The 144,179-nt window shown below is 45.0% G+C and overlaps 2 protein-coding genes across 2 annotated transcripts; one reads left to right on the plus strand and one right to left on the minus strand.

The window, feature by feature from the left end:
- Positions 1-8,159: 8,159 nt before the first annotated feature.
- Positions 8,160-24,796, minus strand: NKAP (NFKB activating protein). The gene is given in 11 exon segments (XM_082264551.1): positions 8,160-8,498; positions 12,979-13,128; positions 16,782-16,860; positions 18,876-18,985; positions 20,985-21,033; positions 22,085-22,169; positions 22,172-22,178; positions 22,180-22,192; positions 22,295-22,368; positions 22,475-22,555; positions 24,479-24,796. Coding segments are annotated over 11 exon segments (1,077 nt in total). The 5' UTR covers positions 24,733-24,796; the 3' UTR covers positions 8,160-8,323.
- Positions 24,797-65,750: 40,954 nt separating this feature from the next.
- On the plus strand, positions 65,751-105,006 carry LOC309559391 (phosphoglycerate kinase 1). Its single transcript, XM_082262651.1, has 11 exons — positions 65,751-65,894; positions 79,332-79,382; positions 81,421-81,576; positions 82,369-82,513; positions 86,972-87,075; positions 88,469-88,588; positions 92,117-92,231; positions 92,648-92,827; positions 97,547-97,724; positions 102,912-103,010; positions 104,561-105,006. The coding sequence occupies exons 1-11, from the start codon at positions 65,830-65,832 to the stop codon at positions 104,599-104,601; spliced, it is 1,254 nt and encodes a 417-aa protein (XP_082118777.1). The 5' UTR covers positions 65,751-65,829; the 3' UTR covers positions 104,602-105,006.
- Positions 105,007-144,179: the final 39,173 nt, after the last annotated feature.

Genomic DNA, 144,179 nt, shown 5'->3' on the forward strand with positions numbered 1-144,179 from the left:
ATAGGTGCAGGAACTCAACCACGTCCCCCTTGCCAACTGCAGTTGTGGCCAAATTGCACAGTGGGAAGATCTTAAAGGGGCAATAAATACCAGGAGTGCATTATGTGCGGAGTTCAGGTATGTGCTATGTACAGAGTGCAGAGTTCAGGCGTGTACTGTGTACAGAGTGCAAGGTTGAGGAGTGCGCCACATACAGTGCGCAGGGTTCAGGTTTCTTTCTCTGCACATATTTCCCTCCACAGCTCTCCCCCTAAAATCTTCCTCGTATCTCACCTACCTGGTCAAGCTTTAGTACCTCCCAGGAGTGTACAGTAAGTGGCTCCGCATCTCTCTCTCACTTGCAGGGAGATCATTGGTTGACATCTGTGCATCTGGGCACAGATGGGGATCATAGTTCCGCCTAACCACGTAATGCTCCATCCCACACTTCACCTGCATCTCTCTTGTCCCAGATGAGAGTGCAGGGCAGGCATTGACACATCTGTGAGAGCGGCCGAGAGAAAAGCTGTTCAGGTAAACACAGAAGGCTTCTGTGTTCACGAGTGACAGTGGTATGCGGAGGTCGAGAGCCAAAGTTGGCAGAACCCCCACGTTCCGTGCTAGAGCCACATGAAATGGCCTGGCAAGCCAGATTTGGGTTGTGGGCATTGTGTTTGACACAAGTAGTCTAAAAGAACTGCTGGTATTGCTGAAAATATCTAAAATGTTTGCTTCATCATCATCCTACACTAAAAAAAATGGCAAGGCTGGATTGCCTATGTATGATCTTACATTAGAGCGGAGTTCCACCCAAAAGTGGAACCTCCGCTTTTCTGATTCCCCCCCTCCGGTGCCGAATTTGGCACTTTTTGGGGGGAGCGGGTACCTGTTTTTGACAGGTACCCTGTCCCCACTTCCATCGGACCTCACCGCGGTGAAGTACTTCACCAGTTTGGCCCCCCTCCTCCTTCACCTGCTGCCGGGCCAGTAAGAGAGCGCAGTAGGGAACTGGCTGTGAAGCCGCAAGGCTTCAATGCCGGGTTATCTTACCGGCAATGATATCCTAATATTACCCACTTGCCGACTGGGCCATAGCTGAATGACGGCCACAGCGTGGTTGGCTTATTCTGGGAGGGCGTACAATAATTTCCTCCCAGAATCGCGCTTCCCACGCACCCCCTGAGGCATCATGGGTCGGCGCATCACAGATTGTGGTAAAGGGCCAATGACAGTGGCCCTTTACCACGTGATTGCTCTGTCAAATAACAGAGCGATCAGTTGTCAAAAAAACGGTGCATGTCAGGTTCAGTTCTCTGCTCGCACGCTGTACACAGCGATCGGTATAGCGTGAGAGGAGATGAGGCAGACAGCAGCCCTGCTCACCCCCACCAGATGTGTGCCTCAATCATGCCCATCTGTGCCTCATCTGTGTCTCAATCATGCTAATCTGTGCCTCATCCATGCCTCAATCATGCTAATCTGTGCCTCATCCATGCCTCAATCATGCCTATCCGTTCTTCATTCATGCCTCAATCATGACAATCTGTGTCTCATCCGTGCCTCGATCATACCCATCTGTGCCTCATTTATACCAATCTATTCTCATCCATGCCACATCAGTGTTCATCCGTGCTACATCAGTGCTCATCTGTCCCTCATTCATGCCACATCCGTGCCACGTCAGTGCTCATCCGTGCCACATCCATGCCACATCAGTGCTCATCCATGCCACATCCATGCCACATCATTGCTCATCTGTGCCACATCAGTGCTCATCCGTGTCACATCAGTGCTCATCCGTGCCACATCTATGCCGCATCAGTGCTCATTCGTGCCACATCCATGCCACATTAGTGCTCATTTGTGCCTCATCCATGCCACATCAGTGCTTATCAGTACCTTACAGTGGCTCACAAAAGTGTAATGGGTAGTCAGGAAATTAGATGTGTAATTTTATGTCCTTAGACCACCTGTTGGTGCTTCCTGAATGTTGGGCCTCTGTATGTAGCTAGGCTGTGTAAAAGTCTCACACATAGTATCGCCATACTCAGGAGGAGTAGCAGAATGTATTTTGGGGTGTCATTTTTGCTATGTACATGCTATGCATTAGAAATATCTTATAAATGGACAACATTTTCCAAAAACCTGTGGAAAAAAATGACATGTTCAAAAGACTCATAATTCATCCTGTTGGGGTGTTTGCTTTCCAAAATGGGGACATTTTGTGAGCATTTCCATTGTCCTGGAGCTCCAGGGCATTCAAAAGTGTGATAGGTTGTCAGGAAATTACAGTATATGTGTAATTTATGGCCCTAGAACGCCTGGAGGTGCTACTGATGTGGCCAGGCTGTGAAAAAGTCTTACACATGTGGTATCGCCATACTCAGGAGAAGTAGCAGAATGTATTATGGGGTGTAGCTGCAAGTATGCCAATAAAGTGTGTGAGAAATAACATGGAAATATGACAATTTTGTGAAAGAATAAATAAAAAATCTTGATTTTGCAAAGAATTGTGGGAAAAAATGACAACCTCAAAAAACTCACCATGCTTCTTACTAAATACCTTGGATTATCTACTTTCCAAAAAAAAAAGGGTCATTTGGGGGGGGGGGGGCACTTGAACTTTCCTGGCTTGTTAGTGTCTCAAGAATTGAGATTGGCCTTCAGTACATCAGGCGTGATCAGGCGTGATCAATTTTCTATGATTAGCACCATAGCTTGTAGACTATATAGCCTTCACAAAGACCAAATAATATATACTTATTTGGGTTTTCCTGACACAAGCATGACAGCATACACGTATGGGTATAGGCTTCGCCCCTTGCTCAATCAGGACTGGGTATACTATGTAAATGACTCGCCTCCCCTAAGGCACATTCTCTTTTTGTTCTTTAACATGTTCAACTGGTCATAACTATGGAAAGAAGATTTTTATTTTTACCATCACCTTGCCGGATTCATCTGGCCAGCCACACAGGTTCAGCCTCTCTTCTGTGATGATTCGGGTGTAAGCTGCCTATATGAGGGAGGCCTCCCCCAGGTCCAGGTACCGGGGTGCAGGATACTGGTCTCTGGATTCAGGTAAAACAGTTCTGCCTTGTTGTTTGTTGGGACTGATCCAGTCTCTCCTCCCTGGTGAGTTGTGGCCCCACACACTATTTTGTTAGTCTGGTGCTCTGTGTATGTTTTGTTTCCCTTGCAAAAGCTGACATTGTTGTTAGGGCGGCTGCCCCCTTCCAAGATGGCTCCTTGTCTGCTTCCTGTGGCTGTACTGCGGGCTGCTCTTTCCAGATGGATGTGTGGATGAGGATGGCACCCAGCAGACTTGCGGTTGACAGGGAGCAGCAAAGTGGCGCTGGGATAACTTCTGGTAGTCGCGGTAGTAAGGACCAGGAACCCCAGGCGGCTGCCTGGGGGTGTATTGGTGGCCATCTCTTCAGGAATCAAGCCTTTTCCATCACCTTAGAGCCAGTCAGGGATGTGTGCTGCACAGGTAGGTAAGCTAAACCATAGACTGTCATGGTTTATCATAATTATTATGTGGTTAATATGTCAGGCTGCCAAAGTAGGTTAATTTGATGTTTATAGTTCTGTTAGTTTCATTAATGTCTCATAGGTTTTGTTTTGTCTGCAGTACTGCTAACGCATTGCTTGATATACAGGTGTTGCTGTGCAAAGTTGAGTCTTTCCTATTAACTCAGTAATGCCTGGCTCTGCAGGTTTGGATTACTGTTTAATGCTCAAATGCCTGGGTTTGCTGTTTTTAGCCTTTGCAGGCCAGTGGCCTATAGTAGGTTATCCTGCCAGGGCTATTGGTCTGAGGTATATTAACCCTTCCTTGTGCTGCTTATAGGGCCAGACTGGGAATAAAAACCTGCCCTGGAAATAATTTCATACCAGCCCCATAGCATTATTATACCAGCCCAACAGCATAACGTCATTATTTTCTTGTTCATAAAAGGGAAAACAATGCATTGTAAAGCACATTTGAAGAGTGTATTATTCATAGATAAGACAGATATGAAAGCATATAGGGCTTAATAAGAGCAAATGCTGGGTAAAAGTGGTAAAAGTGGTAAAAGTGTGGACTTGGTACAGGAGGTGGTCAGAGGCTGTGCGGACATGGTACAAGAGGACGTGTCAGAGGCTGCGGACATGGTACAGGAGGAGATGGTCAGAGGCAGCAGACACAGTACAGGAGGAGATGGTCAGAGGCAGCAGACACAGTACAGGAGGAGATGGTCAGAGGCTGCAGACACAGTACAGGAGGAGATGGTAAAAGGCTTTGGACATGGTACAGGAGGAGATGGTGAGAGGCTGCAGACACGGTACAGGAGGAGATGGTGAGAGGCTGCAGACACGGTACAGGAGAAGATGGTTAGAGGCTGCAGATATGGTATAGGAGATGTCAGAGGCAGCACACACGGTACAGGAGGAGATGGTCAGAGGCTGCGGACATGGTACAAGAGGAGATGGTAAAAGGCTTTGGACACGGTACAGTAGGAGATGGTCAGAGGCTGCGGACATGGTACAGGAGGAGATGGTCAGAGGCTGCGGACACGGTACAGGAGGAGATGGTGAGAGGCTGCAGACACGGTACAGGAGAAGATGGTTAGAGGCTGCAGATATGGTATAGGAGATGTCAGAGGCAGCACACACGGTACAGGAGGAGATGGTACAGAAGCACATGTCAGAGACTGTGGACATGGTGCAGGAGGAGATGTCAGATGCTATGGACATGGTACAAGAGATGCAGAGGCTGCGGACATGGTACAGGAGATGTCAGATGCTGCGGACATGGTACAGGAGGACAAGTCAGATGCTGCAGGCATGGTACAGGAGAAGCAGGGGCTGCGGGCATGGTACAGGAGACGCAGGGGCTGCGGGCATGGTACAGGAGATGCAGGGGCTGCGGGCATGGTACACGAGAGTCAGAGGGTGCAGGTATGTTACAGGAGATGCAGGGGCTGCAGGCATGGTACTGGAGGAGGCAGCGGGCATAGTACAGGAGATGCAGGGGCTGCGGGCATGGTACAGGAGATGCAGGGGCTGTGGGCATGGTACAAGAGATGCGGGGGCTGTGGGCATGGTACAAGGAGATCCAGAGGCTGCAGGCATGTTACAGGAGGAGGCAGCAGGGCATGGTACAGGAGATGTCAGAGGCTGCAGAGGGGTCTTACTGGACTGTGATGAGGCACGCACCACCACCGGACGAAACACCACTGCTGCCTTACATTTAAAAATGGTGCCACCCAGCGCCATTATGTCACTGCGCATGCACCCGTAATATAAACAGATTGTGGACAGGTTTTTACAAAGTCATTGCTTCCTGTAATTTGCCCAATGCCTCCCCCAGAGGTCTACAGAAGCAATCAACTGGTTACATAGAACACAACATTTCTAGCAATGTCTCCTTAGCTTTATTGCATGGGGGGGTATTTTTGGTAAGGGACTTGCCCATACAAAGGAATGTCTGTCTAAGGACAATCAAGTGATCACGACAAAAGGAATCTCTGCTAAGGCAATCACTGTGTAAGATTTCATTAAACAAACCTGTCATCAGGAGACTGACATGTGTCATCCATCTTACAACTGCAACCAACAGCTGTACAAGAAATGTGCAACACTGCATATACCAAATACTTTGCCAACCGTCTAACAAACAGTATTACAAAGAATAAACATCCAACCTATAAAAAGTAGCAGAATTTTATTTACAAAAAAAGTTATTCTTTCACACAATCTTTTTGCAGTGTATAAAAAAAAAAAGAATTTCCATTACACATTGATACAATATATATACACAGCACAGTTGCATGGTACTGTACACCAGGGTCAGTCCACCTAAAATATATATTGCAGTTTTTGTCCGATACAAAAAAAATTAAAACACCTAACAATTTCTTATGTATCTTGGTGATTCTTCTGAAAAGATCGCGGTGCTTGAGTTCCTGTGTTCAGTCTGCCTACTAGATTTTTTTTTTTTTTTTAGGTTATGGAGAATGCAACACTGGAAACAATGTTGAAACACCCAAAACTCATTGTAGAAGCGATTTCACTGTTGAAGTATCCAAGACATCGAACTAGCCAAGTGCTGACTAATGCTGGCCTTACACCTGTAGAATTTTGTTTGAACGCGAATACAAGAACGTAAAAATATCACTCCAACCATTTGACGGAGGCTTTTTGGCCCCAACTAATTTTGAACTACTTTGTTTGAATACCAGGGCAATGGCTCAAATATACAGGAATGAATGAACTTTCTTGCTAAATAATGTGCCACTTCTAGAATAACTTTGACACGTGAATGCGCTCGTCGTTACAATTTTTCTCGGCCAGGAGCCAACTCAACGTATTAGAAGTTTGTTCCTATTTGATTCAACAAAATTACTCCATCTTTGTCCTTCGATTTTTTTTTTGCTCAGCAAGGGCAAAACAGATTGTGGAATCATCCCCTTTAATTTTTAAATAAGCTAACAAACGTTCTGAGAATGACAATTTTAAAACTAAATGCTACAGGTTAAAGTCCAGCTTTAGACACAACAAAGAAAGGTCGCCACCCAGTGAAATTAGGAATGCAGCCTATTCCAAGCCCCAGCTACTTCTATTAAAAACTTCTAGGATGGAGAGTGGAAACAGTGAGTCAGCAGAGAGGAAGGGGAGTGCTTAGAGTTAAGGCCATTAAGTGATAAACACATTGGGCTAAAGCTATTCAGCCATGAACATCGTATAGGACGCTCCACATCAAGGTAGTGAGGAATATCCGTACTTAATTCAAACTTGAAGCAATCAGGCAAGGGTTGAAAAACCAGCATTCAACCAAAGGACAGAGTGGATATCAAGCTAAGCCTGTATACTTGCTGTTAAATCCTGCAGCAGCCAGATCACAGGGAGGTGAAGGATGGTAAAGCCTCCTGAGCCACGCTTGATGAACAGCCAGGCAGTATAGCTGTTTGTCTGGTGGAGAAGACAGTGGCGCAAACCAGTGGGGAAACTCAGTGTGCAGGGAGGGGGGGGGGGGGGGCACCGGTGATGACGTCAGTCACCTGTCCCCGGAAGCCAGCCAAATGCAAGCCAGAAAGAGAAAGGCCCCACCACCATGACATGTTTTAGCGCCATGTTAAAGTCAGGTCCTAACTTTGACAAGACGCGAAAGCATGAAACATGTCGTCATGGGGACGAGACCTCTCTCTTTCCGGCTTGCATTCCACTGACAAGCGGATCTTCGGGCTGGCTTCCGGGCACAGGTGATTGACATCATCCCTGGTGTCTCCACCTGCACACTGCATTCCCCACTGGTTCGGGGCCACAGTCTCGTCCACCAGACAAACAGCTATACTGCTTGGCTATCTATTGGCTGTTCATCAAGTGTGGCTCAGGAGGCTTTACCATCCTTAACCTCCCTGTGATCTGGCTGCTGCAGGATGTAACAGCAAGTATACAGGCTCAGCTTGATATCCGCTCTGTCCTTTGGTTGAATGCCGTTTTTTTAACCCTTTCCTGCTTCAAGTTTGAATAAAGTACGGTTATTCCTCACTACCTTGATGTGGAGTGTCATATACGATGTTCATGGCTGAATAACTTTAATCCAACGTGTTTATCACTGGATAGCCTTAATCCTAAGCGCTCCCCTTCCTCTCTGCGGACTCACTAAAGTCCACCTTTAGTCCATCCGGGGCAAACATTTTCACATTACAACAAAAGTATTATGTGGTGCTTTACATTTGTAGATTTAATGTACTCTGTACAACAAAAAATAAAATAATGAATAGAGAGCATATTTATACCCAGCCTATATTCTGAGCGGTTAGCTTATAAAATAATTTAAAATGGCTTCAATTGCCATCACTAACAATGGATTCCTTTCTCTTTATTAAAGTATATTTACAACTTCAAAGTTCTTTGCAAATTTTTTCCAATTTTAGGAATTCCTTACATTATATCTGAACATAAAAGCTAAAAACACAAACTTAAACAATAGACCTGTAAGACAGACTGTTGCTAGGTATAGAACACTGAGATTTGAGAACACAGCATCAATACAATAGAGAAAAGAAATCTAATTTAAAAACTTAACATTTAAAAGAAGAAGTTTAAAAATTTTAGTTTATGCTTATGCAAGCATACATATCATTTTAAGCATTTTCCATTAAAAGTGAAGTTTTAAGTAAGATTTTATTTCTTTATTGCATGAATGGGGTGTCCCCAAATCTTTTTTTGGAGAGTTGGTAATTAGTGAGACTGTCTTGTGAGATGAAGACAGCAGAATACCAGCTGATTACATCAATCGGATGACCCTGAACAACCTGTAGTACTGGAACAGTTCTGTAAATGTAAAAGGGTCTCATTTGTCCTCTTTCACTTTGGTCTTTCTGTACACCATCTCTCTGAAGCTGGACAGGATTTTGTTTTCCCTCTTCCGCCTCTCTTCTTGGTTAAATGAAGCCAGCGCCCTCTTTTCATCTGCACTGTAAATCTGGTTCTCCTTACGCAGACGGACAGCTTCCATACGGCGATGTCTGAACAAACACAACATTATGTTAGCATATATATGACACAAAATTATTTCCACAATCTCACCTGATAATACTGAGGCACCACAACAGAAACTGTCAATCCAGTGTTAAAGTGGTTCTAAAGGCTTAAGGTTTTTTTTTTTACCTTATTACATTCTAAGCATTAGGATCTTAGGATGCCCCCAGCCTCCCCCCTTTATACTTACCTCAACCCAATCTTAATGCAGCGCTGTGCCCGAGAGTAGCAGCTCTCTTCCTCCTGCTGCTGTCAATTAAATCCTGTGATGAGTGAGCAGGGTAAAGTCGTGCTGTCTGTGACTACGGACACAGGCAGCGTGGCTCTGTTTTGAGCCCGCATCAGTGCCCCCCCTATATGAAGCGCCTTATTATGTAGACTCTTGCTGAAGAAGCCAAAAGCACTGGTGGGGTACCCCAAAAGAGGAGGTTTGAGCAACTCTGTGAAAAACCATTGCACAGAGTAGGTAAGTATGACGTGTTTTTCCGAGAATGTGATGAAAAGCAGCAAAAGATGCTTGTAAAATAATCTGCACTAAGTATGGGAATACTGGTTTCTGTGTATACAGCAAGGTGTATTTAAAGGAGTACAGCCAAAGCTCATTTGGCTGTACTCCTGTAGATCACAGTATGTTCAAACCGGCGGGGGGACCAATGCTGCATCCACCTAGGCAAGTATAAATGTGCAAAAAATTTCTATACTTCTTTTAACCAGTCACTGACCACCCGCTGCAGTTTCACTGCAGCAAGGTGGCTCTGCTGTGCGCACCGACGTAACTGCGCGTGCGCCCCCTAACCCTGCGATGTGCTGATTTTGTTCATCTTCTGACCAATTGCAGAGCAACCTGTGCCTGTGTAATGTAAACACAGGCACAGGAAGATGCAATCTTCTCTCCTGGAGCCCTTTTCGGTCCCAGCGTGAGAAGAGAGCATCAACTGTGATTACACAAGCACTACACTGACACCAGTACACACAGGCACATATTTAACCCCCTGATCACCCACCAGTTAACTCTTTTACTCCCTGTCACAGTGTCACTATATACAGCATACAGATAATTTACTGATCACTAGATTAGTGTCACTTGTGACACTAATGTTAGTGTGAGAGGCAGTCTTAGATAGGTTTAGAGCCCCTGCCATAAATCCCCTAATAAAGATTTAACCCCCTGATCACCCCTAGTTAAACCCTTCATTGCCCTGTCACTATTATAATGTACAGATCTTTTTTCTGATCACATTATTAGTGTCACGGGTGACATCAGTTAACGTTGGTTAGCATCAATCCAGGACAGCGTCCCCAAAACGCTAGCGTTAGCAGGATCAGCCCCGACATTTGCCCGCACCTGGATTTAGCCCCTCCAAGTGCAGTATCAACAGATTACTGTCACTTCGAATACACAGCACACTAAACCGCAGCGTTAGAGTCAGGCCTGATTTCTGCTAGCACTAGCAGTTCGATTTTTTGGTAGCGGTTCAAACAGTCCTTGACAACCAGGTGCTTTTTTACCTGGGAGTCACACTAGGCACCTATAAATGTATTGGCCAAAATGTCCAACCAGAGGTACACTAGTGAAGAAGCCTACAAGGTGCGGAGCATAACAGATGACAGCGATGGGGAAGCCTCGCTGTCAAAATCAGGCTCAGTATTGGAACCTGTAGAGAGCAGCGGCACCCTGACAGATAGCTCTGATGACGAAGTAGTGGTCCCTGCTAAGGTCAGGCGTACCCGACCCTGTTCTTCTGTTGCTGAGGTGCAACAATCGCAGGGTTCTCGTATGCAGCAGAGTGTCGTACTAGTGCCGCTCAACCTTCTGGTAAACTGGCAAGCACCAGCAGCCTAGTACACCCTGGTCGTAGCCAAACCCGGACTGCAGTAACACTTGGTGATGTAGCGAGTCCCATAAGTGCAGTTCAAGCTGGAGCGCTGACTCTCACAAGTAGTGTCCCACAGCCACCAATAATTCAAAGACAGGCCGCTAGAGCCCATAGTGTCCTTCCTGATGCGCTTGCAAATCCTTATTGGGAGCCCACCACTTCTGCAGCACCCCTACTCCCCCCCCCCTTGGGGTCAACATGTATAAGCTCTGTGAAAGGGCAACAGGCTATATATAGTTTCCGGATTTATGAGGGAAAAGATAGCAATGTGGAGCCCCCAACTGCCCAGACTACATGGGGAGCAGCGGCAAGATTGTTTGGGACTTCGTGTCACCCTTATTCGGAAAGGGGTACCATTTATACGTGGACAATTGTTACACAAGCGTACCACTTTTTAGTTGCCTTTTTGATTCTTGAATTGGCGCATGTGGCACCGTGCGACCTAATTGGACTTCAACGACCAGATGATAGTGTTGTACTTATTTGCCTGTAAGGCCAGACACTGTTACAAAAAAAGTGTCTGTATACTTATTCCAATTGGCTCTGCTGAACGCTTATGTACTGTACAAAGCGTCAGGAAGAAGGGGATCCTTCCAAAAATTCCAGGAAGAGATCATCACAGCCCTTCTGTATTCAGAAGGTGCTGTGGCCCAAATTCACTATCCAGATGCAGTGAGCCGGCTGCATGAGAGGCATTTTCCGGATGTCCTCCCTGGTACCCCCTACCCAAAGAGCACCCCATAGAAGATGTGTCTGTAGAAAACGCGGATATAGGCACGACAACTGCATTTTTTTATCCCTCCTGTCCTGACCAACCTGGTCTCTGCATCGAGGACCGTTTCTTTCGCTACTACACACTTGTAGAGTATTAGTATAGGGTACAGTAGGGCACACTCTCACACAGGGTCTCGAAAGACTGCTATCGCATTTTGACAGACCCTAGCCTGGAACGTTTAAAGTTTTTTTATAGTTCCAAAAAAAAAAAAAAAAAAAAAAAAAAAAACAAACACCCCTAAAAAAAAAAAAAAAGGAGTTCTCTTTTGAGTTAATTTTCTGTTCTTACTCTTACTGTACTTTTTAATATACTGCTATACTGTAATGTTTTGTTACTGTTTTTCATTGTTAACCATAGTTTGCTTAGCAGATACCACCGTTCTACTGTACTTTATGCTATTATGTAATGTTTTATTGTTGCTGTGTTTTTCATTGTTACATATAGTTTTCTTTGCAGATACCACCATTCTATTGTTTTACTGCACTGTATACTATTCTATTATATTGTAGTGTTTTATTGTTACAGTTAAAGAAAAAAGAACAAATATGGCAAAGCATAGGAGATGGGGTGGACACAGAGAGTGGATCTCCCCTATGCTTCGCCATATATTTTTTTAACACTTTTCTTGGCAGAAATTTCTTCATCCGAATCTATCGATATGAGCGAAGGAATCGGTTAGGTTCTTTTTTTATTTCGTTCAGCCCACAGGCTGCATAAAAAAAAAAAAAAAAAAAAAAATATCGCCATGAAAAGCCAGTTTAATATGGGATCAGTGTCCCTTATTTTCTCTCTGTACTGATCGGTCCCTGAGCCACCAGTCTTGTAACATCCCCGCAGTAGATCAGTTTGACCAGAGGGGGTATACATATGTCACCACAGGCTTTAGTGGGAAGCCCAAGGCGACTCCGACTCCCAGCTTGTCTCGCCCACTAAGCTGTGGCCGCCTGAGCACTGAACATACCCACCCGCACTCAATTCCTATTGAGGGCTACAATTATGATCTGTCCCGGCCACTAAGCTGTGGCCGACTAAGCAGTGTTAAAACCAGCCACAGTCCCATCCACCTTCATTCCCATTGTGTTATGAAAATTGTGGGTTTTTGAATTAGACCTTTACAGTGACAGGAAGTGATGTGGGGATTCTCTAATACCTCCTCCTTTAGCCTGGGAATAGATATGGCGTCCAGTACAAAGTGATGGGTCATCGACTTTTACGAAAAACGTGGGCGTATGGAAAAAATAAAATATTCACGTTTGCAGTGTGTTTATGGACAGAAAGTAAAGATTAGCAACCTGCCTGAAGTTCAGCTTTTTGCAGCAATATCTCCGGAGACTGTGGTCCATATAGCACAAAGTATAGACAATTTACAGGAGCAGTTGCTGTATAGGTCAGTAGGTTATGTATGACCATTTAGCTTTGTTTTTCACCCAATATTATACTGCTACATGTATGCAGATGTAAAGAGATAACAGACATGATGGCACAATAGCAAAATGTTACATAGTATGAACTACAGGCTTTATGCAACACTAATGTTTTGCTCACACAGAGTAGTACAATAAAAGTAATCTCCCTTTAATGAATATATTCTAAAATGTTAAGGTCATTGAAGTGGTTCAAAAGCCTAAAAATATTTTCCTTTTATGTATTCCTTGCATGAAGGTAAAAAAAAATGTTTAGGCATCAGTGTCTACCCTTTTTTTAAAATGGGCATTTACAATTTATTTCAGTTTAGAAACAAATTCCACCACCTTAATTCTAAAGAGCCCTAAAAACAAATTGCTGTTGTCTGTAGTCTGATCAACAGACACTCACCTGCTTCCACTCATTACATAGCCAGACTTCTCAAAAGAGGCAATTTCATCACTTGTAAGGCCAATTTCACCTCTCCTTGGGATACGCTTTCCAGCTTTAACATATTCCGCCATCGCAGCACCCTCACCAGGTAGCAAAGCATGGCCATAGCTGTACAGATAAATATGCATTAAATATAACAAAAAGTAGTTCACATGTACAAACATAACACACAAATATAGGCCATTTTCTTTCTTTGGATGTATATCTATTATTCGCATATATGCGCAAGATCAAGTAAATCTAGTTTGCAGTAAAGCTGAACTTCACAATATTTGTAGCTGCTGATTTTTAATCCCCCCCCCCCCCCCTCAGAGTGAAGTTTCTCTTGAAGGATAGGACTTGCATACACTTACATTCTTACAAATAAAAGAAAAACCACTTTGGCAAATGTTGCTCGCATTTCAATCAATCTCCAAAATTATATGAACATGATACATTTCCATGTTCATTACTAGGTTATATTTTTTAACCATTTTACTTTATAGAATAGGTCTATGCATCGACCCCTGAAGAGTGAGACTGAACTCACGAAACGCATCAGGTCACCATAGATGCTATGTCACATTTACCATGGACTATTTGATTACTGTATATAACCATGTAATGGATTTGTATACTTGGGCCAACTGTTTGGCATTATGACACTTTTTCCCAGTTCTACTGCTGGCATATACTTCATAAACGTGCACTATGTTTTTATCACTGGTTGTGTGGTGCTTCATCTAAAGTCCCAACAGGCAAAAATGTGCAATTGTACGTACAATAGGGATAGAGGCGCCTCGCAGGGTACTGCCAACCATATTTTGTTTCTTAGTTATTTTGAACACTGGTGCCAAATGCTGCAGTTTAGGTGTACTAAAAAGGTTTAATCATGGTTTACAAAATGCTGCAAGTGAAAGGATAAGGTGTCCCTTCAGGTCTCTAGATTAAACTAGATCATGATTCATAGATGCGCATATATAACCCAAGCAATAGACCATTGTATTACAAATAATTCATTGATGAATTACAATATACTATAGTTGCTTTATTAGCGATGTATAGGATTGCTCTATGGTGTAGGGGTGCTCTATGGTGTATTTAACCTACATTTAATGAATAGGAATGATAATGATGTATAAAGTTTTTTTTACATGAATCTTGTAATGAGAGGCATATATTTAAAATGCTAATTTGACTAATTTTAATCCTAATTTTATGCATATCATTTATTTATTTACATTGTGTGAGAGAAGCTGGATATTAAATTAGTTGCTTCAGGATGGGATAAGTGGTACACGGTTAGGCAGCTATTGGGGTTAGGGGATTAAGTATTCGAGGTTGGGGCTGATCACCAAGTATTACTTTATTAAAATGACTTTTTAGTTTTATTCTAGTTTTGGATTTTGAATGAATGCCTTGCATATTTCTAATAAAATGTGTCCAATGTTAAGCTTTGAGGGTATAAGATTGGAGTTTGGAACTATTAGATTAGGCAAATCTGGGGTTAGCCTTAAACTGGTGAGTATAGGTGTGCGATATGGCCCTATGAGGAAGTCTGCACGTACGAAACACGTCAAATAGTGCTGAGCTCTGTCCTGTCAGCAGGGATGTGCTGGATTTTGTCTCCTTATAAAGCAGAGAATAAAATTCAGCACATCCGTTCGTAAAACCAGCACACTGTATGCACAAAAACACTGGTTAGGCACACATTTAACCCTTTGATCGCCCTAGATGTTTAACCCCCTTCCCGGCCAGTGACTGTGCATATTTTAGCACTGATCACTGTATTAGTGTCACTGGTTCCCACAAAGTGTCAAATTGTCCGCCGCGTAATTGCAGTCCCGCTGTAAGTTGCTAATCATCGCCATTACTAGTAAAAGGTAAATAAATAAAAACTCCAGTATATATACACACACACACACACACACACACCATAGTTTGTAGATGCTATAACTATTGCGCAAACCAATATACGCTTACTGGGATTTTTTTTACTAAACATATGTCATAGAATACATATTGGCTTAAATTTATGAAGAAATTAGATCTCAAAATTTTTAATGCAGTACCGTATAATAAAAAATGGCCTGGTCTTGAAGGGGGGTAAATCTTCCTGAGGGTCAATTGGTTATGAAGAATACGATGATGTATAGCGCCACCTTATGTCTGTATATTTTTTTTTTTTTTTTTCCCCCCCAACACAATTTTAATTTTTGGTGGTTCTTAACCATTTTAAGACCGGGCCTATTTTTGACACTTGGTGTTTACAAGCTAAAATAATTTTTTTTGTCTAGAAAACTACTTCGAATCCCCCAAACCATTATATATTTTTTAGCAGAAACCTTAGAGAATAAAATGGAGATAGTTGCAATATATTTTTTATCACACCGTATTTGTGCAGCGGTCTTCCAAACGCAATTTTTTGGGGAAAAGTTCACTTTTTTTTAATTAAAAAATGAGAAAACAGTAAAGTTAGCCCAATTTTTTTCCATAATGTGAAAGATAATGTTACGCCGAGTAAATAAATACCCAACATGTCATGCTTCAAAAATTGTGCACGCTTGCGGAATGGCGACAAACTTTGGTACTTAAAAATCCCCATAGGCGACACTTTAAAAATTTCTACAGGTTACCAGCTTAGAGTTACAGAGGAGGTCTAGGGCTCAAATTATTCCTCTCACTCCAAAGATCGCGACGATATCTCTCATGTGTGGTTTGAACACTGTTTATATATGTGGGCGGGACTTCAGTATGCGTTCGCTAACGGGGACAGGCACTTTAATTTTTTTTTTCCTATTTATTTTATTTATTATTTTTTATTGTTACATAGTTAAAAAAAAAAAAAAAAAAAAAAAAAACACAATTTGATAATTTTTATTCCTATTACAAGGAATGTAAACATCCCTTGTAATAGAAGTAGGCATGACAGATGCTCTTTATTGGGAGATCTGGGGTCAAAAAGACCTAAGGCCTCACAACTAAACTAAAAAAAATAGTAAAAAAAAAAGTAAAAAAAAAAAAAAAAAAAAAAACGGCCCTTTAAACCGGTTGCTAGGCAACGAAGTTTGACGTCACTATGGTCCGACCATAGGGTCGAGTGAGGGCCATCTTGCCCTCACTCGAGTTCCTGTCTCTGAAGAACCGGGAGTGGATCGTTTTCCCCGCTGCGGTTGGGTCCAGTAAGCAGGGAAAAAAGCCGGGACGCAGCAGGAGGGGGCACCTATTCCGCCGCACCTTATGGGTGATCCCACGGCGAATCCACTGCTGGGACCCCACTTATCTGAAAGCCGATCGCCCACCCTTTTCAAAAATACCGGGGTTATGGTAGCCATCTGCTGCCATAACCCCCGGTATTTAGCGTCATAGGACGGACGTAAAACTGCAGTGGGTGATCAGGAAGTGGTTAAAGGGGCAGCAACACTTTTTAATTTATATGTTCATTATTTTGCAAATTATTTTTATTTTTATACTTTTCCAGCACTGAGTTTAAAAATGTTGTTGTAATTGTAAGTAGTAATAATTTACACATTTACACGAGACAAAAGCAAATAACCAAGAATTATTAACCCTCAGCAACCATCTTTATGGTTCTGATATCTCAAACCTACTAAGTGATGAAATTCGGGTTGTTTGTCCATTATATAACATTGCTCTCTGCGCTGTTCATGAAATAACCCCACGTGTCGTGTAACTATTTACATGCGTTCCTTACATAATCAACAGTTTTAGTTGAAGGGCAAGCCGTAGAAAAAAAAAATAATAATAAATCAGCTGCTTACTTTAAAGGCTTGTCGTCTTGTGACAGATGTGATATTGGAGCTTCAGGTCCTACTAATTCAGCATCATCCAGGATAGCTTCTGATGACAAAGTCACACAAAAAGATTGTAAACAGAAATTCTAAAAAATATCATTTATATGTTAATTTTGCTGCCTTTGTTTAACCATGTACAAAGACCTGAGTACATATGCCTGGATGTGATTTATGGTTTTAAAATGTATTAAAGTTATGAATTATAGTTATTGTCAGTGTATTATTCTCAATATTGTGGGAAGATCATAAGCACTTTCATACAAGAGTGCTTTTTATACCAGCAAGAAAACAGATCAAGCTGGGCTCCAGCCAGATCCTATAGACTGACCGTTTTACGGCGCTTTCACACTGATGCGGTTTTCCCACAGTGTACCCATGGTTTTTGAGCAAGTTACCTGCGCTTTGCTATAGACTTCTATTACATTGGGCCGTTTTGCTGCGTTTTTCTGAAAGTGCACCAAAAGTCCTGCGCTACGGAAAACTGCAGTCACAGAAGTATGGTCAGCAGTGTCAGTTTATAGTACTGTGCTATAATCTCAGTCTGAAGGTTTGAGTACATGGACATCTGACCCGCAAGTCAAATCCGAAATGCTCCAATGTTTTTCAGATGCGTGTTTTTGCATTACTATTCACTTACACGGTGAATAAAGTCAGCCTAAATTCAGCAGAAGAAAAACCTATGAGGGTTATTTACTAAAAATGTCACAATCTGTTGCAACTCTGCATAGAAACCAATCATTCAGTTTCCAGGTTTTATTGCAAGAGCCTAATTGAACAAGCTGAAGTCCACCAGATTATGAGTGCAACAGTTTTAGTAAATCTACTACATTGTATTCACAAAATGTAACAAAAGAAAAAAAACAAAAAAAAAAAACAACACCTAACATACAACATGCCATGCCATGCCAGTGATCCAGGGTGGCGGCATCCAAGGCCACCCCAGCATTTAGAAAAGGACCTGTTCCATCTCCGGCCCCCCCATCCAGGCATGCTCTGCCTCCCACCTTGTGACATGCTTTCGCTGTAGTGAAGACTGTGGTAGAAGAGGTGGATTGAGGACTCATACATGTTCAATAATTTAAATTTTATTTATATACCTTTAGGTTTTTGGCCCGCAAATATTTGTAAAATATATGAGGTGACCCTCATACTAAAAAGTTTGGAAACCCCTGCTCAACGTTCTGAGCAAGGTCCCAAAGAAAAATGTCTTTTATAGGACAGGAAGGACATAAAAAAAGGGCCCAAAAAGGCTACCTAGAACTTCAATACTTTACCAAAAGCACTAAACCTGTGGCACTGGGGACCCAATAACTCACCTTTTTACAGATTTAAATAGCCTAAAATTGAATCTGTTCAAATGGGCTGATTAAAGAAACTCCGGCCAAAGCTTTTTTTTTTTTTTTTAAGATCTACATTCTGGATAGTGTGTGAAAAGCTTACAACATTTGAGCTTTTCAAAGCGGTCTTAAATTTCCTTTGGGATAATTTTACTTCAACGATATTTGGTTGGAGTTCAATTTTAAACAAAAATAAGTCATGTTCAAGCCAAAAAGACATCCTGATCTGGGGCATGCTTAAGTTGCAACCTGAACCTGAATGGGCATCTGAAGTGAAACAAACATACTAGGGGAAATTGTTCCAGTAATCAGTCCCAAAGTGTTAGGTCCCTTTCACACGGGGCAGAATCCGTCCAAGCGGATCTGCTTGTATAGCGGGGCATCTCTCCGCTGATCCCTGCTGAGCAGGACACTATGCAGAGCGGACACGGACACAGCCCGCTGTTCTCTATGAGACGGTCAGATGGAAATGGACTGCATGTCTGTTTCCACCTTACTGTCATCTGATTAGGAATGGCAAGCAAACGTATTGCCATACATCTGTTTTAAGCAAACTGAGTTGGATGCCGGGCAAGTGACAGCACCACCCAATAGATAACAATGGATAGTCTGATCCAGCCTGCCTGGAAAAAAAAAAAAAGACAGGCGGACCCGATCGCTCTGCTGGGGTGAAAAAAAACAAAACAAAAAACACACACACACACACACACACACACACACTTACTTCGCTCTACCCAGCTATCTTCCTGCATTGTTTCATCATCAGAGTCTTCACTGCTGGAGTCACTAGATTCTTTCCTATTTTTCTTGCTTTTCTTTCCCTTTGATTTCTTCCTGTAGGGAACATTGGGAAAAAAAAAAAAAAAAAATTATATATACACACATATATAATATATTATATATATATATATATATATATATATATATATATATATATATATATATATATATATATATATATATATATATATACACACACCAGGAGACCCAGGCAACCAGCCTGCACGGCCGTCGAAGACCCGATCAAAGCCGCATTCGGCTCTGATCGGGTCTCCATGCAAAAACCCGGACGTGATGTCATGACATCACTTTCGGGTACTGGCGCCAGATTAAAAAAATAATGACAGCATTCAAAACAGCCAAACTTTAAGTGCAGAGGAGGGGTTTGGGGTCTTTTAGACCCATAGATCCCTCCACAAGAGTACCTGTCAAGGGAAAAAAAAAAATAATTTTTAAATGTACGAAAATACCGGCCGATACAGTAAGTAAATGAATCTCACAGACCCCAAGTAATGGTGATGACTACCAGCTGCTTGTTTAAAGTGAAAGCCAATATCCGCATTAGGATCTGTGTTTGACATCCATAAACTGGAGGTGTAGGCTGCTTTAGCGATTTCCAGAATGCTGCCTGAAGATGGCTGAAGCATTAAAAAGGTGTAGGAAAAGTCTGCTGCAGTCAATGCTCTTCACACTAATGTTTATATGCTCTTCTCTGGTTACCATGCTGTTCCTTGATCTTCAATACATGTTGAGTTACTGACTCACTTATTCTATTAGCGAGTACTGAAGAAATATATCTAGCATTTCCAGGGATTCAATGGACTTTCTACAAGCTTCCCTCATGCCAGCCTTCTTGAAGCCACAGATCAAGTTGTTACGTGGCAATTACCAAGCAGAGGTCAACTTGTAGTGAAGTCCATGAATAAGTGGAATTAGCTGGAATCCCTAGATCATACACTATGTACAGGTGGGCTTTGAACGTACGCTCCTTACTATCCAAGCATTCTTACCAATGTCCTTGTGTGGAAATGTATTTGTTGAATAATGGTAACCCCCCCCCCCCCTTTTTTTCTTCTCTTTTCCTCCTTCATTCTTTGCTTTCCTATTTCCTTCCCTCCACTGTGCACTTTATATTGCCCTCTCCTTACCATTTCTGGTGAATTTGCATGGTTTTCTGCCACGGAGGTTGTTCCATTTCTTTAAAAGCATTTACCCCTACTCCTGATATCAGGATGGAATATCTCTGGGACTACTGTTTCTAGTGCACACTTTCTCTTGAGGATATTATGGGTTTAAAACCTAGCCTGTTGTGCTAAAAAATAACTATGAGGTTTTTTTTTTTCTCTCTTTTTTTAACAATATGGCAATTTGCAATGCAACATAATGTCTAGGTCTAGGGTCTGTTTCACTGTTTTTACAGTTTACAAGCAGAACGAAGTAAAATAAACCAAATAAGTAAAATTGGCACACAGTCACCGATTCTTAGAAATAACTTTGTTATGACTGGATTTTAGCTGGTCCCGCAGCTATAAAAGCTTCAGAACACAGTCACCGGTGTGGGAATGCCTAAATGCCATTCTGATAAAGACCATGAGACCCAGTGGTGCAGCTATTCCTTAATGATAGCATCCAAAGATGCCCAGAAAAAGTTATAGGGGAGAATAGACTACAATATATTATCATTTTGCATAATTTTAGGTTATATACAGGTATTGGCTTAACTGCCATGGTACTATAGACTAAGCCTGGGCAAAGAATGTGTTTTAGATTGCTGAGCTTTCTCAAGAACCATTTGAGAAACATTTCAAAAGTAAATTCTATCTTGATTTCCCCTGACTTGGTGGTTAATCTCCAACAACTGCTACCCATGTCCACTGAGTGTGTTCTTCATAGTCAGATGGGCAATCTCGCTAGACAACAGAATGGTGGGCCACAGGGTGTAGCCTTCAAGTAAAACCCTCAAAACAAAGGAAATAAATCAGAGAGCAGCACAGAAAAGGAAACTTAAGGTGTTTATTTCTAGGCAGGACTTTGAAAAAGAAAAAACACTTACTTTCGATGTTTTTTCTTCTTTTTCTTGGATTTCTCTCTTTTCCTCTGATCTGCGCAAAAAAAAAAAAGTGTCTAATTTTAAAACAAAAGAAATCTTGGATATAATAAATTGCTTGAAATAATGCTAAGAGTCCAGTTTTGTTTGCAGCTTCTTATTCAAGTACCAACATTATGTTAAATAAAAACATTGCATCAGCCATTTGAAGCAGTTACAAGTAACGGGGACTAATGGGAAGGCAGGGAGAAAGAGGGTGGGAGAGAAAAAGTGAAGTAGAGAAAGGATAGGAGTTCAAAGATGGCAAGGGTAGTATTGTAGTCTCTCATTCCCGTTCCACAATAAGGGAAGAGAGGCTAAGGGGGGAGCTCCTCAAGGGTATGGTAAAAGTGTTTTTACTAAGAACTGAGAAGGGAGGTAAAAAGATGCATTTGGATGAGGATTTGTCTCAAAGGAGACTTCTAGCATATGTCAGTATAAACTTCGGTTGTTTCAGAATACTGCCAATACCAAGTCTTAGTAAATTTAGAGAGTCTTTCCTGAGAGATGCTAACAAGTTCCTCTATTTCTTCTATTTTGTTTAGTCTGAAAAGCCACTCCTTAATCATCTGAACTTTCTCCTGTTTGTTTTTGACTACGCTAAGCAAAGAAGCATATCTGTACCAGCATGGTCAATTTGACGGCACGCTTCATTCTAGGCAACTATAGGACACTGTGCTAATGCTTGGCATGGCTACAGCCCCTTAATCAGAATGCTGCCACCTAGCCTAACCCATAATTATTATTATTATTCAGGATTTATATAGCACCAACAGTTTGCGCAGCGCTTTACAATATGAGGGAAGACAATACAGTTATAATACAATTCAATACAGGAGGAATTGGACGGCCCTGCTCGTTAGAGCTTACAATCTAGAATGGAGGGTCAAGTGAAACAAAATCTAACACACTCATAAATGCTAGCTTTTGGGTGTAGATGCTGGGGGCTGAGGTGTGTGCAGAAGTAGAGATTTCACTGGTGGCATGGATACTAGGACTTGATGTGTGTGTAATTGTGAAAAAAAAATTTCTTGAAATTTACATGCTATGGATAGATTAATAATTACCGCTGCTTTCCGACTCAGAGTCACTCTCACTTTCATCAGAGTGCTTTTTACTTTTCTTTTTTGCTGACTTTTTCTTTTTTTTCTTTTTCTTTTTTTTCTTCTTTTCTTCTACAAAGACATATTTAAAAGGAAAAAGTAACCAAAACAGATAAACAGGACAATTTTACATGTGCAATAATAGGGCACAACAAAACGTGTTTATGTATCTACCTTCTGAAGAAGAGTTCGAGCTACTGGATTTTTTTGATTTTTCTTCGTCTTCTACAGGTGTGTGTTCGTCTGAGCTAAACAAAAAAAAAAAGGATATATAGAACACCACATAAGGCTGTAATGATTTTCACGATCATTTTTAGCAACTTAACAAGAAAGCAGATTCAGATATAAACTTACTCAGGTTCTGGAACTTTGGGTGAAATGCCCCAAACTTCTGGAGCTCCCAACTCCCCAATCCTTTCCCTTTCATTTAAACGCCTAAGGGTTTAAACAAAAAATGAAATACAAATTTAGAAAGAATAATGCATGTTTTAAAATGTTTTAAACACTGCTACATATAAACATTTTTACAGAGGATTCTAAATTAAAGTGTATGTAAACTCCAACAATGAACTTTCTTTAATGTGATAATATTTGATCTGTTAATAACATCACTGAAAGTGTTTTGTTATATCTGTTTAATAAGTGCAAAAAATATGTTGATCTTGCCAGAAATATTTTCTTCTCTCTGGAGACTAAAGAACCACTCTCCCTATGATATGGAAATGGAGAGGCTCTGCAGTCCAGTCCTAGGGTGACAACAGTGCAATGACAAAGAAGGGAAATTATCCCATCCGAGGACACCAACACAGCAACTTTTTTTCTTTACAGTTAGTAAAGTGTGCACAGACAACTAGGTTGTCGCTTCGCAGACTTGAGAAACTTAATAAACAGGGAAGGGAGGCTCCCGCTCCTTGATGGCATATGCCTACACAATCGGCTGCCAAATCAAACAGCAAATGCCAAGCCTCTCATTGAACCATTCATGAGCACAGAGAGAAATGGACCTCTGAAAAGCAGCCATCAAGTAAAAGGTACACACAAATCGAGCAACCCACCTCCAGGGAGTGCAAGACCACTTCCCTAGGATGTGACGGCTGAGGACAAAGAAGAAAAAACAATGTCCTCCTTCAAGTAAAAATCCGACGCCCCTTTGGCAACATGAAATCATCTCTGCTCCTACCCCTGTCACTTCCCTGATCTCGGCTACTAAATGTAAAAGCGGCGGCGGGTCTATGAAAATATAAATCATGGAGATCTCGGCTCCGTGATTTATATTTTCATAGACCCGCCACCGCTTTCAAATTTAGTAGCCGAGATCAGGGAAGTGACAGGGGTAGGAGCAGCCGAGATGTTTTAATGTTACCACGGCAACAGCTGATGCGGTGTAACGTTACAACACACTACCCCGTGAAAATTCCCTACCCTCCGGACCTCTGAGCATGCGCAATGGTAACCTGCTCAGCTGTTCCATGACGTATGTGCACCGGAAGTGACGAGGTATGGAATTTTCACGAGGTAGGGTTTTTTAACGTTACACCGGCCATTCACAAAGTCCAGAGCTCTTTGCGCATGTGCAGCAGGGAACAAGCTGTGAAGCTGCAAGGCTTCACTGCCAGTTTTCCTTACATGGAATGGCGACGGCAGCACCCGGGAGCCAATTGAAAAATCAGCTTGGGATGCCGACATCGCAAGATCCCTGGACAGGCAAGCGTCCTAATATTAAAAGTCAGTAGCTGCTGACTTTAATTTTTGGGTGGGGGAGCTGGAGCTCCTCTTTAACATATCTGCATGTCTTTGGAGTGTGGGAGGAAACCAGAGTACCGGATGAAACCCACACAGGCCATGGGAGAACATGAAAACAGACAGGCAGTGTCACGGTTGGGATTCGAACCAAATGCTAATGCTACAAGGCAGAATTACTAACCACTCACACACCGGGTGGCATTCGAGCTCAGCCGCTGTGCTACCCCAAAGGTGGCATTCAAGCTCAGCCGCTGTGCTGTCCTATATCTGTGTACGCCCGGCATTAATCATACATACCAGTGTTCTTTTCTACACTCTTCCCATTTGCAGTGGGTGTACTAGCCATGTACAGTGTACACTACACTCCAGGCATGTCCCTGGTGAGAAGAGATGTCCGCTCTCCACTGAACTTACTGATCCCCAGTCTGGGCAACTGCAGATCTAAGGAGCACCACACACAAGACAATCTGATTGTACAATCTACTAACTAGTGCGCAGTGCAAGGGCCTGTCTGACTGGATAGTTTAGGTAACCTTATATCACCTAGTTTTAGAAGATCTAAGGTTGATGGAATGGTCAGATTGTCACATGTATGGTGAATAGGGGGTCACTCACCTGGCGATGAAGGCCTCCTGCCTCTGTCGGAGGATCTCCTCCTTCCCCTTGTCATAGTAATCCCCCCATTGTTTACTACTATGCGGCCTGCTGAACACAGCTCTGTCTCTGGAGTGGCTCCGCCGGTGCCCATTGCTGACTCCTCGGTCTCTGGACCGGGACCTCCCCGTCCTCCTGCCCGGAGAGCCGCTGTCATGCCGTTTTCTCCGGGGAGAGCCCGGACTTCGGCTCCGAGAGCGGTGTATAGGAGCCATTCCTGACCCCCGACATCTACTGTACACGGAACCGGAAACCGACCGACCGGATATGTGTGTCCGCCTGTGATACCCATCCGTGTGATGGGGGCGTGGCTGTGCACTGGTGCTGCGGGTCCCCCGAGTAACAATAACTGTGTACACACAGGCTCGGATTAGATTTCAGTCTTCTATCTACAGCAGTGAGAGAATGTAGAAGAGAATTGAATGTGTTTCTGATGAATGTATACTTCAGTCACATTCATGTATATGTGCTTTATATATTGCTGTTTTCTGGTACAGATCTGATGAGACAGGCTGCATTCACACTTGTACCACTCCAAAGTTGCACCGACTTTTGAGTGCAACTTTTGTGCAACTTTGGATGGGTGCAACTTGAATATTGCTTCTAAAGCCTCGTACACACGCAACAAATGTTGGCCGTGAATTTTCGGCCAACGTCAGATCGGCCGATTGTCGGCTTGTTAGTATAATGCTTCCGACAACCAACTGCGACTTTTCGGCCGAACAAAATATGGTGTGCAGGCTTATAAAATTTTTTTTGGCCGTCAACAGAACGGCCAATTGTTCTTCAGTCAGTACAGATTTCGGCAGACAAAAATGTGATGAGCAAGACTGGGCATGCTCAGAGAAGAAAAAACACACGAAAAGTCAACCAGCACATGACATCACTTCTGAAGTTGGTTTTTTTGGCCGATAAAATTCGTGTGCAGTCTAGAGCACATTTCAACCAACACAACAACACTGGACAAAAGACGGCCGATCGGTCGGCCAACAATCGTTGCGTGTGTACGAGGCTTTACACACGATCGGATTATCGAACGATCTGTCGGCCGTTTTATGTTGCATGCTAGTCTGATGTGGAAAGTGAAGAGGTTATTTTCATACGAATTTTCCCGTACGACAGAATTCTACTTCAGAAGTGATGTCATGTGTTGGATTGTTTTCTATGTGTTCTTTCTTCTCTGAGCATGCCTAGTCTTGCTCTTAAGATTTTTTTCAGACGAAAACTGTACTAATTAAGCAAAAATCGGACGTTGTTTTGACATACGATAAAAATTTTATAGCCTGCACATCCAGTTTTGTCATCTGAAAATCCGTAATCGGCTGTCGAAAGCACTATACTAACGATCCGAAAATCGGCAGATCGTTCGTCGGGCGAAATTTCCCTTCCGATTTTCTTATCGTGTGTACGGGCCTTAAGACTTTGACCAGTGATAACGGATGGCTGTTGCATTGTATAACATTCAGGTATAACTTTCATGCAACTTTTGAGGGTTAACATTGAAGTCTATGTCCCTCAAGTTGCATGAAAGTCACACCAAAGTAGTGCATGATCTACTTTGAAGTTGATGCAACTTTAAGTCACGCATATATGAATGGTTATCATTGGAAAACATGAGGAACGATTTGTCATGCAACTCTGATTTCCAAAGTTGCAGAAGTGTTAAGGAAGCCTAAAGGGCCATACACACTATAAGATTTTCTGAAGACTTTTTCCTTCAGATTTACCTTTTCTATGTAGTGCAAGGTCCTGCCAGATTGCATACAAATTGAAAGTGTTTAGGTCTGACCTCATATTATCTGGTTTTGGTAAATCTAAAGGAAAAAGTCTTCAGAAAATCTTATAGTGTGTATGGCCCATTAGCCTCATTCACATGGCTGATTATTTCCCTGAACTGTGCAGGGCTATTTTCTGCCATCACAGGTATTGCATGCATCCCCATTCCAGCAGTCCCATTGATGTTTATTGGAACACTGTGTAGAAACAGCCGATGTCCCAATGTGACATCCGTGTGTTGTATTAGTGATTGACCGATATCGGTTTTTCGTTGCTGATACCGATATTTTGGCCAATGTATATCGGTATCGGCCTATATGTGCCGATATTTTTGTACATTTAAAAAAATGTTTTTTTTTTTAATTTTTTTTTTTTATTTTTGGCAGATACTCTTGTGCAGGGATCTGGGGGTCTAAAAGACCCCAAACCCCCTCCTCTACACTTAAAAGCATTTAAAACGCCAAGTTTGGCTGTTTTGAATGTTGTCATTTTTTAAAATCTGACAGTAAATACAAAAATGACATGATACAAAGCTGTGATCCTAACGGATTACACTGTATCATGCCATTTCAGCACAGGATTGCACCTGGTGACTTTGCCAGTGCCCTGCCTGTGCTTTGTGCCTGGAAAATTTTGAATGACTGTGGCGTCCAAATGCGCTTTTAGACGAACTGGAAAACAGCGACAGCGAAATGGAGTTACTTGAACTGAGCAATAGCGAATTCGTGGGAAAATTCGTCATCAGGAACGGAAAGTGACCACAGTGACGATTCTGATGTCTCTCTCTGGCACTTAGCTCCATTGGAAATTCTGTAGAATCATTTGATTTACTTCCCAAATTCCACAAGCTATGTGCCAGAATTGTCGCTGTCATCACTTTCCGTACCTGATGATGAATTTTCCCATGAATCGCTATCGCTCAGTTCTTCAAGTAACTCCGTTTTGCTGTTGCTGTATTCCAGTTCGTCTAAAAGCGCTTTTGCGCAAAAAGAACACTTTTTGGACGCCATGGTTGTTCTCAATTTTCCAGGAACAAAGAACTGGCAAACTCACCAGGTGAAATCCTGTGGTGAAATGGCATAATACAGTGTAATCCGTTAGGATCACAGCTTTGTATCATGTCATTTAGTGTTTTTAAAATTTTTAAATTGCCGCCGGTTCCACCCCCTGTGTCGCAACGCTCGCAGGAAAGGGAACCGGAAGACAGGTGTCTGCATCGGCCTAGCACAAAGTGGGAGGAGGGTGCTGAATCACAGGGGAAGGGGAGTTTTAAAATGTAAAACAACAGATTTCCATGCAAAAGAATGTACCGCTTTTAGCACAGAAATCCTGACACAATCAGACCACCAGAGAGGTTAATAAAGTGTATGTTACCCCAACATTTTATATTCCTTAAATGTGTCTATGTTACCATGTACTTGTGTTAGGAAAGGCGCATTCCTGTACACAGAAGATTGGGTCGCAGTCCTCAGGGTCGCCCCACCAAGGGAGAAACCAGTCAAGATCCGAAGGCAGATAAGCATACAAGGGAGATCCGAGAGAATGGTCAAACAAGCCGGGGGTCAGGACGGGCAGCAGGTCAACAAGGTCAGGAACAAGCCAAAGGGCAAAACGGGTATCAAACAGGTAACAGGACGCAGGCTTCAGGAACACAGGAGGAGCTGCAGACAAGACAGCAAAGACACAGTGCTGCTGAGCTGTTTAAATAAGGCAGCCTGTTTGCCAATTACTGCAATTAATCTGCTCTAAGTTAACCCTTTAGATTGCAAAATCATGACAGCACATCAGTGTGCTCAGGAAGCGTTCCTAACAGGCGTGGACATTTTCTTCTGGTTCCCAGGAGTTATCCTCGGGAGGGTAGCCCTCCCACCCAATTAGGTATTGTATTTTTCCCCGGTGGATCCTGGAGTCGAGGATCTTTGCGACAGCGTATTCTTCTTCACCCTGTACCCTCCAGGGTGGTGGAGGGGGTGAGTGGCGGCCTGTGAAGGTGTTCTCCATGTATGGCTTGAGGAGGGAGCAATGGAAGACAGGGTGCACCTTAATGGAGTCCGGAAGATCGAGCTGGAACGTGACCTCTTTAATTTGAGCGGAGATCCGGAACGGACCCATGTATTTTTGGGCCAACTTTTTGGAGGGGACCTTCAATCTGAGGTTCCTGGTGGACAGCCACACCTTGTCTCCCACATGGAAGCCCAGGGTGGGTTTGCGGCGTCTGTCTGCTCCCTGTTTAAAGCACCTCTGGGCGAGCTGGAGGTTGTTTATAATATTCTTTTGTGCCTCCTGTAGGGTTGTTAGGCGTTTGGCCACTGCTGGGAGGGTGGAGGCGACGGGTAGGTGGGGAAAGAACACCGGGTGCAAGCTTGTGTTAGCAAAGAAGGGGCTGTGCTTGGTTGAGCTGTGCTCAGCATTGTTGTAGGCGAACTCGGCCGTGGGGAGATGGTCAAGCCAGTCATCCTGCAGGTGGGAGCTGAAACAGTGTAGGTACTGCTCTAGGGTCTGATTAGTTCTCTCCGTCTCCCGTTTGACTGAGGGTGGAATGCTGAGGACAGATTCACTTTAACCCCGAGCGCCAGGCAGAAGTTCTTCCAGAACTTAGAGGCAAATTGTACACCTCGGCCGGAGACCACGTCGTCCGGCATCCCATGCAGCCTGAAGACCTCTCTGATAATAAGATCGGCCATCTATTTGGCGGTGGGTAGGCCTTTGTAGGGGATGAAATGGGCCATCTTGGTTAGGCGGTCGATTACGACCAGGATGGTGTTCATCCCTTTTGAAGGAGGAAGGTCTACCACAAAGTCCATGGAGATCGAGCCCCAGGGGCGGGAGGGAATCGGGAGAGGTTGTAACAGACCCACGGGAGAGGAACGAGGAGTCTTATTGCGGGCACAGACCGTGCAGGAGGAGATGTACCTCTTGATGTCCTCCTTGTATGTTGGCCATCAGAAGAAGCGGGAGAGAAGCTCCTGGGTCTTTCTTGTGCCTAGATGGCCGGCCAGCTTGGAGTCATGGTGAGTTTGAGTACTTTGAGCCGTGTGATTTCTGGTACATATAACTGTAGGTCCTGATGAAACCAATAAAAATGGGTGAAAACTGGCGCACAACAGGGGAAGGGGTGTCCAAAACTTCACAAACTCCACTAGTGGACACAGAAACATGCGCTAATACAATAAAATCAGCAACACAATGGTGGCTATATTAAAAGTCCATAATAAAGTCCATATAAGTAAAATCTCAAACCACCACACTCCGTAGGCTGCTCTGATGGCAAGTAGAAGGGGCTTGTGGCGAGCTGAAAGGAAAACACAGGCGCCACACTAAGTGCAGTATATTGAGACTTATTAGGGGTTAACCAATGAAAAGGTACTCACAAGAATGTATGTAAAAACAGCATGACAGACATCATAATACAGGCAGTGGTTCCCGGTGTCCTGATTCAGGATGGCTCGAACGGTCTCAGGGGCGTTGGGTTGTAACCGATGGACGAACGGTACTTCCCGATTGCGGGGACACAAGTCCTGACGTCACTTCCGGGATACGTAATGGCGCCGGTGACGCGTTGTCCGAGCATGCGCTCCTTCTTCAGGCCGATAGTGCGCCATTTTGGATAAGGGCTTAAATAGGCAGAGGGGCAGGACCAACCAGGTCCTAAAGTTCACCATTTCTGCCCACTCGGCAAAACGGCTGCAACAAGCTGATAAAATACAAATCACTTACAATGAGCATTGTGCAAATAATTCAAGCGGTGGTTAAAAAATTAATATAAATGTAAATAATGAACATGAATCTAATAGAAATTAATAAGTACAAATAAATAAACATACAAAAAATAAAATAATAATTATAAAAAAAATAAAAAATATATAGGAAAATAAAAACAAAAACAAAAAAAATGAAAATAAAAATTAAAATTAAAATAATAAATATAATAATAAAAATAAAGATAAATATATATAAAGTAAAAATAAAAATAGTAATAATGAATAATGATAATACATTATATAGTAAAATCACGGAAAGTTTAAAAATATATATTTTTTTACTTTCCGCTATGAAACAGATCTAATAAAAAGAAGGAAAAACTCTAATTTCTACATACATTTTGGCCAAAATGTATTCTGCTACATGTTTTTGATTTTAAAAATCCCAAAAATTGTATATTGATTAGTTTGTGTGAAAGTTATAGCGCCTACAAACTATGGTATATATACTGGATTTTTTTTTTATACTACTTGTGACGGGAGTCACTTTGGTTGGGGGGCCTGTGGAACCCAGCTTACCTTAGAGAGGCTGGGAAATCCCTGTCTTAGCTCCCCAGGTCCCTATTATGTGTAAGTCACCCTATGTCTATGAGGGGCACAGGGTGACCGAGAAAATGATGGACAACTTCTTAATGGACACTGTGAATATGGTTTGAATGACTTTAAATAGGTGTCACGGAACCATGAACCAGACGTACAACAACAGATAAGTGAAAATAAGAAGGTTTTATTGAAAATCAAGCTGTAAAGCAGAAGTCCAAACGGATGGCGAAACCGAGACAGAGTCCTTGCGAAGCCAGAGGTCAGGAACCAGGAGGGTAGTCAGACGAAGCCGGGATCAGGAACCAGCAGGGTAGTCAGACGAAGCCAGGATCAGGAACCAGCAGGGTAGTCAGACGAAGCCAGGATCAGGAACCAGCAGGGTAGTCAGACGAAGCCAGGATCAGGAACCAGCAGGGTAGTCAGACGAAGCCAGGATCAGGCACCAGAAGCAGCAGCAGTCTTAGAAGCATGTGAACACTGGAGGACCAAGCAAGGAACTGAAGCCACAGACCTCCTATATATATGAGCTAGGCATCCAGCTCCTCCCAGTGGGAAGGAGGAGCCGCAGGGTGGGAGGCTACAAGAAACCCAGAAACCAAGATGGCCGCCAGCACATGTCAAACGAAGGAGAACAGCAAGAAGGTAAGACCATGACAGTACCTCCCCCTCAAGGGCCCCTCCTCCGCGGAGTAAAGAACGGTTTCTGAGGGAAGCGTGCGTGGAAGGCTCGGAGCAAGGCAGGAGCATGGACATCTGCGGAGGGAACCCAGGAACGCTCCTCTGGACCATAACCACGCCAATGAACCAAAAACTGCACCCGACCGCGGACCAGGCGTGAGTCCAGGATATTGCTCACCTCATACTCCTCACGATTGCCCACTTGGACCGGACGGGGCAGAGGAACCGAGGAAGTGAAACGATTACACACCAGTGGCTTCAACAGGGAGACATGAAACACGTTGGAGATCCGCATGCCAGGGGGAAGCGCAAGGGCATAGGCTACCGGGTTTACCCTGCGAAGCACTCGGAAGGGACCAACAAAGCGAGGTGCCAGCTTGGGAGTGGGCACTCGAAGGTTGAGGTTGCGGGTGGACAACCATACACGGTCTCCGGCCTGGTAGGAAGGAGCAGGCGCTCGTCTGCGATCAGCCTGGAGTCTCTGGCGCTGCGCAGAGACCTCAAGGGACTTCTGGATCTGTACCCAAGAAGCACGTAGGACGGAAAGGTGATCCTCCACAGCCGGAATATCCTGGGGAGAGAATACCTCCGGTAACACGGCAGGTTGGAACCCATAATTGGCCATGAAGGGAGACGTCCCAGAGGAAGAGTTCACCGCCGTGTTCCTGGCAAACTCAGCCCAAGGCAGGAGGTCAACCCAATTGTCTTGGTGATCGGAGACATAGCAACGAAGGAATTGCTCCAAGGCCTGATTGGATCGTTCTGCGGCCCCATTGGACTGAGGGTGGTAGGCCGAGGAGAAGGAGAGATGAATCCCCAACTGGGAGCAAAAGGCGCGCCAGAACCTGGACACAAACTGACTCCCCCGATCCGACACAATCTCCTTGGGCAGACCGTGCAACCGGAAGACCTCCCTGGCAAAAATCGTGGCCAACTCCTGTGCAGAGGGTAACTTCTTGAGAGGAACACAGTGGCACATTTTGGAAAATCGATCCACAATCATGAGAATGACCGTATGGCCTCGGGATGCAGGGAGGTCCACAATGAAATCCATCCCCAGGTGTGACCATGGGCGCTCCCCGGTGGCTATGGGTTGCAGAAGGCCCAACGGAAGGTGCCGAGGGGACTTACTCTGGGCACAAACGGAGCATGCCGCTACATATGCGGCGATGTCGGAACGTAGGGAAGGCCACCAGAACAGACGTGAAACAGCCCAGGACAGCTGATTCTTTCCAGGATGCCCCACGGTCTTGGAGTTATGGTAGGTTCGCAACAACCGAGTGCGCAACTCCTCAGGCACAAAACATCTGCCGTTGGGTCTCCCAGAGGGAGCACCAGATTGAGCCGCCAAAATCTGCTCACCCAGGGGAGAGGTCAGGCTGGTGCGAATGGCGGCCAGGATCTGATTCGGAGGTATGACCGAAGTCGGAATCGACTCCTCCCTGGACAGGTCGGAGTACTGCCATGATAAGGCATCCGCCCTGATGTTCTTGGAACCGGGTAGGTAGGAGACCACGTAATTAAAACGTGACAAGAACAGAGCCCATCTGGCCTGACGTGGTGTCAATCTCTTGGCCTCAGAAAGGTAGGTCAGATTCTTGTGGTCCGTCAGGATGAGGACCGGAACCACCGAACCCTCGAGCAAGTGCCTCCATTCTTTAAGGGCCTGCACGATGGCCAATAACTCCCTGTCACCAATCTGATAGTTGCACTCTGCGGAAGACAGTTTCCGGGAGTAAAACCCACAAGGAAGCAGAGGACCCTCTGGTGTTCTACGCTGAGACAGAAGGGCGCCTACTCCCGTCTCAGACGCGTCCACCTCGAGGACAAAGGGCAACCCAGGGTTGGGATGCAACAGAATCGGAGCCGACACAAAGGCGGACTTTAGAGCCTCAAAAGCTCGGATGGCCTCGAGCGGCCAGACCTGGGAATTACTGCCCTTCCTGGTCAGATCCGTGAGAGGCTTGGCTAGCATGGAAAAGTCCCTGATGAACTTCCGATAATAATTGGCGAAGCCCAAAAAGCGCTGCAGGGAGCGAAGACCACTGGGCTGGGGCCACTGTAAGACAGCCGAAACCTTCTCAGGATCCATGGAGAACCCCTCAGCGGAAATGATGTAACCTAAGAAGGTTACCTGGGATCGGGGAAATTCGCATTTCTCAAGCTTACCGAACAGCTTGTTCTCTCGTAACCGTTGCAACACTCGTCTGACATCCAGAATGTGGGTCTCCATGGATTCAGAATATACCAAGATGTCATCCAAATAGACCACCACACACTGCTGCAACAGGTCACGGAAAACATCGTTAATGAATTCCTGAAAGACTGCGGGCGCATTGCACAACCCAAAGGGCATAACCAAGGATTCATAATGACCGGTCCTGGTGTTAAACGCGGTCTTCCACTCATCGCCCGCCTTGATCCTTACGAGGTTATATGCCGCCCTCAGGTCGAGTTTGGTAAAGACCGTGGCCCCTTTAAGGCGATCGAACAGCTCGGAAATCAAGGGTATCGGGAAAGCGTTCTTGATCGTGATGCGATTGAGACCCCTGTAATCGATGCAAGGCCTCAACTCACCACCCTTCTTTTTCACAAAGAAAAATCCAGCCCCTGCCGGGGACGAGGATTTGCGAATGTGTCCGCGTGAAAGCGCCTCCTTCACGTACTCCTCCATGGCCTCATTCTCCGCTACCGACAGTGGATAGACCTTGCCACGAGGAGGAACGGCACCAGGTTGTAACTCGATGGCACAATCGTATGGGCGGTGCGGAGGTAGGGCAACCGCGCGCACCTTATCGAATACATCCCGGTACTCCTCGTATTCAGGAGGCAACAGAGAGTCCGAGGAAGTACACAGCAACTTGACAGGCCCATGGATGCAACTAGCCCCACACTGCGGTGACCACGAGAGGATCTCGGCCGATCTCCAATCGAAAGTCGGATTATGCTTCTGGAGCCAGGGGTACCCCAAGACCACCGAGTAGTGTGGAGACGAAATAACCTGGAAGCAGACCGACTCTCTGTGAACGGCACCAATGGCTATCCCCACTGGAAGGGTCTCATGAGTCACGTGTGGCGGCAGAAGGGGTCTGCCGTCTATCGCCTCAAGAGCCAGTGGAGAACCTCGGGCCTGCAGAGGAATGGAATTGGCGGCAGCGAACACACTATCAATGAACAAACCACCAGCACCAGAGTCCACCAACGCCTGGGTCGTCACTGAGCCCCCGACCCAGGAGAGGACAACAGTGATCAGTGGTTTGTCAACACGGGAAACCGGGGACGAAGAGACTCCACCCAAGATCTGCCCCCGACAGGATCTCAGGTGCGAGCGTTTCCCGGACGGTTCGGACATGCCAACCGAAAATGCCCACCGAGACCACAGTACATGCATCGACCCTCGCGTCTTCGGAGTACCCTCTCCCCCTCGGACAGGCGAGCAAAGCCCAGCTGCATGGGTTCACCCCCAGCCAAGTCATCCCCAGGAGGCGTGGGAGGAGAGGGAGGCACGGGTGGGACAGCAAAGGTAGGCGCCAATCTGTTAGGAGGCCTCCGCAGACTCTCCTTAAAGGAAGGTCTCTCCCTGAGTCTGGTGTCAATCAAAATCAAGAAAGAAATAAGAGACTCGAGCTCCACTGGTAGGTCCTTAGCTGCAACCTCATCCTTCAAGGCATCCGAGAGACCATGAGAGAAAGCAGCGACCAGAGCCTCATTATTCCAGCCCACCTCTGCTGCCAGGGTACGAAACTCAATGGCGTATTTAGCTACGGATCGTGAACCCTGTCTGATGGACATAAGGAGCTTCGCAGCAGAGGCAGCACGAGCCGGCACATCGAATACCCCCCGAAGAGAAGCAACAAAACCGGAAAACTCGGCAACCACCGGATTGTTGTTCTCCCATAAAGGGCTGGCCCAGGCCAAGGCCTTGTCCGAGAGCAGCGAAATTAAGAAGCCCACTTTTGATCTCTCAGTAGGAAAGGCATGTGGCAGCAACTCGAAATTAATGCCCACCTGGTTAAGGAAACCTCGGCACTGAGTTGGCTCTCCCCCAAAGCGCTGTGGAAGGGGGGCAGAACCGGTCATACCCCGAAACACCGCAGGCGCAACAACAGGTGTCGGGGTAGACTCTGGCGCAACAACCGGAGCGGCAGTAGGAGCGGGCCCAGGAGCGACAACCGACCCATCGGCAACGGGAGCGAAATGAGCCGAGCGTTCAAGCAGGGTTTGCAACGCCACGGCGAACCGACCCAACAGGTGATCCTGCTGATCAAGTCTGGCAACCAGCGTGGGTAGCGAGGATGGCCCTGTACCGTCAGAATTCATGGCTTGGTCCTAATGTCACGGAACCATGAACCAGACGTACAACAACAGATAAGTGAAAATAAGAAGGCTTTATTGAAAATCAAGCTGTAAAGCAGAAGTCCAAACGGATGGCGAAACCGAGACAGAGTCCTTGCGAAGCCAGAGGTCAGGAACCAGGAGGGTAGTCAGACGAAGCCGGGATCAGGAACCAGCAGGGTAGTCAGACGAAGCCAGGATCAGGAACCAGCAGGGTAGTCAGACGAAGCCAGGATCAGGAACCAGCAGGGTAGTCAGACGAAGCCAGGATCAGGAACCAGCAGGGTAGTCAGACGAAGCCAGGATCAGGCACCAGAAGCAGCAGCAGTCTTAGAAGCATGTGAACACAGGAGGACCAAGCAAGGAACTGAAGCCACAGACCTCCTATATATATGAGCTAGGCATCCAGCTCCTCCCAGTGGGAAGGAGGAGCCGCAGGGTGGGAGGCTACAAGAAACCCAGAAACCAAGATGGCCGCCAGCACATGTCAAACGAAGGAGAACAGCAAGAAGGTAAGACCATGACAATAGGATAGTAATATTTATCCACAATATCCCTCAAGAAATCTATGATACATTAATTCCACTGTATTCAGAATGATGGAACGTTGTATGAGTTTTGCATCATAGACTATTGTAGGTAGGAGCCGGACAGTCTGCTACTGGGGTCTCCTGCTATTGTCTGTTTAATAAGGTGTTCTGTGTTTCTACTTAGGATAATGTGTATTGTACTTTGTTTTAGCCTTGTTGCTGGCCAGTCTGGTCACCCAGGCTGGTTTAAGTGCTGAGGTAATTAGCATGTTAACTAAATCACTTTTAGCTATTAGTTGCTGTTGGGGAAGTAGAATGCTGTTTCTGTTGGTTGTTCCTTAGTTACGATAATTATATTTCTGTATATAATTTCATCTGCATACGATAATGTAATCAGGCACCTGACCTGGTGGGGTATATATTCTTTGTGAGTTTGTTCAATAAACAGTTCCAGATCTCATACAAGCTATTTGTCGGCTAGTCTTGTATGTTATGCGGCTATAATATCTGATATCTATGTTCAAGACTGGAGGAAGTGGCATAATGACGGAAGCACTCAAGCACAGTGTGGGTCAGTTCCGTTACATTGGTGGCAAGCGGTGGGATACTTCCTGCAGTCTGGGACATCCAAAACTCCACTGGGATCCAAGGTCCGGATAGCAGAAGAGGAGAGGTACAGATACCAGCCACCATGGAAGAAAAATTCAGAAGGAGGTTGCGAGAGATGCAGATACAGCACAGGTGACCAGTGTCAAAGCAGACCCTGCTGCGATGGTATGACTCTGTCCACTGTGAACTCTGGACTGAAACGCCAGCCCGTGAGCAGAGCCACCAGGGAAAATTCTCTCCTCCATCCAGTAAAGGTACTGGTCACAGTATGGATTGCAGGTACTGTTTTTGGGAGAAAAACTGCACAAAGAGCAGACAGCTGAGTTAAGCAGGCTGGTCTGGGCAGAGATGCGGTTAGACGAAAGCTATAGAGCCCTTCAGGGGCATGTATCCCAAGCATGCCCTTGGATAGTGGATAACAGCCCAACAGAAGGCTTTGGCTAACGCGGCCTGGGACTGTTGTATGAGAAGCTGTCAAGGGGCTCTAACTTTGGGAGCGATCTGGAGTGGCAGTTGGAGGAAATTATGGATTACAGAGAAGAGATCCTGAACATCTCAGAAGTGCTCTGGGCACTGGAAGATATGGAGTTTCTGGCCGTTAAGGAATGGGAGCTGGAGATCACCTACAGACGGCTGCTATACTCTGCTCAGTGGCAGGGCTGGGCTCCCTTTGCCTGAGACTATTCAGAAGTACCAGCCGACAGTCTGGAAATCCTGGCTGAAAAGTTGGCAATGTGGCACAGTAACAGTGTGCTTTGCTCACCTGCACCTGCAGCTATAGAAGCGAATCTCTTATGGTGGATGCAGCAAGTGTTGACTGACCTTGACAAACTTGTTTCTGTACAGGATGAGCTTGGATGGAGGAATGCAACTGCCCAGCAGCTGGACAAAGGTAGGGGAGATGGAGCAGCCAGCTCATCTTCCCAGATGCAGTTCAAGGGCTCGGGAGAAGAGGAAGCCATCCTCATTCTCCAGCCACAGATCACAGAAAACATGGATTTAATTGATTTTTTATCACAGGATATAATGGATGAAGAATCCCTTGCCAAAGTGTTGGCACTGGGCCCAAGTGCCACCAGCCCATGTCCTGGACTTTGTGCAGTTCCAGAGACTGGGGATTTAATAGACTTTTCTGCTGAGGAAGAAAAACCTGGTGAGCCTCTAGCAGAAGAGCTGGCATCAGGGCCAAACGACATTGAATGTCAACACAGAGCTCTGGGCTGTGAATGTACAGAGCCGATCAGCGGGTCCTGGCCGTGAACTATTGGCTTTCACTTGCAGGACTTGCTGACAGGCTCCTGCTGTGTACAATCACACAGGTACACCGCTTTGCCTACAGCGGCCACTCGTCTTAAGTACATTGTACAGCTAAGTGGTTAAATGATACAGTATAACACTACTTGCAGTACTTCTCTCTTTATTTATTATTTTTCTGGTTTAATTCTGCAAAGAGCAAATCATGGAGATATACACTGATCCGCCATCATCAGATCTCAATCCATTCAAGCATCTGTGAGATGTGCTGAAAATACAAGTTTGATCTATGGAGGATGTACCTCGCAACACACAGAATTTAAAAGATCTGGAGCTAATGGCTTGGTGCCAGATAGATACCACAGTATAATTTCAGAGTTCTAGTGGCGTCCATGCCTCAATGAGTCAGGGCTATTTTGGCGGCAAAAGTGGGACCTACTAAAAATTGGTGATCGGTAAATATTAAAGAGAGTTGGTGATTGAAAGAGTTTCTTTCAAACCTTATTACATTTAAAGTGGAGCTCCATCCAAAAGGGGAAATTTCACTTTAAACACTTCTCCCTCCCCTGCCATATTTGGTATGTAATGTTTTTTGGGGGGAGCAGGTACCTAGTTTTTACGGGTCTCCGCTCCCACTTCCACTATGATTGCTTAGGCAATCCGAGTTTAGGTTCTCCTCTCCCCCTCCCTCCCTGCAGTCATCTGGGACATGTCACAGGTCCCAGATGACTGGCAGATGATTTAGGAAACGTAGTGTGACTCGCGCAGTGTGCTCCCGGCTGTGAAGCCACAAGCTGTCACAGCCGGGTGCCCACAGTTGAAATGCCGGCGCCGGGGAGAGGAGAGGGAGAGAAGCAATGGACCGAATGACCACATCGCTGGATCTTAGGAAAGGTGAGTGTGTGTGTTAGATTCTCCGTGTTGTGAGAGACACAGGACTCTGGTCTGGAACAACGGATGTTTATTCAGGACTCACTGTACACTACAACATGCATTACAGGACAGCTCTGTATATCAATACATCTCTTACATGTCTCTAAGATGGCCACTCTGCCCCTTGACTCTTGTCATCACTCCTGGGTGGAGCCAGCCTTAAAGAAACAGTACATGTGAAACCCTTCAGGTATAACACCTTCCATCCATCCCTTAAAAAAAAACAAAAAAACAACAACAACAACAAAAAAACACAACAAAACGAGAACAGGCATAAAACAGTAACTAATAATTGTCCCATGCAGTCCTCCAACTCAGGAAATATACATGGCTTCTTCCGCGTCCGGATGTGAGAACAACTTCCAGGGACGCTACGGGGAGAACATGGCAGCGGATCACTTTCAGCGGGCCCGTCGATAGTCTCGTAACTGGTCTTGCAGCTGAAACCGGTCAGGAGGGCGACAGCGTCGTTGAGGACGGGCCCCCAGGGCCTTGGGGCCGGAGGAAGCAGGGCTGACCGGAATGGACACCGGCGGGGCCAAGAGGGGATACCCTAGCTCAGAGGGTGAACAGACCTCTGGACCAGGGCTGGAGGAATCTGTTGGAGCTGAGTTCAAAAGTTCAGAGTCCCCCCAAGCATCAGTCTCAATGCATCCTGATCCGGTAGGAGCAGATCCTTGAGACACTGGAGGTGCAGCCGATGTCAGGGATTCGGGCAGCTGAGAATGAGGACGCAATTGATCCGCATGCCGTCTGCAAATGTAACCATCTACCAGGCAGACCCTATACATTTTGGGTCCCAAAGTCTCTGCGACGATAGCAGGAAGCCAACGAGTGTTGGAAGCGCCATAAGATCGAGCCCATACCTTTTGCTGGGCTGTAAACCGGGGAATCTCGTCGTGTTCGACCCTCTGGTCTTGGGACTGCCGTACATGTTCCTAGACCATTTGAGGGCGGAGCATGTCCAAAACAGTCCATGGCTGCCGACCCAAAAGAAGTTCAGCTGGAGTTTTCCCAGTGGTTGCATGTGGTGTGGTTCTGTAAGCAGAAAGGAAGGAGTCCAGCTGCTGGGGTGACAGGGACTGTTGTTTACTTGTAGCCACAGTAGCTTTGAAATAGCGTTTGAAGGTCTGTACAAACCTTTCTGCTTGACCATTTGTAGCCGGGTGGTAAGGTGCGGTCAGCTTGTGTTTGATGTTGTGGGCAGTCAGGAAACTCTGAAACTCCTGGCTTGTGAATTGTGCACCGTTATCTGTGACAATTTCTCTGGGGTATCCAAACGTAGCAGCGAGATGTAACAGTATGGAAATCGTCACCTTAGTCGTCGGCTGGGTAACAGGAATGACCTCAGGCCACTTTGAATGGGCATCAATAATGATCAAAAAGGTGTGTCCTCTGATCAGGCCTGTGTAAGGTTCTGGCACTCTCAGTGCCTCCTATCACATTTATTCCGGGTGATTTCCATCTACCTAGACAGAAGAAACACATATAGGTGTGTTTCCCTTTAAGGCTGAAGCTGTCATCACCCAGCGCCGGACTAGATGGCTATTTAGGGCGTCGGTTCTCACTCACGTGTGTTCGTTCAAACACCAGTACCTGGATACTAATCTTGCTTGAAGCTTCCATGCTTGCAAGCTCTCCTCGCTGACGAACCTCGCTGCGCTGATCCCTGCATCCTGCTACTGGATCATCCGCATCTCCTGAGCGATCCTTCGGCTATCGCTATTAGTGCTAAGTACCCCACAGGGGAAATCTCTATAGACTTGTACTAGGCTTACACTATTTAGCTCTGCATAGCAAGGACTGTCTTTTACATCTGCATAACTAGATTGCTAGCTCTTGAGGCTACTGCTACTATTTCCTGCACTGGGTTGATCTCTCCTGTATGCACCTGCTACTCTGTCATCTGTTATCATACATGATCGCTAACCCTTCCTGCATCCATCTGCACTGTCTCACCTCAAGTGTCTGTCACCTACCACTTCCACTCAAACCTATCCCTAAGACCTTTATCATTGTCTTACCACATGTATATAAAGTCACACTAGGAACCAGCTTAATTACTCTGTGTATTTACTTGCTGAAATAAGACCTTCCATACATGATGAGTCATTGAGGTTGGGATTGGTATCTCAGCATATCTCCTACATGACTACTGACGTGGAACTACTTCTGCAGCTGAAAATCCACACCTTATAAGAAACACAAGGAGCGTTACAGCCTGCAAAGTCCAAGTGTAGGCGAAACCAGGGAACCGTGGGCCAAGTCCAGGGCTGGACGAGGAGGGTCTCTTGCAGTTTGTGCACATCCAGCACACGCATTCACATATATCGTGATATCTGAGTCTAGGTTCGGCCACCACACATAGCCTCGGGCCTTTTGTTTCATACGTGTGCCCCCGGGATGACCAGTATGTAGCAAGTCCAGAATGTGTCTCCAGAGGGTCTGTGGAACGATCACTCGGTCTCCCCATAAAACACAGTTGCCAGCCACAGTTAATTCCAGACACCTACGGAAGTAAGGTTCATAATCCTGTGTGACAGTTGCAGGCCAACCGTACCGTACCCAGGAGAGTATTGTCTTAAGGAAGGTATCCTTGGCTGTATGGGCTGCTACCTCCCCAGAAGACAGAAAGGACAGGCTGGTGTAACGACAACTCTTGACTGGTGGAGAAGAGTCTGTTAATGTCCTTGTCAGACGGGACATGGCGTCCGCATTAGCATTGGCATCATGGCTGCGATACTGGATTTTCTAGCTACATGCTCCCAAGAATAGGGCATAGCGTTGAAGACGGGCCGCAGTCGTCTGGGAGATGCCTTTGTCAGGGCTAAAGATCTGAAGGAGTGGTTTATGATCAGTCAGTATGGTGAATTCCCTACCATACAGGTAAAGATGAAACTTCTTAATTGCCCATATGAGCGCTAGAGCCTCTTTGTCAATGTGAGAGTAATTGCTTTCTGCTTTTGTCAAGGACCTGGAGGCAAATGCCACAGGTTTCTCTGACCCATCTGGTAAAACGTGAGATAGCACAGCCCCTAGACCATAGGGTGAGGCATCACAAGCCAAGGTGAGAGGCCTTTGGAGGTCATAGTGCACGAGCATGCGTGACGCCAACAGCTTCCGCTTAGAAAATTCAAAAGCACGTTGGCATGCAGCCGACCAGTTCCATCTGGAGTGTTTCTCCAAAAGCTTGTTCAACGGAAACAAAGTGTGTGCTAGATCTGGCAGGAATTTGTGGTAATAGTTCAGCAAGCCCAGGTATGATCGCAGCTGTTGGACGTTGGTTGGGGCTGGAGCTTTTACTAAAGCATCAACTTTGGCTTCCGTGGTGTGTATACCCTCTGCATCCACAAGGTGGCCACAAAACTCCAATTTAGGTACCATAAATTGGCATTTTGCCAAGTTCACTTTTAGACCCTGCTCTTGGAGTCTCGCCAACACAAGTTCCACGTTAAACTTGTGTTCCTGGTCCGTCAGGCCCGTGATGAGCATGTCATCTAACAGGCACTGTGTGAAAGGAATGTCCGCCAAAATCTCATCCATTTTGCGTTGCCAAATGGCGGGGGCGGAAGCTACACCAAACACCATCCGATTGTATTCATACAGTCCCTTGTGAGTGTTGATGGTTAGAAACTTGCGGGACGAAGGGTGGACCTCAAACTGTGAATAAGCTTGCCTGAGATCAAGCTTGGTGAACTTTTGACCCCCTGCAAGAGAGGCAAAAATGTCATCTACTCTGGGTAGTGGATACTGGTCTATCTCCAGTTGAGAATTTAGTGCCATGCGGAAATCGCCACAAATACGTATGTCCCCATTCGCTTTCTTTACTGGTACACCTGGTGATGCCCACTCGCTGTGTTCTACCTTTGAGATGACACCTTGTTCCTCCAGCCGGCTTAGTTCAGCTTCCACACCTGCTCGCAGTGCGAAAGGTACCGTCCGAGCTTTGAAGAACCTAGGCTGGGCGTTGGGTTTCAGCCTGAGTCTCACACAGTCATGCTTTATTTTCCCCAAATGGTTATCAAAGACTTGTGGGAATCGCTGTTTCAGGGATTCCACCCATCCCTCTTCATCCCCTGATGGGATGGTCACGGTGTTGCAGGGGTTAATGGCGATGTCTGGCATGCCAAAGTGAGCAATCCAGTCTCTCCCAAAGAGAGGGAGTCCCCCATGTTCTAGGATATATAATGGCATTCTCTTCGTCTGACCCTTGTAGGATACCTGTACTTTCACGTACCCCAGTGGGTGGAGTATCTGCTTTGAGTATGTCTGCAGTTTGATTGGTGTTGGACGGACAGTTGTTCGGATCAGAAGTTTTCTCCATTGTTTCTGGGTGATAACTGAAACTGCTGCTCCTGTGTCTACATCCATCTTGAGTTTCCTTCCACGGTTACCTCTACAGTCATTGCTGAGGGTGCTGAATGCATATGATGTATGTCCAATCTGTGGAGCACTTCCTCATCCTCTGATTCAGATGACGATGTATATCTTCCCACCATATATGCCTTTGTCCTGGTGTTCAGAGGTTGTTTATTTCGCACCTTCTTACTACGGCAGACTCGTTTCAGGTGGCCTGCCTTACCACAATTATGACAGAGCTGATCCTTAAACCGGCAGACTTTGTGATCATGGTCTGTATTCCCACAATGGTAGCAAGCTGACTCTCGGCTTGGTGAGGGTCTATTTTTACAGTTAGCTGCAGTTGGCTTGAGTGCTGTTCTGAAAACTTCCTCTTTAACCTCTTCCCTTCTGCTCTGGGGGTTCAATGCCTCTGTATCTTTCACAGCCATTTCCATCACTGAAGCTATCTCAATTGCCTTTGTAAGGGTAAGATCTTTCTCTGTTAACAGTCTAGACTCACTATTTAGTCCCATGACAAACTTATCCCTCAGTGCAGTCGGTAAATACTCCCCAAAAGAACAGGTTGAGGCTAGTCTGCGAAGGGCGAGCACATAAGCCTTAATATCTTCACCCTGCTGCTGCTGCCGCTGATAGAACCGGAATCTTTCTGCAATCTCTAGTGGTTTAAGGCTGGAAGTGATTCCCTAACAATGTCAGGAGCTCTGCCAAAGTCTTAGTTGCTGGTTTTTCAGGGAAAAGGAGATCCCTAAGCGTGTCATATGTCCTAGCACCAATCAGTGTCAGAAATACTGCTACTTGCCTGTCGCCTGGGATGGCATTTGCACAGAAATACTGTTCGAGTCTCTCAATCCAGGAATTCCAGGTTGTCTGTTCTCCATCAAAGTCACTTAATGTCCCGATCAATGACATTTTCCTGCTGGGCTCTGTGGGTGTTTGTATCCAGCTGACAATCCAGAGTTTTTTTTTTTTTTCTCTCTTTCTTTTCTCACACTCATAGTAACCTTGTAAATCCCATCCTCTTCGCCACTGTTATATTCTCCGTGTTGTGAGAGACACAGGACTCTGGTCTGGAACAACGGATGTTTATTCAGGACTCACTGTACACTACAACATGCATTACAGGACAGCTCTGTATATCAATACATCTCTTACATGTCTCTAAGATAGCCACTCTGCCCCTTGACCCTTGTCATCACTCCTGGGTGGAGCCAGCCTTAAAGAAACAGTACATGTGAAACTCTTCAGGTATAACAGTGTGTTTATTAAAAACAGCAGCAACGCGTTTTGTAGCTGCTGACTTTTAATAAACATAGAAGCGACTGGAGCTTCTCTTTAAGGTCAAATAATTCTGGTGAGTCATTTTGGTATAACATGAAGGAATGGGAAACACTGGAACTGAGGTGTTTTGGTTCTGAAAATACAAGAAAGATAATTTTTTTCTAAGTGTGATGATTCACTGGACTGTGGCTATTTGAAGGAGAACAGAGGACACATATTTGTTTTGTTTTGTGTTTTATGATCTTTTGGAAAAATTGTTTCAAAAGGTTTACATATTTATTCACAGATATTTTATTGTGATTATTTATGTACATTTTTGATGCATGATTAAAGTGGTTATAAAGGCTCACTAAACTTTGCATTATATACTGTACATCTACTATACAGGTGCATCTCCTAAAGTTAGAATATCATCAAAAAGTTAATTTATTTCAGTAATTCAATTCAAACAGTGAAACTCATATTTCTTATAGATGTGTTACACACAGAGTGATATAGTTCAAGCATTTCTTTCTTTTCATTTTGATGATTATAGCTTACAGCTAGTGAAAACCCAATTCAGTATCCCAGAAAATTAGAATTACATAAGATCAATAAAAAAAAGTATTTTTAATACAGAAATGTTGGCTTACTGAAAAGTATGTCCATGTACAGTATAGTATGAACTCAATATTTTGTCGGGGCTCCTTTTACATTAATTACTCAATACTTTGTCGGGGCTCATTTTACATTAATTACTGCTTCAATGCGGCATGGCATGGAGGCGATCAGCCTGTTGCACTGCTGAGGTGTTTTAGAATCCCAGGTTGCTTTGATAGAGGCTTTTAGCTTATCTGCAATGTTGGGTCTGGTGTCTCTGATCTTCCTCTTGAGAATACCCAACAGATTCTCTATGGGGTTTAGGTTAGGCGAGGTTGCTGGCCAAACAAGGACAGTGATACCATGGTCATTAAACCAGATATTGCTACTTTTGGCAGTGTGGCAGGTGCCAAGTCCTTCTGGAAAATGAAATCGGCATCTCCATAAAGCTGGTGAGCAGGGGGAAGCATGAAGTGCTCTTGAATTTCCTGGTAGAGCGCTGCACTGATTTTGGACTTGATAAAACATAGTGGACCAACACCAGAGATGTCATGGTTCCCCAAATCATCGCTGACTGTGGAAACTTCACACTGGACCTCATGCAACTTGGATTCAGTGCCTCTCCACTCTTCCTCCAGATTCTGGAACCTGGATTTCTAAATGAAATGCAAGATTTTCCACAATCCATGAAGATTTGGGGAGCTATGTCACAAAGTAAGAAAATTAGTATAAAGAAACATCTTTTAAACAACAGGTGAGACTTTTTGATAAAAGCAATTGTGAAGGAACATGAATATTAAATAAAATATGAGCGCTTAAATTGACACTTAACCTATGGTACATCATAAAACCTATCAATAAATGGTGTATTATATGTTGTTTATACTCACTCTGTCACTATGAAAATCGTTTTCGGCATTCTGTAATAACTCTGGTTGGCCTACTGCTCTCTATCTCCACCTTCTGTCCATGGCCCCAATTAGGTTAGGGATTTTGCAGCTGTAGTGGCAATTCTGCACATGCTCAGTTTTCAGTGAGTTTCTATGCGGAGCATTTCCTCCCTGTCACATCTGAGCAGCCCATGTGACTCTAAAGTCACAAATATGGGCGTATACACAGTGGTAAATGAAAGCCCCTCCCTCCCCATCCATGTCCACTAACCAGATAAACACAAAGAAGGTGCTTCACCTCCCTCTTTTTCTAAGACACGGGCAGGAGGGGCGCGGCACAGCCTGTGACTGGCAGGAATCCACCCACACCATTTTATTGCCAAAAAATAGTAAAGATTTAATTTAATAGTAAAGATTTAATTTCAAATATATATTTGTGTGCCCGTTTAAAACAGTTTATACATATGTTTTTATTTATTTTTACTTTGTATTCCAAAGGCTGTTTTTTTTTTTTTTTTTTTTTGAATATGTGACCAGCAGCAGAGGACTAGATACCCTTTATACCAATAAGGAAAAAAGGTACTTCATTTTTTTTTTATTATTATTAAAATAACTACAGTGCCATAATCCACATAAAGAAATAGAAGGGACAATGTAAATGAAACAGTGTGTGTTTAGTATGACTTTTATATCACTTTAAGAATGTTTAAAACTATAATATGTCAATTCTGCTGTAAATAGCCTGCCTGCGCAGAAGATTTTTTAATTTGGCTTTAATTCAGCTTTAACTGTTTGGCAATTTTGTGTTTAGGTAAAGTACCAGGAGGTCCAGTAAATCAAATCCCAGAGTCTTTGTTAGCAAAGAGTGTATTTGGTGTTAGTAAGGTAGAAGTGCAGAGCATGACCAGAAGACATGAAAAACATCCGTGACTTTAACATTTCTAAATATGGCTCTTCCTTATTTTTCCATATATTTGTATTGTGCGAAATATAAAGATTGGTTGGTTAACTACTAGAGGGAGGTCTGTGATTAATTCAGCCCCTTCAACCTATCATATATTATAAGGTTGCTATTGCTGGTTACCCAGCTGTCATGCGGATGCTTTAGTTTCAAGTTTAGAATGAAGGCTGCCATCTGTCCATTCCTCCCCAAAGCCATTTGTTTTTTGGCTGTAGGCACCATTTTTGATGTCTTGGAAACTATCAAGTATTGTACCCGCTGCTGATCTACAACCAGGCCAATGTTGTGGCTGTGGCTGATAAGCTGAAAGGAAAAATGACCATCTGTACCCCATCTCTTTCTCTGGTGGAGAGATCTCACTTCATTCTTGTTCTGATTGTTTCCATCAAAGAGAAAGTGAGGGGTGTGACAGTATTCACCGTCACTGGGATTTAAAGACAGATAAGTAATGGTTTGGATTGCTTCGTATTTGCCAGCAATATCTCCATATAGAAATATTAAGATTTATTCCTATTTGCCATGAAATCTGTAATTCCTAAATGCTGTGTACTGTATATTACATATCTTTCAAGTTCAGCAAGGTTTTCCCTTTTGTTTGTGTATTGGGAGGGAATGTGGATTGCCCTGTCTCATTGTAAGTGCTAATGACCTCCCATTGTTCTGTGTCTGGCTATTGTGTACATTGATTGTCCCCTGGGGGCTTCTGTCTCATTGCACATGGCAGTCCTTCTGGTCAAGCTATCCGACCAATCCCTGCTGACTCATTTTCAAGTCCTCATTTGCATGGCTAAGGAGGACCTGAAGGAGGACCACAGATACTTTACAATTGACCAATAGGAAAGCGGTTGTTGGGGGCGGGATGCTCCAAATTCTGTATATAAGTCTTGTTCAATAAAGTTTTTCGAGAGTTCCTTCAACCTCAATCTAGAGTTCTGTCTCTTATTGGGGGAATCTGCTGCAAGGGATTGCTATGTCCTCCATACTCCCTTGGATAATCCCTAAGCTCTTGCAAGAGCTTGTAATAGAGCTTGTTCTGCTGCACTCTCTGGGGAAAGAGATGTTCACCCACAGGAACCTGGAGCCTGGTCGTAGGTCCAGGGTGGGTAGGAGATTGCGAGACCCTAACCAAGCTGCGGCGGTTCGTGGGGTCTGAAGTGGGTATGGTGTCTGGTGGAGTGCTTGGAGCCCTCGGGAAGCACTAGGAGCATCTGTCAACGGAGGTACCCGGTCCGGGGTGCCCTGATCCGTTACAAGGGGAAACAAACAAACAAAAAAAAAGTAATAAAAAATATATATTTTTGTAGAGTCTACAAAGGTCAGGACCTCTATTGGGTTTATATTGCTGTCTGTTATGTCCCTATCGTGTCCTGGTGATGGATATGAGAATAGGGAGCGGGAAGGCTCAACAGAGACACTGGTGGCATTTAAAGCAGAGGTTCTAATACATCCCACACATATCAAAAACTGAACAAAAGCTGGTGGAATTGCTTTTGTAAAAGTGTACTTGCTTTTGTAAAAGTGTATGTAGAAGAATGGTGGGACGGGGATCAAGTGGCTGTACATGTTCCATATCAGTGTTGTAGTAAAGGTCACAGGATCTCAAAATGCAGGGGACTCCTGCAGCTGAGGAGTGTTGACATCTCTGCTCACTACATTGGTTCTGGGAAATGCCCTTTCCCAAGATAGCATGGCATACTTATATAATAAGTACCAGGGGTAAAGCAATATATTCACATACATTGGGCTCCCTTTATTTAAAAATATCTATTAGACGTGGTACCCCCCTCCCCCACCACTAACCTCAGCTTGTGAGGACAGTGGAATGTATGATAAAAAGAGCATAGTGTCCTCTACAAAAAAAGACGTGTCACCTTGGACACAATAAGACCAGCAGAAACCTGCTGTTACTTTGGTGTCATGTTTTTGTACTGAGATCAAAAGAATACATGTATCCTGAGTGTTAACAGCATCCATGCCCTGAAGGCCTTAATAACATGCATTACATATTTTTTTAGGTTCAATTGCTGACTCTACACACAAGGAACATGGAAAAGTGAAAATGTGGGTGGGGCTTGTCACTATTAGAAATGTGGGCAGGGTTTATCAGTATTGGAAATGTGGCAGTGTTGCCAACCTCCCGCAGAATTTTTTACTAACAAAACATGGAAGATTTACGGATGGAGCAAATTTTTTACTGACAACCTGAAAAATTACAGAATGTCTAATGAAAACAAAGACAACCGATATTTAAACAGTATAAATACAATATGGAAACACTGACAATACACATTACAAGTAATTTGCTTGGTTTTCACTTAAAAAGTCAACACAGCATGACAAATGATTGTCCCTGATATTTACAGACAGTTGTAAAAAATCACAGATTTTTACAAACTGTCCGTAAATCTACTGAAATGTGGGCGAGGCATGTCACTATTGGAATTGTGAGCGTGGCCTGTCACTATGGGAAATGTTGGCGGGGCTTGTAATTATTAAAAAAAGGGGGGTGGGGTTTGTCCCTATTGGAAATGTGGATGGGACCTATCACTATTATATATGTGGGTGGGGCCCCTCACAATTGGAAATGTGGGCAGGGCCTGTGACTATTAGAAATGTGGTCGGGGCTTGTCATTACAAAATGTACTCAGGGCCTAGCCACATGTTTGTGACAGGCCCCACCCACATGTTTGTAAACAGTGACAGGCCCCACCCACATGTTTGTAAACAGTGACAGGCCCCGCCCACATGTTTGTAAACCGTGACATGCCACATCCACATGTATGTAAACCGTGACACGCCGCATCCACATGTTTGTAAACCGTGACACGCCACATCCCCATGTTTGTAAACCGTGACACGGCACATCCCCATGTTTGTAAACAGTGACACGCCACATCCACATGTTTGTAAACCGTTACAGGCCCCCTCCCACATGTTTGTAAATCGTGACACGCCACATCCACATATTTGTAAACCGTGACACGCCACTTCCACATGTTTGTAAACCGTTACAGGCCCCCTCCCACATGTTTTAAACCATGACACGCCACATCCACATGTTTTAAACCGTGACACACCAGACACCACATCCACATGTTTGTAAACAGTGACACGCCACATCCACATGTTTGTAAACCGTGACACTCCACATCCACATGTTTGTAAACCGTGACACTCCACATCCACATGTTTGTAAACCGTGACACGCCGCATCCACATGTTTGTAAATTGTGACACGCCCCCTCCCACATGTCTGTAAACCGTGACAGGCCCCCCTCCCACATGGTTGGGTTGTAAACTGTGAAAGGCCCCGCCCATGTTTGTAAATAAAATGTAGGCGGGCATCCCCCACATGTTTGTAAACAGTGGCAGGTCCCACCCATATATTTGTAAACAGTGATAGGTCCCTCTGTGGAATTGTGGGAGTAAAACCTTTCACTTATACAGAAGACACACCCCGTGATTTAGATAAGGGGGGAGGGGGGGGGGTTTGAGTTTGGGGATTTACTGTTGATAAATTTAAAAAGTCTAACATGAAAGATGGTAACAAAGGTGGATGAAGCCTTAAAACTGGCTAAAATTTCACTTTAAAAACCACCTAACTTTGATACATTTACATTTCTAAAACTATTTTTTTTACATGTTTGTTTTGTGTTCCTTTGTTGTATCCTAGTAATCCCACAGCTCCTACATGTGTGACAGGAAGTCAGGTAAATCTGGGAATGTAGTCACTGAGAGGAGACACATTCCCACCTGCTTTGAAAAGTTCACTGATACTATAGGGTGTTGGCTGCAAAAAGAGCCAGCAGGAAGTTGAAAACCATTCAGCTGTTCAGAATGAGGAGATCAAGGCCTCTATAATTTGTCCAGAGAAAATCTATTGAGTGCTGCCTCCTGTCGCCGTGTGGGCTGGGAGAGGAAGGCAGACATACGTGTACCTCCCGACGCCGTGTGGGCATGGGAGAAGGACTGCTGCCTCCTGTCGCCGTGTGGGCTGGGAGAGGGGGACAGTCGGATGTGTGCCTCCCGACAAGCTGGTGAGCATGGGAGAAGACCCCCTAAAGCGATGTGAAGCTAAGGAGGGTAACCAAGAGTGAAGACGTCTCAAAGGTGAGAAGACGAAGTGTTTCTGTGTGAAAGAAAACAAAGGGACATGTTCAATGGACAATGTTTGTGCTGTGTGAAAAGCAAACAAATGGACATTTGAGTGTCTGCTGTAGGATCAGCAGTGTCGGCCCAACAGTAGGTTGGAAAGACTTCTTAGGTAGGTTCCAGCGTGAGAAGGTAGCCGCCCACAGAGGCAAGGATTTATTTTGTCTTTTATTTTATTTTGATGTTTTTGCTGCATGCACTGGTATGAAGAAAATTGACCTAATAAACCAAACTATTGTTTTCAACCTCTGCTCGGCTATCTCTCTGTGAAAACGCACCCCCAAAGGGGTCACCCATACGCCTACCACCGAGCTAATCCCTTACACATGGCATTTCTCAGGGCGGTTTTCCTGGTGGTGAATACAATAGACCATATCTTTACCCTGTGTGTTGTACTGCTTTATGTAGTCTGTGCTGGAAGTCTCTGTGATTGGGCAACAACACAGGGATGAAATTACATAACAGGAGGATCCCAATCAAGGACCTCCATGGCAGGAACATCGGGTAGTTGCAGAATTAGAAATATTGAACATTTGTTTATATTACAATTTTATGGTTAGGTTAAGAATTTTAACAAATAGTCTACTGAGGAATATTTATTTTATTGTGCTCAACAAGTTAGGCCCCTTTCATTCCAGCACACCGTTTTTCAGGCGGACCCGATCGGACCAACCATTGTTCTCTATGGGGCGACCGATGTCAGCAGACATGTGTCCACTGACACCCACCGGGCATCCAATCTGATTAAATTTGCTAAAAACAGATCTTTGTATAGATACGTTTGCCATCTGTACAGCAGATCGGATCTGATGATAATGGGATGGAAATGGACATGCAGTCCGTTTCTGTTCAACCGCTTCATAGAGGATACCGGGCTGTGTCCACAGACACGGACCCGTCATCCGCCTGCTCAGCCGGGATCAGTGGAGAGATCCCCCGCTGAGCAGGTGTATCTGCTTGGACAGATCCGCTTCGTCTGAAGGGGCCTTAAACTAAAATATGCTGAGGGTTTAAAACATTTGTAACAATATTTTTTTTAAAAATGAAAAACGCAAGCATGTGTAGCACCACCCCCGCAGGAGCTGCTGATTAGATTATTGGGTCTACGTCCTGCCTAACAACCCACAGAATTGGCTCGAACCCTCCCTAGGCACAACTGACCCAGAATAGGACTGGAATACCAAATGGCTACACAGATTGGAATATAACACTTCAATAAATAATAATGACCTGTTACCTCTCTCCAGCTGCAGTCCTTCTGGGTAATACAAGGTGACCACACACAAGCTTGCTTTTAAACAGGAAAGTTATTTACTGTGAATCAAATAAACAGTTTCGATACAGTAAAATATGACTTTTTAAAAGGATATACTAATTAATTAATCAAAGATAAGATAAATACTGTGATATCACTCCTCAAGGGCACATTAATTGTTTCAGGAAATGTCTCAGAGCCTATAGGACCGCCATCTTAATCACTATTATACTTTTGGAGATAAGGCTCAGCATTCAGTTAGACACAGTATCAGAATGTCAGACCTATCTGAGTCCGCTGTTTCTTCTCTATATCTTCGCTAGCAACGTTGGTGCACTCGCAATTTGTAATCCACATTGAGGATGGGTGATCAATAGAGAGAATGGCAGCAAACAGTTAGTAATCACCGCGGGGTGTCTGTGCAGGATTGCCGGTAAAACTTCTGTGAGAGATGTACTGGGCCACCTGGTATATTGCCTTCTACTACTCTAAGGCTAATCCTGACTAAAGTTACTTCTTTGATAGATAGAGTCAGTTTTTGGGCAGGTGCCCTCTCACCAACAGGACTGTCTCCCAGGAAGCCTCCGCTGCTGTCTCAGTCTCCGGCCTCTGTCACCAGCCGCGCTAGGTATTTGGGGTGGATGAGTCTGGTCTCTGTAGAACATCGATGGGACCTCCAGGAGGGATCCTCTACTGGAGATGAAACACTGCAACTTAGTCACTTAAGGCCCAGGAGTTTCGGCCTAGCATACAGCATCAGCCCACAGCACTGGCATCCTGCTTGTCTCACTGTGTCTTTCCCAAGAGAGTGAGCCTGGCTCCTCCCTTCCTTTATAAAGCTTCCCCCAGAAGGCTGTGCGGTGCAGCAGTGCACCCTGGTATTCTCAAAGCACTATGGGCGATGAAGACTGCTCAACTTCCTGAAAGGAAAATAACATCAAAAGACATTCCATAGCCGCTGCAATGTGTCCTTTTGGCCACTAGATGGAGCCGAGTTCCTCTCAAATGTCAAGCAGCAGTCTTTTAGAACTTGTATAATGGAAGACCCCGCTACACACTCCCCCCACTTGAGAAACTTTGGTCCCCAAAGAGGACAACAGCATGTACTCCAGTGCATATGTTGGCAGTACACAAAAAAAAACATTAACATATGCATAACAGGGAATCATCTTCCTTTTCATAAGCAGAGTTCAAACTTAACAACTGCATATTACAACACAGGTTCGACATAGGAACCTCCCACCAATTGTCAGGGGAGGGAAGGTAATTCTGTTCACAGACCCCTGACACTTGAGTGGCTTGTACAGATGTGCCTGGGGGTGAGCTAGGGTTGTCCTCCACCAAATCTGCGGTGGAAGAACTAGGCTGATCAAGAGTTCGTTTGGAAGTAAAGATAGCCTCTTCTGAGCATTCACCCAATTGGTCATAGGTCAGTCTTTTGGGCGGGTGAATGACTCTTCTTTCCCTCTGTTCTTTGGGATGCACGATCTCAGAGGTACTAGGACCAGCCACTTCTGGGGATTCTTCAATGTCCTCCTCCTCATGTTCCAACACACAGGAATCTGATGCTTCAAGAGCGGTCAGTTCTTCTTCAGAGGAAGGTGCAACCTCCTCCTCAGGATCTTCATCATCAACTACTTCTTCTGGAAGCATGTGGAAAGGTATGAATTCGGGGGCTTCCGCCCGAAGGGTTCCTCTGTCAGCCAATTCGGATGAAGACAGGGAGGCAGGTGTGGGTTCTGGTAACTGAGACGACCACATCCAGTCAGGTACCTCCTCTTCATCTTCCAGATCTTCAGATGGAGAATTTCCCTCCCTCACATCTGGGAGTGTCGACTGAGATCTGGTGACTGGTCTGGACAGGCGAGAGGTCGAAGGGGTCTCTGGCGAATCTACGACAGGAGGCATGCGAACTGCTTCAGAGAGAGGCAGTAAATGGTTCCTATGCCAAGTCTTCAATGGACCCACACTTCCTTCAGGCCGAATTTGATACACAGGGAGGTTTGGTAGTTGCTTGCAGATAACATAAGGTTGGGACTTCCAGCGGTCTGCCAACTTGTGTTTTCCCGGGACACCCAAGTTCCTCAACAATACCCTGTCCCCTGGTTGCAAGTCTTGGATCCGAACTTTTAAGTCGAAATTCCTTTTATTCCTCAGTCCACGTTGATCAGATGTGGCCTGAGCTTTATCATAGGCCGATTTCAGACTCTTCCGCAGTCGGTCCACATATCCCTTGTGCGATGCTGAAGAGGTGTGATCGGGCGAGATGCCAAAGGCCAAATCCACTGGCAATCGAGCCTCTCGTCCAAACATTAGACGATAAGGGGAATATCCAGTAGCATCACTGACAGTACTGTTGTAGGCATGCACAATGGCAGCTACATGTTTGCCCCAATGCTGTTTCTTCTCTGAGCTTAAAGTCCCCAACATGTCCAAAAGAGTCCTGTTAAATCTTTCCGGCTGGGCATCCCCTTGTGGATGGTAGGGAGTAGTTCTAGTCTTTTGGATGCCTAACAGATCTAACAGTCTCTTGATCAGTCTGCTTTCAAAGTCTCTTCCCTGATCTGAATGGAGGCGTTGTGGTAACCCATAGTGTACAAAGAACTTTTCTACAAGAACTTTGGCTACTGTAGAGGCCTTCTGATCCCTTGTTGGGAATGCTTGGGCGTATCTGGTAAAATGGTCTGTTACCACAAGGACATTCCCTTGGCCACTCAGATCAGGCTCTAGGCAAAGGAAATCAATGCACACCAGTTCCATGGGTCCCTGGCTTTGCAGATGGCCCATTGGGGCTGCTTGACGTGGCAGAGTCTTCCTTTGTATACATCGGACACAAGAATGACAGTATCCTTCAACTTCGGCCCTCATACAGGGCCAGTAGAACCTGTCTCTGACAAGCTGAAAAGTTCTTTCAGGTCCCAGATGGCCATGATTATCATGAAGAGCAGCCAGAACTCTCTCCCTGTATTTAGCTGGTAAGAACAGTTGCCACTTCTCCTCCAGATCTTCAGATGGGCCTCTTCGGTAGGCCACCCCTTCTCGGATCTGTAACCGGGTCCACTCTCTATGCAACAGACGGGCCCCCTGAGGAGAGTCGGTGAGAAGCAACTCAGGGCGCTGGATCTCCAAGGCTTCCAAAAGAAGTTTTCCCAGAGGGTCTTCCAGCTGCTCCTTCCTCAAGTCCCTTTTGGACAGCCGGGGTAAATCTTCCCCTTCAACCTGGGTCACCCTGCAATAGTATTTGGGTACTCCGACAGCCGAAACCCCAATCTCTTCGGCTCTTGATCCTCCTCTGGATCGAAGTTCAGTTCCCTGATATAGGGCACGCACCCCTTCTGGAGCCAAATGGGTCCATTCTTCATCAGGTTCGTGTGGTGCATGCAACCTTCTGGATAGGGCATCTGCATCCCTGTTCCCGATTCCTGGCCGATACTTCAGGCTGAAGTTGAAGCTAGAGAGGGCAGCCAACCATCTGTGTCCTGTTGCATCCAGCTTAGCTGTAGTCAACAGATAGGTAAGGGGATTATTATCCGTCTTGACAATGAATTCAGCTCCGTACAGGTAATCTTTCAGTTTGTCGACCACTGCCCACTTTAAGGCCAGGAATTCAAGTTTGTGGGTAGGATAATTCCTTTCAGCAGGTAGTAGACTCCTGCTCACGTAGGCTACGGGTCGCAGGTGGCCCCCATGTTCCTGGTAGAGTACCCCACCCAGCCCATCTCGGCTGGCATCGACATGTAGTTCATATGGTTTCGTGGGGTCTGCGTAGGCCAACACAGGGGCAGTGGTTAGATTCTTTTTCAACTGAATGAAAGCCCCTTCACATTCTGGGGTCCACTGATCCTGGATGGACTCCTTGGCCTTCCGGGGTCCCATGGTGGACTTCATTGGCTTGACCAGTTCAGGAACGTCATCTTCTTCGTTCTTTAGTAACTCATTGAGGGGTCGGGCAATCTTGGCGAACCCCTCTACAAACCTCCTGTAATAGGAGCAAAAACCCAGGAACGACCGAAGTTCGGTCACATTTGTAGGTCTCGGCCAGGAGGCGACAGCATCCAGCTTGTCCGGGTCGGTGGCCACCCCTTCTTCAGACACGATGTGGCCCAGGTAATGGACCGAGGACTGATAGAATTGGCACTTCTCAGGAGAAAGTTTCAGGCCTTCTTCATGTAGCCTCTTCAGGACCTTTTCCAACCTCTCCTCGTGTTCTTCCAAAGTTCTGCCAAACACGATAACATCATCCAAGTATACCAGTACCTCTATCAAATTCATATCTCCAACGGTCCTTTCCATCAGCCTTTGGAAGGTAGCAGGGGCCCCTGACAATCCCTGAGGCATGCGATTGAACTCAAAGAACCCCACAGGGGTGATGAAGGCTGTCTTCTCCCGATCTTCAGGGTGCATGGGGATCTGATAATACCCACTCTTTAAGTCCATCACACTGAACCACTTCGCCCCTGACAGGCTCTGTAGGGCGTCTTCGATTCGAGGAGTGGTATACTGGTCTGGGATGGTTCTTCTGTTCAGTGTTCGGTAGTCGATACAAAGCCTCAGAGATCCGTTTTTCTTCCGGACTACCACTATCGGAGAAGCATATGGGCTCCTGGATTCTCGAATAACCCCAGTCTTCTTGAGTTCCGCCAGCTGCTGACGTAGATCTTCTAAGTCACCTAAGGGAACTCGCCGGACTCTTTCTCGGAAAGGTTTGTCCTCACTCAGGCGGATCTTATGAGTGGCACTCCTGGCGCATCCCACGTCGAACTCAGCCCTAGAAAATATTCCTCGCCATCCAGCAAGTTGTGCCTTGGCCCTCTTCACCCATTCTGGTGGGAGGGCAGCGTTTCCAGAGCAGAGCTCTTCTATAACATCTTCACCCCTTCCCTCCTCTTTAAGATCAGATGGGACAACTGGGGTAGCCGGGTTAACTTGGCCCAACAGCACTCTGGCCGGTACCTTCACCGGTGTAGTAGAGGTGTTTCTGACACTCACTAAAACCCTTCCATGGTTTTTCTGTAACACCTTCAAAGGGATCACTTCAGGGATTACTTCTATCCCTCTCTCCTCTTCCTGTGGACCTGATTCAAAGATGATAAAAGGGCCCGGCTGTTTCCATGTGAGTTTAACGGAAGCTTTCAGACAAGCCACCTCTCCTGGCTGCAAGACCTTTTCCCTTCTGTCCAACTTCCAGAGTCTTCCAACTCCTTCTGCAGGAGTCTCTTGCTCCAATACTAATCGTTGATAGGCCTGCCGTAGCATGGGGTGAATCCTTGGCGCTGGAGCATCCTGTCCCTGGACCAGTTGTGTCAGGAGGCGCCTTACTAGGTCAGTGTTGGTCCCTACGATGAGAGAGCTTTTGTTGGCCCCTGGCGGACGAGGACAGACCACCGCTAGGGTGTCGAAGGTTTCAGCTTCACCAGCCACTGATGGGTCAAAGGTCAACTTGATTGGCAGATACCCGTCATAGGGAAAACTTTGAGTCCCGATACCCCATATCTCCAGATCTTCCAACTTCTGCAGAGGTAGATGGGTAAGGTGTTTATCATAGAAGTCTCTATACAGAAGAGTCACTTGGGCCCCAGTGTCAAGGAGGGCTCTTGTGTAAATTCCTTCTACCTGGACAGAGACTACAGGGGAAGGCCCGACCAAGTTAGTTGGGAATTCTCTTGAAGTGGCCTTGTTGTCTGATTCAGTTCTCTGCACCCAGGCTCTTTTCTTTTTTTTTCTTCTGGACTTCAGTCCCCTCTGGGCCCGGTGTGCATTGATTTTCCTTCTCTCAGTAGCCTGGAGTATAGAACTAGGGGCGTTGTACCTGGATCTGACTCCCTGACTCAGATTCCCTGAATCATTGAGTCTCTTGGATTCCCTTGAAACTGGCGGGCACCCGGTCGACTCCTTCACGGGTGCCCTCTGAAGTTTTTCCGCTGGCTTGCGAGGTTCTGAGGCGACATTTCCTGGGCTGGGACATACTCCTCTAACATGTCCTACTCCCCCACAGTTGAAACAAGTTAGCGATCTCCTAGGTCTCGGTTCCGGGTCTACTCTAAGGTTAGAAGGTTTATCCGGCTTCTCTGACACGTTCCCATCAGGTAGAGTAGATGCCTGACTAGTCAGGATGGACACCATTTCTATCAACTGGGACACCTGGGTCTTTAGGAGTTCAACTTGCGAGTCACTTTCTTTTGCACTTATCACTCTGACACGAGCAGTTGAGTCAAACTGCCGACTCTTCCTTTTGTTGTCTAACATGACCTCTTCTTCTCTGACCATTCGGATCAGGTCAGGGTATTCCAGAATGCCACCATCTTGGCGAGTTCGCAACAGTATGGCAATGGGATCTAAGGGTTGAGCCCCTCTCAGCACCTGCCGTGCACGAGTCTCATCTACCTTCCGGGGGTCTATCCCTTTCTTTATCAAGATCTGGTGGATGATCTTATCTAGGCGTCTAATAAATTCGGACAACTTCTCTTCCTCTTCTTGGTAACAGTGGTCTAACTGGTAAAGAAGTTCAGCCACGTTCTCCGTCCGACCAAATACATCTTGTAGAATGTCTAGATAATCCTGTGCAGTACAGTTCTTTTTGCTTAGCTTGAGATTACGTACGGCCTCTAGTGCAGGTCCCTTTAAACTTTCTGTGATTCTCTGTTTCTTGTGCTGTTCTGGTACCTCCCACTCTTCCAAAGCCTGAGTGGCGGTATCTAACCACTCTTCAAACCCATCTTCTGTCGAAGGCACAGGCTGTTTCCCAGAGAATGTCCTGAGCTTCCTATATTCAGTCATCAGATAGTTTGGGGAGTCCTTACTACATTTTGCTACGATTTCCCCGAGAACAGCACACAGTTCTGAGCTAAAGGTAGACAAAGGTGGTGACTCTGGACTCCCTTCTTGGACACCTTTTTCTTTGCTGGATCCCCCAGGAGTGGTGGATGAGGGACCTTCAGTAAGGACTTCTGGATGTATTAAGAAAAGTTCTGTTTGGTCAGTAGTCTTTACACTGGTTCCCTTAAAGTAATCAGGGACCCCCTTCCTCCACTCACACAATGCATACGTGTGTGGAACGGTGGTGTCTGTCTTTATGTCAGTCACCCAGAATTTCCTGTCTGTGGACAGTGCCCTTAAAACTGGGAGGAGTTTTTCCTCAGTCCAGACCTCTCCCTTGATTTCAACCACCAGGCCATTTTCCACTACGACATTCTCTTCCCTGCACCACTCGGCTGCAGCGGTAGGATCCATTTCTGCGTTGAGGGGGATTCTGTGGCTGAGAGGGTTGTGTTGCAGGACTGTAGATGATCCCGGACGAGCCCCCACGTGTAGCACCACCCCCGCAGGAGCTGCTGATTAGATTATTGGGTCTACGTCCTGCCTAACAACCCACAGAATTGGCTCGAACCCTCCCTAGGCACAACTGACCCAGAATAGGACTGGAATACCAAATGGCTACACAGATTGGAATATAACACTTCAATAAATAATAATGACCTGTTACCTCTCTCCAGCTGCAGTCCTTCTGGGTAATACAAGGTGACCACACACAAGCTTGCTTTTAAACAGGAAAGTTATTTACTGTGAATCAAATAAACAGTTTCGATACAGTAAAATATGACTTTTTAAAAGGATATACTAATTAATTAATCAAAGATAAGATAAATACTGTGATATCACTCCTCAAGGGCACATTAATTGTTTCAGGAAATGTCTCAGAGCCTATAGGACCGCCATCTTAATCACTATTATACTTTTGGAGATAAGGCTCAGCATTCAGTTAGACACAGTATCAGAATGTCAGACCTATCTGAGTCCGCTGTTTCTTCTCTATATCTTCGCTAGCAACGTTGGTGCACTCGCAATTTGTAATCCACATTGAGGATGGGTGATCAATAGAGAGAATGGCAGCAAACAGTTAGTAATCACCGCGGGGTGTCTGTGCAGGATTGCCGGTAAAACTTCTGTGAGAGATGTACTGGGCCACCTGGTATATTGCCTTCTACTACTCTAAGGCTAATCCTGACTAAAGTTACTTCTTTGATAGATAGAGTCAGTTTTTGGGCAGGTGCCCTCTCACCAACAGGACTGTCTCCCAGGAAGCCTCCGCTGCTGTCTCAGTCTCCGGCCTCTGTCACCAGCCGCGCTAGGTATTTGGGGTGGATGAGTCTGGTCTCTGTAGAACATCGATGGGACCTCCAGGAGGGATCCTCTACTGGAGATGAAACACTGCAACTTAGTCACTTAAGGCCCAGGAGTTTCGGCCTAGCATACAGCATCAGCCCACAGCACTGGCATCCTGCTTGTCTCACTGTGTCTTTCCCAAGAGAGTGAGCCTGGCTCCTCCCTTCCTTTATAAAGCTTCCCCCAGAAGGCTGTGCGGTGCAGCAGTGCACCCTGGTATTCTCAAAGCACTATGGGCGATGAAGACTGCTCAACTTCCTGAAAGGAAAATAACATCAAAAGACATTCCATAGCCGCTGCAATGTGTCCTTTTGGCCACTAGATGGAGCCGAGTTCCTCTCAAATGTCAAGCAGCAGTCTTTTAGAACTTGTATAATGGAAGACCCCGCTACACATGTTAAACTCACCTGCTTTGTGCAATGGTTTTTGGGTCCCCTGCTGATGGTCCCAGCTCCTCCCCACTGCCAAGTGCGCCCAATAGCAAGCCTCTTGCTATGGGGGCACTCAAGCAGGCTTGTTTCTGTGCTGCACTCCTGTGAATGGATATTGTCCATTCACACACAGAGCACGACAGACCAACACTTAAGCCACAAAATGAAGGACCACCGCCAAAACAGAGAGCTTGGAAAGCAAAGGAGCCATATCCAGAGATGCGTCGTACACAAATTGCAGCCCCTGGACCAACTGGTCTGCCAGCTCAACGTAAGCAGGGGGAACTGCCCACTATCCAAACTGTGGCGCAAAAGTTTTGCCCACTCAATTCGTGTTTGGGACACCAGGGCAGTGGCCAGGACTGGCCGCAATGCTGAACTGGCAATAGTAAGCATGTTGTGGGCCACAGACTCTGCTTTTCTGTCAGCCGGGTCTTTAAAAGTCGTGGATTCCTCCACCAGAGTCATGGTTGCCTTATTGAACCTGGAAATAGGAGGGTCCACCACCAGTGGAACAGTTCACTTCTTCAGATACCGCACCGCAAAAGGTTTAGGGACCACAAAGGGGCATTTGGGCGCTCCCAATCCTTGTAAACAAATTTGTCAAAATAGGTAATAAGGAAATGCTTTGGCCGAACAAGACGGTGAGTGCCAAAGGGGGCGGCCACGTCTGCAGCTGCTTCAGCAGCATCCTCCATTTTTAACATTTCACGCACTGAAGTAATAAGTGCGTCCACCAGCGCCTTCTCATGCGCTGCCACGGCTGCTGAGGAGTCTTCGGATCAGACGGATCAGGGAGCGTGATGTCCAGGCCCACTGGCTGGGCCACGTCCACAGTGGCAGAGCCAGATTCAGGATTCGACGACCACCGTCAGTGCGTGAATGGGGACCGCAGACCCTGAGGGACCTGCAGCTTCCAGGAGGGGATCAGGTGGGGAGATGGGCTCCTGAGACTCCACGGAGAAAAGGGGGTACCCACAGACCAAAATTTATATACAGACACGTATACAGAGCCTGAACCCCCCGCACTGCAGCAAGGAAGGGGACACCCAACCAGGATTCACTACCCCACAGGAGGAGTGCTGGTCACCAAGCAGCAGAAGCACCAGATGTCCCACATGCAGAAAGCGTCCTAAGGGAAGGAGGCCCAGGAATCCACAGGGTAATGAAGGAGGAGCCAAGGAACAGTGTCTGCTGCCGCTCGGCTCCAAAACAAAACTGCTACTGTGCCAGTGCATTAAAGTAGCCTTGCCGAACAACGTTGAGAATGGCCGCCAGACCACAAGAAAAAGGCCGCTCGAGAGAAGGCTACAGGCCCCAAAAACCTGGCTGCCACACCCAAAGACCAAACCATGGAAAATGTCCACTGTGCACCGCACCATGAGGCTCCCAGGGAGAGTGATCCGATCTCTGTGGGAGCAAGAGCCCACTACACCAAACAGAAAAAAGGGGGACAACCAGGTATGGGGACCCAAAACAGTCCCAGCACGCACTCCTACAGGAGACCACACATCCGTCACTGATCGGGCCAGCAGGCCCTTACCATGCCCCCGCAGCCCATAAAAACAACCCCTTCCACGACAAGGTGGAAGGATGGAGAACCTGGCAACCCACTGGGGGCCCATGTGAGAGGAGCGGTATCCAGAGGTCTGACCATCCCAGGGGGTACCCGCACCTGCCCCACACTGCACCAGGGGGAGAGGGGGGACAGTACTCACCGATCCACGCATGCAGGTACTGCTCAAGACAGAACTGCTCGCCACCAAAGTGAGGGTAACACTGCGACTCGGACCAGGTATCGGCTGTATGCGATTCTGCAAGGGCGTTTAACTTGCTGGCCTGCCCCTGTCCAGTGAGGCTATGTCGCAGGCAGCCTGGCACGTAGCTGATAGCTGACAGTCTGCATGTGCTCGATGGCCGGACGGGGGGACCACTAGATTTAAATATCCAGCCGGTTGCCCAGCCTTGGAGTTGATTGTAGATCTCTGCAGGAAAATACCAGAAAGAAAAAAATCATTAGGGATGCAAAAAGAAAAAAAGTGCTAGAACCAAAGATCTCAGCAAGGAGCTAGGTCCTTACTTCTGAGACTAGGCAGAAAAAAACTGGAGGCCTATAGCAGAGAGAGAGGATTCATACCAGCTAGGACTGCCCATAGGCGTAGCCAAGTTAGTTTTTTCTGCCTAGTGTCCTACTCCTGTGGGGGCCATTGATAGGCAGCACTGATAGGCGGCACTGATAGGTGACACTGATGGGCACTGATAGGCTGCAGTGATTGGCACTGATGGGGCTACACTGATAAACAGGATAAACAGGGCATTGATGATCAGTGCCCTGATTATCAGTGTAAATGTGCCCTGTCAGAATTGCCGGTTAATGGCTCTCCTTTCCCCACGCTGACAACGTGTGAGGAAAGGAATGCCAATAACCAGCAAGTTTTTTTACATGTGATCCGCTGTAATGGACACAGCTGATCACATGGTAAAGGGCTGCTGTAATTGGCCCTTTACTGCAATCTAGGATCAGCTGTGTTCGAAGGACACAGCAATCACAGAGTGTGCCGAATGGGCCCAGGGGATGCACAGGTGGGCATGGTTCTGGAAGGACAACTGATTCCCTCCCAGAACTGGGTGACCGCGCTGTAGCAGTCGTTTGGCTATAGAGGAACTTCGGTCATGTTAAATGATAACTAAACAGACAACTAAATGTCCAGGAGTCCAGTGCTATCTTCATCCAAGCCAGTTCTTAGTCTTTGGGTTCCTTGTGCTGCCATCTTGGCTGTGGAAGGCCAACCGCAACTTCCTGCTGATTCACTGCACCTGTGTGCGAAATGTCCCAGGAGGTTGTGCGGTGGCGGGGGGGGGGGGGGGGGGGGTAGCTTTCATTTTTTGAATTTTTTTACCCATAGTAACTTGATAAAAAAATATTGTTCTTTAGCAAAGAACATACATTCCACATTCATAATTATGCCACCAAAATAAGTGTCTACTGTAATGTGCCTCCAGCATTGCTACTGTTTCTTCTTGCCTGGGGCTGCCATTTTGCTGAAGCCGAGAGCCACTGAACAGCAGTAAGTCATAAAGCAGGAATACTGTAAACTCATTGATTTAACAGTTTCAGGCTGGGATCACACTATTGTGAACACAGACATCGCATGTGATTTGCACCACATTGCTGTGCAGATCACATGCAATGTCTGTGCAATGTGAATTCAGCCATACAGTTGTATGGGCGAACTGGCATTGGATTCGCACAAAAAAGGTGCAGGAACCTTGTTTTACCCCACACTGGAATCAGATTGCATGGGTATTCATACCCATTCCTGTATGAATTCACAGTTTGCACTGCAATTTGCGAACCAATCTGGGGGTGTCATTAACTTTGTATTGACCCGCGTTGCGGTTTGCAGAGGGCAGTGTGAACTGCCTACGGGGGGGATGCGATGCAGGAACCCGCACTAGAATCATGCAGGTTCCCGCACCATTGTAGTATGAATGCAGGTTTAAAAAACAGTTTGATTCCTGGAATTCTGGGATTGCTAACTGTCACATTTGCTTGTGTCCTCAACCAAGCTGTCAAAACTTCAAATGGCTGGAGACATAACTGATCACATGTGCAGCATCATGGCAGTTGGAGATCAAAAAGAAGCAGCTTCCTCTGCTGTAAAGGATAGAAGGATTTATTTCTGTTTGAAGGCTGTCGGAAGATCGGCCTCTACAAACCTCGGCAGTGCCTAAAAAATAGAGAGCAACTGAGCATGTGCAGAACGGGGTGAGAGTGTATTGCTGGATTTTAAACAGTATAGACAATTATTTATAATTTTTTACATCGCTATACCTGCAAAAGGGGCCGACCTAAAGTGATCTAGCAGGACTTCATTTTCTGACTAAAGTTCCACTTTAAATTGGTTCTAAAGGCTGAATTTTTTATGAAGGTAAAAAACCTTCATTGTGCAGTCCCCCTCCCCCATGACTCATCTGAGCCTGATCTGATCAAGCAAAGTGCATGAGAGCTGAAGCTCTCCAGGGTTTTTGCCTCCCCATAGGCTGAAACAAAGCCAGCGACACACATAGAGGTGGCTCAGAAGCGAGCATGCACAAGTGCCCCCAGAACCAACAGCCTGCTATGGGGGCACTCAGCAGGGGGGAGGGGCCAGGAGAGTTGGCAGGGGACCTGAAAAGAGGAGGATCGGGCTGCTTTTTTAATTTGAAGTTTTTCAAACACTTTAATAGAATTTTTTTTTAGAGTTACAACCTGGACTGAAATTGAATTTTATGTCACTGCTCTATGCAGAATAAATCATATCGTCAAAGTAGGGAAAATCGACATCATTTCTAAATGATTTACAATTAGAATGGATGAGAGGCTGCAGACTATAGGAGATGTCAGTGACTGGGTCCCAGGACTGGCTCATACATCTCCTGCATAGCTCAGTATGTACTCTCTCTATGTCTCTGACGTCTTTCTATGTCTCTCTTTGCTCGGCGACAACTAACACCTCTAGGAGTATTTTACATACAGGGAACGCCCCTTCTCTGATAACCGACGTGACAGACGTGCTCTCTGTACGATGGCGTCACACGTCCATTGACTCACCGGCCTGTCAGTTTTCTTTAGTCCCTCCCACATGGCTTCTCTCTTATGGGGCGTGGCTTCTGCCAGATCGGATAGCCTGGACAACCAATTGAATGCCACCAAGTTATCCCGGCCCCCTCACCGAGGACCAATTACAGACGTTTGGAGACGGAGCCTCTACCGTGTTAAGGTGACCTGCAGCGAGGTTTTCCTGTTGCCATTTGTGAGTGAAGAGGATCTGCTGCCAACATGTCTCTGTCTAACAAGCTGACCCTGGACAAGGTGGACGTGAAGGGGAAGAGGGTGGTGATGAGGTGAGGGAGACACGGATCTGAGTGCAGGAGCCTGGCTTCATAATCTAGGGGGCAGATTACAGTCCTACCGCTGCCTCCCCAGAGTGGGGGAGAGGAGCCAGACATGGGATGGGGGTGTGATGGTGACATGTCCTCCATATTTCAGATGACAGGATGGTGGTATAGGAAGGAGCCCTGTACATTGGACATGGGAGGGGGGGGGGGGGGGTTACATTACTAGTTCAAGAACCTGATTACAGTGGTGACTGTATTGGGGGATCTGGTTACGGTAGTGACTGTATGGGGGGGGATCTGGTTACGGTGGTGACTGGGGTGTGGGGGAAATCTGGTTATGGTGGTTACTGGGGGGCGGGGAATCTGGTTATGGTGGTTACTGGGGGGCGGGGAATCTGGTTATGGTGGTTACTGGGGGGGGGGGGGGGCGGGGAATCTGGTTATGGTGGTTACTGGGGGGGGGGGCGCCGGGAATCTGGTTATGGTGGTTACTGGGGGGGAAATCTGGTTATGGTGGTAACTGTGTGGGGGGGGGGGGGAATCTGGTTACGGTGGAGACTGTATTTGGGGGGGGGAATCTGGTTACGGTGGAGACTGTATTTGGGGGGGGGAATCTGGTTACGGTGGAGACTGTATTTGGGGGGGGGGGATCTGGTTACGGTGGAGACTGTATTTGGGGGGGGGGGGATCTGGTTACGATGGAGACTGTATTTGGGGGGGGGGGATCTGGTTACGGTGGAGACTGTATTTGGGGGGGGGGATCTGGTTACGGTGGAGACTGTATTTGGGGGGGGGGGGATCTGGTTACGGTGGAGACTGTATTTGGGGGGGGGGAATCTGGTTACGGTGGAGACTGTATTTGGGGGGGGGGGGATCTGGTTATGGTGGTTACTGGGGGGGGGGGGGTGCCGGGAATCTGGTTATGGTGGTTACTGGGGGGGAAATCTGGTTATGGTGGTAACTGTATGGGGTGGGGGGGGGAATCTGGTTACGGTGGAGACTGTATTTGGGGGGGTGAATCTGGTTACGGTGGAGACTGTATTTGGGGGGGATCTGGTTACGGTGGAGACTGTATTTGGGGGGGGGGATCTGGTTACGGTGGAGACTGTATTTGGGGGGGGGGGAATCTGGTTACGGTGGAGACTGTATTTGGGGAGGGGGGAACTGGTTATGGTGGAGACTGTATTTGGGGAGGGGGGAACTGGTTACGGTGGAGACTGTATTTGGGGGGGGGGGAGCTGGTTACGGTGGAGACTGTATTTGGGGGGGGGGGGATCTGGTTACGGTGGAGACTGTATTTGGGGGGGGGATCTGGTTACGGTGGAGACTGTATTTGGGGGGGGGGGATCTGGTTACGGTGGAGACTGTATTTGGGGGGGGGGGGGGGGATCTGGTTACGGTGGAGACTGTATAGGGGGGGGGGAATCTGGTTACAGTGGTGGTGACTGTATGGAGCACATGCCCTGCATGCTGAGTCTTCCATCCACCATCCATCCAATGTGGGTGTGACTGCTGCATCTCTACAGATCTGCAGTGCTTTACTACAACTACCTTGCCTCATCTGTGAATCCTTTTCCTTCCTTTTTTTTTTTTCTGCACACAATGGGTTAAATGTTAGAATTTTCCTAGAAAAAGGATAGCCAGTAAATGACAGTTCCGGCCTGCAGGTTTCACAACTGCTTAACATTGCTTCCTCCATGTGTCATTCCTCCACCACAGCCTCAGCTACATTGGGGTATGATTTACTAAAATCTGCAAAATCTGGTGCAGCTCTGCAAAAAAACCAATCGGCTTCAAGTTTTTTTTTTTTTTTTGAAAACTGAAATTAGAAGCTGGTTGGCTACCATTAACCGCTGCCCCAGATTCTGAGTGCTCCAGAGAGATCTCCTCCCATTGTATCATTAAACCTTTATATGGAAAGTTGGAATGGATACAAAAGCATAAAACCAATTCTGGCCCAATAGCCTGGTGAAAATATTATAAGGAGACCTCAGGTCCTAGATGGGGGGGGGGGGGGGATTCTAAATGAAGACCTCAATTGACTGTATAGAACAGAATCCACCTGCATCACACATGTGTCATGTTAGAGCTGTTTTGCTGCATACTCATTACAGGTTATGGTAATAAAGGGAGCCTGAAATGGGAAAACATGCAGGTTGCCATTGGTGTCCTCCCTGTTTTTTAGAGCTGAAAAGCCTCCTGCTAATGAAGAGCATCAATACCCACCTGTCCATTCCAGCCCTGCAGTCCATAGGACTCTTCAGCAGCTGATACTTCTGGGAGTGATAGATGGCGGTGTCCTCCATTGTGGTTCCATCCTCTGATGTCCTACATTACCACTGAACTCTGCAATAATGTAGAGCAGGGGTCTTCAAACTACGGCCCTCCAGTTGTTCAGGAACTACAATTCCCATCATGCCTAGTCATGTCTGGGAATGACAGAGTTTTACAATGCCTCATGGGATGTGTAGTTCCGCAACAGCTGGAGGGCCGTAGTTTGAGGATCCCTGATGTAGAGGATGGAATATGCTGTGTGATGGGGGACACGGGCATTTCTGGAAGAATCATGCAGAATAGTCTTACTAAAGGCCCGTACACACAATAAGAAAATCTGAAGGGAAATTTCATCCGATCTGCCGATTTTCGGATTGTTAGTTCGACAGCCGACTCCGACTTTTCGGCTGACAAAATCCTGATGTGCAGGCCATATCATTTTTGTTGTCCGTAATACAACATCCGATTTTCGTCTCGTGTGTACGGGGCTTAAAGCTGACCATAGATGGAGAGTTTACTTTTTTTTTTCTGTGCAGGCAGTGGGTTGACCGAAAAGAGGTTCCTCCATCCACAAAAACAAGGTGGATGGCGGAGTCCCCTGGTCAGAACCTGCTATTGGCATACACTGATCTGCAGTTGCTGATCAACAAACCGTTTGCAGAATATCCCTTTGACAGATGGCGACTAAACGATCAACTTCTGTCTAATAGGATGGCGACAGAATTTGTCTGGTCCCTGCTCAACCAGCAGAATTTTGATCCATTTATGGCCAGCTTTCAACCCCATGCATACAGGATGTTGGCTAACCTCTCCTTGCCCGCTGCATTAAAAAAAAAAAAAAATTTGGCGCATCAAGCACTTGGGTGATTATTCATTTAATTGGGCAGAATTCTGGCCATTGAAATGAATTCATGCCTAAACACTTGATGCGCCTAACGTTTACATGTGTTTACACACATCAGGAGTATTTTATGCCAAAACACAGCTTCTCCTGGGCACGCTGGCAGCCTTTTTTTTTTTTTTTTTTTTTTTTTACTGCTAACACGGAGGGGCATTTGGAGGCAGAAAAAAAAGATCCCAAAAGCAGTGGTAAAAATGTATGTGTGCAAAAGGTCTGTAGCACTGGAATGTAGGTCATGGTGGTGAAGGGACTGCTGGAGAGTGGAGTAGAGGAGCTCTCTTGTAGGTCATGGTGGTGAAGGGACTGCTGGCGAGTGGAGTAGAGGAGCTCTCTTGTAGGTCATGGTGGTGAAGGGACTGCTGGAGAGTGGAGTAGAGAAGCTCTCTTGTAGGTCATGGTGGTGAAGGGACTGCTGGAGAGTGGAGTAGAGAAGCTCTCTTGTAGGTCATGGTGGTGAAGGGACTGCTGGAGAGTGGAGTAGAGGAGCTCTCTTCTATAGAGCAGTGGTCCTCAACCCTGGCCTACAGGGCCCACTAACAGGCCAGATTTTAGGTATTACCTTGGGGAGATGCAGACTAGAGTACTGGAATCACTGAGCAGCAAATGATATCACCTGGGATGTATTTCAGTTATCTTGAAAATCTGGCCTGTTAGTGGGCCCTGTAGGCCAGGGTTGAGGACCACTGCTATAGAGGACAGAGATGGGACAGCTGCTAAATGCTGATTGCCTGGCTCCTCTGGTTCAGTACTTTGAAGAAGCATACAGTAAGTACAGACAGAAGACCTGGCCTGTGTACTTGTTATGGAGCTCAGTGTCTCCAGGTATTAAAGTCTTTGGACCAGTATTACTTCTGGAGAACTGGTCATTTCAAAATGAGAGATCTGTAATGGTGTCTGCATGATTCTTTACATACTGTGATTACCAAAAGCACAGATTCAATATTGGTTAAAAAAAAGGGATGTATGTAGATGGATCTCCCTATACTCCTTTTTTTTTTTTTTCTGCCAGCAGAGTGTATATAAATATACTTGTGGTCAGCAATGTCTGGACCAGCACAGTGTGTATAACCCATAAAACAGCCTTGGCCTGTATACATAAAACCAGGGATCCTTAAACTACAGCCCTCCAGCTGTTGCGGAACTACACATCCCATGAGGCATGGTAAAACTCTGACATTCACAGACATGACAAGGCATGATGGGACTTGTAGTTCCTGAACAACTGGAGGGCCATAGTTTGAAAACCCCTGCATAAAACAATGGAGGAAGGATGTGTAATGTTTGTGACTGATGTTCAGAGGTGCTGTGATGCTTCCTGACATGAAGGTCACCTTGGAGGTGTGTGTCGATGTAACGGTATCCTCCAGAGAACAGAGCAGTGAATTCATCATACGTGAAGGCCACATGGAGATGAGTCATCTGCATGCGGTGGAGGCCATGTCTGCATCGGGCCTACTGATCCTGGGTGCTTACTCTGTCATGACTGAAATGGCACAGAGCGCATTTATCTGCAGATTAGTTCTTATATGATGAATTTTATAGATGTGCAGTCTGATGTAAACAAGCATTTAATCCCACCCGGAGGTTTTGTTTTAGGAAAGTGAGGCGACCTGGTCTTTGCTTGTCCTCAGGCCTCACTTTAATATTGGCCGGTTATATCTAGCAGATTCATGGTCATGTCAGGAAGGCCGAGATAATTCTGCCTGGCATCTTCCTGAAGGCTAAAATAGCATGAGGGGGGAGGCGGGAGGAGGTATGGACAGGATGGCTGGCGTAACTTGTGCACGGCTGCAGCTGTTTTGTGCGGTGACCTTTTTTTATAAGACCGTGCACTTGTGGTTCTCTGGAAAACTTGTTTTGGTTTTTCTGTGTATTTCTAACCAAGGGCACTAAAAATTCAGACAGCCCAAGCAGAGATTAATGGGATGGATTTCTTCATACATGTTCTATGCAGCTCCTCCATGATTTTAGCTGCACCAAAGTGTGAGTTGGGCTTTGGTTGTAGCAGTTTCTAGATTAGGGACGACCTTGTACATATGTATGAGTACTGAATGAGTGCGTCTGGTGCCTGCAGCAATCTGGGACATGTCCCACTTTGTTGGATGCACTTTCTGGTGCGGGGGCGTGTCTGGTGACGGAGCAATGAAAAATATCACGCTTGCAGTATTAGGTGTGACTTAGACACTGTATGTTTAGGGCTGGAACAAAAAATTTTCATAATCAGTTGGCCGATTTTGTTTCAACTAATTGGATAACCGCCCAAAGAAAGTGTGCTGTAAAAGTTTTAAAAAAAAGTTTTTTTTTTTTTTTTTTATATGGAGTGTAAAAAATCCGCTATATGGAGCAAAATCTCTAATCCACTCTGAGGATAACATAAGAGATATTCATTCACTGGCAACTTTATAATGTATTCCTTGCTAGTACCAGGTTTGGACCATCCATGATGCAAATCTCCCATTCCACCACATCCCAAAAGTGTTCTGTTTTGGATTGAGATCTGGTGACTGTGAAGGCCATTGGAGTACAGTGACCTCATTGTCTTGTTCAAGACACTAGTTTGAGATTGTTATAGCTTTGTGACATGGTGCATTATCCTGCTGGAAGGAGCCATCAGAAGATGGGTAGACTGTAGCTATAAAGGGATGGACATGATCACCAACAATACTTGGGTAGGCCATGGCATTTAAACTGTGTGCCAAGAACCCCCCCCCCCCCTCCCCCCACCATTACACCACCACCAGCCTGAACCATTGTTGAAAGGCAGGATGGATCCACACTTTCTTGTTTATGCCAAATTCTGACCCTACCATCTGATAGTTGCAGCTGAAATCGAGACGCCTCAGACCAGGCAATGTTTATCCAATCTTCTATTGTCCGGTTTTGGTGAACCTGCGCAAATTGTAGCCTCCGTTTTCTGTTCTTAGCTGACAGGAGTGGCACCTGGTGTGTCTTCTGCTGCTGTAGCCCATCTGCTTTAGGGTTTGATGTGTTGTGCGTTCAGAGATGGTGTTCTGTAGGGATGCACCGAAATGAAATTCTTGGCCGAAGCCGAATAATAATGAAATGCTTGGCCGAAGGCCGAATACCAAACGCGGTGTTTCGCATTTTTTAACATAAAATATGCCCATCAGAGTGCCCCTTAACATAAAATATGCCCATCAGAGTGCCCCTTAACATAAAATATGCTCATCAGAGTGCCCCTTAACATAAAATATGCTCATCAGAGTGCCCCTTAACATAAAATATGCTCATCAGAGTGCCCCTTAACATAAAATATGCTCATCAGAGTGCCCCTTAACATAAAATATGCTCATCAGAGTGCCCCTTAACATAAAATATGCTCATCAGAGTGCCCCTTAACATAAAATATGCTCATCAGAGTGCCCCTTAACATAAAATATGCTCATCAGAGTGCCCCTTAACATAAAATATGCTCATCAGAGTGCCCCTTAACATAAAATATGCTCATCAGAGTGCCCCTTAACATAAAATATGCTCATCAGAGTGCCCCTTAACATAAAATATGCTCATCAGAGTGCCCCTTAACATAAAATATGCTCATCAGAGTGCCCCTTAACATAAAATATGCTCATCAGAGTGCCCCTTAACATAAAATATGCTCATCAGCATGTCCCTTAGCATAAAATAAGGGGCACGCTGATGGGCACAATTTATGTTAGGGGGCACTCTGATGGGCACATTTTATGTCAGGGGGCACGCTGATGGGCACATTTTATGTTAGGGGGCACTCTGATGGGCAAAACAAAACATTTAAATCAGCATTGCTCTTAACATAAAATATGCCCATTAGCGTGCCCCTTAAAATGAAATATGCCCATCAGAGTGCCCCTTAACATAAAATATGCTCATCAGCATGTCCCTTAGCATAAAATAAGGGGCACGCTGATGGCCACATTTTATGTCAAGGGGAACTTTATAGGGCACTCTAATATAATTAGCATGGCAAATGGCAACAACATATGGCAGTCTGCACACTAATGCTTGTGCAGCTGCCAGCTACCGTATTCTTCTCCCCCAAATGTGCTCAGCTCCACATCACATACCTCAACTGCAGCCAGAGCCAAAACCAGCGAACAGGGGGGCGGGGCGTGGACCTAGTGTGAAGGAGCCGCCAGTCAGGAGCAGGGGGCGGGACGCGCGCGTGACGTCACACCCCCTACTCGTGGCCGGACAGGACACCGGCGGGGTGTGAGAAGGGAGCCGCGAGCCGCAATGAGGAAGATGAGCGGTCAGGGCGGAAGCTACAGAGGATCATTGCATACATTATCAGAGGGTTACTTACTGCAGAGGACATTTTTTACATAGATCATAATAGAGGACCGCGAGCCGCAATGAGGAAGGTGAGACATTGTTCGGCTCAAAATTATTCGGCCTTTTGATTTATTCGGCCGAACACCGAAAGTGCCATTTTCTCTATTTTCGGCCGAATAATGTTCGGCCGCCGAATATTCGGTGCATCCCTAGTGTTCTGCATACCCAGGTTATTTGAGTTACTGTTGCCTTTCTTTTTTTTTTTTTTTTTTTTTTTTTTTTTTTTTTCTTTTCGCCTCTCAAACCAGTCTGCCAATTCTCCCCTTGCTTCTGACATCAACAAGGCAATGTAGTCCACACAACTGCCACTTACTGGATATTTTCTCTTTTTTGGACCATTCTCTGTAAACCCTAAAGATATTTGTGCGTTAAAATCCCAGTAGATCAGCAGTTTTTGAAATATTCAGACCAGCCTGTCTGGCACCAACAATTATGCCACTTTCAAAGCCACTTAAACCCCCTTTCTTCCCCATTATGATTGTACTTCAGCAAGTCGTCTTCACCACGTCTAGATGCCTAAATGCCATGAGTTGCTGCCATGTGATTGGCTAATTAGCAATTTGTGTTTATCAAGCAGTTGAACAGGTAAAGTAAAGACATTTAGAAAATGTCTGTTTTGCAGATTTTCAGACAGGATAAGTGCCGGTTCACACTTCGAGTGTGCGGCGATCGCATGTAATATCGGAGCGCACTGCTCCTTCATTACATGCGATCGGATGTGCAGTGCGAATTCAGCCATACACTTTGTATGGCTAAATTCGCACTGCACCCGCACAAAAGTCGCACATGAGGCATTTTTTCAGCCGCATCAGGATCACACTTGTGCGATCCGATCCTGTGCGAACTGTCAGATGGCACTGCGATATGCGATCAAACTGGGGGTGTCGTTAACATTTCATTGACATCCCCAGCGTATCGCATATGGCAGTGTGAACTACCAGATGTGCGTTTGCGATGCGGGAACAGGCTGCGAATTCGCAGCCTTCCCGCATCGCACAAGTGTGACCCCGGCACTAATATAATATTATGCATAGAATAGTTAGTGGGATCAGATCAACACCGTGACAGGAAAATTCAAAGGAGCAGAATAGGAAGCCTTTTCTCGATCTAACAAATTTTTGGACAGTGCTTGTGATTTACATTCATTTTTTGAATGTTTAAAAAGCAAGTAAAATTTGCGAACAACATTCGATCATTCATTAAATATACAAAGAATTTGCATACAAATACACTAGTCCTAAAATCAATACATGTATGGTCAGCATAAGACATCAAGTAGCAGCAGCATGATTTCTTTGATCACTGGTCATGATGGGGTTAAAAAAACAAATTTTGCTTTTTTTTTTTTTTTTTTTTTTTTTAGTACGAAGAGCATATAAATAAATCACTACTATAAAGGGTTAATTTCTACTGTGAAAGTAATAAATGCAAGCACTCACTATATAGGGTATTTTAACGAATATTAAACTATATTACTATATGAGGCTGGGTTCACACCTGATATGGATGTGGGTCACCGCAGAGGTCCATGGGTGTCCCTGTTCTGTTTTTCAGGGACGACTCGGGCCCAAATTTTTGCCTGGAATGGAGCCAGACGCACAGGATCCTTGTGCAATCCGCTCCACCCGCCACGGAGATGTGTGAACCGGCTTCATTGAGAGCCGGGCACTCTCCTGTCATGCGAATTGGATGTGGGGAAACCTGCATCCAATTCGCATCAGTGTGAACCCAGCCTGGTTGGGGGGGGGGGGGGGGGATATAAATCTTTTTTTATATTAAAGTGGTTAGTGGTAAAGCCTTAGGGTTTTTCAACCTAATGCATTAAGGTAAAAAAACATCTGTTCTCCAGTGCCCCACCCAGACCCCCTCTTTTTCTTACCTAGACCCAATCAGCGATGTGCACGTGCTCCAGCCACTATCTCTCTCCTCATTGGACAGATTGAGACATTGGCTCCCCTGTCAATGGACGGAACAGTGGGACTTGGGAGCGAGTAGGCACAGGTGCCCCATGGAAAGTGGCTTTCCGTGGGGGCACCCAATGAAGAGGAGGAGCCTGAAGCGCTGGCAGGGGACCCTTGAAGAGGATGATGGCTGCTCTGTGCAAAACGATTGCACAGAGCAGGTAAATATAACATGTTTGGTATTTTTAACACAAAAAAGAAGGCTTTACAGCCACTTTAAAGCAGTACTATAGGCTGCGACCTTTTTTCATCGATCTAATACACAATAATGGTAAACTTCTTTTTTTTTTTTTTTTTTTTTTACTTCTGCCTTTAGAATCGCTCACTTCCTTCTCCTATCCAAGACTACCTGTCCCATGAGGCACTGCTCCTCACATTCACAAGTTCTCAAAGCATTTACTGACCTGTGTTGACAGTATAGGGCTCATGCACACTGCATGCTCGAAGAACGTCTGAAAATGCCTATAGTGTGCATGGACACATTGGTAAAAGTGATTGTAAAGTCTCGTGTGTATGTATGTATGTATATAATTTGTACATGAGTAACCACCTTTTGTGTGGTTGGTTTTGCATAGAGCAGTCTGGATCTTCCTCTTCTCAGGTCCCTCGTTGCTGCTCCTGGCCCCTCTCCTATTGAGTGCCCCCATAGCAAGCAGCTTGCTATGGGGGCACCCGAGCCAAACTGCAGCTCCGTGTGTCCATTCAGACATGGAGCTGCCGTTTGGCCCCTCACCCCTCTCTCCTGATTGGCTTGCTCACTTTGCTGCAGGAGCCAATGGCGCCGTGGCTTTATCTCAGCCAATCAAGAGAGAGAGAGTCCTGGTATGGACGAGGGACTCATGGACATCGCTGGACAGAGGGGGCACAGGTAAGTATTAGGGGGTGCTGAGGGGCGCTGCTACACACACAAGTTTTTATCTGCATAAATAGAATGCATGCAGATAAAAAACCTTCTGACTTTACAACTCCTTTAACATGGAGAGCGAGTTTTCAGGCAGAGAAAAGGGAAAGCTTAAGGCTCCGTTCACATGTAGGCGTTTTGGGGAGTTTTTCTGCTCTAGGATCAGCTCTCAAAACGCCCAACAAGACAAATCCTATTCATTTCAATGGCCCCCTGTTCACATCTGAGCGTTTTGACGCCGTGAGCAAAACGCCCAACGCTCAAAAAAGTACATGAGCTTCTTTTTGGGCAGAATACAGGCATTTTCCATTGGTCTCTATTCAATCTAAAAACGCCTGCACAAAAAACGCCTGTAATAGCAACGCCAAGATGTGAACAGGGGCCTTTTTTTTTTTTTTTTTTTTCAGCCCTAGAATAGTTCAATATAAAGATGTGTTTTTTTTTTTTTTTTTTTTTTTGGGCATTTGAGTTGTATTTTTCTGTTTTTGTCTTGTTTTTATTTTTTGCCTTTTTGAAACCTAGATAGGTAATGGATTACTGTAGGAAGTGTCTGCCTTCCATGGTGAATTGATCAGTCCTAGTTTATTCTGTGGCAGTAATCCAATCTAGGTCATTGCTGATCTTTGACCATTTGCTGTGAAGGAAAATTTAAGCCACACAGAATCCTAGATTTTGTCATCTTCGTATATACAATGAGTTTTACTGTATAGGCCATCCTCCGCAGGTAATTTAACAAGGGGCGCTGCCCGGCCTAGGAACACTTCTGACATGGTAGTCCTCATAACCTGGCAGGGAAATGATTTTGTATTACTTTTAATCCTGTTCATGCCTCTACTTGCTTGTACTGTAACTCTGCCAGGAGAATGACTTCCGTTTATAAGCGCTTAGTCAGTGCCAAATACACAATAGAAGTAATTCCTGTGTTTGCACAACTGAGCTTAAAGTGGTAGTAACTGGCCAAAAAAAAAAAAAAAAAATCTGGGCCCCTGCGTCCCGGGTCACACTGCCATATGCGATACGCAGGGGGTGTCAATAAAATGTTAACGACACCCCCAGTTTGATTGCATATCGCAGTGCCATCTGACAGTTCGCACAGGATCGGATCGCACAAGTGTGAACCACTGTGCGATCCGATCCTGATGCGGCTGGAAAAAAGGGTCATGTGTGTGTTTGGTGCGAATTCAGCCATACAAAGTGTATGGCTGAATTCGCATCCGCACCTCCGATCGCATGTAATGAAGGAGCAGTGTGCTCTGAATTGCATGCGATCGGCGCACTCGCAGAAATGTGAACCGGCCCTGCAAGTTCATGCCATAATGTGCTAGTATGCGCCACATAATACTACGTTATGACAAAGTGATATTGAAGTCTTGTTTTTTTATTTAAAATAAAAAAAAATAAAATAAACCTGGTATACTTGCCTGACCTGCTCTGTGCAGTGGCTTTGCACAGAGCAGCCTGGATCCTCCTTTTCTTGTGTGCCAGACCGCCTCTCCTGGCCCCTCCCTTCTGTCGCATGCCCTCCAGCAACCAGCTTGCTATGGGGGCACCTGAGCCAAGCCACAGCTCCGTGTCCATTCACACATGGAGCTGTGGCTTGGCCCCAATCCCCCCATCTCTTGGTGCCAAAAGCCAATTAGGAGTGGGAGTCCCTGGAGAGCCAAGGCTCTCGTGGACATCGCTGGACTGAAAGGTGGCTCAGGTAAGCATTAGGGGGGCTGCTGCAAACAGTTTTTTTTACCTTTATGCATAAAGGTAAAAACCTTGTGCTTTTAGAACAACTTTTAGACCCGGTTCACATTTGTGTGATCGCGGAGATCGTATGTAATTCGGAGCGCACTGCTCCTAAATTGAAATTTGCACTGCACATGAGATCGCATGCAGTCATATACTTTGTATGGCTGAAATTCGCACCGCATCCGCACTAAACTCGTGCATGAGGTGCTTTTTTTTTTCTATCCACAGCGGAATCGGATTGCATAGTGGTTCATACTAGTGCGATCCAGTCCTGTGCGAACTTGCAGATCGCACTGCAATATGCGATCACAGCTGGGGGTGTCGTTAACGTTTAATTGACACCCCCTGCGTATCGCATATTGCATTGAACTGCCAGAGGTGCGGATGCGGGATCACACTGCATATTCGCAGCGTTCCCACATCGCACAAATTTGAACTGCCACTTAACCTTTTCAGTCGTGAAGCCCTCTAGTGGCACATCGCCATTTCACCTGGTCTTCCTTCCAAGTTTGTGGTCTCCTGCTTTTTTGAATGGCTGAGCCGCGATGAGTCACTCCTGCTCATGTGTGTAGGAGTCACGATCATGGCATGGCACACTGCATGCCATGGCACTGTGTGTGCTCTGAATGCAGAGCATTACTGCACATGCGTGGGTGACCTCATTGGCTGCTGTTGATGGGAATATCTCCTAAACTATGCATGTTTAGGATATTCCTTGTGCCTACATGTACATTTTTATTGTAAGCTCACATGCAGGTATAAATACACAAACTGAGTTAACTACCACTTCTTTTTCCCTTTTTTTTTTTTTTTTTTTTTTAAACAAACGCACGTATTTTATGAAGTGTGTGAAGACAAAAATGTACTATGCTGCACCTAAAGAAGCTCCTGAACTGCTTGAAAAATCTCACACTGCACCATGTTAAAGTGATGTGAATGGGCACCATGGAGAATAATGTGATTTCCATGGTGGCGCAACAATAGACACCAGAGAAATGACACTAGCGTGACAGGGATTGCAGATACTGGAATTTCTTGCAAGCACACGCTCACTGGGAGTTCAATTGACTCGTTCTTTTAAAATCGTGGCTCAACCTGTTGTCCAATTTGACCGCAGTATTGAACTGTTAGTGTGTAAATAATTCATGCTGTAACCTTGGTTGCAATTCTACAGCAGAGGAAGCGTGACACATGGTAGGGTTTTATTTGAAATATGACTTGTCCTAAGAAAGCAGCTGTCATTGTTACTAAAAGATGGATCTCTCTTTCTGTTTTATTCTACTGTTTCTTCTATTGGTTAACGGGAGTCATTTTTTTTTTTTTTTCTTTTTTCCTAGGGTTGACTTTAATGTCCCTATGAAAAATAACCAGATTACAAACAACCAAAGGTAGGTTGCTAATATAATGTAATTCATGTACACTTTTTTTTTTTTTTTTTTGTTTAAGTTGGGGGTATAGCCATAGGATGTTTGTTTTATTCCTCCTGACCCCCCCCCCCCCTCTCCAACATATTTGTTTCCTAAAGGTCAGTCTACCCAGAACATGCCTTACAGTTACAAATTGAGCCAGGAGGATGAACTTTACTCCAACTTCGATTAGTTCACTTTGGTGAATTGTAAAAATCTTTTCCCTGTGGTACTCTATGCTAAACAATTCTTGTAATGGCCAGTATGTGCCTTTTTAAGATGGGCATCAGTTAAGTCCAGGGTTGCACTGATTCCATTTTACCTACGAGTGCAAGTACTCGCTGATACAGAGTACCGATTATCTTGGTGGTGCAATTTGAGCCTGTACAAAATGAATGGGCTTAAATCGCACTCCAAAGAATTGCATGTAATTTTGAACTGGAATGCAGCGTGATTCCTGTTCAAGTCGCATGCAGTTTCCTGCACTGCTCCTGTGTGAACCCATGCGGAAATCCTCATGACAAGCCTGGGTCCACAAAGGGTTTGTTGCAATGAGATTTTAGCCCATTCATTTTGTATGGGTTCAAATCGCACCGCAAAGGAATCGGTTTTGGGTATTTGAGCATTTTTACGAGTACTCAGTATCAGCGCCGATATAGCAGTATCAGTGTGACCCTAAATCAATCGTCTGACGGACTCTTTGCTCCTCTTCTCGTCTGGCGGACTCTTTGCTCCTCTTCTCGTCTGGCGGACTCTTTGCTCCTCTTCTCGTCTGGCGGACTCTTTGCTCCTCTTCTCGTCTGGCGGACTCTTTGCTCCTCTTCTCGTCTGGCGGACTCTTTGCTCCTCTTCTCGTCTGGCGGACTCTTTGCTCCTCTTCTCGTCTGGCGGACTCTTTGCTCCTCTTCTCGTCTGGCGGACTCTTTGCTCCTCTTCTCGTCTGGCGGACTCTTTGCTCCTCGTCTCGTCTGGCGGACTCTTTGCTCCTCGTCTCGTCTGGCGGACTCTTTGCTCCTCGTCTCGTCTGGCGGACTCTTTGCTCCTCGTCTCGTCTGGCGGACTCTTTGCTCCTCGTCTCGTCTGGCGGACTCTTTGCTCCTCTTCTCGTCTGGCGGACTCTTTGCTCCTCTTCTCGTCTGGCGGACTCTTTGCTCCTCTTCTCGTCTGGCGGACTCTTTGCTCCTCTTCTCGTCTGGCGGACTCTTTGCTCCTCTTCTCGTCTGGCGGACTCTTTGCTCCTCTTCTCGTTTGGCGGACTCTTTGCTCCTCGTCTCGTCTGGCGGACTCTTTGCTCCTCTTCTCGTCTCGTCTGGCGGACTCTTTGCTCCTCTTCTCGTCTCGTCTGGCGGACTCTTTGCTCCTCTTCTCGTCTGACGGACTCTTTGCTCCTCTTCTCGTCTGACGGACTCTTTGCTCCTCGTCTCGTCTGGCGGACTCTTTGCTCCTCGTCTCGTCTGGCGGACTCTTTGCTCCTCGTCTCGTCTGGCGGACTCTTTGCTCCTCGTCTCGTCTGGCGGACTCTTTGCTCCTCGTCTCGTCTGGCGGACTCTTTGCTCCTCTTCTCGTCTGGCGGACTCTTTGCTCCTCTTCTCGTTTGGCGGACTCTTTGCTCCTCGTCTCGTCTGGCGGACTCTTTGCTCCTCTTCTCGTCTCGTCTGGCGGACTCTTTGCTCCTCTTCTCGTCTCGTCTGGCGGACTCTTTGCTCCTCTTCTCGTCTCGTCTGACGGACTCTTTGCTCCTCTTCTCGTCTGACGGACTCTTTGCTCCTCTTCTCGTCTCGTCTGACGGACTCTTTGCTCCTTTTTTTTTTTTTTTTTTTTTTCCCCTCTGACTCTTGTAAACGGACGTGTGTAGTCCAGTCTGGATCCTTGTGAAAAACTGACAGATCAGTTATCCAGACTGAACGCCTATGTAATGGGGGCCTAATGCTTTAAACCTACACATGAAATATTTGTGCATTGCTAAAATGACTTGTATCTGCTTCCTTCTTTCTAACGTCGGTCTGTGTTCTGTTTATAGGATTAAAGCTGCTGTTCCCAGTATCCAGTATTGCTTGGACAATGGTGCTAAATCAGTTGTTCTAATGAGCCACCTGGGGCGGCCGGATGGTGTTCCTATGCCGGATAAGTACTCTCTGGCTCCAGTCGCTGTGGAACTTAAAGCTCTACTAAAAAGGTAATTTTTATTATTTTTTTTCCTGTTTTATATTTATTATTTGGACCGCTTTGCAGTTCTTTGTGGTTTTACAACAACATGCATTGCAGTAAGGCAGCCTATTTGATATACAGTACATGGGTTGGCAACACCAGCAGATTAAAAAAACAAAAATGCACATGACCCATTTTGGGGAGTTATCACAGCAGGTATGTTGTAGTGCACTTCTGTGCATTTGCATTGATGGCTATACTGTACTGTACTGTGCTAGTGTGTGGTAAAAACCTATAGTACTGCAACCTTTAGGTGTAAAATGGCCCTGGTGTATACGATCTTTATGGTAATTCAGTATCAGATTCTAAAATTCTCCAGGCTTTAGTTTTATCATCTGAATGGCACACCAATTTACCCTTTTTTGTGTTAAAATTTATTTCCATAAAAATGTGCTTTTTTTTTTTTTTTTTTTTTTTTTGAAGTGTTGAATAGCATCCAACCCAATCTGACAATTCAGTACAGATTGGAGGACATTTGTACTGAAGGACACGCTTGCTTCCTGCATGATGAAATAGAATGTCTCTCGTTGTAGCACTGAGATTTTTTTTAAACACTTGCAGTTAAGGCGAATTAGCTGGGTTTCACACAACTTTGCTTCCATTTATGATCAATCTATGGGGACCAGTTGACAATGTAGTATTTATATGAGCACACCTTTGGGTACTGGTTGCATAATCTTTATTAAAGAAAAGAGTAACAAACTCCAATTCTGAAGGTACTTCCTATGTTTATTATGGTGTGTTCTCATTTTGTGTGCAGGGATGTAGTGTTTCTGAAGGACTGTGTGGGACCAGAAGTAGAGGCAGCATGTAAAGATCCAGCCGCTGGGACCATTTTTCTCCTGGAGAACCTGCGATTCCATGTAGAGGAAGAGGGTAAAGGCAAAGATGCAGCTGGGAACAAGGTTGGACGCTATGGGCTTTTTCTGTTAGTCAGCATATAGTGGTTTCTTTTAAATGTTTTTGGCATCTCTTACGTTGGTCACTAAAGCCCCGTACACACACGCAGATCGTCGTCATACAAATGTTCGTCTTTTCTCCCCGGGATGTCGGTGTCTGTTGAAAAGTGCAAAGACAGCACAAGGACAGCACAAGAATTTTGTCTGCAGACTTCAGCTGACTGCAGAAGTGATGTCATGTAATGGTTAACTTTCCCTGTGTTTTTTATTTTCCCAGTCTTGCAAATCTGCGGTCTGTCGGCCGAATTCTGTACTGACAGGCGAACAATCGTCCGTTCTGGTGTCCGCAGACAAAAATTTTCATGTTTGCAAGAAAGACTTTTGTCCGCGGATTGTGCGCAGACATCTGTCGGAGGCACCATACTAACACGCGTACAATCGGCAGATCTTTCGTCCGCCGACGTTTGTATGCCGACGATCGGTACGTGTGTACGGGCCTTAAGGCCCCTTTCACACTATCCGTCCGTCGGACGGATTCAGTTTTTCTCAGCAGGGGATCGATCCACTGATACCCCGCTGAGCAGAAGGATGACAGCTGTGTCTCCGCGCTATGTGTCTCCGCTGACATCCGATTCCCCCATAGAGATGCATGGGGGGACCGTTCAGATCCGCCAAAAAAAAGGGACAGGCAGATCTGAACGGTCCGCCTGTGTGAAAGGGGCCTTACCCAGGATAAGCATGCAGATCAGGACTTCGGATTTCCTCATTTGCAGTTGATTACTCTGGTGTGGTGTATTTGTTTTTTTTTTTTTTCATATATTTATAACCTGTTAATTCTGCCAATAATGCACTTCCTGTCCTAGGGTGACAACCGTACTGATCAGCATTATCACCCTAGGACAGGGGGTGTATTGGGACTACGTCACTATGTTTTTATCAAGATCTCTTTACTTGAAATATGAAGCACGCTAAAAAAATTCTTGTCTTTCATAGAAAAGGTTTAGAAAACCTCTATTCGAGTGTCATGAGGACTGATGTGGGAAATAGGGTTAAAATAAAATTGTTAAAACTTGCTCTTCTAACTTTCGATCCGAGTGAGGGAACGGGCACAAATGTTGATCCAAAAGCTTTATCTTGTAAATTTAGCACCGGTGCCCCGGGTACAGCCTGATACTGTCTGACCTCTGACATTTTACTGAAGGTCAAGAAAGGAGTCATTTGGCCACCAGTTATTTTTAGTATCCCTGACCTGGTTTATTATACTGTCCTTGAATTTTCAAACTACTGTACAGAGCTAGAGAAACCCTGTCCTATAATTGGGTGACCTTTAGTGACTGAAATGGGAGAGCTGCTGTGTGAACTGTCAAAGGGTGACTTGTGAATATGAGATGTTCCAGAAATGCTTCTTGAAGAGGTCAGTTCAGTTTATTTTCGGGTGACTGATATGCCCTTTGTGTTTCACTATTTGGGAATGGACAAATCTGGGATCCAGGAATGTGGTATATGAGAGGGGGGGGGGGGTGAAATACAGCTGCAGGGTTTTTTTTTTTTTTCTCTTCATTGCAGGCGTTTTAAGTAGTGCCAAAAATGTATGCAGTTCTTTACATATTGTATATTCACATCAGTCCCTGCCCTCAAGAAGCCTACATTCTAACCTGTATATCTCTCAAGCCTTCATACACACGCACACCTACTAGGGCAGAGTTAGACCAGAGCCAATTAACATACCAGTATGTCTTTGGAAACCAGAAGGATCACATTGCTCCAATCTTCTCCAGCTGTGCTAGTGATATGTTTTTTGGTGTAATGTGTTATATCTGTAATATAAAAGTTATGAAAATAAATTATCAGTTGACTGTAAGATGGATGTAAATGGTAAGCACTCAGTTACAGTTCCAAGACTCCTTTTAACAGGCATACAATCTACAAGACTAAACTAATGATACCCGAATTTAACATTTTTGTCTAATGGTAGATCTGCACTGTTGTGCTTTTTAAAAAAAAAAAAACAAAAAAAAATTTGTTGGCACACTTTTTTTTTTTTTTTTTTTTTTTTTTTTTTTTTTATATTCCATCCAAAAACTACAGTATCTTCTACAGTTAAAGAACACTTGTAAAGAACTACTTATTACCCCAAATTACATGAGTCACATACAGTGTTTTGAAATATGTGTTCTGTTCACTTACAATTGCAAAATAACTTTATGCCCACTTAGCACCCATTCACACTGGCGCGACACGACTTGCTGGGGCGACCTGTGAAGTCGCGGTGCACAGACTTCATATCATTGAAGGACTTCATATCATTGAAGTCAATGCAAGTCTCCTCCAGGTCGCCCCAAAGTAGTACAGGACCCTTTTTCTAAGTCGGAGCGACTTGTGTCGCTCCTATTAGAACGGGTCCTGTACTATTCAATGGCGGGCGAACCACCGCGACTTGTCAGGCGACCAAGTGAATGGGGTCTTATGGTTTTAAGAAGGTATATATTTACTCAGTTTGAAGTTTGGTGACCGTGTACGACATCCAGCAGCAAATCTCCTCCTAAAAGAGTGGATAACAGAGCCCTGTAGTTGGTAACCTCCTTCACTATGAGGGCACTGTTATCCAAAACAGTTGTCCTTTCAGGAATTGAGAGGCAGTGTTCTGCCAGACAGACTGGGAAGCATCTATTGATTTTTCACTTGTATATTTATTTCAGGTACTTGTATAGCGCTGTCAATTTACGCAGCGCTTTACATATACATTACACCTTTACATCGGTCCCTGCCCTCAAGGAGCGTACAATCTAAGGTCCCTAACTCTCATTCATACATACACAGTATATCTTTTATATATACTTCTTACAATGAGCAATACTCCAATTTATTCAAGCAACCCTCGTGATCCGTAACCCTTGGTTGCACTAGAGGTATATACATGTACTGCTGGAAGAGAAACTGGGTTATGTAAGTTGGTGTAGGCCCTCGTTCACACTGAACGTGGGTTTGAAATCATGTGAGTTCAGGTGAACATGGACGACTTCAAACCCGCATTTCAGTGCAAGTTTGGGGGTGATTTCAATGACCTCTGTGTGGTTTCATGCACAAATGTTTATTGAAAACCCCCCGAAGTCGCAAAAAGTAGTGCAGGCACTACCTATGGACATCGGCACAGCAAAGTCGCCATCACACCGATTGGGACCGTGACATTGCTGGCAATAGGTTGCAATTTGATTTGGGCTTTTTGCAGGTGTTTGGAGGCAGGCATTGACATCTAACAAAAACACTTGTAATCTGCCAAAAAAAGAAGCTCATGTACTTTTGAGCTTCAGGCAATAAAACGCTTGTTTTGTGTTTTGAGACTTTATACATGATCGTATTACGAGCTGAAAAAAAACGCTCAGGTGTGAACAGGGCCTTAGCCTTTTTCTAACAGTTGTTGCTTACAAGTTAAAATCAGTATTTTTTGCTAGAAAATTACTTGCAACTCCCAAACTTTATCTCTTATTTTTTTTAAGAGACCCCTAGAGAATAAAATGGCGATTGTTGCAAGTATTTTATGTCGCACTGTATTTGCGCCAAAGTTTTTCAAGCGCAGTTTTTTTTGGGAAAAAAAATACACTTTAATGAATTAAAAAAAAAAAAAAAACGTAAAGTTAGCACAATTTTTTTTGTATAATGTAAAAGATGTTATGCTTAGAATCGTGATCTTTATTCAAAGCAAAAAATTTGTTTCTCATTTTATTAAGAAGCATGCAGCTCTAATTCACATCTATGCATGTTGCTTTGAGCGTTTCTGTAGTGCTTTTTGCTGTGCTTCGCACTTTCTTTTTTGCAGATTTAAAAACGCAAATCCTGGTTAAAAACACACAACATGCTTTTCTGCAGTTTCTCCGTTTTGAAGACTATTGAACCAAAAAAAGCACAGTTTTGCATTCAAGTCCCTGACCTTTTCCAAAAACGCAGAGGCACAAAAATGCATTGATGTGACCGTGTTCCATAGGAACCCATAGTAAAAAAAAAAAAAAAAAAAAAAAAAAGACATTTCTGCAAACAGCATGAAAAAATGCATTGGTGTGAATAAAGCCTAAAGAAAGTTGTTCCCATTGGTCCACAGCTTGATATAATAAATGCTGGAGCATTCGTTCACATGGGTGTACTACAGCTGTGTTTTTTTTTTTTTTTTTTTTTTTTTAACCTGAACAAGGATGCAAAGGGGTTTCATTCATCCCTGTGCAGGCAATCCCATTCATGTCAGTTGGGACATATTGGCTGCATGGACAACCAATATGACAGCCATGTGGGTGCATGTGCCCCAGATGCACACCGTCTGCATCTGGGGCCATGCGCCAGTACCCACATGTATGTCCTATTGAGGGCAGCAGCTGTGTATTTGCAGTGTCCCAATTTACATGAATGGGACGTGTGTGTGTGTGTGTGTGTGTGTCTTTTCCCCAATTCATCTTTTATGTATCTATTTTTTAGACCAAGGCAGATGCTGCCCAGGTGGAAGCTTTCCGTGCCTCTCTGTCTAAACTTGGCGATGTCTACATCAATGATGCTTTTGGGACTGCACATAGAGCTCACAGGTAATACGATTTTGCACTTGATAGATAAATCCCAGTACTGCACTTGCATTACTGCAACTGAAATGAGAACAGTGTTTTCAGCAACAATTCCTTATCTAGAGTAACCTCCTGAGAGGCGCAGTAATTCCCAGGGACCCATCCAAGAATAGATGCAGTTGCTCTCAGACTTCAAAACAATTAACACCATATGCTTTACAATTACGTGATATGAGGGAATTCTCAGCCCAGGATGTTTTTTCTTTATATAGATTTTTCTATCTAACTATTCTGTCTCCACAAATTAAAACAGGTCTTTGCATTCCGTTGTGTAAAACGGATTTTTGGCAAACCTTTATTGGGCACCCTTAGTAAGACATGGGTCCAAGCAGTTCTAATACACAGTTCTAGCATAATACAGACTAACCTTCATACCCAAATGGCCAACAACCCCCCAACCCCACCTGCTCTCAAAATCCTAAAATATGTAGGTAAAAGCACAGCAAAGTCAAATTTCTTTGAATGCTTACCGTTTTATCCCTGCCATGAATGGTTTTTAATGCTTGCAGTATGGCTTTGAATTGGCTAGAAAATCTAACTACTCCAAGAAGAGTCTCTTCCCCACCCAGCACAGCCCCTCACTCATTGCATGTCATAGTCCTCCCCTCTGGGAATGTCTAATTACTCTGTGCTGGCCCAGCTCCTTTGTCCTCTCCGTTGTCTGCCCACAAACTTTTATGTACTTACCATGGAAGGAGCACCAAAGATATTAATTACAGTGTTACATTTGGGTGGTGTCTACTGACATCCTGCAGCAGTCTTTGGCCCTTGGAATGCCTACAAATAAACAAAAAAGTTTGATTTATCCCTTGCCTTTTTGGGTTTAGTATTTTATACATGCAGCAGGTTAAATGAACCCCGCTTGGTTAAATGAACAGAGGTAGATTGCTTTTCAGAGGTGTTTGACAGGCAGCTGGGATGTAATTATATCCCTTCTTGAGCACCTGTTTTAACCCTAAAGTCTGCCCAACCACTGTTGCAGGGCAGTTGCAGCGTGGCTGCACCTCTGCCCATTCTAACACTTGGGCTTGCACAACCGTACCTCCAATGGAATGGGTTGTGTTCAACAGCGGTGCTGCCTACTGAGAGTGAGGAACGGGGTATGAGATAGAGATAGAGATGGAGATATATATTTAATTTTATTTATTTTTGTTTTGCTGCCATGTGTAGAGCTGTCTGGCCTTTCCAGCTTAACAGGGGTGGTCAGACTGATATTTTAATTCGTTTAACTACTGGAAAGGCTATTGTAATCAGATAGGGATATCATTTTGTGTTTGCTAATGTAATTAATAGCACCTAGAGCAGCTTCTACATAGGTGTGTTTTTTATTTATTTTATTTTTTTACCTCTTTTCCAGCTCCATGGTTGGTGTTAAATTGCCCCAGAGAGCTGCTGGTTTCTTAATGAAGAAAGAGCTTGATTATTTTGCCAAGGCACTGGAAAGCCCAGAAAGACCTTTCCTTGCCATTCTTGGAGGGTAGGTATTATCAACTCCTGTGTTAACCCTTACCTTGTGTTCTTTTTTTTAAAGAGATATTAAACACAGAATCAAAAATGTAATATATTGCAGCTTACCATGTATTGGATGTGGTGGCTGTATTAGATTTGTAAGTCTGGGGGGGGAGGGTAGTGTTAGATGTACTAGCAGATTTATATACACTAACAAATTGAAGCTGAACTTGGGCTAATACTTTATAATCTGCTACAGGAAACCTATTTCTCTCTTGTGTTCATTGACAGACACAGCTCCTGATCTTCCTATCCATTCTGTCATACTGGTAGGACACTAGACAGAAAAAAAGCCTGGCTACGCCTATGGGCAGTCCCAGGGGGTATACTCCCTCTCTCTGCTATATGTACTTTGGGGGGGGGGGGGGTTCTGCCTAGTCAGGACCTGGTTCCTTGCTGGGATCTCTAGTCCTGGCAAATTTTTATTTATTTTTTCATTTACCTGTGAGATCTACAATCAACTGCCGGACTGGGAGACGGGCTGGATAATCTAGATCCAGTGGTCACCCCAGTCTGGCCAATGAGTAGCTCCCCCTCCCTTGCTGAGCTGGCAGACCAGCTGGTCCAGGGGCTGCAGTTTATCTGTGATGTCTATTTGGATGCGGCTCCCCTAGTGGCTCGGCTCACGGGTTTTTGGCAGTGGTCCTTCTGTGTCTTTTGGCTCAAATGCTGGTCTGCAGACCAGACTTCAAAAATGGCCTTGCCTGATCATTTCTTTCAAGGAGATTGCCTGTTTGGTGCTTCCCTGGATGACCTCATTAAAGGTTTCACGGGCTACTGCGGGCAAGGACCCTCGTCGTAGACGTGGGCCCTCCTCGCTCATAAGTTGCATGAAGATAAAAAGCCTTCTGTGCGCAGCAGCTCCTCCCCAGTCCCTCTGCTTACCTGAGCCCCCTCTCTATCCAGCCATGTCCTCGAGTGATTTGGCCATTGGGAACTCTCCCTCCTGATTGGCTGAGACACAGCAGTGGGAGCTAATGGCACCGCTGCTGTCAATCCAACTCGGTTAGCCAAGCGGAGAAGAGGGGGTGGGGGACTAACCACAGCTCAGTCTCTGAATGAATACATAGAGCTGCAACTTGGCTGGGGTGCCCCCATAGCAAGCTGCTTGCTGTGGGGGGCACTTAAAATGAGGGAGGGGCCAGGAGCTCCAGCCAGGGACCTGAGAAAAGGAGGATCCAAGCTGCGCTGTGCAAAACCATTACACAGGGGGCAGGTAAGTGGAACGTTTAATAGAAAAAAAAAAAAAAATTTACAATCCCCTTTTAAGCACCCCTGCTAGTGTTTACAATGGTTTGTCTCTCCGAACAGCAAGAGAGCTTGATCTGTTGAAAAACAGACTTACTGGTAGGATCAGCAGGTTGAAATAGAAGAGGGCCTAATAAAAGAAAATAATATAGACATCACATCTAAGAATAGCAAACAGCAGTATAATACAGTTTTACTTTTGGGTTTAATATTGCTTTTAACGCAGGCAAAGTATTTCAGTATCACATTGATTTATAGTGCAGGCCATACTATTATATACTTCTTCCTTTTTTTTTTTTTTTTTTTTTTTTTTTTTTTTTTTTATAAACCCTTTTTAGTCTGATAGCTAGCTAAAAGGTAATTCGGCTTCCTATCGTCTACCTCAAATAACAGGGTCTTCACTTCTGCAGACAACAGATTAGCTGTGAGTGATCATTGATGTTAATGCAGTGTCAGCCTCTATTGTGTTAAGCCAGTGATTGCGTCTCTGCGGATGGCTCTAGACTTTGACCTCTTGTCCCACTTTCATGCCGTGTACTCCAGCTGAACTGTATACTGCTGATTAAGCTGGGAGAGTTCAGCTAGAAAAAACAACTTTCAGATCATAAAAGACCGTGTTTATTCTACAGTTATGCATGGTATGTTCATGTTCTGATATTTTTGAACTGTTTGTGTGCGCCTGCCCTTGAACAACAATGAACCCTAGACGCACAAATTTGCCAACACTTGATCTCCCATGCTTTGCTCAAAGAGGGGACATCTTGTTTACTTCATGCTCAGGGAGGCAGGTTTCTCATAGTATGTACAGGTGATGAGATTTGCCCAGTCTTAACTTGGGCACTGCTGGAACCTTCTTCTTGGGATCATCACTTGGCAGAGATATGAAGTAACTTTAATTTCTACCAAGGCAAGCTATTCCTTCACAAAACAAGATAAAGCAACAAAGCAGATTGCATGAATTTTACCAGCAAGTTAAAGCCCTAAGGCTTTGTACAGTTGAGTGCAATCACAACGCAGTGCATTACAATGCATATACAGTGTGTTTTGGTGCGCTGTTTAATGTTGGCAACCTATTTAAATGAATGACTTGCATTTTTAAAGTGTTTCTAAAGAAAATATTAAAACCAATAAGAAAAAAATATTCTACTTGCCTGCTCTGTGTAATGTGTCTGCACAGAGCAGCCCCGATCATCTTCTTTTTTTGGTCCCCCCCCCCCCCTCTTCGACCCCCGGCGGTCCTGGGCACCCCCCTAATGGCCACGCTCTGTATCAATTCACACACCAAGCGCATCTTGGCCCTGCCCCATTCTCTCCTCCTTGATTCACTGGCTGTGATTGACAGCAGCAGGCATCATTGGCTCCTCCTGCTGCTGTGTGAGCCAATGAGGAGAGAAATAGACCTGGGAGAGCCGCTGCTCTCATGCACATCATTGAATCAAGATTGGGCTCAGGTAAGTATGGAGGTGGGATGCTGCACCTAGGTTTTTTACCTTAATGTGAACAGTGCATTAAGGTAAAAAAAACTTCTGCTTTTTTAAAATCACTTTAACATAACAGGAATTATAAAAAAACTTTTTTAATTCCCTCCCCCCCCCCCCCTATAAAAAAATAGCAAACCGGTTATACTTGCCTGCTCTGTTGCAGTGGTTTTGCACAGAGCAGCCCAGGTCCTCCTCTTCTCTGGTCCCTCTTCTGTGATCCTGTCCCCTCCCTCCTGTTCAATGCCCCCACAGCAAGCCGCTTGCTATGGAGGCACCCGAGCCAAGTCGCAGCTCCCTGTGTCCATTCAAACAGAGCCCTGCCCCCTCCCCCTCAGTCTCCTCTGTAGCCGCTGCCAATCAGTCAGTTGGCCAATGGCGCTGCTGCTGTGTCTCCTCCAATCAGGAGGGAGAATCTTGGATGTCTGATACACTCGTGGACAAAGAGGGACCTTGGGTAAGTGTTAAGGGGGGGCTGTTGCACACAGAAGGCTTTTTATCTTAATGCATTAAGATAAATCTTCTGACTCTACAACTCCCTTTCAATGGATTAAAATTGATTGCTAAAGCATAAATGAGCCCCATACCTTCCATGAAAACCATATGCTGAGTCTATGTATTTGACAGGCATTATCCCTAGCCCTGTGTATTTGCATAATCCTCCCTACAGGTGTCAGTGATGAGACAGCAGATGCATTGTTTATGTAAATCTGTAGTGACACAGAAGCTGCTTGCTCTCTGGACATCCTAAGCTGGTCTATTATTTTCAGGGCCAAGGTCAAGGACAAGATTCAGCTGATCAATAACATGTTGGACCAAGTGAATGAAATGATCATTGGTGGAGGAATGGCATTCACCTTTTTGAAAGTGCTGAACAACATGGAGGTATGTGCTGGATTTCTGTAGAAGTGTGTGGTCCTATACATTTGCAGGGATTTTAGGATCACGACTTAAATTGCCAAACTAGTTTTTTTTTTTTTTTTTTTTTTTTTTTTTAACTTTGCCAGACTGACATTTATAGTTTAAATGGTGTGTAGTTACTTCAGAATAGTCACTGAAAGGGGGCAAGAAGCTTGTTCGAGAGACCAAGGTTGAATAATTTTATGGAGCGTATTTTTTTTTTTTTTTTTTCTCTGCGCGTCAAAGTAACAAGCTAGGGCCAGGCCCAGAACAGTCAGGGTTAAATGGAAATGGGTTGAATGATGTTGGGCATCTGGCTGAGAACATCTAGCAAAAAAATTTGTTTACCTGTTACTTTTGACTGGCATTCTGTTTTTAATACTTTTTTTTTTTTTTTTAAGATTGGTACATCCTTGTATGATGATGAAGGAGCCAAGATTGTAAAAGACCTGGTGGCTAAGGCTGAGAAAAACAAAGTACGGATTACTCTGCCTGTGGACTTCACAACCGCTGACAAGTTTGATGAGAATGCCAGTACTGGGCAGGCCACAGTTGCTGATGGAATCCCAGCTGGATGGATGGTGAGTACCAGTATAAAAGGTGTCCTGGAGCTCCAACCGAATTAAAAAGTAGGACGTGTTTACCTGCGCAGGTCACTAAATATACACCGTATCCAATATGTAGGCTTTTTGATGGGATTGCACCACTTAGGCTGCAAGTGAGTGGTTATGAGCAAAGCAGCCTATAACAAAGTTCTACATAGCAAAACTATAAACCCTCCTCCTCCTCCTTCTTTTTTTTTTTTTTTTTTTTTAATACAGGTGCATCGCATAAAATTAGAATATCATCAAAAAGTTAATTTATTTCAGTAATTAAATTCAAAAAGTGAAAAACTCATTTTATATGGATGCCTTGCGTACAGAGTATTTCAAGCATTTTTTTTTTCTTTTAATTTTAATAATTATGGCTTACAGATGGTGAAAACCCAAAATTCAGTATCTCAGAAAATTAGAATATTACATAAGACCAATAAAAAAAGAATTTTTAACACAGAAATGTTGACTTACTGAAAAGTGTGTCCATATATAGTATTGTATGAACTCCCTACTTGGTCTGGGCTCCTTTAGCATGAATTACTGCATCAATGCAGTGTGGCATGGAGACGATCAGCCTTGCGGCACTGCTGATGTGTTAGCGGCCTTCAGCTCATCTGCGTTGTTGGGTCTGGTGTTTCATCTTCCCGTTTACTGATTTTCTATGGGGTTTAGTTCAGGGGAGTTTGCTGGCACAGTGATACCATGATCATTAAACCAGGTATTGGTAATTTTTGGCAGTGTGGGCAGGTGCCAAGTCCTGCTGGAAAATAAAATCCGCATCTCCATAAAGCTGGTCAGCAGAGGGAAGAGTGAAGTGCTCTAGAATTTCCTGGTAGGGGGTTGAGCTGACTTTGGACTTGCTAAAAAGCAGTGGACCAACACTAGCAGATGACATGGCTCCCCAAATCCTCACGGACTGTGAAAACCTCACACTGAATCTTGTGCAACTTGGATTCTGTGCCTCTCCAGACTCTGGGACCTTAATTTCCAAATGAAATGCTAGATGTTTCAGTCCATGAAGATTTGGGGAGCCATGTCATCTGGTGTTCCACTGTGTTTTATCAAGTCCAAAGTCAGCACAGCCCTCTACCAGGAAATTCTAGAACACTTCATGCTTCCCTCTGCTGACCAGCTTTATGGAAATGCTGAATTCATTTTCCAGCAGGACTTGGTACGTGTATTGTCAGAGGAAGATGAGACCCCAGACCCAACAATGCAGACAAACCGAAGGGCACTGTCAAATCCAGGGACGCTGATAAGGCAGTACAGCCAGCCCTCCTGTAGGGGGCCCGAGCCTCATCAGTCCAAAATGGGGCCCGGGCACCTGCAGGAGAGGAGAGCGGCTGTACTGTCTTGTGACTCCTGTGAAACCCCCGGCACTGCTGCTAGCTTTCTCCCTCTGTTCTCCAGTCACTTTATTTAACCAGCTGTTCTATGCTGGCTTTGTTCTCGGGCTGCATCCCGATTTTGGAGCAGTGGGGACAGCTAGTCTCTTTCTCTTTCTCTTTCTCTTTCTCTTTCTCTTTCTCTTTCTCTTTCTCTTTCTCTTTCTCTTTCTCTTTCTCTTTCTCTTCATTTGCCACACTGCTGGTGCTGGGTCCTGCAACTACCTGCCCCTCCTCCTTCCTGAATCCCGAGCTCTGCTCTCCTGACCTCACCATGCACTTTGTGCACTGTAACCTGCAGTGGCTGAAGGGCTTGAATGTTGTATGTATCTGCTGAAAACGGGGTGAGTGGGGGGGAGGGGGTGAAGCTGAAAAAAGTTCAGAATTCCTGCTGATGCACATCTCCACCAGGCCATTTCTATAAGACACCCCTGAGATCCCATTCACACTAAGCAGAGCAGGAATGCATGTTACCGCTCATATATATATAATTTTTTTTTTTTTTTTTTTTTTTTAAGCTTGTTTTTTACACATAGGGAAGCCCATTCACTTGAATGGGCTGCCCTACCTTTTGACAAACACACCATAGAAGGTCTAGAACATTTTCAGGTGTGCGGCTTTGCAAGTTTACCACATGATTAAAAATGAATGGCACCACAATCACTATGTGATTTTGCATTACATTTTTAAAATGCGTGAGAAAACATGCGTTTCCCATACACATGTTCAGGAAATGCAGAGTGTTAATGCAGCCTAAGGACTCTTTTACATGGGTGGCTGAGCCATGGATTTACTGCCACCCCTGGCTGTGTATCCGAATCCTAACAATGCAGTCACATAGGGCTGTACACATGCTGTGGCTGAAATGTTTTACTACACAGCTGCTGCAGAGTTGGACATGTAGCACCACCTATCACACTGGGTTCACACTGTTGTGTGGAGCTGCTCACAATAGGGGATCTAGTGCGTTCCTGTTCTCCATTTCAGGAAGGAATCAGGCCCAAATTCTTGGCTCAATTCAGACCTGAAACAGACCAGAAAACGCACAGGACTCTTCTGCAAACCGCTCTGCAGCCGCCCCAGAGCTTTGTGAACTGGGTGCATTAAGAGCCAGTCACACTCTCCTGACATACGAATTGGATGCAGAAAAACCCACGTCCAATTCGCATCATTGTGAACCCAGCCTTACCCCCCTTTTTCAGTTAAAAGGGGCTGATCTGCAACTGCAAGCCAAACACCTGACTCAGTTGCAGCGTGGTCTCGCAATGTAAAATTACCATTCAGCAATTTTAAAAAAGTATAACAAAATACAGGTGTCAGGAAGCAGAGTTAGCAAGGGTATGATTTCTGTCATGGCTGCAAAACCGCATTGTGACCATGGCATTTTAGCAGAAATGAAATTTGATATTTTTTTTGGGGGGGGGGGGGGGGCCCTATCAGGTAGGCTGTAGGGGGCCCCGTAATTTCTAACAGCAGCCCTGGTCAAAGCAACCTGGGCTTCCAGTACACCTCAGCAGTGCCACAGGCTGTTCGCCTCAAAGGCACGCTGCATTGATGCAGTAATTCATGGAAAAGGAGCCCCGACCAAGTACGGAGTGCATACTATACTGTGCATAGACCTACTTTTCAGTAAGTCAACATTTCTGTATTAAAAATCCATTTTCTTTCTCCTGGTCTTTATTCTAAATATTCAAATTTTCTGAGATATTTGGGTTTTCACTAGCTGTAAGTCATGATCATCAAAATTAAAAGGAGACATGATTGAAATATATCATGCTGTGTGAACGCATCTATGTATAAAATGGTAGTTTTTCACTTTTTGACTTATTGAAATTTAACTTTTTAAAATTGTAATTTTGATGGTATATAGGTGTATGTTAGAAGTTTATGTTCAGTCTAGGAATAATGGTCGGATTCTCCCTTGACAGCATAATAATCCAAACTCTGAGGGAAAACCGTTGTTTTCAGTACAGATGTATAACTTGTTTATAAGGATTCTGAAAATTGTCTCTCTTGCGTTTTTTAGAGCACTTTTTTTTTTTTTTTTCTTTTTCTCGCAACATTGGCTATATAAATCCTGTATAATCTGTTTTTGGGTCTCCTACTAGTTCATAGGGTTAACATCAGGGCCAGATCTAGCCTGCCTCATCTGGGGGTGCAATAGGAAGGTCAGGGGTATACTGTCAACACAACTTCATTTTATCCTCTCCAGTTCTCCCTGCTGGCACTGGCTGTGTGTGTGTGTGTGTTTGATGCAGGGAACAAGTATTAACTGTTCACTTGGCGCACTTCTGTATCACGAACCATGATGCAGAATGAATGTATGAAATACACCTGTGTGGTGCAGGGGCAGAGCAGGAGTGAATGTGCATGGATCAGGCCATCGTTTCTCAATGTATTTTCAGACATGGCACTCTTTTATGCAAAATTGTGAGGCACCCCAGTTCTGCATTGTTTGTTCCCCTCACAAATGGCTGCAGCATGATGGCATGGGGCAGAGCAGGTCTGAATGATGGCAGGACTTCATTGACTTTTAAATCTCCGCCCTGAATCAATGTCTGTTTCCATGGTGCAGACAGGCCAACCTCCAGAACCATCCACCCTCCTGATCCATGGAAAAGTAAAGGAATGATGCAATGTGATGGATAGGGGCAGGGGGCACTGCAGCTATGCAGACTCGGCTGATGACTGAAATCTGTAAAGGGAGCTGGGCTGGGTTGTGTGGCTACACCTCACTGCCCACCCCATTACCCTCCCCTCTCAATCCAGCCCCAGTTTGTATGCTTGAATATATAAAAAAAAAAAAAAACACCTAGAAAATGAATGCGACTGCATAATCGTTGTAGCAATAATTTAGAATCCCCCCCCCCCCCCCAAGTCTTTAGGTCACCCCCATGTGTTTAGCAATTTCAGCAGTTGCAGATTTCATTTTAAAAATACATTTTATAGAAAGAGTCTCTTTATGCCAAAGGGAAGAAAAAATGTAATATCTTGTTTTTTATTTCTAAACCGTGCATAAACCGTGCATTTCCAGAGTTTGTTTCCTATGTCTGCCAAGCTCAGAATTGCTTCTTCGAAAACACATTGCATAAATATGAGCATTCAAGGGTAGAAATTTTAGACTAGACTGCTTCTTTCTTTTCTTCCTTTCCCTCTTTCCTTTCTCCTATAAAAATGTATTCTGTTGGGCCATAAATGTAGTAATTTCCTTTGCTCCCTCCAGACTAGATGGGATGATCTCTGAATGATACAGAAAAGTAATCAAGGGCAGAACGAACTTTTCTCCCATATTAAAGTTTTATACCATTTCCTTATACAGGGTCTTGACTGTGGGCCAGAAAGCACGAAGCTGTTTGTGGATGCTGTGGGAAGAGCTAAGCAGATCGTTTGGAATGGTCCAGTTGGGGTGTTTGAGTGGGAAAAGTTTGCTAAAGGAACTAAAGCAGTAATGGACAAGGTGGTGGAAGTCACAGGCACGGGAACCATCACCATCATTGGTAAGAGATGACTGTGTGTAATAATAATATATATTAATTTTTATATATATCGTTATTAATGTGTTCAAAAAATGTACAAGTTAGAAACCACTTTAAAAATAGTTTTTCTTGTACGGTACAGGGCACAGGATTTTTAGGCTTTGTTCACACATAGTGCTGTGATCTGCATTTTACCACACTGGAAGAACACCAGTTACTGCTCGGATCCACAGAAAAAAAAATTGTCCTATTCACACTGCAGCGCACCCTAGAGGTTGGGTTTCAATGAGCTATGATAAACTGGAACACTACATTTTATTGCAGTGCACTGACAGAATCGCATGTCACTGTACAGCAGCACAGCGCACCATGCTGCTGTACAGTAATGAATGAAGTGTTCCTTTTTGTGTCCTTCAAAATTTCTACAAAAAAAGTTGAGCTGTGTGATGCACTGAAACGTGCACAGCCCCCTGCTGCAGGCTCACTGCGGCCAGAGCAGACAGCTGTGGAATGCTAAACCGCTGCCTTTTACTGTGGCATCTGTCCATGGATGTGTAAATGAGCCTTTTAACCATGGGTTATATGCAGCTACCTACCTTCAGGTGCCTGGATACTAGCAAAAGGGTAAGCTGCAGGGACATGGCTATGTAACCCCTTTCTTCCACTCCTAGCTAGCCTCCATTTTTAAGGTGATGCTGTCTTCTCTGTACAAGTAAATTACTAAAGTAAACGCAAAAGAAGCTTTCACTTCCTTTTGTGAATGTTGCCTTTTTTTTTTTTTTCCCCAAAGTCTTACATCAAGACATCAATCAAGAAAGCTGCTGTATAGCCTCTGCAGCCTTCTGGATTGGCATGACTGGGCGTCCTTACCTGGACCCCAACTGAAAGAAAACCCAGGACTATGTTATGTTTACATGTAATACTTGCACTGGATCCCTCAGGAGTGCTCGTATTGCACAGAGTTGCATTGTGTGAGTTGGCTTCTAGGTCCTGTACAGGTCCAGGGCTATGGTGGAGCCCGCTGGGCTCCGTCCCTGAAGGATTGAAGATGATTACCTGCTGTGGAGCCGCAACAGTGTAAATATTCCTTTGCAGCCATGAACCGGAGAATAGTTATTGATTTTTGAATTATTTGGTGCCCTTCCCTCTCTGCAATACCATCTTCATGACCCAAGTACTGCACTGCATGTGGCAGATCAAAGACAGGTTGCCCCCTCCTGTTCTGCAGGGGCTTTGCATACCCTTATGGTAATGCCTCACCTGTATACTGCTCACTGGCCTCTAGTGATTAGTCAATCCCTCCCAGTTCTGCAGTGGTCTCTGGGATAATTTTGTTGGTATTGATTTGCTTGTATACTTTAAACCGCAGCCTATGGTGAATTTGTCTGGCACAAACCATACCCCCTATTGGTCTGCAGTGGTTTTGCATAACCCTTGTTGATGTGATGTATACTTGTATGTTCTCTTGTATACGGTTGTACAGTAGCCTAAGGTGACTTGGTGACACACAACCATTAACCCTTCCTGATCTGTAGTGGTCTTTGATGACTTTTTGTTAGTAATGTCACGCTTGTATTGTATACCTATCTTTTGATGAGCTGGTATGTGAGGAAGGTTTAGCCTAGGGGCATATATCCTGGACCTGGTGTTGCATTTGTTTGGGCCAGCCTGAATCCTAAAGCTGATACCAAGACCTTCAGACGTGGGTCTCGGAGTGAATATCCAAGCCCCTGAGTTGGCAGACCTTCACCTTGCTCTGATGCAACTTTTTTTTTCTGGGTTATGGCCAAGAAGACCTCTGCCCAGTACTGCTTCAAGGGGTTTAACCTTTTCTTTGAATACTAAACTTTTTGGTTTAGAACATGCCAGGTAGTGCATTCAGGTTTTGTATTTGGCGGTATCCTTTTTCTCCGTTCTAAAGACTTCTTCAGAGTGGTTTTCACTGTTTTTAGGACCTTTGTTGCTGAGCAGGTTTCCCTCCAGATTCAGGGACCCCCTTAGCCATCACATTGGATACTATGGGGACCATGTTTCATCAGTCCTACCTAATCTGTGCCTTTTTTTTTTTTTCTCCTTTTTTTATTTTGCTCCTTCTGAATTATCCAAACTTTTTGTCCCAAGGGCTGGTCCACCACCCTGTTTCTAAGTCTCTGGGCTTTATGGCTGGCTGCTAAGGGATAGGACCAATAAGGCTTAGTCATCCCTTTCCCTTGCACCTGGAGGGCATATTTTGCATGGTTTAAGACCAAGAATTGTTACCCTAGGGAATACTTAATGGGACACATCTTGTCCTCCCTCCCCCGCAGTCTGCCTTATCTGGTAAAGGGTAACTCCAATTTTATGTGAACAAAGGATCGCCAAAAAAAAATTTGATTTTATATACACACAATTGTGACACAAGCCATATTGTACTTTGTTAAATTTACTTTCCTTTTCAATCTACAGTGCTGTATCCTTCCTGGAGGTGTTTGTACACATCTGGTATATGGCAAGCCCCCATATGGAAAGCCCCCAAAGATGTAACTTCCTGCTTTTGTGGCATCCTATGCAACATAAACTTCAAGTGGTTGTAAAGTCAGGTGTTTTTTTTTTTTTTTTTTCCTAATGCATTCTATGCATTAAGATTAGAAAAAAACTTTGTGTGCAGCAGCCCCCCTAATACTTAAATTAGCCCCCTCTCTAGTGATGTCCGGGACTCTCTCTCCTGATTGGAGAGACAGCAGCTGTGCCATTGGCTCCTGCTGCTGTCAGTCAAACTCAGTTAGCCAATCAAGGGAGAGGAGGTGGGGCCGAACGGCAGCTCTGTGTCTGAATGGACAGTAAGCGGTGACTCTGCTCGGGTGCCCCCATAGCAAGCTGTTTGCTCTTGAGGCACTCAACAGGAGGGAGGGGCCAGGAGCTCCAGTCAGGGACCAGAGAAGAGTAGGATCTGGGCTGCCCTGTGCAAAACCATTACACAGGGCAGGTAAGTATAGAACATGTTTTTGTTCTTTTTAATAGAAAAAAGCAAGACTTTACAATCACTTTAATAAACCTTTTAAGCATCGGGCATCTGTCTCAGATTTTCAAGGTTTCCACCTGGTGGTAACCAATACAAGTTTTACTGTTTGGCTGTTCAGGCTCCTGTGATGCCAGTGTCAGGCGTAAGGTGCTACAAGCTGCTATGAGTTATGTGGGGCCCTTCTTGACCCGTCCATTACGGGGTCCTGTTGGTGGTGTTTCGTTCTGTTTAAATGCTGTTGATGTCCCAGGATTTAAGACTAGGCTTTGTTCACTCTGTTGAAACCCCAAAGTCCTGCAACTTTGTATTATGACTTGACGTTTAGGTTTTGCAACTTTGGCTTTGACTTGGTCTTAAGTAGGGTTTCTTGTATCGTATGCTGCAAGACACTCACGTACAGGCTTGATCAGTTCTTTGTTGTCAAGGACATCCCTTAGTCTCCTGGAAGTCCTTTTTCCTGCACTGTGAACACAGCTGGCTATGTGGAAAATGTGCTTTGGGGAGGTGACAATGCATGGGAGGAGATTTTAAACTGCAGGGATTTTCTGGGCCAAACGTACATAGCCAACAATGAACGGAGAGCTGCATTGAGAAGACTAGCAGCTATTAGGACTGTACCCATTGAAACTTTTTAACTTGTTTTTAACTTGTCATGCAACTTTTCTGTGTTGCAAGTCGCAGCAGTGTGAACAGCGGGTACAGATACTTCAGACTGAATTCACTTCTGTTGCAGCATGCTTGCTAACTTGCATGCATAGTTGTTAATGGACATACAGTATATAGTTTCCCTTTCACACTAAACTGCAGTGCATAGATGTTAACCAGCCAGGACCAGGCTTCTACTCATGCAAAATGCATTAGCTTTGCTGCATTAACTAAAAACTGTCAGGTATAAGTATTTCTAGCTGAAATGTTTTCTTTAGATTTGAATAGAGTAAAGAGGGGTTGACTTGCCCACTAGAGATTCACCATCTATTTCTCTTGGGAGAATTGTGAACACAAAAAGTAATGGGAAAGCTAAAGCTTCATGGTCTGTACCTGTGACAGTGAGTGGGTTGGGGTTGTTTCACAGAAAAGTTAAAGCAAATCTCTTCAATAGGACACAAATTAAAAAAAAAAAAAAAAAAAAAAAAAAAAGATGGTGGTAAGTTTTACACTAGTGCAATGCTAAACATTGCATGTGATTCGCACCACATTGCTGTGCAGGTCACATGTGATGTCTGTGCGATTTCAGCTATACAAACTATGGCTGAAATCGCATTTGCAGCAAAATGGTGCAAGGCCCTTTTTTTGGTCTGCACTAGAATCTGATTGCATGGGTGTTCACACCTATGTGATCCTGTTCCTGCACCTACACCATTTCACAGTTCCCACTGCGATCTGGGGTGTCACTAACTTTACTTTGACACCCCCAGCGGTTCACAGATCTCAGAGTGACTGACTTGTATAAAAATAAATGCTTGCACTATGGTGAAATAAAGTGAAAAAGGAATTGGCAGCAGCTGTGAACCAAGCGTGAATCCACTTGTAAACATGGGGGGGGGGGGGGGGGATTGTATAAAATAACGTTAAAAGTGTGTATGTCTGTCTGTCCAAATAAAGTGCTATAATCAATGTAAAGTGCTCTTGTGCTACATGTAAATACATTCGTGATGTGACACAAACCCCCTTTTGTGTCCTTCCTTACCAGAAACAATGGACCCCCAGCTTTTCTGTCTGGAGTCAAACAGGCTTGATTTAAATAGGACTGATGGGTCACGAGGAACAGATCAAGAACTCCCCAGTAGCCTCTAAGATGTTCCAGTAATCCTCAAGTGCGGAACAATGAAGAAGCCAATAGTGAAGTACCGTAGGGTTGCAGTTTAATAGCGCAATAAAAACATACTTACAAAATGGTAGCAGTAAAACTGCATGTAAACTTATCAATATGCTTCTGCGAGCGCCGTAGCCAGATGTGTTCCACAGCAACAAGAAGTGACCTTGCTAGATAATAAAAAAAAAACATCCATATAACCAAACTCTTGAAAGTTTTTGGGGTGAAGCAATGCAAGTTATCAGTGTGGTAATGGGTAGTAGAATAAAACCAGAGAACAAAGAGGAAATCTGTGTAGACCGTGGAGGAACATACAGCGCCCTGGGTTAGAAATTCATCATGGGACATTTTGCTAATGTTATCAATCATTTATCATTTGCTCATCTGTCTACAGGTGGTGGAGATACTGCAACCTGCTGTGCAAAGTGGGACACTGAAGACAAAGTCAGCCATGTCAGTACTGGAGGAGGAGCTAGTCTGGAACTGCTTGAAGGTAATGGCCAAAGGCTACTGGATAGTAATTTGCATGAAATCTTAACTAATGTCCTGTGGATCCTACCAGATATTACATTGTTGTAGCTTTCAGTATATTGAACTAAAATCTCAAACTCTTAACAAGCATTCTTCCTAGTGATCTGTGAACTATAAAACTACTGCCCTATATGTAATGGAGATGAGGACTGTGATGAGATTGTTGTAGCCCAATTCAGCCTGGGCAGACAACTCTGTTTCTCCATAAATACAGTAAAGTGAATGCCCCTTGTCACCCTAGGACAGGAGAGGTTACATGCAGGTGCAATGTCAGGTTCCTGCAGACTCGGCATAGCTGTCTGCCTGTAACTTCTGTACAGACAGGCAGTGGACAGCAGGAAGCTCAATAAGCTAAGCGCTTTTACCAGCAAGAGGGGCGTGACTTAGGAGGAGCTGAGGCTTAGACCGCTTTTACTACCAACACATTCAGAGCTGTTGGGAGTGTGGCGTCTTTACATACTACAGATACCATGCATTTTGGATGAGCATTACTAGATGCCAGCACCCATTTACAAGTGGATCACCAGACTGGATATACCCAGCAGAGGTAGAGAAGTAGCAGTAGAGGGATAAACTCTTGGGCACACAGGACAGTTAGTCCACAATCGCCAGGTTAATAAAACACTTTAATTAAAAAAGGTTTTTTAACTTGGGGGGGGGGGGGGGGGGGGAACTTATGCAACCACCATATCTAAGGACTGTAAGCTGAAACGTTACATTTTTATGCTTGGGTTAAGTTAATCCTTCAACCATTACAGGCATATGGTTTCTATTTTGTGTCATCGATCTATCTAACCCCTTACTGGACCAATCAAATGTAAAATTGTCTAAACCCCCCCCCCCAGCCCTCCCAAGAACATCTGAAAGACCCCAAGGAATAAAAATATGGCAATTGCAGTTTGTCGCAAAAAATGTATGCAACTGTTTATCAAATCTAAATTTTTAGGCAAAAACCGCTAAAATTAATTTTATTGAAACCCAAATTGAATCCCCCATTGCTTTTTACAAATTAGTAATGTGTCAGGCCTCAAAACTCCGTGTGCCAGTAAATGAAGAACATAGAATTATGTCTCTTGCTCAGGTGTACCCAGTGGTATAGAATAGGTAACAATCCTTTACATGCTTGTTTGCACTCTACTTATGCATGTGCATAGAGGGATGAGGGTGCAATTTATTTTTGTATTTTAATTTCTTAAGCACAGTCTGCCAGGTAAGCAGCATGCATGAGTACTGTATATAAAAAAAAAAAAATTACCAGATCACTTAAATTCTAGAAGCTGGCTGAAGAAAACCAGCTTCAGGCTTTGAACCGTTTTAACATCAGCTATTTGTACAGGTCTATGTTTAGACTGGTTAAGTTTGCCCATATGTCTGAAATGTCACCTTTGTTGATCTTCCATCAGTCTGATATACAGACAGAAGGAACCAAAAGAAAAAAGTCAAACAGTGAAGTTGGTATTCAATTTTAGTTTTAATGCAGAATATTTATTTTTTTTTTTCAACTCGTTACAGGTAAAGTCCTTCCTGGTGTTGATGCTCTGAGCAGCGTCTAATTCCTTTCACTGGATAAAACCATGATCATGAGAGGGAATGTCTTGGGTCACAATCCTGGGGAATGCAGCCAGAACCTGATACAACCACAAGCACTTTACTCCGGCTTAAACTCAGTTTTCTAAAGGATTAACAATGTGGTCAGGTTAACTACTCAGCAGCTCCTGCACTGTATTGATGAGTAGTAACAACGGTTAATAAGCACGCTCATTTCCCATTGCCCAGCTGGTAGCTTGTCTGGACAGAGTATGTTGTAGGCTTTGTGTTTTGCTCTTAGATGTATATATTGCCCTGTAGCTATGTCTGTGAATCTGTGTTAGGTCCTCACCAAATGGTAAATGTTTACCGGAAAACTACATGGGCACCCCAGAAATATCTGCTATTATAAAATAATAATAAAAAATAAACTATAAAAGCCTGTGTCTTTAGTGTGGTTTGTGTTGTGTGGGTTTTTTTTTTTTTTTTTTTTTGTGCTTGGGACTTTGATCACCTATTACACGGAACCATCAATTGGAATAGCCATTGCTTTCCCATGTAGGTTGTCATAAACATGTATTGTGGCTCAGCACTGCATATATTTGTACCCTGAATGCAGGAGCAGCAGTCACCTTTTTTGGACAGCGGCAAAGTCAGTAGTTTTGGATGCATTTGAATATTATATGGACTTGACAGACAAATTAATGATACTATAGATATCCAGCATGAGATTCTCTCCCCCCCCCCCCATTGAGATCTGGAAGTGTTTTAAAAATGTTCCTTTAACTTTTTTGAGCAATGTATATGAATAAGTTGACCCTTGTAAGCACCCCTGTCAGTAGTAAAGGGTTTGTCTCTAAACCATCTACCTTCCACTTTTGCTAGATGGCTTAGTATGTTAGAAATTGAAAAATATCATACTTGCTGGCATAATCAAATGCAAATGCAGTCACAAACTCTAAGGCTGGGTGTTACACTCCTGACACAAAGCACAGTCAGGCAGGTCACACTTTTTCTTGGTTACTGTACAGTGACACCATATCATCTGTCAAATTAGCGGCGAGGTAACCAAAGAAGATGCATAACTGAACGAGGAATGATTGTAGTTGTATGCTTGGGTATGCAATTTTCAGAAGTGTGTAAATTACAGGGCTGGCCGAACAGAATTAAAACTGCATACTGAGCTGTTCTGTATTTTGCAGGCATAGTGTGTTGCCACACTGACATTTTATTTTTCTGCCAGGCACCAGCTGTCTGGATTTTGGATGCTTCTAAATCAACTGTCATGTGAATGTGGACAAGTGATGGTGATTATGTTTTCGAACATTATTACTGTTCATCCTTATAGCACTGTTCATGTATATAGTTCGTTTTTCAAATTAAATTAATTAACCACCTCAATACTGGGCACTTAAACCCCTTCCTTCCCAGACCAATTTTCAGCTTTTAGCGCTGTTGCATTTTGAATGACAATTGCGCGGTCATGCAACGCTGTACCTAAACCAAATTTGTGTCATTTTTTCCCCACAAATAGAGCTTTCTTATGGTGGTATTTGATCACCGCCATTTTTTCTTTTTTGGTGCACAAATAAAAAAAGACCGAAAAGTTTGAAGAGAAATTTTTTTGTTTAGGTTATAAAATTTTGTAAATGGATAAGTTTTTTTTTTTTTTTTTTTTTTTTTTTTTTTTTTTTTTTTTTTTTTCCTGCACTGATGACGCCACACTGATGGGGGGCACTGGTGGCCAATAATGGGCACTGGTGGGCGGCACTTATGGGCACTGGTGGGCAATAATGGGCACTGGTGGGCAGCACTGATAGATGGCATTGGTGGGCAGCACTGATAGGGGGCACCACTGGCAGGCTCTCTGAGCCCTGTTTGCCATCCCTGGTGGCTCTAGTGGCACCCCCTCCCCCCAGGGCTGCACTGGTAATCAATCATCTGATTACCAGCACAGACCACCCCCCCCCCCCCCCCCTGTGATCAGTGAGTAATCAGAAATACTCACTGATCACCCCGGCTGCAGAATAGATCCTCTCCTCTTCTCCTCACTGACAGGATCTGTCAGGAGGAGAAGAGATCGAAGCCGTTACAACGGCTGTATTGACATTACATGACGGCTGTGATTGGACACAGCCGTCATGTGATCAGGAGGGCCAATCACAGGGCCCTCCTGCCGAGTCTTGTTGCTCCGTGTCCTAGGGACACAGGCACATCGAGATGGCGGCGCGATCTCTCTCCTTCTGAAGGACGTTCCGGAACGTCCATTTAGAAGAACGAGAATCCCGCCCGGCCGTATATCTACAATGGCCCGGGTGGGAGGTGGTTAAAGTGCATTTATTTTTTTTTTTTATTTGCACACAGTCGCAATATAATACCCAGCTTTTCGGTAACCCCTCACACTTTAAAATAATGCACACATGTGGAATGGCGCCAAACTACTGTATTTAAAGATCTTCACAGGCAACACCTTTAAAAACCTGTATATTAAGGTGTATGGTTCCTGCGCTATCGTGGATTCTCTACCAACCACCCTAATGCTGCATCACATAAACTGATCCTTTTAAACAGTCACAGATAGAGGTTATGGGGGGGTTTGTGATGCGCTTCGGGGTGTTCTGAGTTATATGAAAAGTGCTTTTGTGTAATTTGGCACCTATTAGTTAATTTTGCCTATGTTGAAATGAATATTGAATCCTAATACATGTGTCTTATCCAAAATTCATAAATATATCCTTAAATATAGAGTGCTTATGTGAATATCCCATCAATTCTTACTATAACCAAAAGTGAATAAGTGCTTCTTCTATATAGCCGTTATTATAAAAGTGCTCTGTGCATTCAGTGCCAATAAATATAAATTACAAAATATATATAAAATCTGGTGGTAAAACAATGGATATATCACATATGTGCAAACAACAAATCCATATAGAAATAAGTGTCCAATCTGAATGGTGTGCCAAACAGTTCCAAATGTTATCTGGTTGTACCAGATCGCTTAATAAATAAATTAATAGTGGCGATTGGATTGTGCAATCTCTTTTCCTCCACCTTAATCTCCTTGGTGTGAACCTTTTTCAGTGATTCCACTTCTAGGTGTGCTATATTATCACCTTAAAAAATAAAATAATACGCCTGCATCCAGGGTTGGTGGTGGTTCCTCCTCCTCCATTCCAGCGTGGTGTTTGAGGGTCACACTCTCCTCCCAGGGATCTGTTTGTATCTATGATAAATGAGAAAATACTGCACAACGACGGCCCCATCATTTTAATGAGCCCTAAGGAGATGACACATAAACTAAGAGATCGTATCCAAGGAAAGGCACTAAAGGACCCCATAGCCAACACCATATCGGGAAGATACAAACAGGCACCCTGTGGCGGGTGGCTGGCTCACTGGTAAAGTGCCTGTGGCTGGCTGGTACAGGGCCTGTGGATGTGGGTGGCTGGCTGGCTGGTGCCGGGGTGGATGGATGGATGTATGGCTGTGATACACTCCCACGAGACTAGTCCTGACTCCAGACGAGGCTGTCCAAAGCGAGGGAGGCGGCCTAAGAAGGCAGAAAGACGTCACAATATTGGCAATATCGGCCAGTTCCGGGGCCGATACCGATATATATCGGGGAAAGTGTAGATCGGCCACCGATTAATCGGTCTATCCCTAATTTGTATATTGTTGTGTGGGTACTGCACCATTGGAGATTCTCCCTTTATCTCTACATATACCTTTTTGGAGTAACATCTTAAATGTGAAGTAAGCCTAGGACCAGACGGGAGTATTTAACTTATGCCTGCAACCCCTAGTGGGTTAACCGTGGAGGTGAGCAGACACTTCACCTGGTGACTCCAGCACTGAGTTCAAAAGAGAGATCAAACTCGGAATGTTTTCACTACTGCACCTTTTAATTAGAATCCTCCTGGACTCATTTTTTTATTGCACTGTAGCACTTTGCAGTGTCTGGTTTACCGTATTTTTCGCCGTATAAGACGCACCCAATTTTAAAGGAGGAAAATCTAGAAAAAAAAAGATTCTGAACCAAATACTGCAGTAAAATATTTTATATCAACAGGTGAGGGTATAGGCATGGTATAGGCATGGCACAGGTCGGCTCACTTACCTGCTCTCCTGGGCTGCCTGCGAGACGTCCACGGCGCTGCTCCTCTCGTCTTCTTCTGATGGCGGCTGGATTCCTGGAACCGTCCACGGCGCTGCTCCTCTCGTCCTCTTCTGTCTTCTTTGACGGCGGCTCTCTCGGTCCGGCGGGAAGGAGATCGGCGGTGACGGTGCGTGACTGATGCACGCACCGGCCCCATTGCGACGTCAGGACTCAGCAGGCAGCAGGCAAAATGTGTATTTGCCGTATAAGACGCACCAACTTCCCCCCCCCCCCCCCCCCCAGTTTTGGGGAAGAAAAAGTGCGTCTTATACGGCGAAAAATACGGTAATCTGTCACACACCTTTTGGACATTTTGTTTCACTTTGCACTTTATATCATCAGAGAAAAGGTCTCTGCACCATTGTTGCACTTTTATGGTTTTATTTACACTAATGGAATTTTTTTATTTTTTTTTCGCATATTTCATTATTCGCCTAATTTTATTTATTATCACTGTGTTTAAAGCAGCGCTATCACATTTCTGTTTTTCATTATGGATTTTTAGATGTGGGAACACATTAGGAGGTAGCAGCAGTTATCATCCTTTATTTTTAATACCTTTGGTGGTCCAAGGGTAGTGCACAATTATATTTTCTGATCTACTTTCATAGTTAATTATCCCTTTATTCCGATTGATATTTTTTGCACATTTCATGTTATTGCACTTTAGTTTACCAGGGACAGGGTCTCTGCACTTCATTTTACTTTATTAGGCCACTTTCTCTATTTAATAGATTTAGTTTATATATGGTGGACTTTTTTTGGGGTACACAGCGGATTTCACTTATTTAAGTTGACCTTTTTAGTAGCGCTACCACATCTATTCATCAATTCATCTCTTCTATGAGCACCTGGCTGTGACAGCTTACAGCTTCACAGCCGGGTGCCCACTGCGCATGCGCGAGCGCTCTGTGACTGGTCCGGAAATCTTCTAGGACCTGTCATGTGTCCCAGAAGACTTCTAAAAGGAGAACTTTTGATCGCCTAAGGCGACCAGAACAGAAGTAGAAGCAGGTACCTGTCAACATCGGGTACCCGATTCCCCCCCCCCCCCCCCAATCTCAGTTTAATAAACAGATTCGGGGTGGAAGCCTTCCAGTTTTGGGTGGGACTCCGCTTTAAGGATCTCCCCTATCTGAAGAGGGCAGCACTTTTCTGCAGTATTCCTATACTTTTCCTCAGATGAGATTGGAAGAGATGTACTACTCACAATTGCTGATATGACCAGTATTCCTTGAGGTTCTTACCTCTAGTGCTCATTTTTTTATTTATTTTTACTTTTTTATTCACTAATGTGAGCCAGTAAAAAAGGAAATCGGTACAGAAAATTTCTTAATGGAAAAATGTAAGCTGTATATGGATACAATATCTTTTTTCAGACAACATGCAACATTTCAGTTTAAATTAATTTAATATAACAGAAAATCTTTCAAATACAGTATGTGATTTTGACCACATGCCAAAGCGTGACATCTGATATTTATAAAATTACACAACATAACAAGAGTGCCCTCTACAGGCTAAAAAAATGAATGCACAAGTATAGTCACAAGGAAAGAATATTAGTGTATACCAGCAAGCAGTGGTTAATTTGGGTGTATACAGAGGTTACAGAGTTGCTCTAGAACTTTACGTTTGCAGACACGGGTTAAATTAACTTTACAGCTAAAGGTATTTATGAAAAAAATGTATTAGTTTACATGTAAAGTTCTTAAAACTGATGTTTCAGGCCTTGTTCACACGTGGCATGTTCACCTGCACGGCGATGCACAGGTAGTTCCATTGGTGCCAAGGGCGATACAGTAGATGCACAGACACAGCCGCTGCACTTGTTATTGACGTGTGTGGGTGCACGACCTCGGATGCATACTGTCTGCGTTTAGGGCCATATACCTGCATGGATGTCATATTGGGAGCAGCAGCAGTGTCCATGCAGCTGCTGCATCCCAATTGGAATCAATAGCACTGCCTGCAAGGGGATACACGGAACACCTGTGCTTCCCCATGTGAACAAGCCCTTATCGATGTTTCTTTTACAACATATGCTGTGTGTGTGTGTGTATGTGTATATATGTAGCAGGTTTTCCAGGCATTGGGCCTGATGTGGGTCTGCCATTGTTACCGGTTACCTCTCCAGCCCATGTGAGCTGCGACCTTGGGTGTGAGAACTGAGACATTGACAACTCCGGCATCTTTGTTTTGTGGTTTTATTTTAGACTAGACATTAAGCCCGTTAAATTAACGGGCGCTAGAACATATGTGGTCAAACATTTTTTTCTAACAACGCGAGAGCCGCAGAGCTGACCGAGCGGCTATCGCATGCGAGAGCGCACCCGCCGCGTGCCGGCACACACCCGCCGCTTCAAGAGTTTCGCCCGGCTGCCTGAAGTCTCTGCGCTCCAGGTCCCAACGGCTGTCCGTGGGGCACATGCGCAGTAGCGCAATCCCACAGACACAGGGACTGGACGCAGAGACACTTGTACTTTATTTGGTAAGATATATATAATTATAAAGGGGGGGGGGGGGCAATAAGAGTTTCTGATAGAAGAGTCCAGGGGTGATGTGCAGGGAGATGCGATCATATCATAAAGAATTGAGTATCAGAGGTGCCAGGTCAGCAGTGTGATCAGAGGCAGAAGAGCTGACACTTCAGCCAAGCCACTGGTGCTGCCCCCTCCAGCCGAGGGCTCTGTGGAGCCTGGAATGCAGAGGGGAGCGGGATGGACACATCAGCAATCTACATACACGCCGCATTGTGCCGGAGGGGGTGCCCCATGTAGGAACAAACCCCCCATCCGGAGGAGTGCAGGCTGGGGAGGAGTTGCATGGAATTTCTGCGGGGGGAGGGAGACTCCTACCTCAAACATGAGCCCGATGAGGACGCAGATGATGAAGAAGCCGATGCCCGCATGGTTGTGGATGACGAACTCCTGGCTGAAGATGGGGTAAGTTTTCCTCCTTCTGAAAGCCATCTCCGAGAGCCGACCGCTCTACCACTCCACCGCTCTACCGCGCCTGGCCCCGCCCCACTTCCCAGGGACACACGCCTTCCCCGGGATACACACACCCACTTAACACGCTGTTGCCCGACCGCCCGCTCTGACAGCCAGCCAGACCCGCTGAGAGTCCACACACCGATCATCACCGACACCGTTCATCAAACATGACATCCTTTACACTGATCATCACCGACACCGATCAGCCGCATGACGTAGCCAGTTCTGCTAGCATCCCTGTTGCCCTAGCAACATCGGGGACACGCGCAGAGATGACCGAGCGGCCGCCTGAAGTCTCTGCGCTCCAAGTCCCAACGCCTGTCCGTGGGGCACATGCGCAGTAGTGCAATCCCACGGACACAAGGACTGGACGCAGAGACACTTGGATTTTATTATATAGGATGTCTAAAGGTTCTGTCGCTAATTGAAATATTTTTTACCATTGTTGTCTATGGGCATTCCATTTTGTTCCATTATTCTCTATGGGCATTCCATCTCCATGTTAAAGTCTATGGGCATTCCTTTGTCATTCCTTTTAGTATGTCCCCTGAGTCAGTCTGTACACTGTACATGTGTGTGGAGTTTAGCGTTCAACAATGGACTTCCTGGAAGGAGGACCAGCGCCTCCTTTGCAGTGGGAACATTGTGGGTAAACAGTCGCAGTAAGAATGCATTTAGCACTCTGGGTATCTTATAAAGTATGACAGCAGGCCCCACACTCTACAATACCCACAACATCACCCATTACCCATCCCGGCACAATTTACCTGTAGCTACGGCCTCCGCCTGTCACCGGTCTCCAGGAAACGCCGCCACTTCCGCTACCATAAATCCAGGGCGGAGAGCAAGTGACGACCTTCCGCACGGAACATGGCGCCCAGCTCTATTATTACAATCCCAATGAGGTCTCCGACCCTAACAAAGATGGCGACGACGGTTTGACGTATTTGTCCTGCGCACAACTCTGATTCGCTCTCACGTTTTCTCTGCCCCTTCTCTCTGTTTGGCTGGTGCTAACTGCCTTACAACTGGCCAACCAATACACGCCCACTTAACACGCTGCTGCCCGACCGCCCGCTCTGACAGCCAGTCAGCCAATCCTGAGGAGGAAGTGAAGTGGGCGGGGATCCGCTCCTGTGTAACACGCCCACCCAGCACCGGCCGGCTGCCCGAAGTCTCTCTGCGTCCCAACGACTATCCGTGGGGCACATGCGCAGTAGCGCAATCCCACGGACACAGGGAAAATGGACGCAGAGACACTTGCATTTTATTAATATAGATAAAGTTGGAAGAAGGGAAGTAGTGGGATACTCCTTTAGGCTTAACTAGATACAATTTGGGACTTTATCCAGAAAAATGTCCGTTAACGCTGCCTTGACGCCACCCAACTCTCACTGATGCTTGGAACACAATGTAACTTGACAGAAGTGCTGAATCCTCGACTCTAGGTCCAAAAGACTCGAGAGTGAAGCATAGAACTACTGACACTGCTGCAATGCAAAGTCTCTGACCACTCTCTCCAACCTAGCACTGACGGGAGGTAGCTTGCTGTGAATTTCTGTATAGCTGCAACTCTCATCTGGTGCTCTGTACAATTCAGGGCCCAAACCACAGGCACCCCCTTTACACTTTAAGCTCTTCAGGGTCCACTGACTATGTACCCCCTCTACTACTTCAGGGTCCTTAACCTAGGTACCCCCTTTACAGCTAGCTGACACTGGATCCCAGAACCTCTTCCGGAGTGGTCTCCTCTAACTCTTCAGGCAGACCCCCAGGGGCAATCCTCAGTACTCAGGACCTGTGTATGCTTTCCTGGGACTGGACCCCTCTTGCTCTCAGCTGGTTCTCGGCACACCGGATCCCCACAGCTCAACTCAGCTCTCTCTGGATTCTCAGGCGACACCCCGAGACATCCACCTTCCTCGGACAGGAGGAAAGACAGCCGTTCTCTCCCTCCTGGGACTCTGCTCCTGCCAAAGACAACGTGCCACGCACTTCCCCCCAAACTTACACCCACTCCCAGACAGAGGTGTACCTAGGGTCTCCAGCGCCCTTGGCGAGGAACTGTATCGGCGCCCCCCCCCCCCCCCAAGGAGAGAGAGTTTGACAGAGAGAGACGGGGGGGTTACAGATTACAGAGAGAGGGGGTAACAGAGAGAAGGGATGACAGAGAGAGAGAGAGAGAGAGGGCAGGTGACAGAGAGAGGGCAGGTGACAGAGAGAGAGAGGGCAGGTGACAGAGAGAGAGGGGGCAGGTGACAGAGAGAGAGAGGGCAGGTGACAGAGAGAGAGGGGGCAGGTGACAGAGAGAGAGAGGGCAGGTGATAAGGAGTGGGGGGGTGACAGAGAGAGAGAGGGTAGGTGACACAGAGAGAGGGGGCAGGTGACAGAGAGAGAGAGGGCAGGTGACAGAGAGAGAGGGGGCAGGTGACAGAGAGAGAGGGGGCAGGTGACAGAGAGAGAGAGAGGGCAGGTGACAGAGAGAGAGAGGGGGCAGGTGACAGAGAGAGAGGGGGCAGGTGACAGAGAGAGAGGGCAGGTGACAGAGAGAGAGGGGGCAGGTGACAGAGAGAGAGAGAGGGCAGGTGACAGAGAGAGAGGGGGCAGGTGACAGAGAGAGAGGGGGCAGGTGACAGAGAGAGAGGGTAGGTGACAGAGAGAGAGGGTAGGTGACAGATAGACAGGGGGCAGGTGACAAGGAGTGGGGGGGGGGGTGACAGAGAGAGAGAGAGAGGGCAGGTGACGAGGAGTGGGGGGGGGGTGACAGAGAGAGAGGGTAGGTGACAGAGAGAAAGAGGGCAAGTGACAAGGAGTGGGGGGGTGACAGAGAGAGAGAGGGCAGGTGACAAGGAGTGGGGGGGGGGTGACAGAGAGAGATGGTAGGTGACAGAGAGAGAGAGGGGGCAGGTGACAAGGAGTGGGGGGGGGGTGACAGAGAGAGAGAGGGCAGGTGACAAGGAGTGGGGGGGGGGTGACAGAGAGAGAGAGTAGGTGACAGAGAGAGAGGTGACAGAGAGAGAGGGTAGATGACAGAGAGAGAGGGTAGGTGACAGAGAGAGGGTAGGTGACAGAGAGAGAGAGGGCAGGTGACAGAGAGAGAGGGGGCAGGTGACAGAGAGAGAGGGGGCAGGTGACAGAGAGAGAGAGGGCAGGTGACAGAGAGAGAGGGGGCAGGTGACAGAGAGGGAGAGAGGGGGCAGGTGACAGAGAGAGAGAGAGGGGGCAGGTGACAGAGAGAGAGAGGGGGCAGGTGACAGAGAGAGAGAGAGGGGGCAAGTGACAGAGAGAGAGAGAGGGGGCAGGTGACAGAGAGAGAGGGGGCGAGTGACAGAGAGAGAGGGGGGCAGGTGACAGAGAGAGGGCAGGTGACAGAGAGAGAGAGAGGGCAGGTGACAGAGAGAGAGAGGGCAAGTGACAAGGAGTGGGGGGGGGGGGGGTGACAGAGAGAGAGGGCAAGTGACAAGGAGTGGGGGGGGGTGACAGAGAGAGAGAGGGTAGGTGACAGAGAGAGAGGGGGCAGGTGACAGAGAGAGAGGGGGCAGGTGACAGAGAGAGAGAGAGGGTAGGTGACAAGGAGTGGGGGGGGGGTGACAGAGAGAGGGCAGGTGGCAAGGAGTGTGGGGGGGTGACAGAGAGAGAGAGGGGGCAGGTGACAGAGAGAGAGAGGGCAGGTGACAGAGAGAGAGAGGGCAGGTGACAGAGAGAGAGGGGGCAGGTGACAGAGAGAGAGGGGGCAGGTGACAGAGAGAGAGGGGGCAGGTGACAGAGAGAGAGAGAGAGGGCAGGTGACAAGGAGTGGGGGGTGACAGAGAGAGAGAGAGAGGGTAGGTGACACAGAGAGAGGGGGCAGGTGACAGAGAGAGAGAGGGTAGGTGACACAGAGAGAGAGGGGGCAGGTGACAAGGAGTGGGGGGGGTGACAGAGAGAGAGAGAGGGTAGGTGACAGAGAGAGAGAGGGGGCAGGTGACAAGGAGTGGGGGGGGGGTAACAGAGAGAGAGAGAGGGCAGGTGACAAGGAGTGGGGGGGTGACAGAGAGAGAGGGTAGGTGACAGAGAGAGAGAGGGTAGGTGACAGAGAGAGAGAGAGGGTAGGTGACAGAGAGAGAGAGGGTAGGTGACAGAGAGAGGGTAGGTGACAGAGAGAGAGAGAGGGTAGGTGACAGAGAGAGAGAGAGAGAGGGTAGGTGACAGAGAGAGAGAGGGTAGGTGACAGAGAGAGAGAGAGAGGGTAGGTGACAGAGAGAGAGAGAGGGTAGGTGACAGAGAGAGAGGGTAGGTGTGTAACGCTCCTGCGTTTTCTGAAACAAGATGGATTTGCAGCTGCAGAAAAACTCCACTCAGTAGTCATGTAGAGATACGTTGAAATACCAATTCCAACTCCCAAGACTCATCACCAGTGGCGGCCCGTGCATAGGGGGCGCCAGGGCGCCGCCCCCCCTAAGAAAAAAAAGGAAAAAAAAAAGACAAAAAAAAACAATAAAGTTAGGAAAAAAAAAAATTGGGTTCGCCGGCCTGACCGGCTTATGTGGTGGCTAAAGGGGGGGTGGGGTTTACGACCCAGAAGAGGCGCCGATTGGCTGCCTTCTGGGGCGTAACCTGGGCGCAGAAAAGAGCGCTTGGCCACCCCCACCTGGCTGTGATTGGTCCAGACTCCAGCCTGGACCAATCACAGAAGGACATCATCTGGTCACGTGACGCGTGGGGCGGTGCACTGCCCCGGCGTCACGATCACTGCTTCCGCCTTCCGGGTTCCATTCCTTCCCGGGCCGCGGCTGAGAGAAGATAGAAGACTCCCGAGTCCCGTCCGCTCAGAGCACTCGCCGACGCTGGACCAGTGCAGGACCAGGAGGAGACCAGGAGTCGGATCGGGCGGCGGCGGCGGGCCTTCTTCGTGGACGTACGGCAGACCGCATTCGGATCCAGGCCTCAGGTCGGAAGAGAGAGAAGAGTCCAGCCCTGTGCAGCAGCAGCCCGGTAAGTCCTCCTCCTCCTCAGGCCTCTGTCCACTCACAAAAAAATGCATGTCTGCCATTGCCATCCATGCCATTGCCATCCATCCATGCCATTGCCATCCATGCCATTGCCATCCATCCATGCCATTGCCATCCATCCATGCCATTGCCATCCATGCCATTGCCATCCATCCATCCATGCCATTGCCATCCATCCATCCATGCCATTGCCATCCATGCCATTGCCATCCATCCATCCATGCCATTGCCATCCATCCATGCCATTGCCATCCATGCCATTGCCATCCATCCATGCCATTGCCATCCATGCCATTGCCATCCATCCATGCCATTGCCATCCATGCCATTGCCATCCATCCACCCATGCCATTGCCATCCATCCATGCCATTGCCATCCATCCATGCCATTGCCATCCATTGCCTGCCATCCATGCCATGCCATTGCCATCCATTGCCTGCCATCCATGCCATGCCATTGCCTGCCATCCATGCCATGCCATTGCCTGCCATCCATGCCATGCCATTGCCATCCATTGCCTGCCATCCATGTCATTGCCATCCATTGCCTGCCATCCATGCCATTGCCATCCATTGCCTGCCATCCATGCCATGCCATTGCCATCCATTGCCTGCCATCCATGCCATGCCATTGCCATCCATTGCCTGCCATCCATGCCATGCCATTGCCATCCATTGCCTGCCATCCATGCCATTGCCATCCATTGCCTGCCATCCATGCCATTGCCATCCATTGCCTGCCATCCATGCCATTGCCATCTATTGCCTGCCATCCATGCCATTGCCATCCATTGCCTGCCATCCATGCCATTGCCATCCATTGCCTGCCATGCCATCCATGATGATAATGATATCTGCTGCAGATATCATCATCATGGATGGATGGATGGATGGACGGACCCAGGCCAGAACAGGTAGGTACAGGCAGGTCACGGTGCAAGATTTATCAAGTTACCCAGGCCGTGCCCAGACCAGAGTGTGCAGATATCATTATATATATCATCATGGAAGATGGGATGTATCTTGAGGTCTGTTGGTAATGTGAGCTGTACTGCAGCTTTTCCAATAAGTTTCCTGATTGGGAAGGGTCCCAAGAATAGAGGCCCAAGCTTTTTTCTAGGGATCTTTAATCTTAAGTTTTTTGTTGATAGCCAAACGAGGTCCCCAATAGCATACTGAGGAGAAGGTCTTCTACGAAGGTCATAGTATTTTTTTTGTTGACTATGAGCGTGTGAGATGGTAGTATTAAGTAAACCCAGAGAGTCTTTTATTTGGGTAAGATAGTCTGAGGCTACTGGGTTACTTGATGGAAGGATGCGTGGTGGAAGAATAGTGGGATGAAACCCATAGTTCAAGTAGAACGGACTCTGTTTGGTCGTACTGTGGGTTGCGTTGTTGTAGGCAAATTCTGCCAGAGGGAGGAGATCCACCCAATCATCCTGTAGGTATGATGTGTAGCAACGTAAATATTGCTCGATGCACTGGTTGACTCTTTCAGTCTGTCCGTTGGTCTGAGGATGGTAGGGTGAAGTGAGCTTTCGCTCAATTCGTAGTATGTGACATAGTTCTTGCCAAAACTTGGAGATGAATTGTGATCCACGGTCAGACAAAAGAGTTTTTGGAATTCCATGTAACTTAAAGACATGTTTCATCAGTAGTTCCGCTGTTTGTTTGGACGAAGGTAGTCTGCGAATAGCAACGAAATGTGCCATCTTTGTCAGATGGTCCACTGACACTAAAATGGTATTAAATCCTTTGGAAGGTGGTAGTTCTACTATAAAGTCCAAGGACACAACTTCCCATGGAGTCTGGGGTATTGGTAGACTGCATAGTAGACCGGATGGTTTTGTAGTGTCAATTTTGGACCTGGCACAGACGTTGCATGAAGAGACAAATTTTTGTATAGATGTCTTCATATCAGGCCACCAAAACTGCCTGGTAAGCAAATTAAGGGTCTTTGTCATACCCATATGTCCTGCCATAGGCACATCATGTGACAATTCCAAGATCTTGGTGCGCATAGTAGGGGGTATGTAGAGTTTGTCGTTGTAGTAGAGGAAGCCTTCTGCATCAGCACTTAGTTGTGGTGGAGGTGAATCCAAACCTATACCGTGCAGAATCTCTTCCTTCAAGGAACGGACAACTCCAATAATACGATTGTAGGGTATTATAGGAACGGAAGGGATTTCGGAGCAATTATCTTCAGTTAATCGTGATAGCGCATCCGCTTTTTTATTCTTGTCTGCAGGTGTGTAGGTCACTAGGAAGTTAAATCTTAGGAAGAATAGTGACCATCGTACCTGCCGGTGGGAGAGGGTTTTGTTAGTCTGAAGATATTGAAGATTTTTATGATCTGTATATATGAGTATTGGTAATCGGGTGCCTTCAAGTAGATGTCGCCAATTCTCCAGAGCCAGTTTTATAGCAAGCAGTTCCTTTTCACCCACTGGGTAATTCACCTCTGGGCTGCTTAGAGATTTAGAGAAGAAGGCGACTGGATGGAGTGGTGAAGTATTCGTTGGTCGTTGGGAGAGTACTGCTCCTACTGCCATATTTGACGCATCTACTTCCAGAATGTATTGGAGGGATGGGTCTGGATGGCGTAGTATGGGAGCAGAGGTAAAGTTTGTTTTTAACAAGCGAAAAGCTTCATTTGCTTCATCTAACCATTTAAATGGTTTCTTAATACTTGTGAGTTGTGTGAGAGGTCTCACAATGGCAGAGAAGTTCTTGATGAACTTCCTATAGAAGTTTGAAAATCCAAGGAATCGCTGTAGTGCTTTGCGGGTGGTTGGTATAGGCCAATCCTGAATGCAGGATATCTTACTCATATCCATCTTGATTCCTGTTTTGGATATGATGTATCCTAGGAATAATACTTCTTTATGAAATAAGCATTTTTTTAGTTTCACGTATAGATTGTGTGTGAGTAATCTGGATAACACAAGTCTTACATGTTTTATATGTTCAGACAAGGATCGTGAATAAATAAGTATATCGTCCAGATATACCACAACACAGACATCAAGTAAGTCTCTAAAGATATCGTTTATGAATCGTTGGAAAGCTGCGGGAGCGTTACATAGCCCAAATGGCATTACAAGATATTCGAACAATCCGTATCTGGTTCTGAATGCTGTCTTCCACTCATCTCCATCACGGATTCGGATTAGATTGTATGCCCCTTTCAGGTCCAATTTTGAAAAGTAGCAAAACGTATATCGATATAATTTCCGCAAGATCCTGTGTCGATCATGGCCTTAGTGGTAATCCTAGTCTGGTACCACTGCAATGTCAAACGAACAAAAAGATAAGGGTTAGTAAATGATGTTGTCAATCCCCCTAGGAGGACATGTGAACACTCACCCTCTTTTTTGCGGACAAGGGGACAGACGCTTATCATGTGATCCGGGGATGCGCAGTACAAGCAAAGATTACTGGATCGTCTCCTGGCTCTTTCAGTAGTTGATAAAGGTGGGCGTATGGTTCCTACCTCCATAGGAGTAGGGTCAACGGCCGAAATCCGAGAAGGACTGGACAATGCCATTCCCATTTTTTCAGCCTTTCTTTCTCGCAGCCTCCTGTCTATGTTGATACTGAGTTGTATCAAAGCATCCAGGGTGTCCGGTAAATCCGCTCGGGCGAGCTCGTCTTTAACGGCTTTTGATAGGCCGAGTCTAAATTGAGTTCTCAGAGATGTATCATTCCACCCTGAATCAAGGGTCCATCTTTTGAACTCTGCTACAAAGTCTTCTACAGGTCTCCTACCTTGTTTCAAGGACCTCAATTGAATATTGGCAGTACTCTGCCTATTGGGGTCATCATATAGACTAGCGAGTTCCGCTAGGAATGAAGCATAGGAGTTGAGAAGCTGATCATTTTTCTCTAAGAGAGAGTCTGCCCAGGCCCGTGGATCACCCGTTAGGTATGAAATAATAGTACAGACTTTGATATGATCAGTAAGGTAGGTACGAGGTTTTAGCAAGAAAAGTAACTGACAGGCGTTTTTGAATTCATGAAATTTTTTGCGATCACCTGTAAACACTAGAGGAGGATTTATTTTGGGTTCAGGGGGCTGAGCAGTGGCAAGTTGTGATAGACGGGTTACCTGCTGCTTCAGAGCCTGATTGTCTTCTTTTAATTCAGTAAGAGCGTGTATTAACGCAGTCACTTGAGTGGGTAAATCTGCTGAATCCATTTGTGGTTCGTTCAATCTGTAACGCTCCTGCGTTTTCTGAAACAAGATGGATTTGCAGCTGCAGAAAAACTCCACTCAGTAGTCATGTAGAGATACGTTGAAATACCAATTCCAACTCCCAAGACTCATCACTGTGGTCTGTCTGATTCAGCATACAAATATACACACTCAATAGGATGTTCCTGGAGTGATAGATGTATGTAGCAGTATAGTGGTGATGAGCTAAAGAGACAGGTATGAACAGTGACAATGGGTGAACAGCAGCACTTGAGAGAAATGTTCATGAGAGTATAGATGGTAACAGGTAAGATGCAGATAGGTTAGCAATCATGTATGGTAGTAGGTGGTAGGATAGCAGATGACATACAGGAGAGACTAACCCAGTGCAAGGATAGATGTTAGTAGGCTCAAGAGCTAGCAATCTAAACAACAGTGCAGATGATAGTAACAGTCCTTAATATGCAGAGCTAGATAGTGTAAGCTTAGTAGGAAGGTTTATGGAGGATTCCCCTGCGGGGTACTTATCACTAATAGCAAGCAGTAGTAGAGAGGTTCGGTATGAGAGAGTGATCCGGTAGCGGGATACAGGGATCAGTAGCGAGGTTCCGACAGCGAGGTACGCTTGTGAGCATGTGAGCTTCAAGGCAGGTTGAACGAACATGTGAGTGAGAACGCCGGCGGTTGAAATAGCCGCTCTGCGGCGCTCAGTGATGACAGCATCGGTCTTAAAGGTGTATGCGCACCTACCAGAAGAGAATGGTGGGACGCATACACTGAATGGAAAGTGAAATAAAGGGTACCAGAGGTACCAGAACATTACAAGGTGACAGAGAGAGAGAGGGTAGGTGACAGAGAGAGAGAGGGTAGGTGACAAGGAGTGGGGGGGGGGGTGACATTGTGTGCAGTGCACCGTATGGAGTTCTCCCAGACACACAATGGGCAGAGCTAGAGGACCTCCTCCCCAGAGATCACATATACCGATCTGCACACTCTCTCTCCATTGTACCTCACACAGCATCACGGACTGGCTCCCTGCAGGCACACACTACCCCCCCCCCCAGTGAACTTGTCACCGGGCGCGCTCCCCCCCCACCTCGGATCAGCAGCAGCATCTCCCGCTCATCTCAAGGGCAGCACTTGTCCACGAGCAGCTGGGTGGGCGGGGACAGACACCATCTATTACAAACACAGCAGGGGGCGGGGCCGCCGGGGATCACAGTCATTAAAGCTGTATATTATGGACGGAACGGAAGGCGAGGTGAAAAAAAGGGGGGGGCGCCGGCTGCACGGAGGAGCAGTAATTCACTGCTTCACTGCCAATCTTTTTGCGCCCCCCCCCTCGGCCTGCGCCCCTGGCGGGCGCCGTTCTGGCCAACCCCACGGTACGCCCCTGCTCCCAGAATCCTTTGCAGCATAATCTGCCTTCTGCATAATCTGCCTTCTGCATAATCTGCTTGGATATGTCCCCTGATTGGGTTTTCTCCACTGCCCTATCAGAAACCACTAATAAAGCCGGTGGGGAGACTCCCCTCTCAGGAGACACACTTGGAAACCATGACAACCTACCTAGCAAAAAGGAAACATGGCCCTGCTGTTAGGCAGACAAGGCCCACTATACATTTACCTAGCACCTACCTGTAGGGTGCTACACACATACATACATATATATATATATATGTGAAAAAGAAAAAGTGCGCTGATCCGTGATATGCTGCTCCCAGATAAAAATAAATAAATGCGTGTAATTGATGGTGCGCTATTTCTGAAATATGTGCAAAAATGCAAACGAATAATGTGCAACCTCAAATATATACAATTAAGGTGCAAAACTGTAACATATAAATATATATGAGAAGAAGTCCCAAGACACTAGTGTGTCTATATTGAAACTATTTTCGGTGATGTGGTTGGTGATGGATGGTGTTCAAAAGTAATACGTGACTTGAATTCCCTCCACCTGTTAGAATTCCTCCTTACCGGACGGAATGAAATAAGTGCTCTCCTTAAAGGAAACAAACAATCCCTGGTGCTCCAAAATCAAAAGGTGCTCCCCACCGTGCGTATAAAATAGCCTGCTGGGCTTCTTACCAGATGGATATAGATAACATGCGTAATTGCATCCCTCTTGGACAGGTCTGTCTCTGTATCCAATTGGTCCTTATCAGTCTCTGGTGGATATGGACACCGAATACTGTTGCGCTGCTCACAGGCAGATTGGTCCTATATTCCGGTGACACTGATAGCCGCTTACAGTAAGCGGTGGGAAGGATCGTATCGTTCCAGCATGACATGTAAAAAGGAATGACTGCTATAGTGCATTATCCTTAATGTAAACTTTATTCAAAATGAAATTGCACTTACATGAAATATGCGGTAGAAAAGCGTAAGGAATTCCTGTATGACTAGGGTCCGGCTGCAGCCCAGATCCCCAGCGACGTGGTGACGGCACGCCTCCTGTCTGACGCGTTTCCGCCTAATTGGCTGTCTTCGGAGAAAGGAGAGCACTTATTTCATTCCGTCCGGTAAGGAGGAATTCTAACAGGTGGAGGGAATTCAAGTCACGTATTACTTTTGAACACCATCCATCACCAACCACATCACCGAAAATAGTTTCAATATAGACACACTAGTGTCTTGGGACTTCTTCTCATATATATTTATATGTTACAGTTTTGCACCTTAATTGTATATATTTGAGGTTGCACATTATTCGTTTGCATTTTTGCACATATTTCAGATATAGCGCACCATCAATTACACGTATATATATATATATATATATATATATATATATATATATATATATATATAAACTTCGTATTAAATAACATTTATAACACAAAAATTATTCCCAGAACACCAAGCACCGAAGCAATTCTATCTCTATTTGGCATGTTGTTTTTCACTGAAACCTCAGATAGAGATGTTAGATTTAGATAAAAGGATAAAAATTAGTTAATGCTGTATGACATTCATCTGCTTGTATAAATTGATATGGACTGCGAGCAATCTATGGTGTGGATTGGAAATGCTGCTAGCACTGGTCACTCCCTTGCTGTGGGTGCAATATAAAAATATAATATAAATTGTGCTGCGCAAATCTGTTTATCCTTTTAGAGTCGGTTCACACTGAGGCGACACGACTCCTTACTACTTCGGAGGCGACTTGTGCATTACATTGCACCACGACTTCGGAGCGACTTGCAGGGACTTCACATAATGGAAGTGTATGCAAGTCGCTCCGAGGTCGCCCCGAAATAGTACAGGACTCTTTCTCTAAGTCGGAGCGACTTGTGTCGCTCCTATTAGAACGGGTTCTGTAGCGGTCAATGGACCGCGAGGGAGCGCGACTTGTCAGGCTGACAAGTCGCCTGACAAGTCGCGCTGGTGTGAACCGGCTCTAAGAATTATTTGTGTCATTGTTTTATAATAGTAAATATGCAGTGAGACATATAATATTATATTAAATGTATGTTAATTATTTTACGTGTTGTAAAGAAGTTTTTAACGACCGTGCAAACATTTTTTTAATTCAACACAAAAAAATATATAGAAAAATCCAATTCCATACAAATAATATTCATTTTATATGTAAGTGCACTACTTATTTTTAATAAAGCAAATATTTATTTTATTTCATCATTTATATTTATTATTATTAACGTTATTTGCACTATGGCCAACTTTCTTTCCACCTATATGAGCCATCCTGGAGGGTTGTGAGAACCGTGGTATCACCTTAGGAGAGGCAAGCCAGGATTAAGGCCCCTTTCACACAGGCGGACCGTTCAGATCTGCCTGTCAGTTTTTTTGGCGGATCTGAACGGTCCCCCCATGCATTCCTATGGGGCATCAGATGTCAGAGGAGACATGTCCGCTGACATCTGATCCGATCCGTCAAATCTGGACGGATGGAAACCCTATTTTCCATCGGATCGGATGAGAACGGATAAACGGTCAGTTCCCATCCGATTTCCCCCATAGAGATGCATGGGGAACTGACAGCTGTGTCTCCGCACACAGCGCGGAGAACAGCTGTCATCCTCCTGCTCATCGGGGGATCGGCGGATCAATCCCCCGCTGAGAAAAGACGGATAGTGTGAAAGGAGCCTTATAGTGCTTGGATCATGTACAAGCTTTCCATATACTGAGCTTAATTGGCAGGCAATAAGGTGAGGCACCCACCGAGGGGGGGAGAACAATATATTGAGGTGATATCGAGCATGTTCACTACCAGGATCCCCTAGGCACCAGTGATTGGGACACACTTCTGTATATAGGAGTACCTTACTTTGTACGCATATATATTGAAAAAAATTGCATATGGGATTGGACAATAATAATTGTGATACTATTGAACTCACTTGTTGCACGGCAGTTATATATACTCACAACCTGCGTAGGCTTTCCTGGGACTGGACCCCTCTCGCTCTCCGCAGGCTCTCGGCACACTGGATCCCCTCAGCTCAACTCAGCATCCTCTGGATACTCGGGTGACACCCCGAGACATCCACCTTCCTCAGACAGGAGGAGAGACAGCTGCACTCTCCTTCCTGGGACTCTGCTCCCGCCAAAGACACCGTGCCACACACTTCTCCCCAAACTTATACCCACTCCCAGAATTCTTTGCAGCATAATGGGGTAGTTACAAGCTGGGATGTGACCCCTGATTGGGCTTCCCACACTGCCCTATGAGAATCCTCTCACAGGGAGCAATGGGGATACTTCTCCTCTCAGCAGGCACAGCCCTGACACCCTAACTAAATAAATCACAGCCCTGCTGTTAGGTAGACAAGGCCCACTATATATTTACCTAGCACCTACCTGTAGGGTGCTACATAGATATATATATATATATATATATATATATATATATATATATATATATATATATATATATACATAAACACACACACACACATACACAATATTATTTTTGGGATATCTACATTTGAATATTATTTGTATGGAATTGGATATTTCTATATATTTTTTTGTGTTGAATTGAAAAATGTTTTGCACGGTCGTTACAAACTTCTTTACAACACGTAAAATAATTAACATACATTTAATATAATATTATATGTCTCACTACATATTTACTATTATAAAACAGTGATCTTCAATACACTTCATTAACACAAATAATTCTTAAAGGATACACAGATTTGCACAGCACAATTTATATTATATTGTATAAATTTTAGTTTGAGCTATTGATGTTGATTTACTGTAGGTAAAAATGTTGTTCACCGAGAATGTGCAGTTTGCAGTGCATTTCGCTTAGCTTAATGAATCTGTGGAAGCTCTGCTAGCTTCTATCATCCAATCATATACATGCAAAAATCATTTTATTCACCTTGCAAGTAATTGGGTATTTTTTTGTTCACCAGATTCCATGAGCTAAGCGAAATTCCCTTGCAAAGTGAGCATCCTTTTTGCCTTTAGTAAATTAACCCCATTGAGTCCTGAAATCAGTTAAATTTAATTTTAACTGTGAGCAATAACGGTACTAGAAGCATTTGAAAAGAAGCATGTAACTGTACCTGCTGATACAAAATATTACAGTATACTGTTAATATTAATTTCCTATTTACCTTACTATACATTTTTTATTATACTTTTACTCCCCACTATAAAAAAATAAATACTGCCCATACCTTATGCAGTGAGTTCATCATAGGTGAGTGGTGACAGGAGAATGTATACACTGTTCATGTGAATCTTGAAAGAACAAGAAGGAGCTCCCTCCTATGGCACTAGGTGGCGCTGGTCCCGAACCGATGGCTGTGCTATTCCATCAAGAAGTGGAAGTTCAACTTTAAGGACTCCTCACCCCCTTCTATGCCACATTTGGCATATCATTTTTTTTTTTGAGAATCAAGGCTTCGGGCAGCCACATCACTGAATCATGGGACAGGTGAGTGTGTTTATTGAAAGTCAGCAGCTACACTACAAAAACGACTGGAACTGCGCTTTAAAGTGGTTGTAAACCCTTCCATATACCCAGTTGGCTGACTGTCCTCAGGTGATACACATAGATTAAACAAATCCTTATGCATAAGTTGGACCATTTTATCTGTAGCAATGTCTTATCTACAGATGTTTAAAGTGAAGAATTTGTACAGCTTGTCTCGGTTTCCAAAAGCAGGAGGGTGGGAGATGAAGTTAGAGTCTGCAGAACTCAGTGAAGAAGGCTCTGAGAACTGATTAGAGGAAAGGATGCTTCCCCCTTTATACAGCAAATAGAGCTGAGCTGTCAATCACAGGCTGTGTGTTAAAGCTCCCTTGCCGTCACTTTTCCTTTGGTGTCAAGAAAACCTTTCAGAAGTGACTGCAGATAGGAAAAGAACAAGGCAGCAGACAGAAAGGACACTCAATGCTCTGGATTGAGGCAAGCACACACTATAGAGGGATATGCCTTGTGCATATTCCATGACTGAGGTTTACACCACTAATAAAACTACTTGAGACTAAGCCATTACAGGCTGCAGAGGAGATTTTAAGAAGCTTCTTTTAAATGCAATTTTGGACTACATTCTTTAAACAGAAAGGGTACCCTGGCTGGAAGGTAGGTTTAGCACGTTATGCTGCTACACTCATTTGGGACAGCATAGTGTGCTTTTTGATTAAGCTGAACTTACACTTTATGGGCCAGTTCACACCATAGAAACGCAGTCCGGATGCATTCCAGACGTGCTTTTAAAGCGTTTTTGGTGCAGTCCAGTGCATTCCCCCTCTTTTTTCATAACCTTAGCCACTTCTATACAGTGCCCTTTCACCCCCTTCCTGCCCGGGCCAATTTTCAGCTTTCAGCGCTGTCACATTTTGAATGGCAATTGCGCGGTCATGCTACACTGTACCCATATGACATTTTTACCATTTTTTTCACACAAATAGAGCTTTCTTTGGGTGGTATTTAATCACCACTGGGTTTTTTATTTCTTACTAAAAAAAAAAAAAGAAAAAAGACAGAAAACTTTGAAAAAAAAAATTTTTTTTTTTCTTATTTTCTGTCTGTAAATTCTGAAAATAAGTAATTTTTCTCCTTCACTGATGGGCACTGATGAGAAGGTACTAATATGCCGCACCGATGAGAACTGATAGGTAGCACTGAAAGACCACAGTGATGGACACTGATGGGCAGCACTATGGGCACTGATGGTGGGCACTGTTTTTTTTTTTACTTTTTTGTAATCAGGGCACTGATGATCAGTGCCCTGATTACCTGTCCTAGGCTCCCCTTTGAGGAGGAGCCGCTGATCGGCTCTCCTCACCACACACTCTGACAGTGTGAGGCGAGGAGAGCCGACAAACGGCACTTCACCATTTGCATGTGACCGGCTGTGATTGGACACAGCCGATCAAATGGGTAAAGAGCCACGTCATTGGCTCTTTACCAAGATCGGGGTCGCGCCATGTCCTAGCAAAGGGCCCAGAACGAGAGCCGCACTGCTCTGCCGTCATTTGACGGTGGGCGGGCGGTACGTGGTTAAATAAGGACATGTGTGTTTTAGTGCTTTTTTGGTGTGCTTAGGTGCATTCCAGTGCGTTTTCGATGCATTTTACCACATTCCATTACAGTCCAGTGCAGAAAAAATGCAGCATATTCCAAGTTCTTTTTCTGGAACTGGAATGTACTGGAACTGACTACACTGGTGTGAACTATGCCATTGAAAGCATATAACCTACCAATCATGCATTTTTGATGCAGAAAAATGTACTGGACTGCATGGGGTGTGAAGTGGACCTAAAAAAGTATTGTTTTTTTTTTTCTTTTTTTTCAAATCATACTTACCTAGGTGGATGTAGCATCGTTCCAATGCTTTGGCTGTACTTCTCCTTTAAGCCCCTGTCACACTAATGTGACCTAAAAGTCGTGAGATTTTACAGCGATTTTGCCATTATTTTGTTGCCGCGATTTTGACTGGACTTGAAGCAATGCCTATGTCTTTGGACCTCAAAACGCATTAAAATCCTCCCAAAGTAGTGTAGGGAGTACCTTGAAGTCGTTGTGACTTGAAGTCGTACAGATATGAATGGTACTCATTGGAAATCATGGAGTATGACTTGTCATGCGACTTTGCAGTCCCAAATCGCACACGTGTGAAAGGGGCCTTAGATGTTTGCAACTTTATATGATTCCAGTGCTATTACCGAAACTGGCCTGATAGGTTTGCCCAGCAGAGGGTGCTACTGCAGTATAAAATAATAATATAAACTTTTCAAGTCAACTTTGTCTAGTTACACAGCTTGAAGAAAACAAATACAAAAGCTGCATGTTCACTTTCAGATTTAGACAGACAAAACCTCTGCTGCTCCATGGCAGGCATCTTCATCTTCTGCAGGGCATTATTAATGGGCACATTTGACAAATAAGAGGGGTCCAGAAAGATGCTATCAACTTAAAAAATAAAAACATTCTTTAAAGTGTTACTAAACCCAGGACCCTGCATTCATTATATCAGGTCTCCCACAGTACACAGAACATGGAAATGCAATTATTTCAGTAAATATAAACTGCTAAACACCTTTCCTTTTCTCATCAGCAATATATAGCAGTCTTGTGACTTTTATCAATGTCCGGCTTAACACTGGTTAAAGCTTGTAGGAGGAGTTTTCATTCTTCTCTGACTGTCCCATGAGGCTGCATGCCTCTGACCCTCTGTCTGGACAGTGCTGATTGGCCCTGTGCCAATCACATGCACCCTCCCAAAAAAAAAAAACCCTCTAGCAAGACACACCAAACTGAGCGGCATGTGCAGAGTGCCCCAAGGCTCTGTACTATCAGCAGACGGATTGAGGACAATAAAAGAAGGGGAGGAGTAGAGAATACTGATGTGAATGTACAATGTATATGTAAAAGCGCTGCGTAAATTGACAGCGCTATATAAGTACCTTAAATAACTAAAGAATACAGAATCAAACAACCTTTTTACACAATGAGGATGATTAACCCCTTAGGTTCCACAGTGAGCATAACAAGCATGCTTTACTGCATATACAGTCTGATTTTACTGTTGTGGGTTTAGTAACACTTTAGGAGTCACATGATTTGTTGTCTTCCATTCAGCACAAACAGTATTTGGACAGATAACTATTTTATAGGTAACTGTGAGGTGGGCTATACATACAAAGCTTATCACCAGAAAAGGTTTATTAAGCTAGATATTAAACAAAGTGCTAAATGATCCCTGCAATTTTTTTTTTATGATTTGAATACTGTTTAACCACTTAAGCCCTGGAAGATTTTACCCCCTTCCTGACCAGGGCCTATTTTGCGATTCGGCACTGCGTGACTTTAACGGACAATTGTGCGGTCGTGCGACGCTGTACCCAAATAAAATTGACGTCCTTTTTTTCCCACAAACAGAGCTTTCTTTTGGTGGTATTTGATCACCTGTGCGATTTTTTGATCATGCACTATAAACAAAAAAATAGTGACAATTTTGCAAAAATAACAATATTTTTCAAATTTTTTTATATGAAATTCCCCCCAAAAAAATGTAAAAATCAAAATTTTTAAACATTTTTGGCCAATTTGTTTTCTGCTACATATGCTTGGTAAAAAAAATCACAATAAGCGTATTTTGATTGGTTTGCGCAAAAGTTATTGCGTTAAGGGAAAGATTTTTGTCATTTTTGTTGGTTTTTTTTTTTAACGAGTAATGGCGGCGATCTGCGACTTTTTTTGCGGGACTGCGACATTGCGGCGGATAGATCGGACCCTTGACTGACATTTTTGACACTTTTGGGGGTACCTGTGACATTACTACAGTAATCAGTGCTATACATATGCACTGTTACTGTAAAAATTACACTGGCAGGGAAGGGGTTAACTTTATTGGGGAAGGAGGGGTTAAGTGTGTCCCTAGGGGCGTGTTTCTTACTGTGATTGGATGTGGCTACTGGTGTATGAACAGAAATCAACGGTCCTACATAGCAGAACCGTATGATCTCCACTTTTACACAGGGGAGAATGACAGGCGGCTTTGTTTACATTAGCCGCCTGCCTTTCTCCCTTGACGGCGGATTATCGCAAGTGACCGGCGGACATCGTGTCTGCCGGTCACACGCGCGGACTTGTTAGGGAACGAGCCGGGGCAGGGGCGCGCGCTCGCCTGCAGGGGCGCGCGCTCGCCTGCTATTGGCTCACAGGCTAGTGACGTACTGATACGTCACTTTGCCTGGCCGGGGCTGACCGCCGCAGTATATGTACTTGCGGCGGTCGGCAACCGGTTAATAATGAAGCTTGGTATTTTACTTGCTTTTGTAATTTATGCTTTATTGTATGTATCTCCTGCCTTTGTATATTCTTTATATTTGTTTTAATTATGCAAATTAATAAAATCACCTTAAAAAAACAAAAAAAACAATGAAGTTTGGAGCAATTAAGGGCCCAATATATAGCCTGAGCCTAGCATCTAGGTTCCTCCTCCCCCTCCCCCTCCCCCCACAAACCAGATCGGACTTGTTTTTGCACCTAAGATAGGCAGCGCACATCCTTCCCTAACTTTAGTATCTTTCTTACAATGTCAGACATCATAGCTACCCACTTGACTTTAAAACCAATGAAATAAATATATTCGTTTGAAGAATTATTAAAGTGAACTCTGAATATTGAGGCCAGCACATCAAGTATTGGAGGGATCCACGTCTTAGCACTGCTCTGTGTTTACGGATATACTAATTATGATTCCATATATGGTGAAGCGTTGGCCGGAAATTGAAAGGGAAGTTTGGCTTCCAAAAAAATAAAAATAAAATGTTGAATGGGAAGGAAGATGGCTTTTAGAGAAAGAGCAGCTCAGTTCATATCGTAGGAAAGTCTGGTTCATAGCCAGCTTCCTCCCCTGTTTAAAATTCAGGGGAATTCCTGAAACCATTCCTTGGCTCTGGATTGTTCCCTAGTCTATAAGCTAGGAGAACTAAAGAAGACTGGAGATTTACCAGTGGGAACATCTGCTAGATAAAAATGCCAACTTGTTTAATAATCTAAAACATTCTGCGCAGATTGATTGCTTCTGACTGAGCTATATACAGATCAGAAACTTTACAGATGGGACTTCTTTCTGCTTGATTTTTATAGAGTTCTTCTCCAAGGATCAATAACACTTCAAAGTACAATCAAAAACATTTATGGATCTACTGTATATAAAACCTTACAGACAGTTCTGAGGATTTGAAGGGTAAAGGATTACAGTTCTGAAGGTTTAAAGCATGAAATGTTGGACTTTTTAACTTGTACATTTGGCCAGGTCCTGAGGGCCTGGTTCCAGGTCTACATTCGAAGTGTGTAGGTTCCTGTAGCTACCCAGAGGCGTACCTAGGGTCTCCAGCTCCCTTGGCGAAGATCTGTATCGGCACCCCCCCCCCCCCCCAGAGAGAGTTTGACAGAGAGAGGGGGGTGACAGGGAGAGAGAGAGAGGGGGGTGACAGGGAGAGAGAGAGAGGGGGGTGACAGGGAGAGAGTGGGGGGTGACAGGGAGAGAATGAGAGTGGGGGGTGACATGGAGAGAATGAGAGTGGGGGGTGACAGGGAGAGAATAAGAGAGGGGGTGACAGGGAGAGAGAGAGAGGGGGTGATAGGGAGAGAGAGAGAGAGAGGTGTCCGCTGGTCAGCTTGTCCTGGGAATGGAAAGGAGGTTGAAGGTGCTGGTCGGCGGTATGGGCTCCTCTGACAGCCTCAGTGTAATCCCCATCCCCAGCCTGCCGCTGCTGGAGCCGATTGATGATGTCAGGGTCATGTGACCGCTGACCGGCTTCATGTGTGGACGGAGACAGAGCTCCGGAGAGAACGCACTGACGCCGCCTGGAGTGGACACAGCTCCGGGATTGGAGCCACATGCTGTCGGGGGGTGCCGGGGGCGCAGGCTGTGGGGAGGGCCCAACAATCATTGCTAACACTTCCAATTTTTTTGCGCCCCTCCCTTGGCCTGCGCCCCTGGCGGGCGCCAATCTGGCCAACCCCTTGGTATGCCCCTGTAGCTACCCTAAGGTTACTGGATTTTCAAAACACATCTGAAGACACCCTACAAACCATGCCCCCATTTTTATCCAAACCCAGAGAATCACACCCACAAAAAAACACATCACCATTGTTAGCCACACCCACAAAATCACAACCTTTTCTTAACACATCTTCAATCAATTGGTCACAGAAGTTTGGAAATAGAGGCAGACATTCAAATATAAAGAATAAATAGGTTTCAAATAAGGGACGCTAAGATAGGCATGCATAATTTGGAGGGAAGTCTTGAAAATATTGAGAAGAAAAATGTGGTGTGTGTAGCATGTCACCTGCCAAACAGCTGTAGGCATGGCTAATAAAGTGAGTGTCGGTTCAGTGCGTGGCTTGTAGTGTGGGTGTAAAATACACATTGGCATTGGTGTCATTGGCAGTGCTAGTAACCCCCAGCAATGGTGTAAGTGGCTGCTATGGTAGCCTCCATGTTTCTTTCAGGAAACATTTACTTTAATGAGCAGACACTTGTGGTCAATCATAATTTAGGGCTCTTTCACACGAACGATCCGATCAGATCCGCCTGTCAGTTTTTTAGGCGGATCTGATCGCATCTTCCATGCATCCCTATGGGGCAGCGGGTGTCAGCGGAGACATGTCCGCTGACACCCGCTGCCATCCGCATCCGATGCTGTCCATGAAATCTGGACGGATGGAAACCCTATTTTCCATCCGTCCAGTGGATCGGATCAGATGAGAGCGGGCGGACCGTGTGAAAGGAGCCTAATGCAGAGTTCAGTGGTCAGTAACAAGTAATGCAGAGTTCAGAGGTCAGTAACAAGGAATGCAGAGGTCAGTAACATGGAATTCAGAGTTCAGAGGTCAGTAACATGTAATGCAGAGTTCAGTGGTCAGTAACAAGTAATGCAGAGTTCAGAAGTTAGTAACATGTAATGCAGAGTTCAGAGGTCAGTAACATGTATTGCAGAGTTCAGTGGTCAGTAACAAGTAATGCAGAGTTCAGAAGTCAGTAACCTGTAATGCAGAGTTCAGAGGTCAGTAACATGTAATGCAGAGTTCAGTGGTCAGTAACAAGTAATGCAGAGTTCAGAGGTCAGTAACGTGTAATGCAGAGTTCAGAGGTCAGTAACATGTAATGCAGAGCTCAGAGGTCAGTAACATGTAATGCAAAATTCAGAAGTTAATATTACCCAACGCAAGTAACAAATATGTTTTTTTTTTTTTTTTTTTATTAAAGCTGAAAGACACCGGAAAAGGGAACGTGCAGAATTATCCTTCTATGGAAATATTTGTATTGGCACAAAATAAGCTCCATATATTATATCACTACATGTCATAGTGTCACATTATATAAGTGCTCTTCCCCTTCACTTCCTTGGGCTCTGGCGTTCGGTATTGGCATTTTATGGTGGTGAACAGTGATTGGCAAGCCATGAAGAGCAGAGCCCCCACAGTGAGCAGAGACCCCTGCATCAAGCTTCCATCTTTATCCATTTGATTGTTGCCACCCTGGCAATGGGATATCACACCTCTGTGCTCAGGAGCCACTTCTGCATCACATGACAGGTGACCCTGGCAACAGGTGAGCGTTAAGCAAAGAGCCCTACTCCTCCATATTACTGAAGCCCTAAGTGGAGGAGTTGGGAGTCTGTTTTGGTGTTTTTTACCCTAAGGTATCTCGTAACCCTTCTTTTGGAGCTAAGGAAAGAATATGTAACAGAGATGTGGCTTACTATGCTAAATTGCTCAGCATTCACTGCCTCCGGGGACACTTATTTCCCAGGACAGACTCCTTAAAATAAAGACAGGAATAAAAGACAAATGATAACCTTGAAAAATTGTGCAAAATCCGTGCTAGAAACGTAGAAATGAATTATGATTTGACAGCTGTTGCTAGCATGGGCCAATTGACAAAAACCCAAAACAGTATATATACAGTCTATATACAAAGGTGCAGCATGAATATCATATAGATGACATATATATATATATATATATATATATATATATATATATATATATATATATATATATATATATAGTGTAAGGGGTTGGCTCAGTAGTGGGTGTGGGTTACCCCCTGGGTGGGTTCGCTACACAGAGAGACAGCCGAGGAGTGGTTTATGGTTTATTCTTCCAATTTGCTGGAAACAAGTGCAAGCATCCAAACAGCATAAATGAAACAAAACATAAAATAAACCCTGGCCACTTGGGGCATCTACCTCTACAACACAGGAACCTACCTATGGAGTCTGTCCCAACCTACTGTTGGGCAGACCCTGCTGGTCATACAGCAGAAAACCAATAGTCTATTTGTTTTTCTTTTCACACAGAAAAAGTCAACACCACCTCACCTTCAGAAGTCTTTCTCAGCTCACTGCTCTCCTTAACGCAAAAAGCCTCAGGATGCAGCAATCAGTAGTCATCCTCTGGATAACTTATAGAGGCCTTAATTTCCTCATTCTGAATAGCTGAAGCTTTCCAACGTCCTTAAACCTTTCTGGCTACATTTTCAGCCGACACCTGATAGTAATTGGTGAATTGTCTAAACAAGGCAGAAATGTATCTCCCGTCTGTGACAACACCCACAGATTTACCTGACTTCCTGTCACAATATATATATATATATATATATATGTATATATAAAAATATAAAAATGACTCCGTTATTACCCGTGCATTAACATAGCAAAAAAACATGAACAAAAAGTAAACATGTATTCAACTGAATCTGTGAAAAAAAAACACTACTTAAATACTTTATATAAAATATCACAATAAAAATTGTTCATTAATGGAAGACCATAAAAATTCAAACATGAAAAAAAAAACGGAAATACATTTTAGTGTCTCAAAGGCATATTCCACAGGAAGGATAGATGATTGCGTTAGGAGAACCAGCTTCCCCGAGTCCTCCAGGGGTAAACATCAAACAATAGCTGCTTACCATTTCTGGCATTGAAATACACAATTGTGTATCCAGGCATGTTTGTTGGAGAGGATGGCAGCTGCAGGAAAAAGGTTACAACCACAGTGCACTGGCAGTATAGCAAGGCACTCTTTAGAAATCAAGATTGGCTGTCATAAACAAAAACTTTCATAGGTAATCACAGTGCTGCCTAAGAGAGTTTTTTTTTTTTTGTATGCCAACACATACTCACCTTCTCTTTCCTTCTCCCCACTGTGTTCGGCCACTGAGAGTACTTGCAGATATGGGTAAAAGGGTCTTGCTCACTCCCCTTCTTGCCATGTGACATCACTGGTGTTTGGTGATTGGCTCAACATTGTCACATAGGTTGAAGGAAAAGTGTCCTCAATCCTATATAAACTCCAAGATGCAACTTGAAGCTTAGACATGGCTTTCTCTCTTCATTCCTGGTAACTGAATGGACTTGAGGGAGCAAAGCAAAAGTGATTATGTGCTACTAAAGGTGGAGGTTGGGGGAGTTAGGGGAAACTATTTATTTGCCAAGTAAAACACAACTTTACAAATGTCTGCCCTCAACATCTGTATTTGGACTCAGTTTAGTAAAGCTGGCCATAGACGGTTTGAATCTTGGCAGAGATTCAGCAGGAACTGGCTGAGATTCGGACTATGTATGGGCATGATGAATGTACCCACTTGGGTGCAACCAACCTGTCGGATTTTACATGCCAATAGTGCTAGCAGCTATTATAGCCGCTAGCAGTAATTACTGTGCTTTCTTGACGGTGACGACTTCTTCCGCCCCCCCCCTGTTGAGAGAACAAAATGGCTCCGCGGGAGGGATTTCCCCATCAACACTGACTGTATCGATGGTGGAATTGAGTGAGTTTGTTCCCTGCAACGAAAGAACATCACTCCCTCTATGGTCAGCTTAAGGATGTGCTTTTAACAAATATTAGTTTGGAGTTTCTATTGCTCCTTCTCTGGTGAGTAGTAGTGACCTACAAAGGTTATATTAGAAAATGACTATTATACTAGTGGTTGTAACTGTCATTCTGTGACTGCTCTTTGTTAGATTTAACATTATATCTATAGTAAGCCCATAGAAAGAAGGAGCACTATAATAATGTAGACGACCCCAAGAAGCTAAGATCTTGAGTCACACCAAACACAATGGAGGGAATTTACACAAACAAGTATGTACTGATGCAAATTAGCAAAACTCTAGCTGCTGCCGCATGGACAAGCAGAAAAGTAATGCAAGATCATTGCCTTGCTTCCACACGTGCACAGGGCCGGGACAAGGGGTGGGCAGGAGGGGTGGTTGCCCTGGGTGCAATGGCTTATTTTAAAGTTGGGGGGGCGCCTTTACCCTAAGGGAAGGGGGGGCGCAGTTTGGCATCCTTGCCCTGGGCGCTGGATAACCTTGTCCCGGCACTTTGCGTGCACATGGTCACCATCCCATCTTGCTTTTAGATCTGTAATGCATTTTCCAGACCTAAAAGTGCTGTAATTTGCACTCATAAGATGTATACCACCTTGCTGATTACATAGCTATCAATCTTCTGCTTTAAAAGTAATCCGTCCGCATGCAGACTCCATTTCAAAAAAATGGACCAGCACTACCTGACGGGCAGATTTTCTGAAGGTTCATGCTCATTCTGAATCTGAATTTAGTGTTCATACAACGAGTTGCTACTGTTTGTCAGATTCCTGACTACCTACTTAACCACTTAAGCCCCGGAAGATTTTACCCCCTTCCTGACCAGGGCCTATTTTGCGATTCGGCACTGAGTTGCTTTAACGGACAATTGTGTGGTCGTGCGACGCTGTACCTAAACGAATTTCATGTCCTTTTTTTCCCCACAAACAGAGCTTTCTTTTGGTGGTCTTTGATCACCTGTGTAATTTTTTGATCATGCGCTATAAACAAAAAAAGAGCGTCAATTTCGCAAAAATAACAATATTTTTCACATTTTTTTTATATGAAATTCCCCCCAAAAAAATGTAAAAATCAACATTTTTTAACATTTTAGGCCAATTTGTTTTCTGCTACCTATGTTTGGTAAAAAAAAAATTGCAAAAAGCGTATTTTGATTGGTTTGCGCAAAAGTTATTGCGTTTACTAACTAAGGGAAAGATTTTTGTCATTTTTGTTGTTTTTTTTTTAACGAGTAATGGCGGCGATCTGCGATTTTTTTTTGCGGGACTGTGACATTGCGGCGGACAGATCGGACCCTTGACTGACATTTTGACACTTTTGGGGTTACCAGTGACATTACTACAGTAATCAGTGCTATACATATGCACTGTTACTGTAAAATGACACTGGCAGTGAAGGAGTTAACTTTATTGGAGAGGGAGGGGTTAAGTGTATCCCTAGGGGTGTGTTTCTAACTGTGATTGGCTGTGGCTTGATGTGTAAGAACAATGATCAACGGTCCTACATAGTAGAACCGTTTGATCACCATTCTTACACAGGGAGAACTGACAGCTTTGTTTACACTAGCCGCCTGCCTTTCTCTCGCTGTCACGGACGATCGTGAGTGCCCGGCAGACATCGGGCGGGGGGGGGTCCGTGACCGAGCGGGAGCGCGCATCCGGCAGCGTGTGCTCGCTCCCAAAACCCTTACAGGCTAGCGACGTAGCCCTACGTCGCTCTGCCTGTGAGGGGCTGACTGCCGACGTAAATAGTCGGCAAGTGGTTAATCTAATCCAGTAAATCCAGTGCTTGACTCAAAACCAAACAAGCATCAGTCTTACTTTCCTGGTCTGTATCTTCATTGCAGGTCAGTGACTTAAAGTGCCAGAAAAAGCCAGGAGACTAGTGTGTGTATATGTATATATATATATATATATATATATATATATATATATATATATATATAAAAGGAGGTCAGCAATGGCACCCTCAATGTACAGTATGTTTCCTTTAGGACTTGTTGCCTTAGAGAGAGTACTATCACAATGCCTGGGCAGGAAGAGTTAAATGGTCACATATTGTCACCAGGAAAGCTGTGGTGTTTACAAAAGCCGGTGAGTGTGGTCAGCATCGGTAGTTAGGAATACCATATCTATTAGTCACAAACATACGTCATACTTTACTCTTTCAGGCATGGAAAACATAGGACAAACCCTTAGACATGAAAGTTGAAGATACATTTATACTTCTTTTTTATGAAACTATCTCTATCTGTGAGAGACGGGTAATTAAGTGGAACTTCAATCTCCCAATTAACATTGAATATTTTTAATCCCTATGCTGCTAGCATTGGTAAATACATAGGAATGTATATCATATTTACTTGTTTTAAACTTTTTTTTACATTTCTTCAGCTACTTCCTGGTTTCTTTTTCTTTTTTTATAAATTCTTTATTTAACCACTTAAGCCCCCGGAAGATTTTACCCCCTTCCTGACCAGGCCCTATTTTGCAATTCGGCACTGCGTTACTTTAACGGACAATTGCGTTGTCGTGCAATGCTTAATCCAAGCAAAATTTACGTCCTTTTTTTTCCCACAAATAGAGCTTTCTTTTGGTGGTATTTGATCACCTGTGCGATTTTTATTTTTTGCGCTATAAACAAAAAAATCGACTATTGTGAAATCAAAACAACATTTTTCACATTCTGCTATAGGACATTCCCAAACAAAAAAAATGTAAAAATCAAAATGTTTTAACATTTTAGGCCAATTTGTTTTCTGCTACATATTTATGGTAAAAAAAATCGCAATAAGCGTTTTTTGATTGGTTTGAGCAAAAGTTATTGCGTCCACTAACTACAGGAATGATTTATGTTGTTTTTTTTGTTTTTTTTAATAGTAATGGCGGCGATCTGCGATGTTTTGCGGGACTGCGACATTGCGGCGGACAGATCGGACCCCTAACTGACATTTTTGACACTTTTGGGGGTACCAGTGACATTACTACAGTAATCAGTGCTAAAAATATACACTGTTACTGTAATAATGCCATTGGCAGGGAAGGGGTTAACCCTGTGGGTGATCAAAGTATGCCTATATGCTTACTAACTGACTGTATGTGTGTGTGTGTGTGGGGGGGGGGGGGTTCTGTGACAGGCACAGACAGATCGCAGTTTAGCTGAAAATGATGATCTGTCCCTGCCTGTCTCACAGAAGATCCGCCTGCTTTGTTTACAGCAGGCGGGTCTTCTCTCTGTTTCCCGGACGATCGGGGGAGGAAGGTGGCAATCGCCGCCTCTCCTCCAGTGGCCCACCTCCCACTGTGTCTAAACACAGCAGGAGCACGGCTCTGGCGGCGCGCGCCACATGCACTCCAGTCACATAGTACTACTTGACTGGACGCAGGGGAGCTGCAGTAATATTTCTGTGGGCAGTCGGCAAGCGGTTAAAGGTATGCAAGACATACAGGAAAATTAACAAGACAAAGCGTTAAAGTACAAGCGTGTGCTACCTGTGGCAAACAGCAAGATATCAAGCTATCTGGTCTAAGAGTGTATAACATTGCTGCAGATATGGCAAATGCATAATCTAAAAGACAGTATAAGTAAATACGACCAAGAATGATTTCCTGCACTTTGTCATATAAAATAATGAGATAAAGCAGCATCCGGGCATGCAGGGGGGCCCCCGGGAGTGACCACCACCTCCACCAGCATCTGTCTATCGGCCGGCAAACGAGGGCGATGGAACACAACCCAGTGGGCGACCACCAACTTCCTGGTTTCTTGCCTAGGCAAATTATGTCATACATCCCAGGAGTCTTCAGGAGAGGAGGAGGGATTTTCTCAGCTAAGCACACTCTCCTGCATGCATGCTTAAACTAAGGACAGGTGGATTCCAGGAAGTAAATGCTACGTGAATCATCTGCCCTTACTCAAGATGGCCACAGCCAGAAATGCTAGAGGGGTGTTTTTCAAAGTGATTTCTCAACATAATAAAGCATAGAGACATGGCTGGATTAGGGGAGTTTGCTTTAAATATAAGAACTTCTAAAGCGCAGGCAGAAGAAAAACTAGCTCAGTCTATGAAAAAGGGGGATAAGACATTCTTCAGATATATAAATGAAAAAAGGAAATTAAAACAAGGAATAACTAAATTAAAAACAAAGGACGGAAGGTATGTAGAAGAGAATAAAGGGCTAGCCGACTGCCTTAATGAATACTTCTGTTCAGTTTTTACAGAAGAAAAAGAAGGAGAAGGACCTCCACTTGAAAGGATGACTAATGAATCGTTTGATGCATGTGTCTTTACAGAGGAAGACGTTCTAAGATTGCTGTCTAAAGTGAAGACAAATAAGTCACAGGGTCCTGATGAGATACACCCAAAATTATTAAAAGAGCTTAGTGGTGAGCTGGCAAAACCATTAACAGATTTATTTAACCAATCATTAGTAACAGGAGTCGTCCCGGAAGATTGGAAATTGGCAAATGTCGTGCCCATTCACAAAAAAGGTAGTAGGGAGGAATCGAGCAACTATAGACCAGTGAGTCTGACATCAATAGTAGGCAAATTAATGGAAACCCTATTAAAGGATAGAATTGTGGAACATCTTAAATCCCATGGATTGCAAGATGAAAAACAACATGGGTTTACTTCAGGGAGATCATGTCAAACAAATCTTATAGATTTTTTTGACTGGGTGACTAAAATAATAGACGGTGGAGGTGCAGTAGACATTGCATATCTAGATTTTAGTAAGGCTTTTGACACTGTCCCACATAGAAGACTTATCAATAAACTACAGTCATTGAACATGGACTCCCATATTGTTGAGTGGATTAGGCAGTGGCTGAGTGACAGACAACAGAGGGTTGTAGTCAATGGAGAACATTCAGAACAAGGTCATGTTACCAGTGGGGTACCTCAGGGATCTGTACTGGGACCAATTTTGTTTAATATCTTCATAAGTGATATTGCAAAAGGCCTCGATGGTAAGGTTTGTCTTTTTGCTGATGACACAAAGATATGTAACAGGGTTGATGTTCCTGGAGGGAAATGCCAAATGGAAAAGGATTTAGGAAAACTAGAAGAATGGTCAGAACTCTGGCAACTGAAATTTAATGTGGATAAGTGCAAGATAATGCACCTGGGGCGTAAAAACCCAAGGGCAGAATATAGAATATTTGACACAGTCCTGACCTCAGTATCTGAGGAAAGGGATTTAGGAGTAATTATTTCAGAAGACTTAAAGGTGGGAGGACAATGTAATAGAGCAGCACGAAATGCCAGCAGAATGCTTGGATGTATAGGGAGAGGTATAAGCAGTAGAAAGAGGGAAGTGCTTATGCCGCTGTACAGAACACTGGTGAGACCTCACTTGGAGTATTGTGCGCAGTACTGGAGGCCATATCTCCAGAAGGATATAGATACTCTAGAGAGAGTTCAGAGAAGAGCTACTAAACTAGTACATGGATTACAGGAAAAAACTTACCAGGAAAGGTTAAAGGACCTTAACATGTATAGCTTGGAAGAAAGAAGAGACAGAGGGGATATGATAGAAACCTTTAAATACATAAAGGGAATCAAGTCGGTAAAGGAGGAGAGCATATTTAAAAGAAGAAATACTACCACAAGAGGACACCGTTTTAAACTAGAGGGGCAAAGGTTTAAAAGTAATATGAGGAAGTATTACTTTACTGAGAGAGTAGTGGATGCATGGAATAACCTTCCTGCAGAAGTGGTAGCTGCAAATACAGTGAAGGAGTTTAAGCATGCATGGGATAGGCATAAGGCTATCCTTCATATAAGATAGGGCCAAGGACTATTCATAGGATTCAGATATATTGGGCAGACTAGATGGGCCAAATGGTTCTTATCTGCCGACACATTCTATGTTTCTATGTTTCTATGTTAAATATTAAAAATTAATTAAACAGTGTTTTTGGTTTGTGGTGTTCAGATGCAGTGAGGATCCGATTTACTAAACCATTATTTCAAAGTTAGCCAATGATAACTTCATAATATCCAAAAATATTCCTGAATGTAAAGATTATTAAAGCCACCAAGGCAAAACTACACAAAAAATGTGCCTGGAGCCTCATGACCAGAACTGTCACATAATCTGTCAGTGGAGGGTGGCCAACCACCAATCCATGGAGCATGTACTTGTCTTCAGGCCAACCAATGTGAATCCAGAGTTCTCCTGCCATATGCAGTTCAAAATCATGTCTGAAGTGACTATGTGACTTTCTTTACTAGGGGGGACACAGCTGAGGCAAGCCCAGTAAATGTATGAAATGTCCAGCAACAACTAAAGAACCTCTAGTGTCAGATATATTTTCCATGTTAAATACATGCATGCATACGCTTCCATGTATTTATTAGCTATTGCAGAAATCACTGCACCGACAACTCCCTTCTGTAATCACTGCACTGACAACTCTCTCTCCAGATGGATGGTGCCAGATCTGTTAAGGCATCATCCGGGGTCAATACCTAATTCTCTGATCAAAATTGTTAACAGTATTCTGGGGATGGGGAAAGATTCATCATTCTTGTGTCTAGTCCTGGTGATAAAGACGTTCCATGATTTTTCATGACCAACGCCTTTTCTATTAGATGTAGTTAAAAAAATAATTATTATGATTTATTTAGTGAATGGTAGCACTAGTAGAGAATGTGGAAGCCCTTCTGCCCCTCTGAAAAGTGATCTACTACAGTTGTGGTGATATATCTCCTCCTCGCTACCTCTTTTAACCCTAAATAGGCCAAACATCTGCACTGCAGCCACATGCATTGTACGCAGTTGCAGGAAAATAGTGGGGTGGCCGCATTTACTCAGAGTACTGCCGCCAAGCGTGTCGGGAGGTTTAATTTTTGCTGTGGCCTTAAAGCAAAGCATTGCATCCACAGATTTGTACAGTTCTGAGCCGCTGCATGTCCTTGTTTAGGTGGACATCCACGGGCAGTAAGACCACAGCTCAACTGTTTACTTTTACCAACCGGTGGCTGCCTGTGTGAAGGATAAATACAGTATATATATTTTTTAATGTTAGGGCCCTTTCACACTAATCGTTTTTTTTTTTTTTTGTTTTTGCATTACAAAAGCGGAAAAAAGTGCATCATCATTAACCACTTAAGCCCCGGAGGATTTGGCTGCCCAAAGACCAGGCCCTATTTTGCGATTCGGCACTGTGTGAATTTAACGGACAATTGCGCGGTCATGCGACGCTGTACCCAAATGAAATTGACGTCCTTTTTTTTCCCACAAACAGAGCTTTCTTTTGGTGGTATTTGATCACCTGTGCGATTTTCACTTTTTGCGCTATAAACAAAAAAATAGCGAAATTTTGAAAAAATAACAATATTTTTCACATTTTTTTATATGAAAAATTCCCCCCCAAAAAAATGTAAAAATCTAAATTTTTT

This window comes from Pelophylax lessonae (assembly GCF_965119305.1).
Source record: "Pelophylax lessonae genome assembly, chromosome: 7".
In the NCBI taxonomy this organism is placed as follows: domain Eukaryota; kingdom Metazoa; phylum Chordata; class Amphibia; order Anura; family Ranidae; genus Pelophylax; species Pelophylax lessonae.

Coding starts and splice junctions, on each gene's coding strand:
- LOC309559391 (XM_082262651.1), top strand. CDS start 65,830: ATGTCTCTGTCTAACAAGCTGACCCTGGACAAGGTGGACGTGAAGGGG. Junction 87,076..88,468: donor ACTGCACATAGAGCTCACAG/GTAATACGATTT, acceptor CCTCTTTTCCAG/CTCCATGGTTGGTGTTAAAT. Junction 103,011..104,560: donor TAGTCTGGAACTGCTTGAAG/GTAATGGCCAAA, acceptor AACTCGTTACAG/GTAAAGTCCTTCCTGGTGTT.